The sequence below is a fragment of the Rhea pennata genome, unplaced genomic scaffold (assembly GCF_028389875.1).
Source record: "Rhea pennata isolate bPtePen1 unplaced genomic scaffold, bPtePen1.pri scaffold_46, whole genome shotgun sequence".
Classification (NCBI taxonomy): Eukaryota; Metazoa; Chordata; class Aves; order Rheiformes; family Rheidae; genus Rhea; species Rhea pennata.
The window spans coordinates 1,130,788-1,267,348 of record NW_026907685.1 but is presented as its reverse complement, the minus strand read 5'-3'; positions in this window follow the sequence as shown (position 1 = coordinate 1,267,348).

The following is a 136,561-nucleotide window of genomic DNA, read 5'->3' as shown; positions in this document are numbered from 1 at the left end:
GTGTGTGCTGCTGTCCGCAAACAGCCTCCAAACAAAGCAGGGCACTAGTTCAAGAGAAATAAGTACCCCAGGAGGGAATCTGCCTGCGAGGGAAGCTGTGCAGCACATCCCTTGTTCCGCTCGCCATTTCCCTGACTCTTAGGCAAAGCCCATGTCAGCTTGCTTGTGGGTGTGCCTCCGTGCTCAGAAGCAGCCCCGAGGCAGGCAGGACAGTGCGGTATGTCTTTTGGACACGCAGCATGCTGCTTCCCATGCCCGGGACAAACTGCGAGCAGGTGCCTCGCTTGCGCTTCCATCTGCTGAGACTTGGAGCTGGCCAGCGCGCAGCTTACCGCAGTGTGTGCTGCTGTCCGCAGCCTCCAAACTAAGCAGGGCGCTAAGGCAAGAGAACTAAGTGTCCCAGGAGGGAATCTGCCTGCGAGGGAAGCTGTGCAGCACATCCCTTGTTCTGCTCGCCACTTCCCTGACTCTTAGGCAAAACCCATCTCAGCTTGCTTGTAGGTGTGCCTCCGTGCTCAGAAGCAGCCCCGAGGCAGGCAGGACAGAGCGGGAAGTCTTCTGGGCATGCAGCATGCTGCTTCCCATGCCCGGAACAAACTGCGAGCAGGTGCCTCGCTTGCGCTTCCATCTGCCGAGACTTAGAGGCAGACAAGCAAGAAGCTTCCCGCTGTGTGTGCTGCTGTCCGCAAACAGCCTCCAAACAAAGCAGGGCGCTTAGGCAGGAGAAGTTAGCACCCCAGGAGGGAATCTGCCTGCGAGGGAAGCTGTGCAGCACATCCCTTGTTCCGCTCGCCACTTCCCTCACTCTTAGGCAAAGCCCATCTCAGCTGGCTTGTAGGCGTGCCTCCGTGCTCAGAAGCAGCCCCGAGGCAGGCAGGACAGTGCGGGATGTCTTCTGGGCACGCAGCATGCTGCTTCCCATGCCCGGGACAAACCGCGAGCAGGTGCCTCGCTTGCGCTTCTATCTGCCGAGACTTGGAGCTGGCCAGCGTGCAGCTTCCCGCAGTGTGTGCTGCTGTCCGCAGACAGCCTCCAAACAAAGCAGGGCGCTAAGGCAAGAGAAGTAAGCGCCCCAGGAGGGAATCTGCCTGCGAGGGAAGCTGTGCAGCACATCCCTTGCTGTGCTCGCCACTTCCCTCACTCTTAGGCAAAGCAAATCTCAGCTGGCTTGTAGGAGTGCCTCCGTGCTCAGAAGCAGCCCTGAGGCAGGCAGGACAGTGCGGGATGTCTTCTGGGCACGCAGCATGCTGCTTCCCATGCCCGGGACAAACTGCGAGCAGGTGCCTCGCTTGCGCTTCCATCTGCTGAGATTAAGAGGCAGACAAGCAAGAAGCTTCCCGCAGTGTGTGCTGCTGTCCGCAAACAGCCTCCAAACAAAGCAGGGCGCTTAGGCAGGAGAAGTAAGCACCCCAGGAGGGAATCTGCCTGCGAGGGAAGCTGTGCAGCACATCCCTTGCTGTGCTCGCCACTTCCCTCACTCTTAGGCAAAGCCCATCTCAGCTTGCTTGTAGGTGTGCCTCCGTGCTCAGAAGCAGCCCCGAGGCAGGCAGGACAGAGCGGGAAGTCTTCTGGGCACGCAGCATGCTGCTTCCCATGCCCGGGACAAACTGCGAGCAGGTGCCTCGCTTGCGCTTCCATCTGCCGAGATTAAGAGGCAGACAAGCAAGAAGCTTCCCGCTGTGTGTGCTGCTGTCCGCAAACAGCCTCCAAACAAAGCAGGGCGCTTAGGCAGGAGAAGTAAGCGCCCCAGGAGGGAATCTGCCTGCGAGGGAAGCTGTGCAGCACATCCCTTGCTGTGCTCGCCACTTCCCTCACTCTTAGGCAAAGCGCCTCTCAGCTTGCTGGTGGGTGTGCCTCCGTGCTCAGAAGCAGCCCCGAGGCAGGCAGGACAGTGCGGGATGTCTTCTGGGCACGCAGCATGCTGCTTCCCATGCCCGGGACAAACTGCGAGCAGGTGCCTCGCTTGCGCTTCTATCTGCCGAGACTTGGAGCTGGCCAGCGCGCAGCTTCCCGCAGTGTGTGCTGCTGTCCGCAGACAGCCTCCAAACAAAGCAGGGCGCTAAGGCAAGAGAAGTAAGCGCCCCAGGAGGGAATCTGCCTGCGAGGGAAGCTGTGCAGCACATCCCTTGTTCCGCTCGCCACTTCCCTGACTCTTAGGCAAAGCCCATCTCAGCTTGCTTGTAGGTGTGCCTCCGTGCTCAGAAGCAGCCCCGAGGCAGGCAGGACAGAGCGGGAAGTCTTCTGGGCATGCAGCATGCTGCTTCCCATGCCCGGGACAAACTGCGAGCAGGTGCCTCGCTTGCGCTTCCATCTGCCGAGTCTTAGAGGCGGACAAGCAAGAAGCTTCCCGCAGTGTGTGCTGCTGTCCGCAAACAGCCTCCAAACAAAGCAGGGCGCTTTTACAGGAGAAGTAAGCGCCCCAGGAGGGAATCTGCCTGCGAGGGAAGCTGTGCAGCACATCCCTTGCTGTGCTCGCCACTTCCCTCACTCTTAGGCAAAGCGCCTCTCAGCTTGCTGGTGGGTGTGCCTCCGTGCTCAGAAGCAGCCCCGAGGCAGGCAGGACAGTGCGGGATGTCTTCTGGGCACGCAGCATGCTGCTTCCCATGCCCGGGACAAACTGCGAGCAGGTGCCTCGCTTGCGCTTCTATCTGCCGAGACTTGGAGCTGGCCAGCGCGCAGCTTCCCGCAGTGTGTGCTGCTGTCCGCAGACAGCCTCCAAACAAAGCAGGGCGCTAAGGCAAGAGAAGTAAGCGCCCCAGGAGGGAATCTGCCTGCGAGGGAAGCTGTGCAGCACATCCCTTGCTGTGCTCGCCACTTCCCTCACTCTTAGGGAAAGCCCATCTCAGCTGGCTTGTAGGCGTGCCTCCGTGCTCAGAAGCAGCCCCGAGGCAGGCAGGACAGAGCGGGAAGTCTTCTGGGCATGCAGCATGCTGCTTCCCATGCCCGGGACAAACTGCGAGCAGGTGCCTCGCTTGCGCTTCCATCTGCCGAGACTTAGAGGCGGACAAGAAAGAAGATTCCCGCTGTGTGTGCTGCTGTCCGCAAACAGCCTCCAAACAAAGCAGGGCGCTAAGGCAGGAGAACTAAGCGCCCCAGGAGGGAATCTGCCTGCGAGGGAAGCTGTGCAGCACATCCCTTGCTGTGCTCGCCACTTCCCTCACTCTTAGGCAAAGCCCATCTCAGCTTGCTTGTAGGCGTGCCTCTGTGCTCAGAAGCAGCCCCGAGGCAGGCAGGACAGAGCGGGAAGTCTTTTGGGCATGCAGCATGCTGCTTCCCATGCCCAGAACAAACTACGAGCAGGTGCCTCGCTTGCGCTTCCATCTGCCGAGACTTAGAGGCAGACAAGCAAGAAGCTTCCCGCTGTGTGTGCTGCCGTCCGCAAACAGCCTCCAAACAAAGCAGGGCGCTAAGGCAGGAGAACTAAGCGCCCCAGGAGGGAATCTGCCTGCGAGGGAAGCTGTGCAGCACATCCCTTGCTGTGCTCGCCACTTCCCTCACTCTTAGGCAAAGCCCATCTCAGCTTGCTTGTAGGTGTGCCTCCGTGCTCAGAAGCAGCCCAGAGGCAGGCAGGACAGAGCGGGATGTCTTCTGGGCACGCAGCATGCTGCTTCCCATGCCCGGGACAAACTGCGAGCAGGTGCCTCACTTGCGCTTCCATCTGCCGAGATTAAGAGGCAGACAAGCAAGAAGCTTCCCGCTGTGTGTGCTGCTGTCCGCAAACAGCCTCCAAACAAAGCAGGGCGCTTAGGCAGGAGAAGTAAGCGCCCCAGGAGGGAATCTGCCTGCGAGGGAAGCTGTGCAGCACATCCCTTGTTCCGCTCGCCACTTCCCTCACTCTTAGGGAAAGCCCATCTCAGCTGGCTTGTAGGTGTGCCTCCGTGCTCAGAAGCAGCCCCGAGGCAGGTAGGACAGTGCGGGATGTCTTCTGGGCACGCAGCATGCTGCTTCCCATGCCCGGGACAAACTGCGAGCAGGTGCCTCGCTTGCGCTTCTATCTGCCGAGACTTGGAGCTGGCCAGCGCGCAGCTTCCCGCAATGTCTGCTGCTGTCCGCAGATAGCCTCCAAACAAAGCAGGGCGCTAAGGCAAGAGAAGTAAGCGCCCCAGGAGGGAATCTGCCTGCGAGGGAAGCTGTGCAGCACATCCCTTGTTCCGCTCGCCACTTCCCTGACTCTTAGGCAAAGCCCATCTCAGCTTGCTTGTAGGTGTGCCTCCGTGCTCAGAAGCAGCCCCGAGGCAGGCAGGACAGAGCGGGAAGTCTTCTGGGCATGCAGCATGCTGCTTCCCATGCCCGGAACAAACTGCGAGCAGGTGCCTCGCTTGCGCTTCCATCTGCCGAGACTTAGAGGCGGACAAGAAAGAAGCTTCCCGCTGTGTGTGCTGCTGTCCGCAAACAGCCTCCAAACAAAGCAGGGCGCTAAGGCAAGAGAACTAAGCGCCCCAGGAGGGAATCTGCCTGCGAGGGAAGCTGTGCAGCACATCCCTTGCTGTGCTCGCCACTTCCCTCACTCTTAGGCAAAGCCCATCTCAGCTTGCTTGTAGGCGTGCCTCTGTGCTCAGAAGCAGCCCCGAGGCAGGCAGGACAGAGCGGGAAGTCTTCTGGGCATGCAGCATGCTGCTTCCCATGCCCGGAACAAACTACGAGCAGGTGCCTCGCTTGCGCTTCCATCTGCCGAGACTTAGAGGCAGACAAGCAAGAAGCTTCCCGCTGTGTGTGCTGCCGTCCGCAAACAGCCTCCAAACAAAGCAGGGCGCTTAGGCAGGAGAAGTTAGCACCCCAGGAGGGAATCTGCCTGCGAGGGAAGCTGTGCAGCACATCCCTTGTTCCGCTCGCCACTTCCCTCACTCTTAGGCAAAGCCCATCTCAGCTGGCTTGTAGGCGTGCCTCCGTGCTCAGAAGCAGCCCCGAGGCAGGCAGGACAGTGCGGGATGTCTTCTGGGCACGCAGCATGCTGCTTCCCATGCCCGGGACAAACCGCGAGCAGGTGCCTCGCTTGCGCTTCTAGCTGCCGAGACTTGGAGCTGGCCAGCGTGCAGCTTCCCGCAGTGTGTGCTGCTGTCCGCAGACAGCCTCCAAACAAAGCAGGGCGCTAAGGCAAGAGAAGTAAGCGCCCCAGGAGGGAATCTGCCTGCGAGGGAAGCTGTGCAGCACATCCCTTGCTGTGCTCGCCTCTTCCCTCACTCTTAGGCAAAGCAAATCTCAGCTGGCTTGTAGGAGTGCCTCCGTGCTCAGAAGCAGCCCAGAGGCAGGCAGGACAGAGCGAGATGTCTTCTGGGCACGCAGCATGCTGCTTCCCATGCCCGGGACAAACTGCGAGCAGGTGCCTCGCTTGCGCTTCCATCTGCCGAGATTAAGAGGCAGACAAGCAAGAAGCTTCCCGCAGTGTGTGCTGCTGTCCGCAAACAGCCTCCAAACAAAGCAGGGCACTTAGGCAGGAGAACTAAGCGCCCCAGGAGGGAATCTGCCTGCGAGGGAAGCTGTGCAGCACATCCCTTGCTGTGCTCGCCACTTCCCTCACTCTTAGGCAAAGCGCCTCTCAGCTTGCTGGTGGGTGTGCCTCCGTGCTCAGAAGCAGCCCCGAGGCAGGCAGGACAGTGCGAGAAGTACTCTGGGCACGCAGCATGCTGCTTCCCATGCCCGGGACAAACCGTGAGCAGGTGCTTCGCTTGCGCTACTATCTGCCGAGACTTGGAGCTGGCCAGCGCGCAGATTCCCGCAGTGTGTGCTGCTGTCCGCAAACAGCCTCCAAACAAAGCAGGGCACTAGTTCAAGAGAAATAAGTACCCCAGGAGGGAATCTGCCTGTGAGGGAAGCTGTGCAGCACATCCCTTGTTCCGCTCGCCATTTCCCTGACTCTTAGGCAAAGCCCATGTCAGCTTGCTTGTGGGTGTGCCTCCGTGCTCAGAAGCAGCCCCGAGGCAGGCAGGACAGTGCGGTATGTCTTTTGGACACGCAGCATGCTGCTTCCCATGCCCGGGACAAACTGCGAGCAGGTGCCTCGCTTGCGCTTCTATCTGCTGAGACTTGGAGCTGGCCAGCGCGCAGCTTCCCGCAGTGTGTGCTGCTGTCCGCAGCCTCCAAACTAAGCAGGGCGCTAAGGCAAGAGAACTAAGTGTCCCAGGAGGGAATCTGCCTGCGAGGGAAGCTGTGCAGCACATCCCTTGCTGTGCTCGCCACTTCCCTCACTCTTAGGCAAAGCCCATCTCAGCTTGCTTGTAGGCGTGCCTCCGTGCTCAGAAGCAGCCCCGAGGCAGGCAGGACAGAGCGGGAAGTCTTCTGGGCATGCAGCATGCTGCTTCCCATGCCCGGGACAAACTGCGAGCAGGTGCCTCGCTTGCACTTCCATCTGCCGAGACTTAGAGGCGGACAAGAAAGAAGATTCCCGCAGTGTGTGCTGCTGTCCGCAAACAGCCTCCAAACAAAGCAGGGCGCTTTTACAGGAGAAGTAAGCGCCCCAGGAGGGAATCTGCCTGCGAGGGAAGATGTGCAGCACATCCCTTGCTGTGCTCGCCACTTCCCTCACTCTTAGGCAAAGCCCATCTCAGCTGGCTTGTAGGCGTGCCTCCGTGCTCAGAAGCAGCCCCGAGGCAGGCAGGACAGTGCGGGATGTCTTCTGGGCACGCAGCATGCTGCTTCCCATGCCCGGGACAAACCGCGAGCAGGTGCCTCGCTTGCGCTTCTATCTGCCGAGACTTGGAGATGGCCAGCGTGCAGCTTCCCGCAGTGTGTGCTGCTGTCCGCAGACAGCCTCCAAACAAAGCAGGGCGCTAAGGCAAGAGAAGTAAGCGCCCCAGGAGGGAATCTGCCTGCGAGGGAAGCTGTGCAGCACATCCCTTGCTGTGCTCGCCACTTCCCTCACTCTTAGGCAAAGCAAATCTCAGCTGGCTTGTAGGAGTGCCTCCGTGCTCAGAAGCAGCCCTGAGGCAGGCAGGACAGTGCGGGATGTCTTCTGGGCATGCAGCATGCTGCTTCCCATGCCCGGGACAAACTGCGAGCAGGTGCCTCGCTTGCGCTTCCATCTGCTGAGATTAAGAGGCAGACAAGCAAGAAGCTTCCCGCAGTGTGTTCTGCTGTCCGCAAACAGCCTCCAAACAAAGCAGGGCGCTTAGGCAGGAGAAGTAAGCACCCCAGGAGGGAATCTGCCTGCGAGGGAAGCTGTGCAGCACATCCCTTGCTGTGCTCGCCACTTCCCTCACTCTTAGGCAAAGCCCATCTCAGCTTGCTTGTAGGTGTGCCTCCGTGCTCAGAAGCAGCCCCGAGGCAGGCAGGACAGAGCGGGATGTCTTCTGGGCACGCAGCATGCTGCTTCCCATGCCCGGGACAAACTGCGAGCAGGTGCCTCGCTTGCGCTTCCATCTGCCGAGATTAAGAGGCAGACCAGCAAGAAGCTTCCCGCTGTGTGTGCTGCTGTCCGCAAACAGCCTCCAAACAAAGCAGGGCGCTTAGGCAGGAGAAGTAAGCGCCCCAGGAGGGAATCTGCCTGCGAGGGAAGCTGTGCAGCACATCCCTTACTGTGCTCGCCACTTCCCTCACTCTTAGGCAAAGCGCCTCTCAGCTTGCTGGTGGGTGTGCCTCCGTGCTCAGAAGCAGCCCCGAGGCAGGCAGGACAGTGCGGGATGTCTTCTGGGCACGCAGCATGCTGCTTCCCATGCCCGGGACAAACTGCGAGCAGGTGCCTCGCTTGCGCTTCCATCTGCCGAGACTTGGAGCTGGCCAGCGCGCAGCTTCCCGCAGTGTGTGCTGCTGTCCGCAGACAGCCTCCAAGCAAAGCAGGACGCTAAGGCAAGAGAACTAAGCGCCCCAGGAGGGAATCTGCCTGCGAGGGAAGCTGTGCAGCACATCCCTTGCTGTGCTCGCCACTTCCCTCACTCTTAGGCAAAGCCCATCTCAGCTTGCTTGTAGGTGTGCCTCCGTGCTCAGAAGCAGCCCCGAGGCAGGCAGGACAGAGCGGGAAGTCTTCTGGGCATGCAGCATGCTGCTTCCCATGCCCGGAACAAACTGCGAGCAGGTGCCTCGCTTGCGCTTCTATCTGCCGAGACTTGGAGCTGGCCAGGGCGCAGCTTCCCGCAGTGTGTGCTGCTGTCCGCAGACAGCCTCCAAACAAAGCAGGGCGCTAAGGCAAGAGAAGTAAGCGCCCCAGGAGGGAATCTGCCTGCGAGGGAAGCTGTGCAGCACATCCCTTGTTCCGCTCGCCACTTCCCTCACTCTTAGGCAAAGCAAATCTCAGCTGGCTTGTAGGAGTGCCTCCGTGCTCAGAAGCAGCCCAGAGGCAGGCAGGACAGAGCGAGATGTCTTCTGGGCACGCAGCATGCTGCTTCCCATGCCCGGGACAAACTGCGAGCAGGTGCCTCGCTTGCGCTTCCATCTGCCGAGATTAAGAGGCAGACAAGCAAGAAGCTTCCCGCAGTGTGTGCTGCTGTCCGCAAACAGCCTCCAAACAAAGCAGGGCGCTTAGGCAGGAGAAGTAAGCGCCCCAGGAGGGAATCTGCCTGCGAGGGAAGCTGTGCAGCACATCCCTTGCTGTGCTCGCCACTTCCCTCACTCTTAGGCAAAGCGCCTCTCAGCTTGCTGGTGGGTGTGCCTCCGTGCTCAGAAGCAGCCCCGAGGCAGGCAGGACAGTGCGAGAAGTACTCTGGGCACGCAGCATGCTGCTTCCCATGCCCGGGACAAACCGTGAGCAGGTGCTTCGCTTGCGCTACTATCTGCCGAGACTTGGAGCTGGCCAGCGCGCAGATTCCCGTAGTGTGTGCTGCTGTCCGCAAACAGCCTCCAAACAAAGCAGGGCACTAGTTCAAGAGAAATAAGTACCCCAGGAGGGAATCTGCCTGCGAGGGAAGCTGTGCAGCACATCCCTTGTTCCGCTCGCCATTTCCCTGACTCTTAGGCAAAGCCCATGTCAGCTTGCTTGTGGGTGTGCCTCCGTGCTCAGAAGCAGCCCCGAGGCAGGCAGGACAGTGCGGTATGTCTTTTGGACACGCAGCATGCTGCTTCCCATGCCCGGGACAAACTGCGAGCAGGTGCCTCGCTTGCGCTTCCATCTGCTGAGACTTGGAGCTGGCCAGCGCGCAGCTTCCCGCAGTGTGTGCTGCTGTCCGCAGCCTCCAAACTAAGCAGGGCGCTAAGGCAAGAGAACTAAGTGTCCCAGGAGGGAATCTGCCTGCGAGGGAAGCTGTGCAGCACATCCCTTGTTCTGCTCGCCACTTCCCTGACTCTTAGGCAAAACCCATCTCAGCTTGCTTGTAGGTGTGCCTCCGTGCTCAGAAGCAGCCCCGAGGCAGGCAGGACAGAGCGGGAAGTCTTCTGGGCATGCAGCATGCTGCTTCCCATGCCCGGAACAAACTGCGAGCAGGTGCCTCGCTTGCGCTTCCATCTGCCGAGACTTAGAGGCAGACAAGCAAGAAGCTTCCCGCTGTGTGTGCTGCTGTCCGCAAACAGCCTCCAAACAAAGCAGGGCGCTTAGGCAGGAGAAGTTAGCACCCCAGGAGGGAATCTGCCTGCGAGGGAAGCTGTGCAGCACATCCCTTGTTCCGCTCGCCACTTCCCTCACTCTTAGGCAAAGCCCATCTCAGCTGGCTTGTAGGCGTGCCTCCGTGCTCAGAAGCAGCCCCGAGGCAGGCAGGACAGTGCGGGATGTCTTCTGGGCACGCAGCATGCTGCTTCCCATGCCCGGGACAAACCGCGAGCAGGTGCCTCGCTTGCGCTTCTATCTGCCGAGACTTGGAGCTGGCCAGCGTGCAGCTTCCCGCAGTGTGTGCTGCTGTCCGCAGACAGCCTCCAAACAAAGCAGGGCGCTAAGGCAAGAGAAGTAAGCGCCCCAGGAGGGAATCTGCCTGCGAGGGAAGCTGTGCAGCACATCCCTTGCTGTGCTCGCCACTTCCCTCACTCTTAGGCAAAGCAAATCTCAGCTGGCTTGTAGGAGTGCCTCCGTGCTCAGAAGCAGCCCTGAGGCAGGCAGGACAGTGCGGGATGTCTTCTGGGCACGCAGCATGCTGCTTCCCATGCCCGGGACAAACTGCGAGCAGGTGCCTCGCTTGCGCTTCCATCTGCTGAGATTAAGAGGCAGACAAGCAAGAAGCTTCCCGCAGTGTGTGCTGCTGTCCGCAAACAGCCTCCAAACAAAGCAGGGCGCTTAGGCAGGAGAAGTAAGCACCCCAGGAGGGAATCTGCCTGCGAGGGAAGCTGTGCAGCACATCCCTTGCTGTGCTCGCCACTTCCCTCACTCTTAGGCAAAGCCCATCTCAGCTTGCTTGTAGGTGTGCCTCCGTGCTCAGAAGCAGCCCCGAGGCAGGCAGGACAGAGCGGGAAGTCTTCTGGGCACGCAGCATGCTGCTTCCCATGCCCGGGACAAACTGCGAGCAGGTGCCTCGCTTGCGCTTCCATCTGCCGAGATTAAGAGGCAGACAAGCAAGAAGCTTCCCGCTGTGTGTGCTGCTGTCCGCAAACAGCCTCCAAACAAAGCAGGGCGCTTAGGCAGGAGAAGTAAGCGCCCCAGGAGGGAATCTGCCTGCGAGGGAAGCTGTGCAGCACATCCCTTGCTGTGCTCGCCACTTCCCTCACTCTTAGGCAAAGCGCCTCTCAGCTTGCTGGTGGGTGTGCCTCCGTGCTCAGAAGCAGCCCCGAGGCAGGCAGGACAGTGCGGGATGTCTTCTGGGCACGCAGCATGCTGCTTCCCATGCCCGGGACAAACTGCGAGCAGGTGCCTCGCTTGCGCTTCTATCTGCCGAGACTTGGAGCTGGCCAGCGCGCAGCTTCCCGCAGTGTGTGCTGCTGTCCGCAGACAGCCTCCAAACAAAGCAGGGCGCTAAGGCAAGAGAAGTAAGCGCCCCAGGAGGGAATCTGCCTGCGAGGGAAGCTGTGCAGCACATCCCTTGTTCCGCTCGCCACTTCCCTGACTCTTAGGCAAAGCCCATCTCAGCTTGCTTGTAGGTGTGCCTCCGTGCTCAGAAGCAGCCCCGAGGCAGGCAGGACAGAGCGGGAAGTCTTCTGGGCATGCAGCATGCTGCTTCCCATGCCCGGGACAAACTGCGAGCAGGTGCCTCGCTTGCGCTTCCATCTGCCGAGTCTTAGAGGCGGACAAGCAAGAAGCTTCCCGCAGTGTGTGCTGCTGTCCGCAAACAGCCTCCAAACAAAGCAGGGCGCTTTTACAGGAGAAGTAAGCGCCCCAGGAGGGAATCTGCCTGCGAGGGAAGCTGTGCAGCACATCCCTTGCTGTGATCGCCACTTCCCTCACTCTTAGGCAAAGCGCCTCTCAGCTTGCTGGTGGGTGTGCCTCCGTGCTCAGAAGCAGCCCCGAGGCAGGCAGGACAGTGCGGGATGTCTTCTGGGCACGCAGCATGCTGCTTCCCATGCCCGGGACAAACTGCGAGCAGGTGCCTCGCTTGCGCTTCTATCTGCCGAGACTTGGAGCTGGCCAGCGCGCAGCTTCCCGCAGTGTGTGCTGCTGTCCGCAGACAGCCTCCAAACAAAGCAGGGCGCTAAGGCAAGAGAAGTAAGCGCCCCAGGAGGGAATCTGCCTGCGAGGGAAGCTGTGCAGCACATCCCTTGCTGTGCTCGCCACTTCCCTCACTCTTAGGGAAAGCCCATCTCAGCTGGCTTGTAGGCGTGCCTCCGTGCTCAGAAGCAGCCCCGAGGCAGGCAGGACAGAGCGGGAAGTCTTCTGGGCATGCAGCATGCTGCTTCCCATGCCCGGGACAAACTGCGAGCAGGTGCCTCGCTTGCGCTTCCATCTGCCGAGACTTAGAGGCGGACAAGAAAGAAGATTCCCGCTGTGTGTGCTGCTGTCCGCAAACAGCCTCCAAACAAAGCAGGGCGCTAAGGCAGGAGAACTAAGCGCCCCAGGAGGGAATCTGCCTGCGAGGGAAGCTGTGCAGCACATCCCTTGCTGTGCTCGCCACTTCCCTCACTCTTAGGCAAAGCCCATCTCAGCTTGCTTGTAGGCGTGCCTCTGTGCTCAGAAGCAGCCCCGAGGCAGGCAGGACAGAGCGGGAAGTCTTTTGGGCATGCAGCATGCTGCTTCCCATGCCCAGAACAAACTACGAGCAGGTGCCTCGCTTGCGCTTCCATCTGCCGAGACTTAGAGGCAGACAAGCAAGAAGCTTCCCGCTGTGTGTGCTGCCGTCCGCAAACAGCCTCCAAACAAAGCAGGGCGCTTAGGCAGGAGAAGTTAGCACCCCAGGAGGGAATCTGCCTGCGAGGGAAGCTGTGCAGCACATCCCTTGCTGTGCTCGCCACTTCCCTCACTCTTAGGCAAAGCCCATCTCAGCTGGCTTGTAGGCGTGCCTCCGTGCTCAGAAGCAGCCCCGAGGCAGGCAGGACAGAGCGGGAAGTCTTTTGGGCATGCAGCATGCTGCTTCCCATGCCCGGGACAAACTGCGAGCAGGTGCCTCGCTTGCGCTTCCATCTGCTGAGATTAAGAGGCAGACAAGCAAGAAGCTTCCCGCAGTGTGTGCTGCTGTCCGCAAACAGCCTCCAAACAAAGCAGGGCGCTTAGGCAGGAGAAGTAAGCACCCCAGGAGGGAATCTGCCTGCGAGGGAAGCTGTGCAGCACATCCCTTGCTGTGCTCGCCACTTCCCTCACTCTTAGGCAAAGCCCATCTCAGCTTGCTTGTAGGTGTGCCTCCGTGCTCAGAAGCAGCCCAGAGGCAGGCAGGACAGAGCGGGATGTCTTCTGGGCACGCAGCATGCTGCTTCCCATGCCCGGGACAAACTGCGAGCAGGTGCCTCACTTGCGCTTCCATCTGCCGAGATTAAGAGGCAGACAAGCAAGAAGCTTCCCGCTGTGTGTGCTGCTGTCCGCAAACAGCCTCCAAACAAAGCAGGGCGCTTAGGCAGGAGAAGTAAGCGCCCCAGGAGGGAATCTGCCTGCGAGGGAAGCTGTGCAGCACATCCCTTGTTCCGCTCGCCACTTCCCTCACTCTTAGGGAAAGCCCATCTCAGCTGGCTTGTAGGTGTGCCTCCGTGCTCAGAAGCAGCCCCGAGGCAGGCAGGACAGTGCGGGATGTCTTCTGGGCACGCAGCATGCTGCTTCCCATGCCCGGGACAAACTGCGAGCAGGTGCCTCGCTTGCGCTTCTATCTGCCGAGACTTGGAGCTGGCCAGCGCGCAGCTTCCCGCAATGTCTGCTGCTGTCCGCAGATAGCCTCCAAACAAAGCAGGGCGCTAAGGCAAGAGAAGTAAGCGCCCCAGGAGGGAATCTGCCTGCGAGGGAAGCTGTGCAGCACATCCCTTGTTCCGCTCGCCACTTCCCTGACTCTTAGGCAAAGCCCATCTCAGCTTGCTTGTAGGTGTGCCTCCGTGCTCAGAAGCAGCCCCGAGGCAGGCAGGACAGAGCGGGAAGTCTTCTGGGCATGCAGCATGCTGCTTCCCATGCCCGGAACAAACTGCGAGCAGGTGCCTCGCTTGCGCTTCCATCTGCCGAGACTTAGAGGCGGACAAGAAAGAAGCTTCCCGCTGTGTGTGCTGCTGTCCGCAAACAGCCTCCAAACAAAGCAGGGCGCTAAGGCAAGAGAACTAAGCGCCCCAGGAGGGAATCTGCCTGCGAGGGAAGCTGTGCAGCACATCCCTTGCTGTGCTCGCCACTTCCCTCACTCTTAGGCAAAGCCCATCTCAGCTTGCTTGTAGGCGTGCCTCTGTGCTCAGAAGCAGCCCCGAGGCAGGCAGGACAGAGCGGGAAGTCTTCTGGGCATGCAGCATGCTGCTTCCCATGCCCGGAACAAACTACGAGCAGGTGCCTCGCTTGCGCTTCCATCTGCCGAGACTTAGAGGCAGACAAGCAAGAAGCTTCCCGCTGTGTGTGCTGCCGTCCGCAAACAGCCTCCAAACAAAGCAGGGCGCTTAGGCAGGAGAAGTTAGCACCCCAGGAGGGAATCTGCCTGCGAGGGAAGCTGTGCAGCACATCCCTTGTTCCGCTCGCCACTTCCCTCACTCTTAGGCAAAGCCCATCTCAGCTGGCTTGTAGGCGTGCCTCCGTGCTCAGAAGCAGCCCCGAGGCAGGCAGGACAGTGCGGGATGTCTTCTGGGCACGCAGCATGCTGCTTCCCATGCCCGGGACAAACCGCGAGCAGGTGCCTCGCTTGCGCTTCTAGCTGCCGAGACTTGGAGCTGGCCAGCGTGCAGCTTCCCGCAGTGTGTGCTGCTGTCCGCAGACAGCCTCCAAACAAAGCAGGGCGCTAAGGCAAGAGAAGTAAGCGCCCCAGGAGGGAATCTGCCTGCGAGGGAAGCTGTGCAGCACATCCCTTGCTGTGCTCGCCTCTTCCCTCACTCTTAGGCAAAGCAAATCTCAGCTGGCTTGTAGGAGTGCCTCCGTGCTCAGAAGCAGCCCAGAGGCAGGCAGGACAGAGCGAGATGTCTTCTGGGCACGCAGCATGCTGCTTCCCATGCCCGGGACAAACTGCGAGCAGGTGCCTCGCTTGCGCTTCCATCTGCCGAGATTAAGAGGCAGACAAGCAAGAAGCTTCCCGCAGTGTGTGCTGCTGTCCGCAAACAGCCTCCAAACAAAGCAGGGCACTTAGGCAGGAGAACTAAGCGCCCCAGGAGGGAATCTGCCTGCGAGGGAAGCTGTGCAGCACATCCCTTGCTGTGCTCGCCACTTCCCTCACTCTTAGGCAAAGCGCCTCTCAGCTTGCTGGTGGGTGTGCCTCCGTGCTCAGAAGCAGCCCCGAGGCAGGCAGGACAGTGCGAGAAGTACTCTGGGCACGCAGCATGCTGCTTCCCATGCCCGGGACAAACCGTGAGCAGGTGCTTCGCTTGCGCTACTATCTGCCGAGACTTGGAGCTGGCCAGCGCGCAGATTCCCGCAGTGTGTGCTGCTGTCCGCAAACAGCCTCCAAACAAAGCAGGGCACTAGTTCAAGAGAAATAAGTACCCCAGGAGGGAATCTGCCTGTGAGGGAAGCTGTGCAGCACATCCCTTGTTCCGCTCGCCATTTCCCTGACTCTTAGGCAAAGCCCATGTCAGCTTGCTTGTGGGTGTGCCTCCGTGCTCAGAAGCAGCCCCGAGGCAGGCAGGACAGTGCGGTATGTCTTTTGGACACGCAGCATGCTGCTTCCCATGCCCGGGACAAACTGCGAGCAGGTGCCTCGCTTGCGCTTCTATCTGCTGAGACTTGGAGCTGGCCAGCGCGCAGCTTCCCGCAGTGTGTGCTGCTGTCCGCAGCCTCCAAACTAAGCAGGGCGCTAAGGCAAGAGAACTAAGTGTCCCAGGAGGGAATCTGCCTGCGAGGGAAGCTGTGCAGCACATCCCTTGCTGTGCTCGCCACTTCCCTCACTCTTAGGCAAAGCCCATCTCAGCTTGCTTGTAGGCGTGCCTCCGTGCTCAGAAGCAGCCCCGAGGCAGGCAGGACAGAGCGGGAAGTCTTCTGGGCATGCAGCATGCTGCTTCCCATGCCCGGGACAAACTGCGAGCAGGTGCCTCGCTTGCACTTCCATCTGCCGAGACTTAGAGGCGGACAAGAAAGAAGATTCCCGCAGTGTGTGCTGCTGTCCGCAAACAGCCTCCAAACAAAGCAGGGCGCTTTTACAGGAGAAGTAAGCGCCCCAGGAGGGAATCTGCCTGCGAGGGAAGATGTGCAGCACATCCCTTGCTGTGCTCGCCACTTCCCTCACTCTTAGGCAAAGCCCATCTCAGCTGGCTTGTAGGCGTGCCTCCGTGCTCAGAAGCAGCCCCGAGGCAGGCAGGACAGTGCGGGATGTCTTCTGGGCACGCAGCATGCTGCTTCCCATGCCCGGGACAAACCGCGAGCAGGTGCCTCGCTTGCGCTTCTATCTGCCGAGACTTGGAGATGGCCAGCGTGCAGCTTCCCGCAGTGTGTGCTGCTGTCCGCAGACAGCCTCCAAACAAAGCAGGGCGCTAAGGCAAGAGAAGTAAGCGCCCCAGGAGGGAATCTGCCTGCGAGGGAAGCTGTGCAGCACATCCCTTGCTGTGCTCGCCACTTCCCTCACTCTTAGGCAAAGCAAATCTCAGCTGGCTTGTAGGAGTGCCTCCGTGCTCAGAAGCAGCCCTGAGGCAGGCAGGACAGTGCGGGATGTCTTCTGGGCATGCAGCATGCTGCTTCCCATGCCCGGGACAAACTGCGAGCAGGTGCCTCGCTTGCGCTTCCATCTGCTGAGATTAAGAGGCAGACAAGCAAGAAGCTTCCCGCAGTGTGTTCTGCTGTCCGCAAACAGCCTCCAAACAAAGCAGGGCGCTTAGGCAGGAGAAGTAAGCACCCCAGGAGGGAATCTGCCTGCGAGGGAAGCTGTGCAGCACATCCCTTGCTGTGCTCGCCACTTCCCTCACTCTTAGGCAAAGCCCATCTCAGCTTGCTTGTAGGTGTGCCTCCGTGCTCAGAAGCAGCCCCGAGGCAGGCAGGACAGAGCGGGATGTCTTCTGGGCACGCAGCATGCTGCTTCCCATGCCCGGGACAAACTGCGAGCAGGTGCCTCGCTTGCGCTTCCATCTGCCGAGATTAAGAGGCAGACCAGCAAGAAGCTTCCCGCTGTGTGTGCTGCTGTCCGCAAACAGCCTCCAAACAAAGCAGGGCGCTTAGGCAGGAGAAGTAAGCGCCCCAGGAGGGAATCTGCCTGCGAGGGAAGCTGTGCAGCACATCCCTTACTGTGCTCGCCACTTCCCTCACTCTTAGGCAAAGCGCCTCTCAGCTTGCTGGTGGGTGTGCCTCCGTGCTCAGAAGCAGCCCCGAGGCAGGCAGGACAGTGCGGGATGTCTTCTGGGCACGCAGCATGCTGCTTCCCATGCCCGGGACTAACTGCGAGCAGGTGCCTCGCTTGCGCTTCCATCTGCCGAGACTTGGAGCTGGCCAGCGCGCAGCTTCCCGCAGTGTGTGCTGCTGTCCGCAGACAGCCTCCAAGCAAAGCAGGACGCTAAGGCAAGAGAACTAAGCGCCCCAGGAGGGAATCTGCCTGCGAGGGAAGCTGTGCAGCACATCCCTTGCTGTGCTCGCCACTTCCCTCACTCTTAGGCAAAGCCCATCTCAGCTTGCTTGTAGGTGTGCCTCCGTGCTCAGAAGCAGCCCCGAGGCAGGCAGGACAGAGCGGGAAGTCTTCTGGGCATGCAGCATGCTGCTTCCCATGCCCGGAACAAACTGCGAGCAGGTGCCTCGCTTGCGCTTCCATCTGCCGAGTCTTAGAGGCGGACAAGCAAGAAGCTTCCCGCAGTGTGTGCTGCTGTCCGCAAACAGCCTCCAAACAAAGCAGGGCGCTTTTACAGGAGAAGTAAGCGCCCCAGGAGGGAATCTGCCTGCGAGGGAAGCTGTGCAGCACATCCCTTGCTGTGCTCGCCACTTCCCTCACTCTTAGGCAAAGCGCCTCTCAGCTTGCTGGTGGGTGTGCCTCCGTGCTCAGAAGCAGCCCCGAGGCAGGCAGGACAGTGCGGGATGTCTTCTGGGCACGCAGCATGCTGCTTCCCATGCCCGGGACAAACTGCGAGCAGGTGCCTCGCTTGCGCTTCTATCTGCCGAGACTTGGAGCTGGCCAGCGCGCAGCTTCCCGCAGTGTGTGCTGCTGTCCGCAAACAGCCTCCAAACAAAGCAGGGCGCTAAGGCAAGAGAAGTAAGCGCCCCAGGAGGGAATCTGCCTGCGAGGGAAGCTGTGCAGCACATCCCTTGCTGTGCTCGCCACTTCCCTCACTCTTAGGGAAAGCCCATCTCAGCTGGCTTGTAGGCGTGCCTCCGTGCTCAGAAGCAGCCCCGAGGCAGGCAGGACAGAGCGGGAAGTCTTCTGGGCATGCAGCATGCTGCTTCCCATGCCCGGGACAAACTGCGAGCAGGTGCCTCGCTTGCGCTTCCATCTGCTGAGATTAAGAGGCAGGCAAGCAAGAAGCTTCCCGCAGTGTGTGCTGCTGTCCGCAAACAGCCTCCAAACAAAGCAGGGCGCTTAGGCAGGAGAACTAAGCGCCCCAGGAGGGAATCTGCCTGCGAGGGAAGCTGTGCAGCACATCCCTTGCTGTGCTCGCCACTTCCCTGACTCTTAGGCAAAACCCATCTCAGCTTGCTTGTAGGTGTGCCTCCGTGCTCAGAAGCAGCCCAGAGGCAGGCAGGACAGAGCGGGATGTCTTCTGGGCACGCAGCATGCTGCTTCCCATGCCCGGGACAAACTGTGAGCAGGTGCCTCGCTTGCGCTTCTATCTGCCGAGACTTGGAGCTGGCCAGCGCGCAGATTCCCGCAGTGTCTGCTGCTGTCCGCAAACAGCCTCCAAACAAAGCAGGGCGCTAAGGCAAGAGAACTAAGCGCCCCAGGAGGGAATCTGCCTGCGAGGGAAGCTGTGCAGCACATCCCTTGCTGTGCTCGCCACTTCCCTCACTCTTAGGCAAAGCCCATCTCAGCTGGCTTGTAGGCGTGCCTCTGTGCTCAGAAGCAGCCCCGAGGCAGGCAGGACAGAGCGGGAAGTCTTCTGGGCATGCAGCATGCTGCTTCCCATGCCCGGAACAAACTGCGAGCAGGTGCCTCGCTTGCGCTTCCATCTGCCGAGTCTTAGAGGCGGACAAGCAAGAAGCTTCCCGCAGTGTGTGCTGCTGTCCGCAAACAGCCTCCAAACAAAGCAGGGCGCTTAGGCAGGAGAAGTAAGCACCCCAGGAGGGAATCTGCCTGCGAGGGAAGCTGTGCAGCACATCCCTTGCTGTGCTCGCCACTTCCCTCACTCTTAGGCAAAGCCCATCTCAGCTGGCTTGTAGGCGTGCCTCCGTGCTCAGAAGCAGCCCCGAGGCAGGCAGGACAGTGCGGGATGTCTTCTGGGCACGCAGCATGCTGCTTCCCATGCCCGGGACAAACCGCGAGCAGGTGCCTCGCTTGCGCTTCTAGCTGCCGAGACTTGGAGCTGGCCAGCGTGCAGCTTCCCGCAGTGTGTGCTGCTGTCCGCAGACAGCCTCCAAACAAAGCAGGGCGCTAAGGCAAGAGAAGTAAGCGCCCCAGGAGGGAATCTGCCTGCGAGGGAAGCTGTGCAGCACATCCCTTGCTGTGCTCGCCACTTCCCTCACTCTTAGGCAAAGCAAATCTCAGCTGGCTTGTAGGAGTGCCTCCGTGCTCAGAAGCAGCCCAGAGGCAGGCAGGACAGAGCGAGATGTCTTCTGGGCACGCAGCATGCTGCTTCCCATGCCCGGGACAAACTGCGAGCAGGTGCCTCGCTTGCGCTTCCATCTGCCGAGATTAAGAGGCAGACAAGCAAGAAGCTTCCCGCAGTGTGTTCTGCTGTCCGCAAACAGCCTCCAAACAAAGCAGGGCGCTTAGGCAGGAGAAGTAAGCGCCCCAGGAGGGAATCTGCCTGCGAGGGAAGCTGTGCAGCACATCCCTTGCTGTGCTCGCCACTTCCCTCACTCTTAGGCAAAGCGCCTCTCAGCTTGCTGGTGGGTGTGCCTCCGTGCTCAGAAGCAGCCCCGAGGCAGGCAGGACAGTGCGAGAAGTACTCTGGGCACGCAGCATGCTGCTTCCCATGCCCGGGACAAACCGTGAGCAGGTGCTTCGCTTGCGCTACTATCTGCCGAGACTTGGAGCTGGCCAGCGCGCAGATTCCCGCAGTGTGTGCTGCTGTCCGCAAACAGCCTCCAAACAAAGCAGGGCACTAGTTCAAGAGAAATAAGTACCCCAGGAGGGAATCTGCCTGCGAGGGAAGCTGTGCAGCACATCCCTTGTTCCGCTCGCCACTTCCCTCACTCTTAGGCAAAGCGCCTCTCAGCTTGCTGGTGGGTGTGCCTCCGTGCTCAGAAGCAGCCCCGAGGCAGGCAGGACAGTGCGGGATGTCTTCTGGGCACGCAGCATGCTGCTTCCCATGCCCGGGACAAACTGCGAGCAGGTGCCTCGCTTGCGCTTCCATCTGCCGAGACTTAGAGGCGGACAAGAAAGAAGATTCCCGCTGTGTGTGCTGCTGTCCGCAAACAGCCTCCAAACAAAGCAGGGCGCTAAGGCAAGAGAACTAAGCGCCCCAGGAGGGAATCTGCCTGCGAGGGAAGCTGTGCAGCACATCCCTTGCTGTGCTCGCCACTTCCCTCACTCTTAGGCAAAGCCCATCTCAGCTGGCTTGTAGGCATGCCTCCGTGCTCAGAAGCAGCCCCGAGGCAGGCAGGACAGAGCGGGAAGTCTTCTGGGCATGCAGCATGCTGCTTCCCATGCCCGGAACAAACTGCGAGCAGGTGCCTCCCTTGCGCTTCCATCTGCCGAGACTTAGAGGCAGACAAGCAAGCAGCTTCCCGCAGTGTGTGGTGCTGTCCGCAAACAGCCTCCAAACAAAGCAGGGCGCTTAGGCAGGAGAAGTAAGCGCCCCAGGAGGGAATCTGCCTGCGAGGGAAGCTGTGCAGCACATCCCTTGCTGTGCTCGCCACTTCCCTGACTCTTAGGCAAAGCCCATCTCAGCTGGCTTGTAGGCGTGCCTCCGTGCTCAGAAGCAGCCCCGAGGCAGGCAGGACAGTGCGGGAAGTCTTCTGGGCATGCAGCATGCTGCTTCCCATGCCCAGAACAAACTGCGAGCAGGTGCCTCGCTTGCACTTCCATCTGCCGAGACTTAGAGGCGGACAAGCAAGAAGCTTCCCGCAGTGTGTGCTGCTGTCCGCAAACAGCCTCCAAACAAAGCAGGGCGCTAAGGCAAGAGAACTAAGCGCCCCAGGAGGGAATCTGCCTGCGAGGGAAGCTGTGCAGCACATCCCTTGCTGTGCTCGCCACTTCCCTGACTCTTAGGAAAAGCGCCTCTCAGCTGGCTTGTAGGCGTGCCTCCGTGCTCAGAAGCAGCCCCGAGGCAGGCAGGACAGAGCGGGAAGTCTTCTGGGCATGCAGCATGCTGCTTCACATGCCCGGGACAAACTGCGAGCAGGTGCCTCGCTTGCGCTTCCATCTGCCGAGTCTTAGAGGCGGACAAGCAAGAAGCTTCCCGCAGTGTGTGCTGCTGTCCGCAAACAGCCTCCAAACAAAGCAGGGCGCTTTTACAGGAGAAGTAAGCGCCCCAGGAGGGAATCTGCCTGCGAGGGAAGCTGTGCAGCACATCCCTTGCTGTGCTCGCCACTTCCCTCACTCTTAGGCAAAGCGCCTCTCAGCTTGCTGGTGGGTGTGCCTCCGTGCTCAGAAGCAGCCCCGAGGCAGGCAGGACAGTGCGGGATGTCTTCTGGGCACGCAGCATGCTGCTTCCCATGCCCGGGACAAACTGCGAGCAGGTGCCTCGCTTGCGCTTCTATCTGCCGAGACTTGGAGCTGGCCAGCGCGCAGCTTCCCGCAGTGTGTGCTGCTGTCCGCAAACAGCCTCCAAACAAAGCAGGGCGCTAAGGCAAGAGAAGTAAGCGCCCCAGGAGGGAATCTGCCTGCGAGGGAAGCTGTGCAGCACATCCCTTGTTCCGCTCGCCACTTCCCTCACTCTTAGGCAAAGCCCATCTCAGCTGGCTTGTAGGCGTGCCTCCGTGCTCAGAAGCAGCCCCGAGGCAGGCAGGACAGAGCGGGAAGTCTTCTGGGCATGCAGCATGCTGCTTCCCATGCCCGGGACAAACTGCGAGCAGGTGCCTCGCTTGCGCTTCTATCTGCCGAGACTTGGAGCTGGCCAGCGCGCAGATTCCCGCAGTGTCTGCTGCTGTCCGCAAACAGCCTCCAAACAAAGCAGGGCGCTAAGGCAAGAGAACTAAGCGCCCCAGGAGGGAATCTGCCTGCGAGGGAAGCTGTGCAGCACATCCCTTGTTCCGCTCGCCACTTCCCTCACTCTTAGGCAAAGCCCATCTCAGCTGGCTTGTAGGCGTGCCTCCGTGCTCAGAAGCAGCCCCGAGGCAGGCAGGACAGTGCGGGATGTCTTCTGGGCACGCAGCATGCTGCTTCCCATGCCCGGGACAAACCGCGAGCAGGTGCCTCGCTTGCGCTTCTAGCTGCCGAGACTTGGAGCTGGCCAGCGTGCAGTTTCCCGCAGTGTGTGCTGCTGTCCGCAGACAGCCTCCAAACAAAGCAGGGCGCTAAGGCAAGAGAAGTAAGCGTCCCAGGAGGGAATCTGCCTGCGAGGGAAGCTGTGCAGCACATCCCTTGCTGTGCTCGCCACTTCCCTCACTCTTAGGCAAAGCAAATCTCAGCTGGCTTGTAGGAGTGCCTCCGTGCTCAGAAGCAGCCCCGAGGCAGGCAGGACAGAGCGGGAAGTCTTCTGGGCACGCAGCATGCTACTTCCCATGCCCGGGACAAACTGCGAGCAGGTGCCTCGCTTGCGCTTCTATCTGCCGAGACTTGGAGCTGGCCAGCGCGCAGCTTCCCGCAGTGTGTGCTGCTGTCCGCAAACAGCCTCCAAACAAAGCAGGGCACTAGTTCAAGAGAAATAAGCACACCAGGGGGGAATCTGCCTGCGAGGGAAGCTGTGCAGCACATCCCTTGTTCCGCTCGCCACTTCCCTCACTCTTAGGCAAAGCCCATCTCAGCTTGCTTGTAGGTGTGCCTCCGTGCTCAGAGGCAGCCCCGAGGCAGGCAGGACAGAGCGGGAAGTCTTCTGGGCATGCAGCATGCTGCTTCCCATGCCCGGGACAAACTGCGAGCAGGTGCCTCGCTTGCGCTTCCATCTGCCGAGACTTAGAGGCGGACAAGCAAGAAGGTTCCCGCAGTGTGTGCTGCTGTCCGCAAACAGCCTCCAAACAAAGCAGGGCGCTTAGGCAGGAGAAGTAAGCGCCCCAGGAGGGAATCTGCCTGCGAGGGAAGCTGTGCAGCACATCCCTTGCTGTGCTCGCCACTTCCCTCACTCTTAGGCAAAGCCCATCTCAGCTGGCTTGTAGGCATGCCTCCGTGCTCAGAAGCAGCTCCGAGGCAGGCAGGACAGTGCGGGATGTCTTCTGGGCACGCAGCATGCTGCTTCCCATGCCCGGGACAAACTGCGAGCAGGTGCCTCGCTTGCGCTTCCATCTGCCGAGACTTGGAGCTGGCCAGCGCGCAGCTTCCCGCAGTGTGTGCTGCTGTCCGCAAACAGCCTCCAAGCAAAGCAGGGCACTAGGGCACGAGAAATAAGCACACCAGGAGGGAATCTGCCTGCGAGGGAAGCTGTGCAGCACATCCCTTGTTCCGCTCGCCATTTCCCTGACTCTTAGGCAAAGCCCATCTCAGCTGGCTTGTAGGTGTGCCTCCGTGCTCAGAAGCAGCCCCGAGGCAGGCAGGACAGAGTTGGAAGTCTTCTGGGCATGCAGCATGCTGCTTCCCATGCCCGGGACAAACTGCGAGCAGGTGCCTCGCTTGCGCTTCCATCTGCCGAGACTTAGAAGCAGACAAGCAAGAAGCTTCCCGCAGTGTGTGCTGCTGTCCGCAAACAGCCTCCAAACAAAGCAGGGCACTTAGGCAGGAGAAGTAAGCACCCCAGGAGGGAATCTGCCTGCGAGGGAAGCTGTGCAGCACATCCCTTGTTCCGCTCGCCATTTCCCTGACTCTTTGGCAAAGCCCATCTCAGCTTGCTTGTGGGTGTGCCTCCGTGCTCAGAAGCAGCCCCGAGGCAGACAGGACAGTGCGGGATGTCTTCTGGGCACGCAGCATGCTGCTTCCCATGCCCGGGACAAACTGCGAGCAGGTGCCTCACTTGCGCTTCCATCTGCCGAGACTTAGAGGCGGACAAGAAAGAAGCTTCCCGCTGTGTGTGCTGCTGTCCGCAAACAGCCTCCAAACAAAGCAGGGCGCTAAGGCAAGAGAACTAAGCGCCCCAGGAGGGAATCTGCCTGCGAGGGAAGCTGTGCAGCACATCCCTTGTTCCGCTCGCCACTTCCCTCACTCTTAGGCAAAGCCCATCTCAGGTTGCTTGTAGGCGTGCCTCCGTGCTCAGAAGCAGCCCCGAGGCAGGCAGGACAGTGCGGGATGTCTTCTGGGCACGCAGCATGCTGCTTCCCATGCCCGGGACAAACCGCGAGCAGGTGCCTCGCTTGCGCTTCTATCTGCCGAGACTTGGAGCTGGCCAGCGTGCAGCTTCCCGCAGTGTGTGCTGCTGTCCGCAGACAGCCTCCAAACAAAGCAGGGCGCTAAGGCAAGAGAAGTAAGCGCCCCAGGAGGGAATCTGCCTGCGAGGGAAGATGTGCAGCACATCCCTTGCTGTGCTCGCCACTTCCCTCACTCTTAGGCAAAGCAAATCTCAGCTGGCTTGTAGGAGTGCCTCCGTGCTCAGAAGCAGCCCTGAGGCAGGCAGGACAGTGCGGGATGTCTTCTGGGCATGCAGCATGCTGCTTCCCATGCCCGGGACAAACTGCGAGCAGGTGCCTCGCTTGCGCTTCCATCTGCTGAGATTAAGAGGCAGACAAGCAAGAAGCTTCCCGCAGTGTGTGCTGCTGTCCGCAAACAGCCTCCAAACAAAGCAGGGCGCTTAGGCAGGAGAAGTAAGCACCCCAGGAGGGAATCTGCCTGCGAGGGAAGCTGTGCAGCACATCCCTTGCTGTGCTCGCCACTTCCCTCACTCTTAGGCAAAGCCCATCTCAGCTTGCTGGTGGGTGTGCCTCCGTGCTCAGAAGCAGCCCCGAGGCAGGCAGGACACTGCGGGATGTCTTCTGGGCACGCAGCATGCTGCTTCCCATGCCCGGGACAAACTGCGAGCAGGTGCCTCGCTTGCGCTTCTATCTGCCGAGACTTAGAGCTGGCCAGCGCGCAGCTTCCCGCAATGTCTGCTGCTGTCCGCAGACAGCCTCCAAACAAAACAGGGCGCTAAGGCAAGAGAAGTAAGCGCCCCAGGAGGGAATCTGCCTGCGAGGGAAGCTGTGCAGCACATCCCTTGTTCCGCTCGGCACTTCCCTGACTCTTAGGCAAAGCCCATCTCAGCTGGCTTGTGGGTGTGCCTCCGTGCTCAGAAGCAGCCCCGAGGCAGGCAGGACAGAGCGGGAAGTCTTCTGGGCATGCAGCATGCTGCTTCCCATGCCCGGAACAAACTGCGAGCAGGTGCCTCGCTTGCGCTTCCATCTGCCGAGTCTTAGAGGCGGACAAGCAAGAAGCTTCCCGCAGTGTGTGCTGCTGTCCGCAAACAGCCTCCAAACAAAGCAGGGCGCTAAGGCAAGAGAACTAAGCGCCCCAGGAGGGAATCTGCCTGCGAGGGAAGATGTGCAGCACATCCCTTGCTGTGCTCGCCACTTCCCTCACTCTTAGGCAAAGCAAATCTCAGCTTGCTTGTAGGAGTGCCTCCGTCCTCAGAAGCAGCCCTGAGGCAGGCAGGACAGTGCGGGATGTCTTCTGGGCATGCAGCATGCTGCTTCCCATGCCCGGGACAAACTGCGAGCAGGTGCCTCGCTTGCGCTTCCATCTGCTGAGATTAAGAGGCAGACAAGCAAGAAGCTTCCCGCAGTGTGTGCTGCTGTCCGCAAACAGCCTCCAAACAAAGCAGGGCGCTTAGGCAGGAGAAGTAAGCGCCCCAGGAGGGAATCTGCCTGCGAGGGAAGCTGTGCAGCACATCCCTTGCTGTGCTCGCCACTTCCCTCACTCTTAGGCAAAGCGCCTCTCAGCTTGCTGGTGGGTGTGCCTCCGTGCTCAGAAGCAGCCCCAAGGCAGGCAGGACAGTGCGGGATGTCTTCTGGGCACGCAGCATGCTGCTTCCCATGCCCGGGACAAACTGCGAGCAGGTGCCTCGCTTGCGCTTCTATCTGCCGAGACTTGGAGCTGGCCAGCGCGCAGCTTCCCGCAGTGTGTGCTGCTGTCCGCAGACAGCTTCCAAACAAAGCAGGGCGCTAAGGCAAGAGAAGTAAGCGCCCCAGGAGGGAATCTGCCTGCAAGGGAAGCTGTGCAGCACATCCCTTGCTGTGCTCGCCACTTCCCTCACTCTTAGGCAAAGCCCATCTCAGCTGGCTTGTAGGCGTGCCTCCGTGCTCAGAAGCAGCCCCGAGGCAGGCAGGACAGAGCGGGAAGTCTTCTGGGCATGCAGCATGCTGCTTCCCATGCCCGGGACAAACTGCGAGCAGGTGCCTCGCTTGCGCTTCCATCTGCCGAGACTTAGAGGCGGACAAGAAAGAAGCTTCCCGCAGTGTGTGCTGCTGTCCGCAAACAGCCTCCAAACAAAGCAGGGCGCTAAGGCAAGAGAACTAAGCGCCCCAGGAGGGAATCTGCCTGCGAGGGAAGCTGTGCAGCACATCCCTTGCTGTGCTCGCCACTTCCCTCACTCTTAGGCAAAGCCCATCTCAGCTTGCTTGTAGGTGTGCCTCCGTGCTCAGAAGCAGCCCCGAGGCAGGCAGGACAGAGCGGGAAGTCTTCTGGGCACGCAGCATGCTGCTTCCCATGCCCGGGACAAACTGCGAGCAGGTGCCTCGCTTGCGCTTCCATCTGCCGAGATTAAGAGGCAGACAAGCAAGAAGCTTCCCGCTGTGTGTGCTGCTGTCCGCAAACAGCCTCCAAACAAAGCAGGGCGCTTAGGCAGGAGAAGTAAGCGCCCCAGGAGGGAATCTGCCTGCGAGGGAAGCTGTGCAGCACATCCCTTGCTGTGCTCGCCACTTCCCTCACTCTTAGGCAAAGCGCCTCTCAGCTTGCTGGTGGGTGTGCCTCCGTGCTCAGAAGCAGCCCCGAGGCAGGCAGGACAGTGCGGGATGTCTTCTGGGCACGCAGCATGCTGCTTCCCATGCCCGGGACAAACTGCGAGCAGGTGCCTCGCTTGCGCTTCTATCTGCCGAGACTTGGAGCTGGCCAGCGCGCAGCTTCCCGCAGTATGTGCTGCTGTCCGCAGACAGCCTCCAAGCAAAGCAGGACGCTAAGGCAAGAGAAGTAAGCACACCAGGACGGAATCTGCCTGCGAGGGAAGCTGTGCAGCACATCCCTTGCTGTGCTCGCCACTTCCCTCACTCTTAGGCAAAGCCCATCTCAGCTTGCTGGTGGGTGTGCCTCCGTGCTCAGAAGCAGCCCCGAGGCAGGCAGGACAGAGCGGGAAGTCTTCTGGGCATGCAGCATGCTGCTTCCCATGCCCGGGACAAACTGCGAGCAGGTGCCTCGCTTGCGCTTCCATCTGCCGAGACTTAGAGGCGGACAAGAAAGAAGATTCCCGCAGTGTGTGCTGCTGTCCGCAAACAGCCTCCAAACAAAGCAGGGCGCTTTTACAGGAGAAGTAAGCGCCCCAGGAGGGAATCTGCCTGCGAGGGAAGATGTGCAGCACATCCCTTGCTGTGCTCGCCACTTCCCTCACTCTTAGGCAAAGCGCCTCTCAGCTTGCTGGTGGGTGTGCCTCCGTGCTCAGAAGCAGCCCCGAGGCAGGCAGGACAGTGCGGGATGTCTTCTGGGCATGCAGCATGCTGCTTCCCATGCCCAGAACAAACTGCGAGCAGGTGCCTCGCTTGCGCTTCCATCTGCCGAGACTTAGAGGCGGACAAGAAAGAAGCTTCCCGCTGTGTGTGCTGCTGTCCGCAAACAGCCTCCAAACAAAGCAGGGCGCTAAGGCAAGAGAACTAAGCGCCCCAGGAGGGAATCTGCCTGCGAGGGAAGCTGTGCAGCACATCCCTTGCTGTGCTCGCCACTTCCCTCACTCTTAGGCAAAGCCCATCTCAGCTGGCTTGTAGGCATGCCTCCGTGCTCAGAAGCAGCCCCGAGGCAGGCAGGACAGAGCGGGAAGTCTTCTGGGCATGCAGCATGCTGCTTCCCATGCCCGGAACAAACTGCGAGCAGGTGCCTCCCTTGCGCTTCCATCTGCCGAGACTTAGAGGCAGACAAGCAAGCAGCTTCCCGCAGTGTCTGCTGCTGTCCGCAAACAGCCTCCAAACAAAGCAGGGCGCTTAGGCAGGAGAAGTAAGCGCCCCAGGAGGGAATCTGCCTGCGAGGGAAGCTGTGCAGCACATGCCTTGCTGTGCTCGCCACTTCCCTCACTCTTAGGCAAAGCCCATCTCAGCTGGCTTGTAGGCGTGCCTCCGTGCTCAGAAGCAGCCCCGAGGCAGGCAGGACAGTGCGGGAAGTCTTCTGGGCATGCAGCATGCTGCTTCCCATGCCCGGGACAAACTGCGAGCAGGTGCCTCGCTTGCGCTTCCATCTGCCGAGACTTAGAGGCGGACAAGCAAGAAGCTTCCCGCAGTGTGTGCTGCTGTCCGCAAACAGCCTCCAAACAAAGCAGGGCGCTAAGGCAAGAGAACTAAGCGCCCCAGGAGGGAATCTGCCTGCGAGGGAAGCTGTGCAGCACATCCCTTGCTGTGCTCGCCACTTCCCTGACTCTTAGGCAAAGCGCCTCTCAGCTGGCTTGTAGGCGTGCCTCCGTGCTCAGAAGCAGCCCCGAGGCAGGCAGGACAGAGCGGGAAGTCTTCTGGGCATGCAGCATGCTGCTTCCCATGCCCGGGACAAACTACGAGCAGGTGCCTCGCTTGCGCTTCTATCTGCCGAGACTTGGAGTTGGCCAGCGCGCAGCTTCCCGCAGTGTCTGCTGCTGTCCGCAGACAGCCTCCAAACAAAGCAGGGCGCTAAGGCAAGAGAAGTAAGCGCCCCAGGAGGGAATCTGCCTGCGAGGGAAGCTGTGCAGCACATCCCTTGCTGTGCTCGCCACTTCCCTCACTCTTAGGCAAAGCCCATCTCAGCTGGCTTGTAGGCGTGCCTCCGTGCTCAGAAGCAGCCCCGAGGCAGGCAGGACAGAGCGGGAAGTCTTCTGGGCATGCAGCATGCTGCTTCCCATGCCCAGAACAAACTGCGAGCAGGTGCCTCGCTTGCGCTTCCATCTGCCGAGACTTAGAGGCGGACAAGAAAGAAGATTCCCGCTGTGTGTGCTGCTGTCCGCAAACAGCCTCCAAACAAAGCAGGGCGCTAAGGCAAGAGAAGTAAGCGCCCCAGGAGGGAATCTGCCTGCGAGGGAAGCTGTGCAGCACATCCCTTGCTGTGCTCGCCACTTCCCTCACTCTTAGGCAAAGCCCATCTCAGCTTGCTTGTAGGCGTGCCTCTGTGCTCAGAAGCAGCCCCGAGGCAGGCAGGACAGAGCGGGAAGTCTTCTGGGCATGCAGCATGCTGCTTCCCATGCCCGGAACAAACTACGAGCAGGTGCCTCGCTTGCGCTTCCATCTGCCGAGACTTAGAGGCAGACAAGCAAGAAGCTTCCCGCTGTGTGTGCTGCCGTCCGCAAACAGCCTCCAAACAAAGCAGGGCGCTTAGGCAGGAGAAGTTAGCACCCCAGGAGGGAATCTGCCTGCGAGGGAAGCTGTGCAGCACATCCCTTGCTGTGCTCGCCACTTCCCTCACTCTTAGGCAAAGCCCATCTCAGCTGGCTTGTAGGCGTGCCTCCGTGCTCAGAAGCAGCCCCGAGGCAGGCAGGACAGTGCGGGATGTCTTCTGGGCACGCAGCATGCTGCTTCCCATGCCCGGGACAAACTGCGAGCAGGTACCTCGCTTGCGCTTCTATCTGCCGAGACTTGGAGCTGGCCAGCGTGCAGCTTCCCGCAGTGTGTGCTGCTGTCCGCAGACAGCCTCCAAACAAAGCAGGGCGCTAAGGCAAGAGAAGTAAGCGCCCCAGGAGGGAATCTGCCTGCGAGGGAAGCTGTGCAGCACATCCCTTGCTGTGCTTGCCACTTCCCTCACTCTTAGGCAAAGCCCATCTCAGCTGGCTTGTAGGCGTGCCTCCGTGCTCAGAAGCAGCCCCGAGGCAGGCAGGACAGAGCGGGAAGTCTTCTGGGCATGCAGCATGCTGCTTCCCATGCCCGGGACAAACTGCGAGCAGGTGCCTCGCTTGCGCTTCCATCTGCCGAGACTTAGAGGCGGACAAGAAAGAAGCTTCCCCCTGTGTGTGCTGCTGTCCGCAAACAGCCTCCAAACAAAGCAGGGCGCTAAGGCAAGAGAACTAAGCGCCCCAGGAGGGAATCTGCCTGCGAGGGAAGCTGTGCAGCACATCCCTTGCTGTGCTCGCCACTTCCCTCACTCTTAGGCAAAGCCCATCTCAGCTGGCTTGTAGGCGTGCCTCTGTGCTCAGAAGCAGCCCCGAGGCAGGCAGGACAGAGCGGGAAGTCTTCTGGGCATGCAGCATGCTGCTTCCCATGCCCGGAACAAACTACGAGCAGGTGCCTCGCTTGCGCTTCCATCTGCCGAGACTTAGAGGCAGACAAGCAAGAAGCTTCCCGCTGTGTGTGCTGCCGTCCGCAAACAGCCTCCAAACAAAGCAGGGCGCTTAGGCAGGAGAAGTTAGCACCCCAGGAGGGAATCTGCCTGCGAGGGAAGCTGTGCAGCACATCCCTTGCTGTGCTCGCCACTTCCCTCACTCTTAGGCAAAGCCCATCTCAGCTTGCTTGTAGGTGTGCCTCCGTGCTCAGAAGCAGCCCAGAGGCAGGCAGGACAGAGCGGGATGTCTTCTGGGCACGCAGCATGCTGCTTCCCATGCCCGGGACAAACTGCGAGCAGGTGCCTCGCTTGCGCTTCCATCTGCCGAGATTAAGAGGCAGACAAGCAAGAAGCTTCCCGCAGTGTGTGCTGCTGTCCGCAAACAGCCTCCAAACAAAGCAGGGCGCTTAGGCAGGAGAAGTAAGCGCCCCAGGAGGGAATCTGCCTGCGAGGGAAGCTGTGCAGCACATCCCTTGCTGTGCTCGCCACTTCCCTCACTCTTAGGCAAAGCGCCTCTCAGCTTGCTGGTGGGTGTGCCTCCGTGCTCAGAAGCAGCCCCGTGGCAGGCACGACAGTGCGAGAAGTACTCTGGGCACGCAGCATGCTGCTTCCCATGCCCGGGACAAACCGTGAGCAGGTGCTTCGCTTGCGCTACTATCTGCCGAGACTTGGAGCTGGCCAGCGCGCAGATTCCCGCAGTGTGTGCTGCTGTCCGCAAACAGCCTCCAAACAAAGCAGGGCACTAGTTCAAGAGAAATAAGTACCCCAGGAGGGAATCTGCCTGCGAGGGAAGCTGTGCAGCACATCCCTTGTTCCGCTCGCCATTTCCCTGACTCTTAGGCAAAGCCCATCTCAGCTTGCTTGTGGGTGTGCCTCCGTGCTCAGAAGCAGCCCCGAGGCAGGCAGGACAGTGCGGTATGTCTTTTGGACACGCAGCATGCTGCTTCCCATGCCCGGGACAAACTGCGAGCAGGTGCCTCGCTTGCGCTTCTATCTGCTGAGACTTGGAGCTGGCCAGCGCGCAGCTTCCCGCAGTGTGTGCTGCTGTCCGCAGCCTCCAAACTAAGCAGGGCGCTAAGGCAAGAGAACTAAGTGTCCCAGGAGGGAATCTGCCTGCGAGGGAAGCTGTGCAGCACATCCCTTACTGTGCTCGCCACTTCCCTCACTCTTAGGCAAAGCCCATCTCAGCTTGCTGGTGGGTGTGCCTCCGTGCTCAGAAGCAGCCCCGAGGCAGGCAGGACAGTGCGAGAAGTACTCTGGGCACGCAGCATGCTGCTTCCCATGCCCGGGACAAACCGCGAGCAGGTGCTTCGCTTGCGCTTCTATCTGCCGAGACTTGGAGCTGGCCAGCGCGCAGCTTCCCGCAGTGTGTGCTTCTGTCCGCAAACAGCCTCCAAACAAAGCAGGGCACTAGGGCAAGAGAAATAAGCACACCAGGACGGAATCTGCCTGCGAGGGAAGCTGTGCAGCACATCCCTTGCTGTGCTCGCCACTTCCCTCACTCTTAGGCAAAGCCCATCTCAGCTTGCTGGTGGGTGTGCCTCCGTGCTCAGAAGCAGCCCCGAGGCAGGCAGGACAGAGCGGGAAGTCTTCTGGGCATGCAGCATGCTGCTTCCCATGCCCGGGACAAACTGCGAGCAGGTGCCTCGCTTGCGCTTCCATCTGCCGAGACTTAGAGGCGGACAAGAAAGAAGATTCCCGCTGTGTGTGCTGCTGTCCGCAAACAGCCTCCAAACAAAGCAGGGCGCTTTTACAGGAGAAGTAAGCGCCCCAGGAGGGAATCTGCCTGCGAGGGAAGATGTGCAGCACATCCCTTGCTGTGCTCGCCACTTCCCTCACTCTTAGGCAAAGCGCCTCTCAGCTTGCTGGTGGGTGTGCCTCCGTGCTCAGAAGCAGCCCCGAGGCAGGCAGGACAGTGCGGGATGTCTTCTGGGCATGCAGCATGCTGCTTCCCATGCCCAGAACAAACTGCGAGCAGGTGCCTCGCTTGCGCTTCCATCTGCCGAGACTTAGAGGCGGACAAGAAAGAAGATTCCCGCTGTGTGTGCTGCTGTCCGCAAACAGCCTCCAAACAAAGCAGGGCGCTAAGGCAAGAGAACTAAGCGCCCCAGGAGGGAATCTGCCTGCGAGGGAAGCTGTGCAGCACATCCCTTGCTGTGCTCGCCACTTCCCTCACTCTTAGGCAAAGCCCATCTCAGCTGGCTTGTAGGCATGCCTCCGTGCTCAGAAGCAGCCCCGAGGCAGGCAGGACAGAGCGGGAAGTCTTCTGGGCATGCAGCATGCTGCTTCCCATGCCCGGAACAAACTGCGAGCAGGTGCCTCCCTTGCGCTTCCATCTGCCGAGACTTAGAGGCAGACAAGCAAGCAGCTTCCCGCAGTGTCTGCTGCTGTCCGCAAACAGCCTCCAAACAAAGCAGGGCGCTTAGGCAGGAGAAGTAAGCGCCCCAGGAGGGAATCTGCCTGCGAGGGAAGCTGTGCAGCACATCCCTTGCTGTGCTCGCCACTTCCCTCACTCTTAGGCAAAGCCCATCTCAGCTGGCTTGTAGGCGTGCCTCCGTGCTCAGAAGCAGCCCCGAGGCAGGCAGGACAGTGCGGGAAGTCTTCTGGGCATGCAGCATGCTGCTTCCCATGCCCAGAACAAACTGCGAGCAGGTGCCTCGCTTGTGCTTCCATCTGCCGAGACTTAGAGGCGGACAAGCAAGAAGCTTCCCGCAGTGTGTGCTGCTGTCCGCAAACAGCCTCCAAACAAAGCAGGGCGCTAAGGCAAGAGAACTAAGCGCCCCAGGAGGGAATCTGCCTGCGAGGGAAGCTGTGCAGCACATCCCTTGCTGTGCTCGCCACTTCCCTGACTCTTAGGCAAAGCGCCTCTCAGCTGGCTTGTAGGCGTGCCTCCGTGCTCAGAAGCAGCCCCGAGGCAGGCAGGACAGAGCGGGAAGTCTTCTGGGCATGCAGCATGCTGCTTCCCATGCCCGGGACAAACTGCGAGCAGGTGCCTCGCTTGCGCTTCTATCTGCCGAGACTTGGAGCTGGCCAGCGCGCAGCTTCCCGCAGTGTCTGCTGCTGTCCGCAGACAGCCTCCAAACAAAGCAGGGCGCTAAGGCAAGAGAAGTAAGCGCCCCAGGAGGGAATCTGCCTGCGAGGGAAGCTGTGCAGCACATCCCTTGCTGTGCTCGCCACTTCCCTCACTCTTAGGCAAAGCCCATCTCAGCTGGCTTGTAGGCGTGCCTCCGTGCTCAGAAGCAGCCCCGAGGCAGGCAGGACAGAGCGGGAAGTCTTCTGGGCATGCAGCATGCTGCTTCCCATGCCCGGGACAAACTGCGAGCAGGTGCCTCGCTTGCGCTTCCATCTGCCGAGACTTAGAGGCGGACAAGAAAGAAGATTCCCGCTGTGTGTGCTGCTGTCCGCAAACAGCCTCCAAACAAAGCAGGGCGCTAAGGCAAGAGAAGTAAGCGCCCCAGGAGGGAATCTGCCTGCGAGGGAAGCTGTGCAGCACATCCCTTGCTGTGCTCGCCACTTCCCTCACTCTTAGGCAAAGCCCATCTCAGCTGGCTTGTAGGCGTGCCTCTGTGCTCAGAAGCAGCCCCGAGGCAGGCAGGACAGAGCGGGAAGTCTTCTGGGCATGCAGCATGCTGCTTCCCATGCCCGGAACAAACTACGAGCAGGTGCCTCGCTTGCGCTTCCATCTGCCGAGACTTAGAGGCAGACAAGCAAGAAGCTTCCCGCTGTGTGTGCTGCCGTCCGCAAACAGCCTCCAAACAAAGCAGGGCGCTTAGGCAGGAGAAGTTAGCACCCCAGGAGGGAATCTGCCTGCGAGGGAAGCTGTGCAGCACATCCCTTGCTGTGCTCGCCACTTCCCTCACTCTTAGGCAAAGCCCATCTCAGCTGGCTTGTAGGCGTGCCTCCGTGCTCAGAAGCAGCCCCGAGGCAGGCAGGACAGTGCGGGATGTCTTCTGGGCACGCAGCATGCTGCTTCCCATGCCCGGGACAAACCGTGAGCAGGTGCTTCGCTTGCGCTACTATCTGCCGAGACTTGGAGCTGGCCAGCGCGCAGATTCCCGCAGTGTGTGCTGCTGTCCGCAAACAGCCTCCAAACAAAGCAGGGCACTAGTTCAAGAGAAATAAGTACCCCAGGAGGGAATCTGCCTGCGAGGGAAGCTGTGCAGCACATCCCTTGTTCCGCTCGCCATTTCCCTGACTCTTAGGCAAAGCCCATCTCAGCTTGCTGGTGGGTGTGCCTCCGTGCTCAGAAGCAGCCCCGAGGCAGGCAGGACAGTGCGGGATAGCTTTTGGACACGCAGCATGCTGCTTCCCATGCCCGGGACAAACTGCGAGCAGGTGCCTCGCTTGCGCTTCTATCTGCTGAGACTTGGAGCTGGCCAGCGCGCAGCTTCCCGCAGTGTGTGCTGCTGTCCGCAGCCTCCAAACTAAGCAGGGCGCTAAGGCAAGAGAACTAAGTGTCCCAGGAGGGAATCTGCCTGCGAGGGAAGCTGTGCAGCACATCCCTTACTGTGCTCGCCACTTCCCTCACTCTTAGGCAAAGCCCATCTCAGCTTGCTGGTGGGTGTGCCTCCGTGCTCAGAAGCAGCCCCGAGGCAGGCAGGACAGTGCGAGAAGTACTCTGGGCACGCAGCATGCTGCTTCCCATGCCCGGGACAAACCGCGAGCAGGTGCTTCGCTTGCGCTTCTATCTGCCGAGACTTGGAGCTGGCCAGCGCGCAGCTTCCCGCAGTGTGTGCTTCTGTCCGCAAACAGCCTCCAAACAAAGCAGGGCACTAGGGCAAGAGAAATAAGCACACCAGGACGGAATCTGCCTGCGAGGGAAGCTGTGCAGCACATCCCTTGCTGTGCTCGCCACTTCCCTCACTCTTAGGCAAAGCCCATCTCAGCTTGCTGGTGGGTGTGCCTCCGTGCTCAGAAGCAGCCCCGAGGCAGGCAGGACAGAGCGGGAAGTCTTCTGGGCATGCAGCATGCTGCTTCCCATGCCCGGGACAAACTGCGAGCAGGTGCCTCGCTTGCGCTTCCATCTGCCGAGACTTAGAGGCGGACAAGAAAGAAGATTCCCGCAGTGTGTGCTGCTGTCCGCAAACAGCCTCCAAACAAAGCAGGGCGCTTTTACAGGAGAAGTAAGCGCCCCAGGAGGGAATCTGCCTGCGAGGGAAGATGTGCAGCACATCCCTTGCTGTGCTCGCCACTTCCCTCACTCTTAGGCAAAGCGCCTCTCAGCTTGCTGGTGGGTGTGCCTCCGTGCTCAGAAGCAGCCCCGAGGCAGGCAGGACAGTGCGGGATGTCTTCTGGGCACGCAGCATGCTGCTTCCCATGCGCAGAACAAACTGCGAGCAGGTGCCTCGCTTGCGCTTCCATCTGCCGAGACTTAGAGGCGGACAAGAAAGAAGATTCCCGCTGTGTGTGCTGCTGTCCGCAAACAGCCTCCAAACAAAGCAGGGCGCTAAGGCAAGAGAAGTAAGCGCCCCAGGAGGGAATCTGCCTGCGAGGGAAGCTGTGCAGCACATCCCTTGCTGTGCTCGCCACTTCCCTCACTCTTAGGCAAAGCCCATCTCAGCTGGCTTGTAGGCATGCCTCCGTGCTCAGAAGCAGCCGCGAGGCAGGCAGGACAGTGCGGGAAGTCTTCTGGGCATGCAGCATGCTGCTTCCCATGCCCAGAACAAACTGCGAGCAGGTGCCTCGCTTGCGCTTCCATCTGCCGAGACTTAGAGGCGGACAAGCAAGAAGCTTCCCGCAGTGTGTGCTGCTGTCCGCAAACAGCCTCCAAACAAAGCAGGGCGCTAAGGCAAGAGAAGTAAGCGCCCCAGGAGGGAATCTGCCTGCGAGGGAAGCTGTGCAGCACATCCCTTGCTGTGCTCGCCACTTCCCTCACTCTTAGGCAAAGCGCCTCTCAGCTGGCTTGTAGGCGTGCCTCCGTGCTCAGAAGCAGCCCCGAGGCAGGCAGGACAGAGCGGGAAGTCTTCTGGGCATGCAGCATGCTGCTTCCCATGCCCGGGACAAACTGCGAGCAGGTGCCTCGCTTGCGCTTCTATCTGCCGAGACTTGGAGCTGGCCAGCGCGCAGCTTCCCGCAGTGTCTGCTGCTGTCCGCAGACAGCCTCCAAACAAAGCAGGGCGCTAAGGCAAGAGAAGTAAGCGCCCCAGGAGGGAATCTGCCTGCGAGGGAAGCTGTGCAGCACATCCCTTGCTGTGCTCGCCACTTCCCTCACTCTTAGGCAAAGCCCATCTCAGCTGGCTTGTAGGCGTGCCTCCGTGCTCAGAAGCAGCCCCGAGGCAGGCAGGACAGAGCGGGAAGTCTTCTGGGCATGCAGCATGCTGCTTCCCATGCCCGGGACAAACTGCGAGCAGGTGCCTCGCTTGCGCTTCCATCTGCCGAGACTTAGAGGCGGACAAGAAAGAAGATTCCCGCTGTGTGTGCTGCTGTCCGCAAACAGCCTCCAAACAAAGCAGGGCGCTAAGGCAAGAGAAGTAAGCGCCCCAGGAGGGAATCTGCCTGCGAGGGAAGCTGTGCAGCACATCCCTTGCTGTGCTCGCCACTTCCCTCACTCTTAGGCAAAGCCCATCTCAGCTTGCTTGTAGGCGTGCCTCTGTGCTCAGAAGCAGCCCCGAGGCAGGCAGGACAGAGCGGGAAGTCTTCTGGGCATGCAGCATGCTGCTTCCCATGCCCGGAACAAACTACGAGCAGGTGCCTCGCTTGCGCTTCCATCTGCCGAGACTTAGAGGCAGACAAGCAAGAAGCTTCCCGCTGTGTGTGCTGCCGTCCGCAAACAGCCTCCAAACAAAGCAGGGCGCTTAGGCAGGAGAAGTTAGCACCCCAGGAGGGAATCTGCCTGCGAGGGAAGCTGTGCAGCACATCCCTTACTGTGCTCGCCACTTCCCTCACTCTTAGGCAAAGCCCATCTCAGCTGGCTTGTAGGCGTGCCTCCGTGCTCAGAAGCAGCCCCGAGGCAGGCAGGACAGTGCGGGATGTCTTCTGGGCACGCAGCATGCTGCTTCCCATGCCCGGGACAAACTGCGAGCAGGTGCCTCGCTTGCGCTTCTATCTGCCGAGACTTGGAGCTGGCCAGCGTGCAGCTTCCCGCAGTGTGTGCTGCTGTCCGCAGACAGCCTCCAAACAAAGCAGGGCGCTAAGGCAAGAGAAGTAAGCGCCCCAGGAGGGAATCTGCCTGCGAGGGAAGCTGTGCAGCACATCCCTTGCTGTGCTCGCCACTTCCCTCACTCTTAGGCAAAGCAAATCTCAGCTGGCTTGTAGGAGTGCCTCCGTGCTCAGAAGCAGCCCAGAGGCAGGCAGGACAGTGCGGGATGTCTTCTGGGCATGCAGCATGCTGCTTCCCATGCCCGGGACAAACTGCGAGCAGGTGCCTCGCTTGCGCTTCCATCTGCTGAGATTAAGAGGCAGACAAGCAAGAAGCTTCCCGCAGTGTGTGCTGCTGTCCGCAAACAGCCTCCAAACAAAGCAGGGCGCTTAGGCAGGAGAAGTAAGCACCCCAGGAGGGAATCTGCCTGCGAGGGAAGCTGTGCAGCACATCCCTTGCTGTGCTCGCCACTTCCCTCACTCTTAGGCAAAGCCCATCTCAGCTTGCTTGTAGGTGTGCCTCCGTGCTCAGAAGCAGCCCAGAGGCAGGCAGGACAGAGCGGGATGTCTTCTGGGCACGCAGCATGCTGCTTCCCATGCCCGGGACAAACTGCGAGCAGGTGCCTCGCTTGCGCTTCCATCTGCCGAGATTAAGAGGCAGACAAGCAAGAAGCTTCCCGCAGTGTGTGCTGCTGTCCGCAAACAGCCTCCAAACAAAGCAGGGCGCTTAGGCAGGAGAAGTAAGCGCCCCAGGAGGGAATCTGCCTGCGAGGGAAGCTGTGCAGCACATCCCTTGCTGTGCTCGCCACTTCCCTGACTCTTAGGCAAAGCGCCTCTCAGCTGGCTTGTAGGCGTGCCTCCGTGCTCAGAAGCAGCCCCGAGGCAGGCAGGACAGAGCGGGAAGTCTTCTGGGCATGCAGCATGCTGCTTCCCATGCCCGGGACAAACTGCGAGCAGGTGCCTCGCTTGCGCTTCTATCTGCCGAGACTTGGAGCTGGCCAGCGCGCAGCTTCCCGCAGTGTCTGCTGCTGTCCGCAGACAGCCTCCAAACAAAGCAGGGCGCTACGGCAAGAGAAGTAAGCGCCCCAGGAGGGAATCTGCCTGCGAGGGAAGCTGTGCAGCACATCCCTTGCTGTGCTCGCCACTTCCCTCACTCTTAGGCAAAGCCCATCTCAGCTGGCTTGTAGGTGTGCCTCCGTGCTCAGAAGCAGCCCCGAGGCAGGCAGGACAGAGTTGGAAGTCTTCTGGGCATGCAGCATGCTGCTTCCCATGCCCGGGACAAACTGCGAGCAGGTGCCTCGCTTGCGCTTCCATCTGCCGAGACTTAGAAGCAGACAAGCAAGAAGCTTCCCGCAGTGTGTGCTGCTGTCCGCAAACAGCCTCCAAACAAAGCAGGGCACTTAGGCAGGAGAAGTAAGCACCCCAGGAGGGAATCTGCCTGCGAGGGAAGCTGTGCAGCACATCCCTTGTTCCGCTCGCCATTTCCCTGACTCTTTGGCAAAGCCCATCTCAGCTTGCTTGTGGGTGTGCCTCCGTGCTCAGAAGCAGCCCCGAGGCAGGCAGGACAGTGCGGGATGTCTTCTGGGCATGCAGCATGCTGCTTCCCATGCCTGGAACAAACTGCGAGCAGGTGCCTCGCTTGCGCTTCCATCTGCCGAGTCTTAGAGGCGGACAAGAAAGAAGATTCCCGCTGTGTGTGCTGCTGTCCGCAAACAGCCTCCAAACAAAGCAGGGCGCTAAGGCAAGAGAACTAAGCGCCCCAGGAGGGAATCTGCCTGCGAGGGAAGCTGTGCAGCACATCCCTTGTTCCGCTCGCCACTTCCCTCACTCTTAGGCAAAGCCCATCTCAGGTTGCTTGTAGGCGTGCCTCCGTGCTCAGAAGCAGCCCCGAGGCAGGCAGGACAGTGCGGGATGTCTTCTGGGCATGCAGCATGCTGCTTCCCATGCCCGGGACAAACTGCGAGCAGGTGCCTCCCTTGCGCTTCCATCTGCCGAGATTAAGAGGCAGACAAGCAAGAAGCTTCCCGCTGTGTGTGCTGCTGTCCGCAAACAGCCTCCAAACAAAGCAGGGCGCTTAGGCAGGAGAAGTAAGCGCCCCAGGAGGGAATCTGCCTGCGAGGGAAGCTGTGCAGCACATCCCTTGCTGTGCTCGCCACTTCCCTCACTCTTAGGCAAAGCGCCTCTCAGCTTGCTGGTGGGTGTGCCTCCGTGCTCAGAAGCAGCCCCGAGGCAGGCAGGACAGTGCGGGATGTCTTCTGGGCACGCAGCATGCTGCTTCCCATGCCCGGGACAAACTGCGAGCAGGTGCCTCGCTTGCGCTTCTATCTGCCGAGACTTGGAGCTGGCCAGCGCGCAGCTTCCCGCAGTGTGTGCTGCTGTCCGCAGACAGCCTCCAAACAAAGCAGGGCGCTAAGGCAAGAGAAGTAAGCGCCCCAGGAGGGAATCTGCCTGCGAGGGAAGCTGTGCAGCACATCCCTTGCTGTGCTCGCCACTTCCCTCACTCTTAGGCAAAGCAAATCTCAGCTGGCTTGTAGGAGTGCCTCCGTGCTCAGAAGCAGCCCAGAGGCAGGCAGGACAGTGCGGGATGTCTTCTGGGCATGCAGCATGCTGCTTCCCATGCCCGGGACAAACTGCGAGCAGGTGCCTCGCTTGCGCTTCCATCTGCTGAGATTAAGAGGCAGACAAGCAAGAAGCTTCCCGCAGTGTGTGCTGCTGTCCGCAAACAGCCTCCAAACAAAGCAGGGCGCTTAGGCAGGAGAAGTAAGCACCCCAGGAGGGAATCTGCCTGCGAGGGAAGCTGTGCAGCACATCCCTTGCTGTGCTCGCCACTTCCCTCACTCTTAGGCAAAGCCCATCTCAGCTTGCTTGTAGGTGTGCCTCCGTGCTCAGAAGCAGCCCAGAGGCAGGCAGGACAGAGCGGGATGTCTTCTGGGCACGCAGCATGCTGCTTCCCATGCCCGGGACAAACTGCGAGCAGGTGCCTCGCTTGCGCTTCCATCTGCCGAGATTAAGAGGCAGACAAGCAAGAAGCTTCCCGCAGTGTGTGCTGCTGTCCGCAAACAGCCTCCAAACAAAGCAGGGCGCTTAGGCAGGAGAAGTAAGCGCCCCAGGAGGGAATCTGCCTGCGAGGGAAGCTGTGCAGCACATCCCTTACTGTGCTCGCCACTTCCCTCACTCTTAGGCAAAGCGCCTCTCAGCTTGCTGGTGGGTGTGCCTCCGTGCTCAGAAGCAGCCCCGAGGCAGGCAGGACAGTGCGAGAAGTACTCTGGGCACGCAGCATGCTGCTTCCCATGCCCGGGACAAACCGCGAGCAGGTGCTTCGCTTGCGCTTCTATCTGCCGAGACTTGGAGCTGGCCAGCGCGCAGCTTCCCGCAGTGTGTGCTGCTGTCCGCAAACAGCCTCCAAACAAAGCAGGGCACTAGGGCAAGAGAAATAAGCACACCAGGACGGAATCTGCCTGCGAGGGAAGCTGTGCAGCACATCCCTTACTGTGCTCGCCACTTCCCTCACTCTTAGGCAAAGCCCATCTCAGCTTGCTGGTGGGTGTGCCTCCGTGCTCAGAAGCAGCCCCGAGGCAGGCAGGACAGAGCGGGAAGTCTTCTGGGCATGCAGCATGCTGCTTCCCATGCCCGGGACAAACTGCGAGCAGGTGCCTCGCTTGCGCTTCCATCTGCCGAGACTTAGAGGCGGACAAGAAAGAAGATTCCCGCTGTGTGTGCTGCTGTCCGCAAACAGCCTCCAAACAAAGCAGGGCGCTTTTACAGGAGAAGTAAGCGCCCCAGGAGGGAATCTGCCTGCGAGGGAAGATGTGCAGCACATCCCTTGCTGTGCTCGCCACTTCCCTCACTCTTAGGCAAAGCGCCTCTCAGCTTGCTGGTGGGTGTGCCTCCGTGCTCAGAAGCAGCCCCGAGGCAGGCAGGACAGTGCGGGATGTCTTCTGGGCATGCAGCATGCTGCTTCCCATGCCCAGAACAAACTGCGAGCAGGTGCCTCGCTTGCGCTTCCATCTGCCGAGACTTAGACGCGGACAAGAAAGAAGATTCCCGCTGTGTGTGCTGCTGTCCGCAAACAGCCTCCAAACAAAGCAGGGCGCTAAGGCAAGAGAACTAAGCGCCCCAGGAGGGAATCTGCCTGCGAGGGAAGCTGTGCAGCACATCCCTTGCTGTGCTCGCCACTTCCCTGACTCTTAGGCAAAGCGCCTCTCAGCTGGCTTGTAGGCGTGCCTCCGTGCTCAGAAGCAGCCCCGAGGCAGGCAGGACAGAGCGGGAAGTCTTCTGGGCATGCAGCATGCTGCTTCCCATGCCCGGGACAAACTGCGAGCAGGTGCCTCGCTTGCGCTTCTATCTGCCGAGACTTGGAGCTGGCCAGCGCGCAGCTTCCCGCAGTGTCTGCTGCTGTCCGCAGACAGCCTCCAAACAAAGCAGGGCGCTTAGGCAGGAGAAGTAAGCGCCCCAGGAGGGAATCTGCCTGCGAGGGAAGCTGTGCAGCACATCCCTTGTTCCGCTCGCCACTTCCCTCACTCTTAGGCAAAGCCCATCTCAGCTGGCTTGTAGGTGTGCCTCCGTGCTCAGAAGCAGCCCCGAGGCAGGCAGGACAGAGTTGGAAGTCTTCTGGGCATGCAGCATGCTGCTTCCCATGCCCGGGACAAACTGCGAGCAGGTGCCTCGCTTGCGCTTCCATCTGCCGAGACTTAGAAGCAGACAAGCAAGAAGCTTCCCGCAGTGTGTGCTGCTGTCCGCAAACAGCCTCCAAACAAAGCAGGGCACTTAGGCAGGAGAAGTAAGCACCCCAGGAGGGAATCTGCCTGCGAGGGAAGCTGTGCAGCACATCCCTTGTTCCGCTCGCCATTTCCCTGACTCTTTGGCAAAGCCCATCTCAGCTTGCTTGTGGGTGTGCCTCCGTGCTCAGAAGCAGCCCCGAGGCAGGCAGGACAGTGCGGGATGTCTTCTGGGCATGCAGCATGCTGCTTCCCATGCCTGGAACAAACTGCGAGCAGGTGCCTCGCTTGCGCTTCCATCTGCCGAGTCTTAGAGGCGGACAAGCAAGAAGCTTCCCGCAGTGTGTGCTGCTGTTCGCAAACAGCCTCCAAACAAAGCAGGGCGCTTTTACAGGAGAAGTAAGCACCCCAGGAGGGAATCTGCCTGCGAGGGAAGCTGTGCAGCACATCCCTTGCTGTGCTCGCCACTTCCCTCACTCTTAGGCAAAGCGCCTCTCAGCTTGCTGGTGGGTGTGCCTCCGTGCTCAGAAGCAGCCCCGAGGCAGGCAGGACAGTGCGGGATGTCTTCTGGGCACGCAGCATGCTGCTTCCCATGCCCGGGACAAACTGCGAGCAGGTGCCTCGCTTGCGCTTCCATCTGCCGAGACTTAGAGGCGGACAAGAAAGAAGATTCCCGCTGTGTGTGCTGCTGTCCGCAAACAGCCTCCAAACAAAGCAGGGCGCTAAGGCAAGAGAACTAAGCGCCCCAGGAGGGAATCTGCCTGCAAGGGAAGCTGTGCAGCACATCCCTTGTTCCGCTCGCCACTTCCCTCACTCTTAGGCAAAGCCCATCTCAGGTTGCTTGTAGGCGTGCCTCCGTGCTCAGAAGCAGCCCCGAGGCAGGCAGGACAGTGCGGGATGTCTTCTGGGCACGCAGCATGCTGCTTCCCATGCCCGGGACAAACCGCGAGCAGGTGCCTCGCTTGCGCTTCTATCTGCCGAGACTTGGAGCTGGCCAGCGTGCAGCTTCCCGCAGTGTGTGCTGCTGTCCGCAGACAGCCTCCAAGCAAAGCAGGACGCTAAGGCAAGAGAAGTAAGCGCCCCAGGAGGGAATCTGCCTGCGAGGGAAGCTGTGCAGCACATCCCTTGCTGTGCTCGCCACTTCCCTCACTCTTAGGCAAAGCCCATCTCAGCTTGCTGGTGGGTGTGCCTCCGTGCTCAGAAGCAGCCCCGAGGCAGGCAGGACAGTGCGGGATGTCTTCTGGGCACGCAGCATGCTGCTTCCCATGCCCGGGACAAACTGCGAGCAGGTGCCTCGCTTGCGCTTCTATCTGCCGAGACTTGGAGCTGGCCAGCGCGCAGCTTCCCGCAATGTCTGCTGCTGTCCGCAGACAGCCTCCAAACAAAGCAGGGCGCTAAGGCAAGAGAAGTAAGCGCCCCAGGAGGGAATCTGCCTGCGAGGGAAGCTGTGCAGCACATCCCTTGCTGTGCTCGCCACTTCCCTCACTCTTAGGCAAAGCCCATCTCAGCTGGCTTGTAGGCGTGCCTCCGTGCTCAGAAGCAGCCCCGAGGCAGGCAGGACAGAGCGGGAAGTCTTCTGGGCATGCAGCATGCTGCTTCCCATGCCCGGGACAAACTGCGAGCAGGTGCCTCGCTTGCGCTTCCATCTGCCGAGACTTAGAGGCGGACAAGAAAGAAGATTCCCGCTGTGTGTGCTGCTGTCCGCAAACAGCCTCCAAACAAAGCAGGGCGCTAAGGCAAGAGAAGTAAGCGCCCCAGGAGGGAATCTGCCTGCGAGGGAAGCTGTGCAGCACATCCCTTGCTGTGCTCGCCACTTCCCTCACTCTTAGGCAAAGCCCATCTCAGCTTGCTTGTAGGCGTGCCTCTGTGCTCAGAAGCAGCCCCGAGGCAGGCAGGACAGAGCGGGAAGTCTTCTGGGCATGCAGCATGCTGCTTCCCATGCCCGGAACAAACTGCGAGCAGGTGCCTCGCTTGCGCTTCCATCTGCCGAGACTTAGAGGCAGACAAGCAAGAAGCTTCCCGCTGTGTGTGCTGCCGTCCGCAAACAGCCTCCAAACAAAGCAGGGCGCTTAGGCAGGAGAAGTTAGCACCCCAGGAGGGAATCTGCCTGCGAGGGAAGCTGTGCAGCACATCCCTTGCTGTGCTCGCCACTTCCCTCACTCTTAGGCAAAGCCCATCTCAGCTTGCTTGTAGGTGTGCCTCCGTGCTCAGAAGAAGCCCAGAGGCAGGCAGGACAGAGCGGGAAGTCTTCTGGGCACGCAGCATGCTGCTTCCCATGCCCGGGACAAACTGCGAGCAGGTGCCTCGCTTGCGCTTCCATCTGCCGAGATTAAGAGGCAGACAAGCAAGAAGCTTCCCGCAGTGTGTGCTGCTGTCCGCAAACAGCCTCCAAACAAAGCAGGGCGCTTAGGCAGGAGAAGTAAGCGCCCCAGGAGGGAATCTGCCTGCGAGGGAAGCTGTGCAGCACATCCCTTGCTGTGCTCGCCACTTCCCTCACTCTTAGGCAAAGCGCCTCTCAGCTTGCTGGTGGGTGTGCCTCCGTGCTCAGAAGCAGCCCCGTGGCAGGCACGACAGTGCGAGAAGTACTCTGGGCACGCAGCATGCTGCTTCCCATGCCCGGGACAAACCGTGAGCAGCTGCTTCGCTTGCGCTACTATCTGCCGAGACTTGGAGCTGGCCAGCGCGCAGATTCCCGCAGTGTGTGCTGCTGTCCGCAAACAGCCTCCAAACAAAGCAGGGCACTAGTTCAAGAGAAATAAGTACCCCAGGAGGGAATCTGCCTGCGAGGGAAGCTGTGCAGCACATCCCTTGTTCCGCTGGCCATTTCCCTGACTCTTAGGCAAAGCCCATCTCAGCTTGCTTGTGGGTGTGCCTCCGTGCTCAGAAGCAGCCCCGAGGCAGGCAGGACAGTGCGGTATGTCTTTTGGACACGCAGCATGCTGCTTCCCATGCCCGGAACAAACTGCGAGCAGTTGCCTCGCTTGCGCTTCTATCTGCTGAGACTTGGAGCTGGCCAGCGCGCAGCTTCCCGCAGTGTGTGCTGCTGTCCGCAGCCTCCAAACTAAGCAGGGCGCTAAGGCAAGAGAACTAAGTGTCCCAGGAGGGAATCTGCCTGCGAGGGAAGATGTGCAGCACATCCCTTACTGTGCTCGCCACTTCCCTCACTCTTAGGCAAAGCGCCTCTCAGCTTGCTGGTGGGTGTGCCTCCGTGCTCAGAAGCAGCCCCGAGGCAGGCAGGACAGTGCGAGAAGTACTCTGGGCACGCAGCATGCTGCTTCCCATGCCCGGGACAAACCGCGAGCAGGTGCTTCGCTTGCGCTTCTATCTGCCGAGACTTGGAGCTGGCCAGCGCGCAGCTTCCCGCAGTGTGTGCTGCTGTCCGCAAACAGCCTCCAAACAAAGCAGGGCACTAGGGCAAGAGAAATAAGCACACCAGGACGGAATCTGCCTGCGAGGGAAGCTGTGCAGCACATCCCTTGCTGTGCTCGCCACTTCCCTCACTCTTAGGCAAAGCCCATCTCAGCTTGCTGGTGGGTGTGCCTCCGTGCTCAGAAGCAGCCCCGAGGCAGGCAGGACAGAGCGGGAAGTCTTCTGGGCATGCAGCATGCTGCTTCCCATGCCCGGGACAAACTGCGAGCAGGTGCCTCGCTTGCGCTTCCATCTGCCGAGACTTAGAGGCGGACAAGAAAGAAGATTCCCGCAGTGTGTGCTGCTGTCCGCAAACAGCCTCCAAACAAAGCAGGGCGCTTTTACAGGAGAAGTAAGCGCCCCAGGAGGGAATCTGCCTGCGAGGGAAGCTGTGCAGCACATCCCTTGCTGTGCTCGCCACTTCCCTCACTCTTAGGCAAAGCGCCTCTCAGCTTGCTGGTGGGTGTGCCTCCGTGCTCAGAAGCAGCCCCGAGGCAGGCAGGACAGTGCGGGATGTCTTCTGGGCATGCAGCATGCTGCTTCCCATGCCCAGAACAAACTGCGAGCAGGTGCCTCGCTTGCGCTTCCATCTGCCGAGACTTAGAGGCGGACAAGAAAGAAGATTCCCGCAGTGTGTGCTGCTGTCCGCAAACAGCCTCCAAACAAAGCAGGGCGCTAAGGCAAGAGAACTAAGCGCCCCAGGAGGGAATCTGCCTGCGAGGGAAGCTGTGCAGCACATCCCTTGCTGTGCTCGCCACTTCCCTGACTCTTAGGCAAAGCGCCTCTCAGCTGGCTTGTAGGCGTGCCTCCGTGCTCAGAAGCAGCCCCGAGGCAGGCAGGACAGAGCGGGAAGTCTTCTGGGCATGCAGCATGCTGCTTCCCATGCCCGGGACAAACTGCGAGCAGGTGCCTCGCTTGCGCTTCTATCTGCCGAGACTTGGAGCTGGCCAGCGCGCAGCTTCCCGCAGTGTGTGCTGCTGTCCGCAGACAGCCTCCAAACAAAGCAGGGCGCTAAGGCAAGAGAAGTAAGCGCCCCAGGAGGGAATCTGCCTGCGAGGGAAGCTGTGCAGCACATCCCTTGCTGTGCTCGCCACTTCCCTCACTCTTAGGCAAAGCCCATCTCAGCTGGCTTGTAGGCGTGCCTCCGTGCTCAGAAGCAGCCCCGAGGCAGGCAGGACAGAGCGGGAAGTCTTCTGGGCATGCAGCATGCTGCTTCCCATGCCCGGGACAAACTGCGAGCAGGTGCCTCGCTTGCGCTTCCATCTGCCGAGACTTAGAGGCGGACAAGAAAGAAGATTCCCGCTGTGTGTGCTGCCGTCCGCAAACAGCCTCCAAACAAAGCAGGGCGCTTAGGCAGGAGAAGTTAGCACCCCAGGAGGGAATCTGCCTGCGAGGGAAGCTGTGCAGCACATCCCTTGCTGTGCTCGCCACTTCCCTCACTCTTAGGCAAAGCCCATCTCAGCTGGCTTGTAGGCGTGCCTCCGTGCTCAGAAGCAGCCCCGAGGCAGGCAGGACAGTGCGGGATGTCTTCTGGGCACGCAGCATGCTGCTTCCCATGCCCGGGACAAACTGCGAGCAGGTGCCTCGCTTGCGCTTCTATCTGCCGAGACTTGGAGCTGGCCAGCGTGCAGCTTCCCGCAGTGTGTGCTGCTGACCGCAGACAGCCTCCAAACAAAGCAGGGCGCTAAGGCAAGAGAAGTAAGCGCCCCAGGAGGGAATCTGCCTGCGAGGGAAGCTGTGCAGCACATCCCTTGCTGTGCTCGCCACTTCCCTCACTCTTAGGCAAAGCAAATCTCAGCTGGCTTGTAGGAGTGCCTCCGTGCTCAGAAGCAGCCCAGAGGCAGGCAGGACAGTGCGGGATGTCTTCTGGGCATGCAGCATGCTGCTTCCCATGCCCGGGACAAACTGCGAGCAGGTGCCTCGCTTGCGCTTCCATCTGCTGAGATTAAGAGGCAGACAAGCAAGAAGCTTCCCACAGTGTGTGCTGCTGTCCGCAAACAGCCTCCAAACAAAGCAGGGCGCTTAGGCAGGAGAAGTAAGCACCCCAGGAGGGAATCTGCCTGCGAGGGAAGCTGTGCAGCACATCCCTTGCTGTGCTCGCCACTTCCCTCACTCTTAGGCAAAGCCCATCTCAGCTTGCTTGTAGGTGTGCCTCCGTGCTCAGAAGCAGCCCCGAGGCAGGCAGGACAGAGCGGGATGTCTTCTGGGCACGCAGCATGCTGCTTCCCATGCCCGGGACAAACTGCGAGCAGGTGCCTCGCTTGCGCTTACATCTGCCGAGATTAAGAGGCAGACAAGCAAGAAGCTTCCCGCAGTGTGTGCTGCTGTCCGCAAACAGCCTCCAAACAAAGCAGGGCGCTTAGGCAGGAGAAGTAAGCGCCCCAGGAGGGAATCTGCCTGCGAGGGAAGCTGTGCAGCACATCCCTTGCTGTGCTCGCCACTTCCCTCACTCTTAGGCAAAGCGCCTCTCAGCTTGCTGGTGGGTGTGCCTCCGTGCTCAGAAGCAGCCCCGTGGCAGGCAGGACAGTGCGAGAAGTACTCTGGGCACGCAGCATGCTGCTTCCCATGCCCGGGACAAACCGTGAGCAGGTGCTTCGCTTGCGCTACTATCTGCCGAGACTTGGAGCTGGCCAGCGCGCAGATTCCCGCAGTGTGTGCTGCTGTCCGCAAACAGCCTCCAAACAAAGCAGGGCACTAGTTCAAGAGAAATAAGTACCCCAGGAGGGAATCTGCCTGCGAGGGAAGCTGTGCAGCACATCCCTTGTTCCGCTCGCCATTTCCCTGACTCTTAGGCAAAGCCCATCTCAGCTTGCTTGTGGGTGTGCCTCCGTGCTCAGAAGCAGCCCCGAGGCAGGCAGGACAGTGCGGTATGTCTTTTGGACACGCAGCATGCTGCTTCCCATGCCCGGGACAAACTGCGAGCAGGTGCCTCGCTTGCGCTTCTATCTGCTGAGACTTGGAGCTGGCCAGCGCGCAGCTTCCCGCAGTGTGTGCTGCTGTCCGCAGCCTCCAAACTAAGCAGGGCGCTAAGGCAAGAGAACTAAGTGTCCCAGGAGGGAATCTGCCTGCGAGGGAAGCTGTGCAGCACATCCCTTACTGTGCTCGCCACTTCCCTGACTCTTAGGCAAAGCGCCTCTCAGCTTGCTGGTGGGTGTGCCTCCGTGCTCAGAAGCAGCCCCGAGGCAGGCAGGACAGTGCGAGAAGTACTCTGGGCACGCAGCATGCTGCTTCCCATGCCCGGGACAAACCGCGAGCAGGTGCTTCGCTTGCGCTTCTATCTGCCGAGACTTGGAGCTGGCCAGCGCGCAGCTTCCCGCAGTGTGTGCTGCTGTCCGCAAACAGCCTCCAAACAAAGCAGGGCACTAGGGCAAGAGAAATAAGCACACCAGGACGGAATCTGCCTGCGAGGGAAGCTGTGCAGCACATCCCTTACTGTGCTCGCCACTTCCCTCACTCTTAGGCAAAGCCCATCTCAGCTTGCTGGTGGGTGTGCCTCCGTGCTCAGAAGCAGCCCCGAGGCAGGCAGGACAGAGCGGGAAGTCTTCTGGGCATGCAGCATGCTGCTTCCCATGCCTGGAACAAACTGCGAGCAGGTGCCTCGCTTGCGCTTCCATCTGCCGAGTCTTAGAGGCGGACAAGCAAGAAGCTTCCCGCTGTGTGTGCTGCTGTCCGCAAACAGCCTCCAAACAAAGCAGGGCGCTTTTACAGGAGAAGTAAGCGCCCCAGGAGGGAATCTGCCTGCGAGGGAAGATGTGCAGCACATCCCTTGCTGTGCTCGCCACTTCCCTCACTCTTAGGCAAAGCGCCTCTCAGCTTGCTGGTGGGTGTGCCTCCGTGCTCAGAAGCAGCCCCGAGGCAGGCAGGACAGTGCGGGATGTCTTCTGGGCATGCAGCATGCTGCTTCCCATGCCCAGAACAAACTGCGAGCAGGTGCCTCGCTTGCGCTTCCATCTGCCGAGACTTAGAGGCGGACAAGAAAGAAGATTCCCGCTGTGTGTGCTGCTGTCCGCAAACAGCCTCCAAACAAAGCAGGGCGCTAAGGCAAGAGAACTAAGCGCCCCAGGAGGGAATCTGCCTGCGAGGGAAGCTGTGCAGCACATCCCTTGCTGTGCTCGCCACTTCCCTCACTCTTAGGCAAAGCCCATCTCAGCTGGCTTGTAGGCATGCCTCCGTGCTCAGAAGCAGCCCCGAGGCAGGCAGGACAGAGCGGGAAGTCTTCTGGGCATGCAGCATGCTGCTTCCCATGCCCGGAACAAACTGCGAGCAGGTGCCTCCCTTGCGCTTCCATCTGCCGAGACTTAGAGGCAGACAAGCAAGCAGCTTCCCGCAGTGTCTGCTGCTGTCCGCAAACAGCCTCCAAACAAAGCAGGGCGCTTAGGCAGGAGAAGTAAGCGCCCCAGGAGGGAATCTGCCTGCGAGGGAAGCTGTGCAGCACATCCCTTGCTGTGCTCGCCACTTCCCTCACTCTTAGGCAAAGCCCATCTCAGCTGGCTTGTAGGCGTGCCTCCGTGCTCAGAAGCAGCCCCGAGGCAGGCAGGACAGTGCGGGAAGTCTTCTGGGCACGCAGCATGCTGCTTCCCATGCCCAGAACAAACTGCGAGCAGGTGCCTCGCTTGCGCTTCCATCTGCCGAGACTTAGAGGCGGACAAGCAAGAAGCTTCCCGCAGTGTGTGCTGCTGTCCGCAAACAGCCTCCAAACAAAGCAGGGCGCTAAGGCAAGAGAACTAAGCGCCCCAGGAGGGAATCTGCCTGCGAGGGAAGCTGTGCAGCACATCCCTTGCTGTGCTCGCCACTTCCCTGACTCTTAGGCAAAGCGCCTCTCAGCTGGCTTGTAGGCGTGCCTCCGTGCTCAGAAGCAGCCCCGAGGCAGGCAGGACAGAGCGGGATGTCTTCTGGGCATGCAGCATGCTGCTTCCCATGCCCGGGACAAACTGCGAGCAGGTGCCTCGCTTGCGCTTCTATCTGCCGAGACTTGGAGCTGGCCAGCGCGCAGCTTCCCGCAGTGTCTGCTGCTGTCCGCAGACAGCCTCCAAACAAAGCAGGGCGCTAAGGCAAGAGAAGTAAGCGCCCCAGGAGGGAATCTGCCTGCGAGGGAAGCTGTGCAGCACATCCCTTGTTCCGCTCGCCACTTCCCTCACTCTTAGGCAAAGCCCATCTCAGCTGGCTTGTAGGTGTGCCTCCGTGCTCAGAAGCAGCCCCGAGGCAGGCAGGACAGAGTTGGAAGTCTTCTGGGCATGCAGCATGCTGCTTCCCATGCCCGGGACAAACTGCGAGCAGGTGCCTCGCTTGCGCTTCCATCTGCCGAGACTTAGAAGCAGACAAGCAAGAAGCTTCCCGCAGTGTGTGCTGCTGTCCGCAAACAGCCTCCAAACAAAGCAGGGCACTTAGGCAGGAGAAGTAAGCACCCCAGGAGGGAATCTGCCTGCGAGGGAAGCTGTGCAGCACATCCCTTGTTCCGCTCGCCATTTCCCTGACTCTTTGGCAAAGCCCATCTCAGCTTGCTTGTGGGTGTGCCTCCGTGCTCAGAAGCAGCCCCGAGGCAGGCAGGACAGTGCGGGATGTCTTCTGGGCATGCAGCATGCTGCTTCCCATGCCTGGAACAAACTGCGAGCAGGTGCCTCGCTTGCGCTTCCATCTGCCGAGTCTTAGAGGCGGACAAGCAAGAAGCTTCCCGCAGTGTGTGCTGCTGTTCGCAAACAGCCTCCAAACAAAGCAGGGCGCTTTTACAGGAGAAGTAAGCACCCCAGGAGGGAATCTGCCTGCGAGGGAAGCTGTGCAGCACATCCCTTGCTGTGCTCGCCACTTCCCTCACTCTTAGGCAAAGCGCCTCTCAGCTTGCTGGTGGGTGTGCCTCCGTGCTCAGAAGCAGCCCCGAGGCAGGCAGGACAGTGCGGGATGTCTTCTGGGCACGCAGCATGCTGCTTCCCATGCCCGGGACAAACTGCGAGCAGGTGCCTCGCTTGCGCTTCCATCTGCCGAGACTTAGAGGCGGACAAGAAAGAAGATTCCCACAGTGTGTGCTGCTGTCCGCAAACAGCCTCCAAACAAAGCAGGGCGCTAAGGCAAGAGAACTAAGCGCCCCAGGAGGGAATCTGCCTGCGAGGGAAGCTGTGCAGCACATCCCTTGTTCCGCTCGCCACTTCCCTCACTCTTAGGCAAAGCCCATCTCAGGTTGCTTGTAGGCGTGCCTCCGTGCTCAGAAGCAGCCCCGAGGCAGGCAGGACAGTGCGGGAAGTCTTCTGGGCACGCAGCATGCTGCTTCCCATGCCCGGGACAAACCGCGAGCAGGTGCCTCGCTTGCGCTTCTATCTGCCGAGACTTGGAGCTGGCCAGCGTGCAGCTTCCCGCAGTGTGTGCTGCTGTCCGCAGACAGCCTCCAAACAAAGCAGGGCGCTACGGCAAGAGAAGTAAGCGCCCCAGGAGGGAATCTGCCTGCGAGGGAAGCTGTGCAGCACATCCCTTGCTGTGCTCGCCACTTCCCTCACTCTTAGGCAAAGCAAATCTCAGCTGGCTTGTAGGAGTGCCTCCGTGCTCAGAAGCAGCCCTGAGGCAGGCAGGACAGTGCGGGATGTCTTCTGGGCATGCAGCATGCTGCTTCCCATGCCCGGGACAAACTGCGAGCAGGTGCCTCGCTTGCGCTTCCATCTGCTGAGATTAAGAGGCAGACAAGCAAGAAGCTTCCCGCAGTGTGTGCTGCTGTCCGCAAACAGCCTCCAAACAAAGCAGGGCGCTTAGGCAGGAGAAGTAAGCACCCCAGGAGGGAATCTGCCTGCGAGGGAAGCTGTGCAGCACATCCCTTGCTGTGCTCGCCACTTCCCTCACTCTTAGGCAAAGCCCATCTCAGCTTGCTTGTAGGTGTGCCTCCGTGCTCAGAAGCAGCCCCGAGGCAGGCAGGACAGAGCGGGAAGTCTTCTGGGCACGCAGCATGCTGCTTCCCATGCCCGGGACAAACTGCGAGCAGGTGCCTCGCTTGCGCTTCCATCTGCCGAGATTAAGAGGCAGACAAGCAAGAAGCTTCCCGCTGTGTGTGCTGCTGTCCGCAAACAGCCTCCAAACAAAGCAGGGCGCTTAGGCAGGAGAAGTAAGCGCCCCAGGAGGGAATCTGCCTGCGAGGGAAGCTGTGCAGCACATCCCTTGCTGTGCTCGCCACTTCCCTCACTCTTAGGCAAAGCGCCTCTCAGCTTGCTGGTGGGTGTGCCTCCGTGCTCAGAAGCAGCCCCGAGGCAGGCAGGACAGTGCGGGATGTCTTCTGGGCATGCAGCATGCTGCTTCCCATGCCCGGGACAAACTGCGAGCAGGTGCCTCGCTTGCGCTTCCATCTGCCGAGACTTGGAGCTGGCCAGCGCGCAGCTTCCCGCAGTGTGTGCTGCTGTCCGCAGACAGCCTCCAAACAAAGCAGGGCGCTAAGGCAAGAGAAGTAAGCGCCCCAGGAGGGAATCTGCCTGCGAGGGAAGCTGTGCAGCACATCCCTTGTTCCGCTCGCCATTTCCCTGACTCTTTGGCAAAGCCCATCTCAGCTTGCTTGTGGGTGTGCCTCCGTGCTCAGAAGCAGCCCCGAGGCAGGCAGGACAGTGCGGGATGTCTTCTGGGCATGCAGCATGCTGCTTCCCATGCCTGGAACAAACTGCGAGCAGGTGCCTCGCTTGCGCTTCCATCTGCCGAGTCTTAGAGGCGGACAAGCAAGAAGCTTCCCGCAGTGTGTGCTGCTGTCCGCAAACAGCCTCCAAACAAAGCAGGGCGCTTTTACAGGAGAAGTAAGCGCCCCAGGAGGGAATCTGCCTGCGAGGGAAGATGTGCAGCACATCCCTTGCTGTGCTCGCCACTTCCCTCACTCTTAGGCAAAGCGCCTCTCAGCTTGCTGGTGGGTGTGCCTCCGTGCTCAGAAGCAGCCCCGAGGCAGGCAGGACAGTGCGGGATGTCTTCTGGGCATGCAGCATGCTGCTTCCCATGCCCAGAACAAACTGCGAGCAGGTGCCTCGCTTGCGCTTCCATCTGCCGAGACTTAGAGGCGGACAAGAAAGAAGATTCCCGCTGTGTGTGCTGCTGTCCGCAAACAGCCTCCAAACAAAGCAGGGCGCTAAGGCAAGAGAACTAAGCGCCCCAGGAGGGAATCTGCCTGCGAGGGAAGCTGTGCAGCACATCCCTTGCTGTGCTCGCCACTTCCCTCACTCTTAGGCAAAGCCCATCTCAGCTGGCTTGTAGGCATGCCTCCGTGCTCAGAAGCAGCCCCGAGGCAGGCAGGACAGAGCGGGAAGTCTTCTGGGCATGCAGCATGCTGCTTCCCATGCCCGGAACAAACTGCGAGCAGGTGCCTCCCTTGCGCTTCCATCTGCCGAGACTTAGAGGCAGACAAGCAAGCAGCTTCCCGCAGTGTCTGCTGCTGTCCGCAAACAGCCTCCAAACAAAGCAGGGCGCTTAGGCAGGAGAAGTAAGCGCCCCAGGAGGGAATCTGCCTGCGAGGGAAGCTGTGCAGCACATCCCTTGCTGTGCTCGCCACTTCCCTCACTCTTAGGCAAAGCCCATCTCAGCTGGCTTGTAGGCGTGCCTCCGTGCTCAGAAGCAGCCCCGAGGCAGGCAGGACAGTGCGGGAAGTCTTCTGGGCATGCAGCATGCTGCTTCCCATGCCCAGAACAAACTGCGAGCAGGTGCCTCGCTTGCGCTTCCATCTGCCGAGACTTAGAGGCGGACAAGCAAGAAGCTTCCCGCAGTGTGTGCTGCTGTCCGCAAACAGCCTCCAAACAAAGCAGGGCGCTAAGGCAAGAGAACTAAGCGCCCCAGGAGGGAATCTGCCTGCGAGGGAAGCTGTGCAGCACATCCCTTGCTGTGCTCGCCACTTCCCTGACTCTTAGGCAAAGCGCCTCTCAGCTGGCTTGTAGGCGTGCCTCCGTGCTCAGAAGCAGCCCCGAGGCAGGCAGGACAGAGCGGGAAGTCTTCTGGGCATGCAGCATGCTGCTTCCCATGCCCGGGACAAACTGCGAGCAGGTGCCTCGCTTGCGCTTCTATCTGCCGAGACTTGGAGCTGGCCAGCGCGCAGCTTCCCGCAGTGTCTGCTGCTGTCCGCAGACAGCCTCCAAACAAAGCAGGGCGCTAAGGCAAGAGAAGTAAGCGCCCCAGGAGGGAATCTGCCTGCGAGGGAAGCTGTGCAGCACATCCCTTGTTCCGCTCGCCACTTCCCTCACTCTTAGGCAAAGCCCATCTCAGCTGGCTTGTAGGTGTGCCTCCGTGCTCAGAAGCAGCCCCGAGGCAGGCAGGACAGAGTTGGAAGTCTTCTGGGCATGCAGCATGCTGCTTCCCATGCCCGGGACAAACTGCAAGCAGGTGCCTCGCTTGCGCTTCCATCTGCCGAGTCTTAGAGGCGGACAAGCAAGAAGCTTCCCGCAGTGTGTGCTGCTGTTCGCAAACAGCCTCCAAACAAAGCAGGGCGCTTTTACAGGAGAAGTAAGCACCCCAGGAGGGAATCTGCCTGCGAGGGAAGCTGTGCAGCACATCCCTTGCTGTGCTCGCCACTTCCCTCACTCTTAGGCAAAGCGCCTCTCAGCTTGCTGGTGTGTGTGCCTCCGTGCTCAGAAGCAGCCCCGAGGCAGGCAGGACAGTGCGGGATGTCTTCTGGGCATGCAGCATGCTGCTTCCCATGCCCGGGACAAACTGCGAGCAGGTGCCTCGCTTGCGCTTCTATCTGCCGAGACTTGGAGCTGGCCAGCGCGCAGCTTCCCGCAGTGTGTGCTGCTGTCCGCAGACAGCCTCCAAACAAAGCAGGGCGCTAAGGCAAGAGAAGTAAGCGCCCCAGGAGGGAATCTGCCTGCGAGGGAAGCTGTGCAGCACATCCCTTGCTGTGCTCGCCACTTCCCTCACTCTTAGGCAAAGCAAATCTCAGCTGGCTTGTAGGAGTGCCTCCGTGCTCAGAAGCAGCCCAGAGGCAGGCAGGACAGTGCGGGATGTCTTCTGGGCATGCAGCATGCTGCTTCCCATGCCCGGGACAAACTGCGAGCAGGTGCCTCGCTTGCGCTTCCATCTGCTGAGATTAAGAGGCAGACAAGCAAGAAGCTTCCCGCAGTGTGTGCTGCTGTCCGCAAACAGCCTCCAAACAAAGCAGGGCGCTTAGGCAGGAGAAGTAAGCACCCCAGGAGGGAATCTGCCTGCGAGGGAAGCTGTGCAGCACATCCCTTGCTGTGCTCGCCACTTCCCTCACTCTTAGGCAAAGCCCATCTCAGCTTGCTTGTAGGTGTGCCTCCGTGCTCAGAAGCAGCCCAGAGGCAGGCAGGACAGAGCGGGATGTCTTCTGGGCACGCAGCATGCTGCTTCCCATGCCCGGGACAAACTGCGAGCAGGTGCCTCGCTTGCGCTTCCATCTGCCGAGATTAAGAGGCAGACAAGCAAGAAGCTTCCCGCAGTGTGTGCTGCTGTCCGCAAACAGCCTCCAAACAAAGCAGGGCGCTTAGGCAGGAGAAGTAAGCGCCCCAGGAGGGAATCTGCCTGCGAGGGAAGCTGTGCAGCACATCCCTTGCTGTGCTCGCCACTTCCCTCACTCTTAGGCAAAGCGCCTCTCAGCTTGCTGGTGGGTGTGCCTCCGTGCTCAGAAGCAGCCCCGTGGCAGGCAGGACAGTGCGAGAAGTACTCTGGGCACGCAGCATGCTGCTTCCCATGCCCGGGACAAACCGTGAGCAGGTGCTTCGCTTGCGCTACTATCTGCCGAGACTTGGAGCTGGCCAGCGCGCAGATTCCCGCAGTGTGTGCTGCTGTCCGCAAACAGCCTCCAAACAAAGCAGGGCACTAGTTCAAGAGAAATAAGTACCCCAGGAGGGAATCTGCCTGCGAGGGAAGCTGTGCAGCACATCCCTTGTTCCGCTCGCCATTTCCCTGACTCTTAGGCAAAGCCCATCTCAGCTTGCTTGTGGGTGTGCCTCCGTGCTCAGAAGCAGCCCCGAGGCAGGCAGGACAGTGCGGTATGTCTTTTGGACACGCAGCATGCTGCTTCCCATGCCCGGGACAAACTGCGAGCAGGTGCCTCGCTTGCGCTTCTATCTGCTGAGACTTGGAGCTGGCCAGCGCGCAGCTTCCCGCAGTGTGTGCTGCTGTCCGCAGCCTCCAAACTAAGCAGGGCGCTAAGGCAAGAGAACTAATTGTCCCAGGAGGGAATCTGCCTGCGAGGGAAGCTGTGCAGCACATCCCTTACTGTGCTCGCCACTTCCCTGACTCTTAGGCAAAGCGCCTCTCAGCTTGCTGGTGGGTGTGCCTCCGTGCTCAGAAGCAGCCCCGAGGCAGGCAGGACAGTGCGAGAAGTACTCTGGGCACGCAGCATGCTGCTTCCCATGCCCGGGACAAACCGCGAGCAGGTGCTTCGCTTGCGCTTCTATCTGCCGAGACTTGGAGCTGGCCAGCGCGCAGCTTCCCGCAGTGTGTGCTGCTGTCCGCAAACAGCCTCCAAACAAAGCAGGGCACTAGGGCAAGAGAAATAAGCACACCAGGACGGAATCTGCCTGCGAGGGAAGCTGTGCAGCACATCCCTTACTGTGCTCGCCACTTCCCTCACTCTTAGGCAAAGCCCATCTCAGCTTGCTGGTGGGTGTGCCTCCGTGCTCAGAAGCAGCCCCGAGGCAGGCAGGACAGAGCGGGAAGTCTTCTGGGCATGCAGCATGCTGCTTCCCATGCCCGGGACAAACTGCGAGCAGGTGCCTCGCTTGCGCTTCCATCTGCCGAGACTTAGAGGCGGACAAGAAAGAAGATTCCCGCAGTGTGTGCTGCTGTCCGCAAACAGCCTCCAAACAAAGCAGGGCGCTTTTACAGGAGAAGTAAGCGCCCCAGGAGGGAATCTGCCTGCGAGGGAAGATGTGCAGCACATCCCTTGCTGTGCTCGCCACTTCCCTCACTCTTAGGCAAAGCGCCTCTCAGCTTGCTGGTGGGTGTGCCTCCGTGCTCAGAAGCAGCCCCGAGGCAGGCAGGACAGTGCGGGATGTCTTCTGGGCATGCAGCATGCTGCTTCCCATGCCCAGAACAAACTGCGAGCAGGTGCCTCGCTTGCGCTTCCATCTGCCGAGACTTAGAGGCGGACAAGAAAGAAGATTCCCGCTGTGTGTGCTGCTGTCCGCAAACAGCCTCCAAACAAAGCAGGGCGCTAAGGCAAGAGAACTAAGCGCCCCAGGAGGGAATCTGCCTGCGAGGGAAGCTGTGCAGCACATCCCTTGCTGTGCTCGCCACTTCCCTCACTCTTAGGCAAAGCCCATCTCAGCTGGCTTGTAGGCATGCCTCCGTGCTCAGAAGCAGCCCCGAGGCAGGCAGGACAGAGCGGGAAGTCTTCTGGGCATGCAGCATGCTGCTTCCCATGCCCGGAACAAACTGCGAGCAGGTGCCTCCCTTGCGCTTCCATCTGCCGAGACTTAGAGGCAGACAAGCAAGCAGCTTCCCGCAGTGTCTGCTGCTGTCCGCAAACAGCCTCCAAACAAAGCAGGGCGCTTAGGCAGGAGAAGTAAGCGCCCCAGGAGGGAATCTGCCTGCGAGGGAAGCTGTGCAGCACATCCCTTGCTGTGCTCGCCACTTCTCTGACTCTTAGGCAAAGCCCATCTCAGCTGGCTTGTAGGCGTGCCTCCGTGCTCAGAAGCAGCCCCGAGGCAGGCAGGACAGTGCGGGAAGTCTTCTGGGCATGCAGCATGCTGCTTCCCATGCCCAGAACAAACTGCGAGCAGGTGCCTCGCTTGCGCTTCCATCTGCCGAGACTTAGAGGCGGACAAGCAAGAAGCTTCCCGCAGTGTGTGCTGCTGTCCGCAAACAGCCTCCAAACAAAGCAGGGCGCTTAGGCAGGAGAAGTAAGCGCCCCAGGAGGGAATCTGCCTGCGAGGGAAGCTGTGCAGCACATCCCTTGCTGTGCTCGCCACTTCCCTCACTCTTAGGCAAAGCGCCTCTCAGCTGGCTTGTAGGCGTGCCTCCGTGCTCAGAAGCAGCCCCGAGGCAGGCAGGACAGAGCGGGAAGTCTTCTGGGCATGCAGCATGCTGCTTCCCATGCCCGGGACAAACTGCGAGCAGGTGCCTCGCTTGCGCTTCTATCTGCCGAGACTTGGAGCTGGCCAGCGCGCAGCTTCCCGCAGTGTCTGCTGCTGTCCGCAGACAGCCTCCAAACAAAGCAGGGCGCTAAGGCAAGAGAAGTAAGCGCCCCAGGAGGGAATCTGCCTGCGAGGGAAGCTGTGCAGCACATCCCTTGCTGTGCTCGCCACTTCCCTCACTCTTAGGCAAAGCCCATCTCAGCTGGCTTGTAGGTGTGCCTCCGTGCTCAGAAGCAGCCCCGAGGCAGGCAGGACAGAGTTGGAAGTCTTCTGGGCATGCAGCATGCTGCTTCCCATGCCCGGGACAAACTGCGAGCAGGTGCCTCGCTTGCGCTTCCATCTGCCGAGACTTAGAAGCAGACAAGCAAGAAGCTTCCCGCAGTGTGTGCTGCTGTCCGCAAACAGCCTCCAAACAAAGCAGGGCACTTAGGCAGGAGAAGTAAGCACCCCAGGAGGGAATCTGCCTGCGAGGGAAGCTGTGCAGCACATCCCTTGTTCCGCTCGCCATTTCCCTGACTCTTTGGCAAAGCCCATCTCAGCTTGCTTGTGGGTGTGCCTCCGTGCTCAGAAGCAGCCCCGAGGCAGGCAGGACAGTGCGGGATGTCTTCTGGGCATGCAGCATGCTGCTTCCCATGCCTGGAACAAACTGCGAGCAGGTGCCTCGCTTGCGCTTCCATCTGCCGAGACTTAGAGGCGGACAAGCAAGAAGCTTCCCGCAGTGTGTGCTGCTGTTCGCAAACAGCCTCCAAACAAAGCAGGGCGCTTTTACAGGAGAAGTAAGCACCCCAGAAGGGAATCTGCCTGCGAGGGAAGCTGTGCAGCACATCCCTTGCTGTGCTCGCCACTTCCCTCACTCTTAGGCAAAGCGCCTCTCAGCTTGCTGGTGGGTGTGCCTCCGTGCTCAGAAGCAGCCCCGAGGCAGGCAGGACAGTGCGGGATGTCTTCTGGGCACGCAGCATGCTGCTTCCCATGCCCGGGACAAACTGCGAGCAGGTGCCTCGCTTGCGCTTCCATCTGCCGAGACTTAGAGGCGGACAAGAAAGAAGATTCCCGCTGTGTGTGCTGCTGTCCGCAAACAGCCTCCAAACAAAGCAGGGCGCTAAGGCAAGAGAACTAAGCGCCCCAGGAGGGAATCTGCCTGCGAGGGAAGCTGTGCAGCACATCCCTTGCTGTGCTCGCCACTTCCCTCACTCTTAGGCAAAGCCCATCTCAGGTTGCTTGTAGGCGTTCCTCCGTGCTCAGAAGCAGCCCCGAGGCAGGCAGGACAGTGCGGGATGTCTTCTGGGCACGCAGCATGCTGCTTCCCATGCCCGGGACAAACCGCGAGCAGGTGCCTCGCTTGCGCTTCTATCTGCCGAGACTTGGAGCTGGCCAGCGTGCAGCTTCCCGCAGTGTGTGCTGCTGTCCGCAGACAGCCTCCAAACAAAGCAGGGCGCTACGGCAAGAGAAGTAAGCGCCCCAGGAGGGAATCTGCCTGCGAGGGAAGCTGTGCAGCACATCCCTTGCTGTGCTCGCCACTTCCCTCACTCTTAGGCAAAGCAAATCTCAGCTGGCTTGTAGGAGTGCCTCCGTGCTCAGAAGCAGCCCTGAGGCAGGCATGACAGTGCGGGATGTCTTCTGGGCATGCAGCATGCTGCTTCCCATGCCCGGGACAAACTGCGAGCAGGTGCCTCGCTTGCGCTTCCATCTGCTGAGATTAAGAGGCAGACAAGCAAGAAGCTTACCGCAGTGTGAGCTGCTGTCCGCAAACAGCCTCCAAACAAAGCAGGGCGCTTAGGCAAGAGAAGTTAGCACCCCAGGAGGGAATCTGCCTGCGAGGGAAGCTGTGCAGCACATCCCTTGCTGTGCTCGCCACTTCCCTCACTCTTAGGCAAAGCCCATCTCAGCTTGCTTATAGGTGTGCCTCCGTGCTCAGAAGCAGCCCCGAGGCAGGCAGGACAGAGCGGGAAGTCTTCTGGGCACGCAGCATGCTGCTTCCCATGCCCGGGACAAACTGCGAGCAGGTGCCTCGCTTGCGCTTCCATCTGCCGAGATTAAGAGGCAGACAAGCAAGAAGCTTCCCGCTGTGTGTGCTGCTGTCCGCAAACAGCCTCCAAACAAAGCAGGGTGCTTAGGCAGGAGAAGTAAGCGCCCCAGGAGGGAATCTGCCTGCGAGGGAAGCTGTGCAGCACATCCCTTGCTGTGCTCGCCACTTCCCTCACTCTTAGGCAAAGCGCCTCTCAGCTTGCTGGTGGGTGTGCCTCCGTGCTCAGAAGCAGCCCCGAGGCAGGCAGGACAGTGCGGGATGTCTTCTGGGCACGCAGCATGCTGCTTCCCATGCCCGGGACAAACTGCGAGCAGGTGCCTCGCTTGCGCTTCTATCTGCCGAGACTTGGAGCTGGCCAGCGCGCAGCTTCCCGCTGTGTGTGCTGCTGTCCGCAGACAGCCTCCAAGCAAAGCAGGACGCTAAGGCAAGAGAAGTAAGCGCCCCAGGAGGGAATCTGCCTGCGAGGGAAGCTGTGCAGCACATCCCTTGCTGTGCTCGCCACTTCCCTCACTCTTAGGCAAAGCCCATCTCAGCTTGCTGGTGGGTGTGCCTCCGTGCTCAGAAGCAGCCCCGAGGCAGGCAGGACAGTGCGGGATGTCTTCTGGGCACGCAGCATGCTGCTTCCCATGCCCGGGACAAACTGCGAGCAGGTGCCTCGCTTGCGCTTCTATCTGCCGAGACTTGGAGCTGGCCAGCGCGCAGCTTCCCGCAATGTCTGCTGCTGTCCGCAGACAGCCTCCAAACAAAGCAGGGCGCTAAGGCAAGAGAAGTAAGCGCCCCAGGAGGGAATCTGCCTGCGAGGGAAGCTGTGCAGCACATCCCTTGTTCCGCTCGGCACTTCCCTGATTCTTAGGCAAAGCCCATCTCAGCTTGCTTGTGGGTGTGCCTCCGTGCTCAGAAGCAGCCCCGAGGCAGGCAGGACAGAGCGGGAAGTCTTCTGGGCATGCAGCATGCTGCTTCCCATGCCCGGAACAAACTGCGAGCAGGTGCCTCGCTTGCGCTTCCATCTGCCGAGTCTTAGAGGCGGACAAGCAAGAAGCTTCCCGCAGTGTGTGCTGCTGTCCGCAAACAGCCTCCAAACAAAGCAGGGCGCTTAGGCAGGAGAAGTAAGCGCCCCAGGAGGGAATCTGCCTGCGAGGGAAGCTGTGCAGCACATCCCTTGCTGTGCTCGCCACTTCCCTCACTCTTAGGCAAAGCGCCTCTCAACTTGCTGGTGGGTGTGCCTCCGTGCTCAGAAGCAGCCCCGAGGCAGGCAGGACAGTGCGGGATGTCTTCTGGGCACGCAGCATGCTGCTTCCCATGCCCGGAACAAACTGCGAGCAGGTGCCTCGCTTGCGCTTCTATCTGCCGAGACTTGGAGCTGGCCAGCGCGCAGCTTCCCGCAGTGTGTGCTGCTGTCCGCAGACAGCCTCCAAACAAAGCAGGGCGCTAAGGCAAGAGAAGTAAGCGCCCCAGGAGGGAATCTGCCTGCGAGGGAAGCTGTGCAGCACATCCCTTGCTGTGCTCGCCACTTCCCTCACTCTTAGGCAAAGCCCATCTCAGCTGGCTTGTAGGCGTGCCTCCGTGCTCAGAAGCAGCCCCGAGGCAGGCAGGACAGAGCGGGAAGTCTTCTGGGCATGCAGCATGCTGCTTCCCATGCCCGGGACAAACTGCGAGCAGGTGCCTCGCTTGCGCTTCCATCTGCCGAGACTTAGAGGCGGACAAGAAAGAAGATTCCCGCTGTGTGTGCTGCTGTCCGCAAACAGCCTCCAAACAAAGCAGGGCGCTAAGGCAAGAGAAGTAAGCACCCCAGGAGGGAATCTGCCTGCGAGGGAAGCTGTGCAGCACATCCCTTGCTGTGCTCGCCACTTCCCTCACTCTTAGGCAAAGCCCATCTCAGCTTGCTTGTAGGCGTGCCTCTGTGCTCAGAAGCAGCCCCGAGGCAGGCAGGACAGAGCGGGAAGTCTTCTGGGCATGCAGCATGCTGCTTCCCATGCCCGGGACAAACTACGAGCAGGTGCCTCGCTTGCGCTTCCATCTGCCGAGACTTAGAGGCAGACAAGCAAGAAGCTTCCCGCTGTGTGTCCTACCGTCCGCAAACAGCCTCCAAACAAAGCAGGGCGCTTAGGCAGGAGAAGTTAGCACCCCAGGAGGGAATCTGCCTGCGAGGGAAGCTGTGCAGCACATCCCTTGCTGTGCTCGCCACTTCCCTCACTCTTAGGCAAAGCGCCTCTCAGCTTGCTGGTGGGTGTGCCTCCGTGCTCAGAAGCAGCCCCGTGGCAGGCACGACAGTGCGAGAAGTACTCTGGGCATGCAGCATGCTGCTTCCCATGCCCGGGACAAACTGCGAGCAGGTGCCTCGCTTGCGCTTCTATCTGCCGAGACTTGGAGCTGGCCAGCGCGCAGCTTCCCGCAGTGTGTGCTGCTGTCCGCAGACAGCCTCCAAGCAAAGCAGGACGCTAAGGCAAGAGAAGTAAGCGCCCCAGGAGGGAATCTGCCTGCGAGGGAAGCTGTGCAGCACATCCCTTGCTGTGCTCGCCACTTCCCTCACTCTTAGGCAAAGCCCATCTCAGCTTGCTGGTGGGTGTGCCTCCGTGCTCAGAAGCAGCCCCGAGGCAGGCAGGACAGTGCGGGATGTCTTCTGGGCACGCAGCATGCTGCTTCCCATGCCCGGGACAAACTGCGAGCAGGTGCCTCGCTTGCGCTTCTATCTGCCGAGACTTGGAGCTGGCCAGCGCGCAGCTTCCCGCAGTGTCTGCTGCTGTCCGCAGACAGCCTCCAAACAAAGCAGGGCGCTAAGGCAAGAGAAGTAAGCGCCCCAGGAGGGAATCTGCCTGCGAGGGAAGCTGTGCAGCACATCCCTTGCTGTGCTCGCCACTTCCCTCACTCTTAGGCAAAGCCCATCTCAGCTGGCTTGTAGGTGTGCCTCCGTGCTCAGAAGCAGCCCCGAGGCAGGCAGGACAGAGTTGGAAGTCTTCTGGGCATGCAGCATGCTGCTTCCCATGCCCGGGACAAACTGCGAGCAGGTGCCTCGCTTGCGCTTCCATCTGCCGAGACTTAGAAGCAGACAAGCAAGAAGCTTCCCGCAGTGTGTGCTGCTGTCCGCAAACAGCCTCCAAACAAAGCAGGGCACTTAGGCAGGAGAAGTAAGCACCCCAGGAGGGAATCTGCCTGCGAGGGAAGCTGTGCAGCACATCCCTTGTTCCGCTCGCCATTTCCCTGACTCTTTGGCAAAGCCCATCTCAGCTTGCTTGTGGGTGTGCCTCCGTGCTCAGAAGCAGCCCCGAGGCAGGCAGGACAGTGCGGGATGTCTTCTGGGCATGCAGCATGCTGCTTCCCATGCCCAGAACAAACTGCGAGCAGGTGCCTCGCTTGCGCTTCCATCTGCCGAGTCTTAGAGGCGGACAAGCAAGAAGCTTCCCGCAGTGTGTGCTGCTGTTCGCAAACAGCCTCCAAACAAAGCAGGGCGCTTTTACAGGAGAAGTAAGCACCCCAGAAGGGAATCTGCCTGCGAGGGAAGCTGTGCAGCACATCCCTTGCTGTGCTCGCCACTTCCCTCACTCTTAGGCAAAGCGCCTCTCAGCTTGCTGGTGGGTGTGCCTCCGTGCTCAGAAGCAGCCCCGAGGCAGGCAGGACAGTGCGGGATGTCTTCTGGGCACGCAGCATGCTGCTTCCCATGCCCGGGACAAACTGCGAGCAGGTGCCTCGCTTGCGCTTCTATCTGCTGAGACTTGGAGCTGGCCAGCGCGCAGCTTCCCGCAGTGTGTGCTGCTGTCCGCAGCCTCCAAACTAAGCAGGGCGCTAAGGCAAGAGAACTAAGTGTCCCAGGAGGGAATCTGCCTGCGAGGGAAGCTGTGCAGCACATCCCTTACTGTGCTCGCCACTTCCCTCACTCTTAGGCAAAGCGCCTCTCAGCTTGCTGGTGGGTGTGCCTCCGTGCTCAGAAGCAGCCCCGAGGCAGGCAGGACAGAGCGGGAAGTCTTCTGGGCATGCAGCATGCTGCTTCCCATGCCCGGAACAAACTGCGAGCAGGTGCCTCCCTTGCGCTTCCATCTGCCGAGACTTAGAGGCGGACAAGAAAGAAGATTCCCGCAGTGTGTGCTGCTGTCCGCAAACAGCCTCCAAACAAAGCAGGGCGCTTTTACAGGAGAAGTAAGCGCCCCAGGAGGGAATCTGCCTGCGAGGGAAGATGTGCAGCACATCCCTTGCTGTGCTCGCCACTTCCCTCACTCTTAGGCAAAGCGCCTCTCAGCTGGCTGGTGGGTGTGCCTCCGTGCTCAGAAGCAGCCCCGAGGCAGGCAGGACAGTGCGGGATGTCTTCTGGGCATGCAGCATGCTGCTTCCCATGCCCAGAACAAACTGCGAGCAGGTGCCTCGCTTGCGCTTCCATCTGCCGAGACTTAGAGGCGGACAAGAAAGAAGATTCCCGCTGTGTGTGCTGCTGTCCGCAAACAGCCTCCAAACAAAGCAGGGCGCTAAGGCAAGAGAACTAAGCGCCCCAGGAGGGAATCTGCCTGCGAGGGAAGCTGTGCAGCACATCCCTTGCTGTGCTCGCCACTTCCCTCACTCTTAGGCAAAGCCCATCTCAGCTGGCTTGTAGGCATGCCTCCGTGCTCAGAAGCAGCCCCGAGGCAGGCAGGACAGAGCGGGAAGTCTTCTGGGCATGCAGCATGCTGCTTCCCATGCCCGGAACAAACTGCGAGCAGGTGCCTCCCTTGCGCTTCCATCTGCCGAGACTTAGAGGCAGACAAGCAAGCAGCTTCCCGCAGTGTCTGCTGCTGTCCGCAAACAGCCTCCAAACAAAGCAGGGCGCTTAGGCAGGAGAAGTAAGCGCCCCAGGAGGGAATCTGCCTGCGAGGGAAGCTGTGCAGCACATCCCTTGCTGTGCTCGCCACTTCCCTCACTCTTAGGCAAAGCCCATCTCAGCTGGCTTGTAGGCGTGCCTCCGTGCTCAGAAGCAGCCCCGAGGCAGGCAGGACAGTGCGGGAAGTCTTCTGGGCATGCAGCATGCTGCTTCCCATGCCCAGAACAAACTGCGAGCAGGTGCCTCGCTTGCGCTTCCATCTGCCGAGACTTAGAGGCGGACAAGCAAGAAGCTTCCCGCAGTGTGTGCTGCTGTCCGCAAACAGCCTCCAAACAAAGCAGGGCGCTAAGGCAAGAGAACTAAGCGCCCCAGGAGGGAATCTGCCTGCGAGGGAAGCTGTGCAGCACATCCCTTGCTGTGCTCGCCACTTCCCTGACTCTTAGGCAAAGCGCCTCTCAGCTGGCTTGTAGGCGTGCCTCCGTGCTCAGAAGCAGCCCCGAGGCAGGCAGGACAGAGCGGGAAGTCTTCTGGGCATGCAGCATGCTGCTTCCCATGCCCGGGACAAACTGCGAGCAGGTGCCTCGCTTGCGCTTCTATCTGCCGAGACTTGGAGCTGGCCAGCGCGCAGCTTCCCGCAGTGTCTGCTGCTGTCCGCAGACAGCCTCCAAACAAAGCAGGGCGCTAAGGCAAGAGAAGTAAGCGCCCCAGGAGGGAATCTGCCTGCGAGGGAAGCTGTGCAGCACATCCCTTGTTCCGCTCGCCACTTCCCTCACTCTTAGGCAAAGCCCATCTCAGCTGGCTTGTAGGTGTGCCTCCGTGCTCAGAAGCAGCCCCGAGGCAGGCAGGACAGAGTTGGAAGTCTTCTGGGCATGCAGCATGCTGCTTCCCATGCCCGGGACAAACTGCGAGCAGGTGCCTCGCTTGCGCTTCCATCTGCCGAGACTTAGAAGCAGACAAGCAAGAAGCTTCCCGCAGTGTGTGCTGCTGTCCGCAAACAGCCTCCAAACAAAGCAGGGCACTTAGGCAGGAGAAGTAAGCACCCCAGGAGGGAATCTGCCTGCGAGGGAAGCTGTGCAGCACATCCCTTGTTCCGCTCGCCATTTCCCTGACTCTTTGGCAAAGCCCATCTCAGCTTGCTTGTGGGTGTGCCTCCGTGCTCAGAAGCAGCCCCGAGGCAGGCAGGACAGTGCGGGATGTCTTCTGGGCATGCAGCATGCTGCTTCCCATGCCTGGAACAAACTGCGAGCAGGTGCCTCGCTTGCGCTTCCATCTGCCGAGTCTTAGAGGCGGACAAGCAAGAAGCTTCCCGCAGTGTGTGCTGCTGTCCGCAAACAGCCTCCAAACAAAGCAGGGCGCTTTTACAGGAGAAGTAAGCACCCCAGGAGGGAATCTGCCTGCGAGGGAAGCTGTGCAGCACATCCCTTGCTGTGCTCGCCACTTCCCTCACTCTTAGGCAAAGCCCATCTCAGCTGGCTTGTAGGTGTGCCTCCGTGCTCAGAAGCAGCCCCGAGGCAGGCAGGACAGAGCGGGAAGTCTTCTGGGCACGCAGCATGCTGCTTCCCATGCCCGGGACAAACTGCGAGCAGGTGCCTCGCTTGCGCTTCCATCTGCCGAGATTAAGAGGCAGAAAAGCAAGAAGCTTCCCGCTGTGTGTGCTGCTGTCCGCAAACAGCCTCCAAACAAAGCAGGGCGCTTAGGCAGGAGAAGTAAGCGCCCCAGGAGGGAATCTGCCTGCGAGGGAAGCTGTGCAGCACATCCCTTGCTGTGCTCACCACTTCCCTCACTCTTAGGCAAAGCGCCTCTCAGCTTGCTGGTGGGTGTGCCTCCGTGCTCAGAAGCAGCCCCGAGGCAGGCAGGACAGTGCGGGATGTCTCCTGGGCACGCAGCATGCTGCTTCCCATGCCCGGGACAAACTGCGAGCAGGTGCCTCGCTTGCGCTTCTATCTGCCGAGACTTGGAGCTGGCCAGCGCGCAGCTTCCCGCAGTGTGTGCTGCTGTCCGCAGACAGCCTCCAAGCAAAGCAGGACGCTAAGGCAAGAGAAGTAAGCGCCCCAGGAGGGAATCTGCCTGCGAGGGAAGCTGTGCAGCACATCCCTTGCTGTGCTCGCCACTTCCCTCACTCTTAGGCAAAGCCCATCTCAGCTTGCTGGTGGGTGTGCCTCCGTGCTCAGAAGCAGCCCCGAGGCAGGCAGGACAGTGCGGGATGTCTTCTGGGCACGCAGCATGCTGCTTCCCATGCCCGGGACAAACTGCGAGCAGGTGCCTCGCTTGCGCTTCTATCTGCCGAGACTTGGAGCTGGCCAGCGCGCAGCTTCCCGCAGTGTCTGCTGCTGTCCGCAGACAGCCTCCAAACAAAGCAGGGCGCTAAGGCAAGAGAAGTAAGCGCCCCAGGAGGGAATCTGCCTGCGAGGGAAGCTGTGCAGCACATCCCTTGCTGTGCTCGCCACTTCCCTCACTCTTAGGCAAAGCCCATCTCAGCTGGCTTGTAGGTGTGCCTCCGTGCTCAGAAGCAGCCCCGAGGCAGGCAGGACAGAGTTGGAAGTCTTCTGGGCATGCAGCATGCTGCTTCCCATGCCCGGGACAAACTGCGAGCAGGTGCCTCGCTTGCGCTTCCATCTGCCGAGACTTAGAAGCAGACAAGCAAGAAGCTTCCCGCAGTGTGTGCTGCTGTCCGCAAACAGCCTCCAAACAAAGCAGGGCACTTAGGCAGGAGAAGTAAGCACCCCAGGAGGGAATCTGCCTGCGAGGGAAGCTGTGCAGCACATCCCTTGTTCCGCTCGCCATTTCCCTGACTCTTAGGCAAAGCCCATCTCAGCTTGCTTGTGGGTGTGCCTCCGTGCTCAGAAGCAGCCCCGAGGCAGGCAGGACAGTGCGGGATATCTTTTGTACACGCAGCATGCTGCTTCCCATGCCTGGAACAAACTGCGAGCAGGTGCCTCGCTTGCGCTTCCATCTGCCGAGTCTTAGAGGCGGACAAGCAAGAAGCTTCCCGCAGTGTGTGCTGCTGTTCGCAAACAGCCTCCAAACAAAGCAGGGCGCTTTTACAGGAGAAGTAAGCACCCCAGAAGGGAATCTGCCTGCGAGGGAAGCTGTGCAGCACATCCCTTGCTGTGCTCGCCACTTCCCTCACTCTTAGGCAAAGCGCCTCTCAGCTTGCTGGTGGGTGTGCCTCCGTGCTCAGAAGCAGCCCCGAGGCAGGCAGGACAGTGCGGGATGTCTTCTGGGCACGCAGCATGCTGCTTCCCATGCCCGGGACAAACTGCGAGCAGGTGCCTCGCTTGCGCTTCCATCTGCCGAGACTTAGAAGCGGACAAGAAAGAAGATTCCCGCTGTGTGTGCTGCTGTCCGCAGACAGCCTCCAAACAAAGCAGGGCGCTACGGCAAGAGAAGTAAGCGCCCCAGGAGGGAATCTGCCTGCGAGGGAAGCTGTGCAGCACATCCCTTGCTGTGCTCGCCACTTCCCTCACTCTTAGGCAAAGCAAATCTCAGCTGGCTTGTAGGAGTGCCTCCGTGCTCAGAAGCAGCCCTGAGGCAGGCAGGACAGTGCGGGATGTCTTCTGGGCATGCAGCATGCTGCTTCCCATGCCCGGGACAAACTGCGAGCAGGTGCCTCGCTTGCGCTTCCATCTGCTGAGATTAAGAGGCAGACAAGCAAGAAGCTTCCCGCAGTGTGTGCTGCTGTCCGCAAACAGCCTCCAAACAAAGCAGGGCGCTTAGGCAGGAGAAGTAAGCACCCCAGGAGGGAATCTGCCTGCGAGGGAAGCTGTGCAGCACATCCCTTGCTGTGCTCGCCACTTCCCTCACTCTTAGGCAAAGCCCATCTCAGCTTGCTTATAGGTGTGCCTCCGTGCTCAGAAGCAGCCCCGAGGCAGGCAGGACAGAGCGGGAAGTCTTCTGGGCACGCAGCATGCTGCTTCCCATGCCCGGGACAAACTGCGAGCAGGTGCCTCGCTTGCGCTTCCATCTGCTGAGATTAAGAGGCAGACAAGCAAGAAGCTTCCCGCTGTGTGTGCTGCTGTCCGCAAACAGCCTCCAAACAAAGCAGGGCGCTTAGGCAGGAGAAGTAAGCGCCCCAGGAGGGAATCTGCCTGCGAGGGAAGCTGTGCAGCACATCCCTTGCTGTGCTCGCCACTTCCCTCACTCTTAGGCAAAGCGCCTCTCAGCTTGCTGGTGGGTGTGCCTCCGTGCTCAGAAGCAGCCCCGAGGCAGGCAGGACAGTGCGGGATGTCTTCTGGGCACGCAGCATGCTGCTTCCCATGCCCGGGACAAACCGCGAGCAGGTGCTTCGCTTGCGCTTCTATCTGCCGAGACTTGGAGCTGGCCAGCGCGCAGCTTCCCGCAGTGTGTGCTGCTGTCCGCAAACAGCCTCCAAACAAAGCAGGGCACTAGGGCAAGAGAAATAAGCACACCAGGACGGAATCTGCCTGCGAGGGAAGCTGTGCAGCACATCCCTTACTGTGCTCGCCACTTCCCTCACTCTTAGGCAAAGCCCATCTCAGCTTGCTGGTGGGTGTGCCTCCGTGCTCAGAAGCAGCCCCGAGGCAGGCAGGACAGAGCGGGAAGTCTTCTGGGCATGCAGCATGCTGCTTCCCATGCCCGGGACAAACTGCGAGCAGGTGCCTCGCTTGCGCTTCCATCTGCCGAGACTTAGAGGCGGACAAGAAAGAAGATTCCCGCAGTGTGTGCTGCTGTCCGCAAACAGCCTCCAAACAAAGCAGGGCGCTTTTACAGGAGAAGTAAGCGCCCCAGGAGGGAATCTGCCTGCGAGGGAAGATGTGCAGCACATCCCTTGCTGTGCTCGCCACTTCCCTCACTCTTAGGCAAAGCGCCTCTCAGCTTGCTGGTGGGTGTGCCTCCGTGCTCAGAAGCAGCCCCGAGGCAGGCAGGACAGTGCGGGATGTCTTCTGGGCATGCAGCATGCTGCTTCCCATGCCCAGAACAAACTGCGAGCAGGTGCCTCGCTTGCGCTTCCATCTGCCGAGACTTAGAGGCGGACAAGAAAGAAGATTCCCGCTGTGTGTGCTGCTGTCCGCAAACAGCCTCCAAACAAAGCAGGGCGCTAAGGCAAGAGAACTAAGCGCCCCAGGAGGGAATCTGCCTGCGAGGGAAGCTGTGCAGCACATCCCTTGCTGTGCTCGCCACTTCCCTCACTCTTAGGCAAAGCCCATCTCAGCTGGCTTGTAGGCATGCCTCCGTGCTCAGAAGCAGCCCCGAGGCAGGCAGGACAGAGCGGGAAGTCTTCTGGGCATGCAGCATGCTGCTTCCCATGCCCGGAACAAACTGCGAGCAGGTGCCTCCCTTGCGCTTCCATCTGCCGAGACTTAGAGGCAGACAAGCAAGCAGCTTCCCGCAGTGTCTGCTGCTGTCCGCAAACAGCCTCCAAACAAAGCAGGGCGCTTAGGCAGGAGAAGTAAGCGCCCCAGGAGGGAATCTGCCTGCGAGGGAAGCTGTGCAGCACATCCCTTGCTGTGCTCGCCACTTCCCTCACTCTTAGGCAAAGCCCATCTCAGCTGGCTTGTAGGCGTGCCTCCGTGCTCAGAAGCAGCCCCGAGGCAGGCAGGACAGTGCGGGAAGTCTTCTGGGCATGCAGCATGCTGCTTCCCATGCCCAGAACAAACTGCGAGCAGGTGCCTCGCTTGCGCTTCCATCTGCCGAGACTTAGAGGCGGACAAGCAAGAAGCTTCCCGCAGTGTGTGCTGCTGTCCGCAAACAGCCTCCAAACAAAGCAGGGCGCTAAGGCAAGAGAACTAAGCGCCCCAGGAGGGAATCTGCCTGCGAGGGAAGCTGTGCAGCACATCCCTTGCTGTGCTCGCCACTTCCCTGACTCTTAGGCAAAGCGCCTCTCAGCTGGCTTGTAGGCGTGCCTCCGTGCTCAGAAGCAGCCCCGAGGCAGGCAGGACAGAGCGGGAAGTCTTCTGGGCATGCAGCATGCTGCTTCCCATGCCCGGGACAAACTGCGAGCAGGTGCCTCGCTTGCGCTTCTATCTGCCGAGACTTGGAGCTGGCCAGCGCGCAGCTTCCCGCAGTGTCTGCTGCTGTCCGCAGACAGCCTCCAAACAAAGCAGGGCGCTAAGGCAAGAGAAGTAAGCGCCCCAGGAGGGAATCTGCCTGCGAGGGAAGCTGTGCAGCACATCCCTTGTTCCGCTCGCCACTTCCCTCACTCTTAGGCAAAGCCCATCTCAGCTGGCTTGTAGGTGTGCCTCCGTGCTCAGAAGCAGCCCCGAGGCAGGCAGGACAGAGTTGGAAGTCTTCTGGGCATGCAGCATGCTGCTTCCCATGCCCGGGACAAACTGCGAGCAGGTGCCTCGCTTGCGCTTCCATCTGCCGAGACTTAGAAGCAGACAAGCAAGAAGCTTCCCGCAGTGTGTGCTGCTGTCCGCAAACAGCCTCCAAACAAAGCAGGGCACTTAGGCAGGAGAAGTAAGCACCCCAGGAGGGAATCTGCCTGCGAGGGAAGCTGTGCAGCACATCCCTTGTTCCGCTCGCCATTTCCCTGACTCTTTGGCAAAGCCCATCTCAGCTTGCTTGTGGGTGTGCCTCCGTGCTCAGAAGCAGCCCCGAGGCAGGCAGGACAGTGCGGGATGTCTTCTGGGCATGCAGCATGCTGCTTCCCATGCCTGGAACAAACTGCGAGCAGGTGCCTCGCTTGCGCTTCCATCTGCCGAGTCTTAGAGGCGGACAAGCAAGAAGCTTCCCGCAGTGTGTGCTGCTGTCCGCAAACAGCCTCCAAACAAAGCAGGGCGCTTCTACAGGAGAAGTAAGCACCCCAGGAGGGAATCTGCCTGCGAGGGAAGCTGTGCAGCACATCCCTTGCTGTGCTCGCCACTTCCCTCACTCTTAGGCAAAGCCCATCTCAGCTGGCTTGTAGGTGTGCCTCCGTGCTCAGAAGCAGCCCCGAGGCAGGCAGGACAGAGCGGGAAGTCTTCTGGGCACGCAGCATGCTGCTTCCCATGCCCGGGACAAACTGCGAGCAGGTGCCTCGCTTGCGCTTCCATCTGCCGAGATTAAGAGGCAGAAAAGCAAGAAGCTTCCCGCTGTGTGTGCTGCTGTCCGCAAACAGCCTCCAAACAAAGCAGGGCGCTTAGGCAGGAGAAGTAAGCGCCCCAGGAGGGAATCTGCCTGCGAGGGAAGCTGTGCAGCACATCCCTTGCTGTGCTCACCACTTCCCTCACTCTTAGGCAAAGCGCCTCTCAGCTTGCTGGTGGGTGTGCCTCCGTGCTCAGAAGCAGCCCCGAGGCAGGCAGGACAGTGCGGGATGTCTTCTGGGCACGCAGCATGCTGCTTCCCATGCCCGGGACAAACTGCGAGCAGGTGCCTCGCTTGCGCTTCTATCTGCCGAGACTTGGAGCTGGCCAGCGCGCAGCTTCCCGCAGTGTGTGCTGCTGTCCGCAGACAGCCTCCAAGCAAAGCAGGACGCTAAGGCAAGAGAAGTAAGCGCCCCAGGAGGGAATCTGCCTGCGAGGGAAGCTGTGCAGCACATCCCTTGCTGTGCTCGCCACTTCCCTCACTCTTAGGCAAAGCCCATCTCAGCTTGCTTGTGGGTGTGCCTCCGTGCTCAGAAGCAGCCCCGAGGCAGGCAGGACAGAGCGGGAAGTCTTCTGGGCATGCAGCATGCTGCTTCCCATGCCCGGAACAAACTGCGAGCAGGTGCCTCGCTTGCGCTTCCATCTGCCGAGTCTTAGAGGCGGACAAGCAAGAAGCTTCCCGCAGTGTGTGCTGCTGTCCGCAAACAGCCTCCAAACAAAGCAGGGCGCTTTTACAGGAGAAGTAAGCGCCCCAGGAGGGAATCTGCCTGCGAGGGAAGCTGTGCAGCACATCCCTTGCTGTGCTCGCCACTTCCCTCACTCTTAGGTAAAGCGCCTCTCAGCTTGCTGGTGGGTGTGCCTCCGTGCTCAGAAGCAGCCCCGAGGCAGGCAGGACAGTGCGGGATGTCTTCTGGGCACGCAGCATGCTGCTTCCCATGCCCGGAACAAACTGCGAGCAGGTGCCTCGCTTGCGCTTCTATCTGCCGAGACTTGGAGCTGCCCAGCGCGCAGCTTCCCGCAGTGTGTGCTGCTGTCCGCAGACAGCCTCCAAACAAAGCAGGGCGCTAAGGCAAGAGAAGTAAGCGCCCCAGGAGGGAATCTGCCTGCGAGGGAAGCTGTGCAGCACATCCCTTGCTGTGCTCGCCACTTCCCTCACTCTTAGGCAAAGCCCATCTCAGCTGGCTTGTAGGCGTGCCTCCGTGCTCAGAAGCAGCCCCGAGGCAGGCAGGACAGAGCGGGAAGTCTTCTGGGCATGCAGCATGCTGCTTCCCATTCCCGGGACAAACTGCGAGCAGGTGCCTCGCTTGCGCTTCCATCTGCCGAGACTTAGAGGCGGACAAGAAAGAAGATTCCCGCAGTGTGTGCTGCTGTCCGCAGACAGCCTCCAAACAAAGCAGGGCGCTAAGGCAAGAGAAGTAAGCGCCCCAGGAGGGAATCTGCCTGCGAGGGAAGCTGTGCAGCACATCCCTTGCTGTGCTCGCCACTTCCCTCACTCTTAGGCAAAGCCCATCTCAGCTGGCTTGTAGGAGTGCCTCCGTGCTCAGAAGCAGCCCAGAGGCAGGCAGGACAGAGCGAGATGTCTTCTGGGCATGCAGCATGCTGCTTCCCATGCCCGGGACAAACTGCGAGCAGGTGCCTCGCTTGCGCTTCCATCTGCCGAGATTAAGAGGCAGACAAGCAAGAAGCTTCCCGCAGTGTGTGCTGCTGTCCGCAAACAGCCTCCAAACAAAGCAGGGCGCTTAGGCAGGAGAAGTAAGCGCCCCAGGAGGGAATCTGCCTGCGAGGGAAGCTGTGCAGCACATCCCTTGCTGTGCTCGCCACTTCCCTCACTCTTAGGCAAAGCGCCTCTCAGCTTGCTGGTGGGTGTGCCTCCGTGCTCAGAAGCAGCCCCGTGGCAGGCAGGACAGTGCGAGAAGTACTCTGGGCACGCAGCATGCTGCTTCCCATGCCCGGGACAAACCGTGAGCAGGTGCTTCGCTTGCGCTTCTATCTGCCGAGACTTGGAGCTGGCCAGCGCGCAGATTCCCACAGTGTGTGCTGCTGTCCGCAAACAGCCTCCAAACAAAGCAGGGCACTAGTTCAAGAGAAATAAGTACCCCAGGAGGGAATCTGCCTGCGAGGGAAGCTGTGCAGCACATCCCTTGTTCCGCTCGCCATTTCCCTGACTCTTAGGCAAAGCCCATCTCAGCTTGCTTGTGGGTGTGCCTCCGTGCTCAGAAGCAGCCCCGAGGCAGGCAGGACAGTGCGGTATGTCTTTTGGACACGCAGCATGCTGCTTCCCATGCCCGGGACAAACTGCGAGCAGGTGCCTCGCTTGCGCTTCTATCTACTGAGACTTGGAGCTGGCCAGCGCGCAGCTTCCCGCAGTGTGTGCTGCTGTCCGCAGCCTCCAAACTAAGCAGGGCGCTAAGGCAAGAGAACTAAGTGTCCCAGGAGGGAATCTGCCTGCGAGGGAAGCTGTGCAGCACATCCCTTACTGTGCTCGCCACTTCCCTCACTCTTAGGCAAAGCCCATCTCAGCTTGCTGGTGGGTGTGCCTCCGTGCTCAGAAGCAGCCCCGAGGCAGGCAGGACAGTGCGAGAAGTACTCTGGGCACGCAGCATGCTGCTTCCCATGCCCGGGACAAACCGCGAGCAGGTGCTTCGCTTGCGCTTCTATCTGCCGAGACTTGGAGCTGGCCAGCGCGCAGCTTCCCGCAGTGTGTGCTGCTGTCCGCAAACAGCCTCCAAACAAAGCAGGGCACTAGGGCAAGAGAAATAAGCACACCAGGACGGAATCTGCCTGCGAGGGAAGCTGTGCAGCACATCCCTTACTGTGCTCGCCACTTCCCTCACTCTTAGGCAAAGCCCATCTCAGCTTGCTTGTGGGTGTGCCTCCGTGCTCAGAAGCAGCCCCGAGGCAGGCAGGACAGAGCGGGAAGTCTTCTGGGCATGCAGCATGCTGCTTCCCATGCCCGGGACAAACTGCGAGCAGGTGCCTCGCTTGCGCTTCCATCTGCCGAGACTTAGAGGCGGACAAGAAAGAAGATTCCCGCAGTGTGTGCTGCTGTCCGCAAACAGCCTCCAAACAAAGCAGGGCGCTTTTACAGGAGAAGTAAGCGCCCCAGGAGGGAATCTGCCTGCGAGGGAAGATGTGCAGCACATCCCTTGCTGTGCTCGCCACTTCCCTCACTCTTAGGCAAAGCGCCTCTCAGCTTGCTGGTGGGTGTGCCTCCGTGCTCAGAAGCAGCCCCGAGGCAGGCAGGACAGTGCGTGATGTCTTCTGAGCACGCAGCATGCTGCTTCCCATGCCCAGAACAAACTGCGAGCAGGTGCCTCGCTTGCGCTTCTATCTGCCGAGACTTGGAGCTGGCCAGCGCGCAGCTTCCCGCAGTGTGTGCTGCTGTCCGCAGACAGCCTCCAAACAAAGCAGGGCGCTAAGGCAAGAGAACTAAGCGCCCCAGGAGGGAATCTGCCTGCGAGGGAAGCTGTGCAGCACATCCCTTGTTCCGCTCGCCACTTCCCTGACTCTTAGCCAAAGCCCATCTCAGCTTGCTTGTAGGTGTGCCTCCGTGCTCAGAAGCAGCCGCGAGGCAGGCAGGACAGAGCGGGATGTCTTCTGGGCACGCAGCATGCTGCTTCCCATGCCCGGGACAAACTGCGAGCAGGTGCCTCGCTTGCGCTTCCATCTGCCGAGACTTAGAGGCGGACAAGAAAGAAGATTCCCGCTGTGTGTGCTGCTGTCCGCAAACAGCCTCCAAACAAAGCAGGGCGCTAAGTCAAGAGAACTAAGCGCCCCAGGAGGGAATCTGCCTGCGAGGGAAGCTGTGCAGCACATCCCTTGTTCCGCTCGCCACTTCCCTCACTCTTAGGCAAAGGCCATCTCAGCTTGCTTGTGGGTGTGCCTCCGTGCTCAGAAGCAGCCCCGAGGCAGACAGGACAGTGCGGGATGTCTTCTGGGCACGCAGCATGCTGCTTCCCATGCCCGGGACAAACCGCGAGCAGGTGCCTCGCTTGCGCTTCTATCTGCCGAGACTTGGAGCTGGCCAGCGCGCAGCTTCCCGCAGTGTGTGCTGCTGTCCACAGACAGCCTCCAAACAAAGCAGGGCGCTAAGGCAAGAGAAGTAAGCGCCCCAGGAGGGAATCTGCCTGCGAGGGAAGCTGTGCAGCACATCCCTTGCTGTGCTCGCCACTTCCCTCACTCTTAGGCAAAGCAAATCTCAGCTGGCTTGTAGGAGTGCCTCCGTGCTCAGAAGCAGCCCCGAGGCAGGCAGGACAGAGCGGGAAGTCTTCTGGGCACGCAGCATGCTACTTCCCATGCCCGGGACAAACTGCGAGCAGGTGCCTCGCTTGCGCTTCCATCTGCCGAGACTTAGAGGCGGACAAGCAAGCAGCTTCCCGCTGTGTGTGCTGCTGTCCGCAAACAGCCTCCAAACAAAGCAGGGCGCTTAGGCAGGAGAAGTAAGCACCCCAGGAGGGAATCTGCCTGCGAGGGAAGCTGTGCAGCACATGCCTTGCTGTGCTCGCCACTTCCCTCACTCTTTGGCAAAGCGCCTCTCAGCTTCCTGGTGGGTGTGCCTCCATGCTCAGAAGCAGCCCCGAGGCAGGCAGGACAGTGCGGGATGTCTTTTGGACACGCAGCATGCTGCTTCCCATGCCTGGAACAAACTGCGAGCAGGTGCCTCGCTTGTGCTTCCATCTGCCGAGTCTTAGAGGCGGACAAGCAAGAAGCTTCCCGCAGTGTGTGCTGCTGTCCGCAAACAGCCTCCAAACAAAGCAGGGCGCTTAGGCAGGAGAAGTAAGCGCCCCAGGAGGGAATCTGCCTGCGAGGGAAGCTGTGCAGCACATCCCTTGCTGTGCTCGCCACTTCCCTCACTCTTAGGCAAAGCCCATCTCAGCTGGCTTGTAGGCGTGCCTCCGTGCTCAGAAGCAGCCCCGAGGCAGGCAGGACAGTGCGTGATGTCTTCTGAGCATGCAGCATGCTGCTTCCCATGCCCGGGACAAACTGCGAGCAGGTGCCTCGCTTGCGCTTCTATCTGCCGAGACTTGGAGCTGGCCAGCGCGCAGCTTCCCGCAGTGTGTGCTGCTCTCCGCAGACAGCCTCCAAACAAAGCAGGGCGCTAAGGCAAGAGAACTAAGCGCCCCAGGAGGGAATCTGCCTGCGAGGGAAGCTGTGCAGCACATCCCTTGTTCCGCTCGCCATTTCCCTGACTCTTAGGCAAAGGCCATCTCAGCTTGCTTGTGGGTGTGCCTCCGTGCTCAGAAGCAGCCCCGAGGCAGGCAGGACAGTGCGGGATAGCTTTTGGACACGCAGCATGCTGCTTCCCATGCCTGGAACAAACTGCGAGCAGGTGCCTTGCTTGCGCTTCCATCTGCCGAGTCTTAGAGGCGGACAAGCAAGAAGCTTCCCGCAGTGTGTGCTGCTGTCCGCAAACAGCCTCCAAACAAAGCAGGGCGCTTAGGCAGGAGAAGTAAGCGCCCCAGGAGGGAATCTGCCTGCGAGGGAAGCTGTGCAGCACATCCCTTGCTGTGCTCGCCACTTCCCTCACTCTTAGGCAAAGCCCATCTCAGCTTGCTTGTAGGCGTGCCTCCGTGCTCAGAAGCAGCCCCGAGGCAGGCAGGACAGTGCGGGATGTCTTCTGGGCACGCAGCATGCTGCTTCCCATGCCCGGAACAAACTGCGAGCAGGTGCCTCCCTTGCGCTTCCATCTGCCGAGACTTAGAGGCAGACAAGCAAGAAGCTTCCCGCTGTGTGTGCTGCTGTCCGCAAACAGCCTCCAAACAAAGCAGGGCGCTTAGGCAGGAGAAGTAAGCGCCCCAGGAGGGAATCTGCCTGCGAGGGAAGCTGTGCAGCACATCCCTTGTTCCGCGCGCCACTTCCCTCACTCTTAGGCAAAGCCCATCTCAGCTTGCTTGTGGGTGTGCCTCCGTGCTCAGAAGCAGCCCCGAGGCAGGCAGGACAGTGCGGGATAGCTTTTGCACACGCAGCATGCTGCTTCCCATGCCTGGAACAAACTGCGAGCAGGTGCCTCCCTTGCGCTTCCATCTGCCGAGTCTTAGAGGCGGACAAGCAAGAAGCTTCCCGCAGTGTGTGCTGCTGTCCGCAAACAGCCTCCAAACAAAGCAGGGCGCTAAGGCAGGAGAAGTAAGCGCACCAGGAGGGAATCTGTCTGCGAGGGAAGCTGTGCAGCACATCCCTTGCTGTGCTCGCCACTTCCCTCACTCTTAGGCAAAGCCCATCTCAGCTTGCTTGTAGGTGTGCCTCCGTGCTCAGAAGCAGCCCAGAGGCAGGCAGGACAGAGCGGGATGTCTTCTGGGCACGCAGCATGCTGCTTCCCATGCCCGGGACAAACTGCGAGCAGGTGCCTCGCTTGCGCTTCCATCTGCCGAGATTAAGAGGCAGACAAGCAAGAAGCTTCCCGCAGTGTGTGCTGCTGTCCGCAAACAGCCTCCAAACAAAGCAGGGCGCTTAGGCAGGAGAAGTAAGCGCCCCAGGAGGGAATCTGCCTGCGAGGGAAGCTGTGCAGCACATCCCTTGCTGTGCTCGCCACTTCCCTCACTCTTAGGCAAAGCGCCTCTCAGCTTGCTGGTGGGTGTGCCTCCGTGCTCAGAAGCAGCCGCGAGGCAGGCAGGACAGTGCGGTATGTCTTCTGGGCACGCAGCATGCTGCTTCCCATGCCCGGGACAAACTGCGAGCAGGTGCCTCGCTTGCGCTTCCATCTGCCGAGATTAAGAGGCAGACAAGCAAGAAGCTTCCCGCTGTGTGTGCTGCTCTCCGCAAACAGCCTCCAAACAAAGCAGGGCGCTTAGGCAGGAGAAGTAAGCGCCCCAGGAGGGAATCTGCCTGCGAGGGAAGCTGTGCAGCACATCCCTTGCTGTGCTCGCCACTTCCCTCACTCTTAGGCAAAGCCCATCTCAGCTTGCTTGTAGGTGTGCCTCCGTGCTCAGAAGCAGCCCAGAGGCAGGCAGGACAGAGCGGGATGTCTTCTGGGCACGCAGCATGCTGCTTCCCATGCCCGGGACAAACTGCGAGCAGGTGCCTCGCTTGCGCTTCCATCTGCCGAGATTAAGAGGCAGACAAGCAAGAAGCTTCCCGCTGTGTGTGCTGCTCTCCGCAAACAGCCTCCAAACAAAGCAGGGCGCTTAGGCAGGAGAAGTAAGCGCCCCAGGAGGGAATCTGCCTGCGAGGGAAGCTGTGCAGCACATCCCTTGTTCCGCTCGCCATTTCCCTGACTCTTAGGCAAAGGCCATCTCAGCTTGCTGGTGGGTGTGCCTCCGTGCTCAGAAGCAGCCCCGAGGCAGGCAGGACAGTGCGGGATAGCTTTTGCACACGCAGCATGCTGCTTCCCATGCCTGGAACAAACTGCGAGCAGGTGCCTCCCTTGCGCTTCCATCTGCCGAGTCTTAGAGGCGGACAAGCAAGAAGCTTCCCGCAGTGTGTGCTGCTGTCCGCAAACAGCCTCCAAACAAAGCAGGGCGCTTAGGCAGGAGAAGTAAGCGCCCCAGGAGGGAATCTGCCTGCGAGGGAAGCTGTGCAGCACATCCCTTGCTGCGCTCGCCACTTCCCTCACTCTTAGGGAAAGCCCATCTCAGCTTGCTTGTGGCTGTGCCTCAGTGCTCAGAAGCAGCCCCGAGGCAGGCAGGACAGTTCGAGAAGTACTCTGGGCACGCAGCATGCTGCTTCCCATGCCCAGAACAAACTGCGAGCAGGTGCCTCGCTTGCGCTTCCATCTGCCGAGTCTTAGAGGCGGACAAGCAAGAAGCTTCCCGTAGTGTGTGCTGCTGTCCGCAAACAGCCTCCAAACAAAGCAGGGCGCTTTTACAGGAGAAGTAAGCGCCCCAGGAGGGAATCTGCCTGCGAGGGAAGCTGTGCAGCACATCCCTTGCTGTGCTCGCCACTTCCCTCACTCTTAGGCAAAGCGCCTCTCAGCTTGCTGGTGGGTGTGCCTCCGTGCTCAGAAGCAGCCCCGAGGCAGGCAGGACAGTGCGGGATGTCTTCTGGGCACGCAGCATGCTGCTTCCCATGCCCGGGACAAACTGCGAGCAGGTGCCTCGCTTGCGCTTCTATCTGCCGAGACTTGGAGCTGGCCAGCGCGCAGCTTCCCGCAGTGTGTGCTGCTGTCCGCAGACAGCCTCCAAACAAAGCAGGGCGCTAAGGCAAGAGAACTAAGCGCCCCAGGAGGGAATCTGCCTGCGAGGGAAGCTGTGCAGCACATCCCTTGTTCCGCTCGCCACTTCCCTGACTCTTAGGCAAAGCCCATCTCAGCTTGCTTGTAGGTGTGCCTCCGTGCTCAGAAGCAGCCGCGAGGCAGGCAGGACAGAGCGGGATGTCTTCTGGGCACGCAGCATGCTGCTTCCCATGCCCGGGACAAACTGCGAGCAGGTGCCTCGCTTGCGCTTCCATCTGCCGAGACTTAGAGGCGGACAAGAAAGAAGATTCCCGCTGTGTGTGCTGCTGTCCGCAAACAGCCTCCAAACAAAGCAGGGCGCTAAGTCAAGAGAACTAAGCGCCCCAGGAGGGAATCTGCCTGCGAGGGAAGCTGTGCAGCACATCCCTTGCTGTGCTCGCCACTTCCCTCACTCTTAGGCAAAGCCCATCTCAGCTGGCTTGTGGGTGTGCCTCCGTGCTCAGAAGCAGCCCCGAGGCAGACAGGACAGTGCGGGATGTCTTCTGGGCACGCAGCATGCTGCTTCCCATGCCCGGGACAAACCGCGAGCAGGTGCCTCGCTTGCGCTTCTATCTGCCGAGACTTGGAGCTGGCCAGCGTGCAGCTTCCCGCAGTGTGTGCTGCTGTCCACAGACAGCCTCCAAACAAAGCAGGGCGCTAAGGCAAGAGAAGTAAGCGCCCCAGGAGGGAATCTGCCTGCGAGGGAAGCTGTGCAGCACATCCCTTGCTGTGCTCGCCACTTCCCTCACTCTTAGGCAAAGCAAATCTCAGCTGGCTTGTAGGAGTGCCTCCGTGCTCAGAAGCAGCCCCGAGGCAGGCAGGACAGAGCGGGAAGTCTTCTGGGCACGCAGCATGCTACTTCCCATGCCCGGGACAAACTGCGAGCAGGTGCCTCGCTTGCGCTTCCATCTGCCGAGACTTAGAGGCGGACAAGCAAGCAGCTTCCCGCTGTGTGTGCTGCTGTCCGCAAACAGCCTCCAAACAAAGCAGGGCGCTTAGGCAGGAGAAGTAAGCACCCCAGGAGGGAATCTGCCTGCGAGGGAAGCTGTGCAGCACATCCCTTGCTGTGCTCGCCACTTCCCTCACTCTTAGGCAAAGCGCCTCTCAGCTGGCTTGTAGGCGTGCCTCCGTGCTCAGAAGCAGCCGCGAGGCAGGCAGGACAGTGCGGGATGTCTTCTGGGCACGCAGCATGCTGCTTCCCATGCCCGGGACAAACTGCGAGCAGGTGCCTCGCTTGCGCTTCCATCTGCCGAGACTTGGAGCTGGCCAGCGCGCAGATTCCCGCAGTGTCTGCTGCTGTCCGCAGACAGCCTCCAAACAAAGCAGGGCGCTAAGGCAAGAGAAGTAAGCGCCCCAGGAGGGAATCTGCCTGCGAGGGAAGCTGTGCAGCACATCCCTTGCTGTGCTCGCCACTTCCCTTACTCTTAGGCAAAGCCCATCTCAGGTTGCTTGTAGGCGTGCCTCCGTGCTCAAAGCAGCCCCGAGGCAGGCAGGACAGAGCGGGAAGTCTTCTGGGCATGCAGCATGCTACTTCCCATGCCCGGGACAAACTGCGAGCAGGTGCCTCGCTTGCGCTTCCATCTGCCGAGACTTAGAGGCGGACAAGCAAGAAGCTTCCCGCAGTGTGTGCTGCTGTCCGCAAACAGCCTCCAAACAAAGCAGGGCGCTTAGGCAGGAGAAGTAAGCACCCCAGGAGGGAATCTGCCTGCGAGGGAAGCTGTGCAGCACATGCCTTGCTGTGCTCGCCACTTCCCTCACTCTTTGGCAAAGCGCCTCTCAGCTTCCTGGTGGGTGTGCCTCCATGCTCAGAAGCAGCCCCGAGGCAGGCAGGACAGTGCGGGATGTCTTTTGGACACGCAGCATGCTGCTTCCCATGCCTGGAACAAACTGCGAGCAGGTGCCTCGCTTGTGCTTCCATCTGCCGAGTCTTAGAGGCGGACAAGCAAGAAGCTTCCCGCAGTGTGTGCTGCTGTCCGCAAACAGCCTCCAAACAAAGCAGGGCGCTTAGGCAGGAGAAGTAAGCGCCCCAGGAGGGAATCTGCCTGCGAGGGAAGCTGTGCAGCACATCCCTTGCTGTGCTCGCCACTTCCCTCACTCTTAGGCAAAGCCCATCTCAGCTGGCTTGTAGGCGTGCCTCCGTGCTCAGAAGCAGCCCCGAGGCAGGCAGGACAGTGCGGGATGTCTTCTGAGCACGCAGCATGCTGCTTCCCATGCCCGGGACAAACTGCGAGCAGGTGCCTCGCTTGCGCTTCTATCTGCCGAGACTTGGAGCTGGCCAGCGCGCAGCTTCCCGCAGTGTGTGCTGCTGTCCGCAGACAGCCTCCAAACAAAGCAGGGCGCTAAGGCAAGAGAACTAAGCGCCCCAGGAGGGAATCTGCCTGCGAGGGAAGCTGTGCAGCACATCCCTTGTTCCGCTCGCCATTTCCCTGACTCTTAGGCAAAGGCCATCTCAGCTTGCTTGTGGGTGTGCCTCCGTGCTCAGAAGCAGCCCCGAGGCAGGCAGGACAGTGCGGGATAGCTTTTGGACACGCAGCATGCTGCTTCCCATGCCTGGAACAAACTGCGAGCAGGTGCCTTGCTTGCGCTTCCATCTGCCGAGTCTTAGAGGCGGACAAGCAAGAAGCTTCCCGCAGTGTGTGCTGCTGTCCGCAAACAGCCTCCAAACAAAGCAGGGCGCTTAGGCAGGAGAAGTAAGCGCCCCAGGAGGGAATCTGCCTGCGAGGGAAGCTGTGCAGCACATCCCTTGCTGTGCTCGCCACTTCCCTCACTCTTAGGCAAAGCGCCTCTCAGCTTGCTGGTGGGTGTGCCTCCGTGCTCAGAAGCAGCCCCGAGGCAGGCAGGACAGTGCGGGATGTCTTCTGGGCACGCAGCATGCTGCTTCCCATGCCCGGAACAAACTGCGAGCAGGTGCCTCCCTTGCGCTTCCATCTGCCGAGACTTAGAGGCAGACAAGCAAGAAGCTTCCCGCTGTGTGTGCTGCTGTCCGCAAACAGCCTCCAAACAAAGCAGGGCACTTAGGCAGGAGAAGTAAGCGCCCCAGGAGGGAATCTGCCTGCGAGGGAAGCTGTGCAGCACATCCCTTGTTCCGCGCGCCACTTCCCTCACTCTTAGGCAAAGCCCATCTCAGCTTGCTTGTGGGTGTGCCTCTGTGCTCAGAAGCAGCCCCGAGGCAGGCAGGACAGTGCGGGATAGCTTTTGCACACGCAGCATGCTGCTTCCCATGCCTGGAACAAACTGCGAGCAGGTGCCTCCCTTGCGCTTCCATCTGCCGAGTCTTAGAGGCGGACAAGCAAGAAGCTTCCCGCAGTGTGTGCTGCTGTCCGCAAACAGCCTCCAAACAAAGCAGGGCGCTAAGGCAGGAGAAGTAAGCGCCCCAGGAGGGAATCTGCCTGCGAGGGAAGCTGTGCAGCACATCCCTTGCTGTGCTCGCCACTTCCCTCACTCTTAGGCAAAGCGCCTCTCAGCTTGCTGGTGGGTGTGCCTCCGTGCTCAGAAGCAGCCGCGAGGCAGGCAGGACAGTGCGGTATGTCTTCTGGGCACGCAGCATGCTGCTTCCCATGCCCGGGACAAACTGCGAGCAGGTGCCTCGCTTGCGCTTCCATCTGCTGAGACTTGGAGCTGGCCAGCGCGCAGCTTCCCGCAGTGTCTGCTGCTGTCCGCAAACAGCCTGCAAACAAAGCAGGGCGCTAAGGCAAGAGAAGTAAGCGCCCCAGGAGGGAATCTGCCTGCGAGGGAAGCTGTGCAGCACATCCCTTGCTGTGCTCGCCACTTCCCTCACTCTTAGGCAAAGCCCATCTCAGCTTGCTTGTAGGTGTGCCTCCGTGCTCAGAAGCAGCCCAGAGGCAGGCAGGACAGAGCGGGATGTCTTCTGGGCACGCAGCATGCTGCTTCCCATGCCCGGGACAAACTGCGAGCAGGTGCCTCCCTTGCGCTTCCATCTGCCGAGATTAAGAGGCAGACAAGCAAGAAGCTTCCCGCTGTGTGTGCTGCTGTCCGCAAACAGCCTCCAAACAAAGCAGGGCGCTTAGGCAGGAGAAGTAAGCGCCCCAGGAGGGAATCTGCCTGCGAGGGAAGCTGTGCAGCACATCCCTTTTTCCGCTCGCCATTTCCCTGACTCTTAGGCAAAGGCCATCTCAGCTTGCTGGTGGGTGTGCCTCCGTGCTCAGAAGCAGCCCCGAGGCAGGCAGGACAGTGCGGGATAGCTTTTGCACACGCAGCATGCTGCTTCCCATGCCTGGAACAAACTGCGAGCAGGTGCCTCCCTTGCACTTCCATCTGCCGAGTCTTAGAGGCGGACAAGCAAGAAGCTTCCCGCAGTGTGTGCTGCTGTCCGCAAACAGCCTCCAAACAAAGCAGGGCGCTTAGGCAGGAGAAGTAAGCGCCCCAGGAGGGAATCTGCCTGCGAGGGAAGCTGTGCAGCACATCCCTTGCTGCGCTCGCCACTTCCCTCACTCTTAGGGAAAGCCCATCTCAGCTTGCTTGTGGGTGTGCCTCAGTGCTCAGAAGCAGCCCCGAGGCAGGCAGGACAGTTCGAGAAGTACTCTGGGCACGCAGCATGCTGCTTCCCATGCCCGGGACAAACTGCGAGCAGGTGCCTCGCTTGCGCTTCTATCTGCCGAGACTTGGAGCTGGCCAGCGCGCAGCTTCCCGCAGTGTGTGCTACTGTCCGCAGACAGCCTCCAAACAAAGCAGGGCGCTAAGGCAAGAGAACTAAGCGCCCCAGGAGGGAATCTGCCTGCGAGGGAAGATGTGCAGCACATCCCTTGCTGTGCTCGCCACTTCCCTCACTCTTAGGCAAAGCCCATCTCAGCTTGCTGGTGGGTGTGCCTCCGTGCTCAGAAGCAGCCCCGAGGCAGGCAGGACAGTGCGGGATGTCTTTTGGACACGCAGCATGCTGCTTCCCATGCCCGGGACAAACTGCGAGCAGGTGCCTCGCTTGCGCTTCTATCTGCCGAGACTTGGAGCTGGCCAGGTCGCAGCTTCCCGCAGTGTGTGCTGCTGCCGCAAACAGCCTCCAAACAAAGCAGGGCACCAGGGCAAGAGAAATAAGCACACCAGGAGGGAATCTGCCTGCGAGGGAAGCTGTGCAGCACATCCCTTACTGTGCTCGCCACTTCCCTCACTCTTAGGCAAAGCCCATCTCAGCTTGCTTGTGGGTGTGCCTCCGTGCTCAGAAGCAGCCCCGAGGCAGGCAGGACAGTGCGGGATAGCTTTTGGTCACGCAGCATGCTGCTTCCCATGCCTGGAACAAACTACGAGCAGGTGCCTCGCTTGTGCTTCCATCTGCCGAGTCTTAGAGGCGGACAAGCAAGCAGCTTCCCGCAGTGTGTGCTGCTGTCCGCAAACAGCCTCCAAACAAAGCAGGGCGCTTAGGCAGGAGAAGTAAGCGCCCCAGGAGGGAATCTGCCTGCGAGGGAAGCTGTGCAGCACATCCCTTGCTGTGCTCGCCACTTCCCTCACTCTTAGGCAAAGCGCCTCTCAGCTTGCTGGTGGGTGTGCCTCCGTGCTCAGAAGCAGCCCCGAGGCAGGCAGGACAGTGCGGGATGTCTTCTGGGCACGCAGCATGCTGCTTCCCATGCCCGGAACAAACTGCGAGCAGGTGCCTCCCTTGCGCTTCCATCTGCCGAGACTTAGAGGCAGACAAGCAAGAAGCTTCCCGCTGTGTGTGCTGCTGTCCGCAAACAGCCTCCAAACAAAGCAGGGCGCTTAGGCAGGAGAAGTAAGCGCCCCAGGAGGGAATCTGCCTGCGAGGGAAGCTGTGCAGCACATCCCTTGTTCCGCGCGCCACTTCCCTCACTCTTAGGCAAAGCCCATCTCAGCTTGCTTGTGGGTGTGCCTCCGTGCTCAGAAGCAGCCCCGAGGCAGGCAGGACAGTGCGGGATAGCTTTTGGACACGCAGCATGCTGCTTCCCATGCCTGGAACAAACTGCGAGCAGGTGCCTCCCTTGCGCTTCCATCTGCCGTCTTAGAGGCGGACAAGCAAGAAGCTTCCCGCAGTGTGTGCTGCTGTCCGCAAACAGCCTCCAAACAAAGCAGGGCGCTAAGGCAGGAGAAGTAAGCGCACCAGGAGGGAATCTGCCTGCGAGGGAAGCTGTGCAGCACATCCCTTGCTGTGCTCGCCACTTCCCTCACTCTTAGGCAAAGCCCATCTCAGCTTGCTTGTAGGTGTGCCTCCGTGCTCAGAAGCAGCCCAGAGGCAGGCAGGACAGAGCGGGATGTCTTCTGGGCACGCAGCATGCTGCTTCCCATGCCCGGGACAAACTGCGAGCAGGTGCCTCGCTTGCGCTTCCATCTGCCGAGATTAAGAGGCAGACAAGCAAGAAGCTTCCCGCAGTGTGTGCTGCTGTCCGCAAACAGCCTCCAAACAAAGCAGGGCGCTTAGGCAGGAGAAGTAAGCGCCCCAGGAGGGAATCTGCCTGCGAGGGAAGCTGTGCAGCACATCCCTTGCTGTGCTCGCCACTTCCCTCACTCTTTGGCAAAGCGCCTCTCAGCTTCCTGGTGGGTGTGCCTCCGTGCTCAGAAGCAGCCCCGAGGCAGGCAGGACAGTGCGGGATGTCTTTTGGACACGCAGCATGCTGCTTCCCATGCCTGGAACAAACTGCGAGCAGGTGCCTCGCTTGTGCTTCCATCTGCCGAGTCTTGGAGGCGGACAAGCAAGAAGCTTCCCGCAGTGTGTGCTGCTGTCCGCAAACAGCCTCCAAACAAAGCAGGGCGCTTAGGCAGGAGAAGTAAGCGCCCCAGGAGGGAATCTGCCTGCGAGGGAAGCTGTGCAGCACATCCCTTGTTCCGCTCGCCATTTCCCTGACTCTTAGGCAAAGCCCATCTCAGCTTGCTTGTGGGTGTGCCTCCGTGCTCAGAAGCAGCCCCGAGGCAGGCAGGACAGTGCGGGATAGCTTTTGGTCACGCAGCATGCTGCTTCCCATGCCTGGAACAAACTGCGAGCAGGTGCCTCGCTTGTCCTTCCATCTGCCGAGTCTTAGAGGCGGACAAGCAAGAAGCTTCCCGCAGTGTGTGCTGCTGTCCGCAAACAGCCTCCAAACAAAGCAGGGCGCTTAGGCAGGAGAAGTAAGCGCCCCAGGAGGGAATCTGCCTGCGAGGGAAGCTGTGCAGCACATCCCTTGCTGTGCTCGCCACTTCCCTCACTCTTAGGCAAAGCGCCTCTCAGCTTGCTGGTGGGTGTGCCTCCGTGCTCAGAAGCAGCCCCGAGGCAGGCAGGACAGTGCGGGATGTCTTCTGGGCACGCAGCATGCTGCTTCCCATGCCCGGAACAAACTGCGAGCAGGTGCCTCCCTTGCGCTTCCATCTGCCGAGACTTAGAGGCAGACAAGCAAGAAGCTTCCCGCTGTGTGTGCTGCTGTCCGCAAACAGCCTCCAAACAAAGCAGGGCGCTTAGGCAGGAGAAGTAAGCGCCCCAGGAGGGAATCTGCCTGCGAGGGAAGCTGTGCAGCACATCCCTTGTTCCGCGCGCCACTTCCCTCACTCTTAGGCAAAGCCCATCTCAGCTTGCTTGTGGGTGTGCCTCCGTGCTCAGAAGCAGCCCCGAGGCAGGCAGGACAGTGCGGGATAGCTTTTGCACACGCAGCATGCTGCTTCCCATGCCTGGAACAAACTGCGAGCAGGTGCCTCCCTTGCGCTTCCATCTGCCGAGTCTTAGAGGCGGACAAGCAAGAAGCTTCCCGCAGTGTGTGCTGCTGTCCGCAAACAGCCTCCAAACAAAGCAGGGCGCTTAGGCAGGAGAAGTAAGCGCCCCAGGAGGGAATCTGCCTGCGAGGGAAGCTGTGCAGCACATCCCTTGCTGCGCTCGCCACTTCCCTCACTCTTAGGGAAAGCCCATCTCAGCTTGCTTGTGGGTGTGCCTCCGTGCTCAGAAGCAGCCCCGAGGCAGGCAGGACAGTGCGAGAAGTACTCTGGGCACGCAGCATGCTGCTTCCCATGCCCGGGACAAACCGCGAGCAGGTGCCTTGCTTGCGCTTCTATCTGCCGAGACTTGGAGCTGGCCAGCGCGCAGCTTCCCGCAGTGTGTGCTTCTGTCCGCAAACAGCCTCCAAACAAAGCAGGGCACTAGGGCAAGAGAAATAAGCACACCAGGAGGGAATCTGCCTGCGAGGGAAGCTGTGCAGCACATCCCTTGCTGCGCTCGCCACTTCCCTCACTCTTAGGCAAAGCCCACCTCAGCTGGCTTGTAGGCGTGCCTCCGTGCTCAGAAGCAGCCCCGTGGCAGGCAGGACAGTTCGAGAAGTACTCTGGGCACGCAGCATGCTGCTTCCCATGCCCGGGACAAACTACGAGCAGGTGCCTTGCTTGCCCTTCTATCTGCCGAGACTTGGAGCTGGCCAGCGCGCAGCTTCCCGCAGTGTGTGCTGCTGTCCGCAAACAGCCTCCAAACAAAGCAGGGCACTAGGGCAAGAGAAATAAGCACACCAGGAGGGAATCTGCCTGCGAGGGAAGCTGTGCAGCACATCCCTTACTGTGCTCGCCACTTCCCTCACTCTTAGGCAAAGCCCATCTCTGCTTGCTTGTAGGCGTGCCTCCGTGCTCAGAAGCAGCCCCGAGGCAGGCAGGACAAAGCGGGAAGTCTTCTGGGCATGCAGCATGCTGCTTCCCATGCCCGGAACAAACTGCGAGCAGGTGCCTCGCTTGTGCTTCCATCTGCCGAGACTTAGAGGCAGACAAGCAAGCAGCTTCCCGCAATGTCTGCTGCTGTCCGCAAACAGCCTCCAAACAAAGCAGGGCGCTTAGGCAGGAGAAGTAAGCGCCCCAGGAGGGAATCTGCCTGCGAGGGAAGCTGTGCAGCACATCCCTTGCTGCGCTCGCCACTTCCCTCACTCTTAGGGAAAGCCCATCTCAGCTTGCTTGTGGGTGTGCCTCCGTGCTCAGAAGCAGCCCCGAGGCAGGCAGGACAGTGCGAGAAGTACTCTGGGCACGCAGCATGCTGCTTCCCATGCCCGGGACAAACCGCGAGCAGGTGCTTCGCTTGCGCTTCTATCTGCCGAGACTTGGAGCTGGCCAGCGCGCAGCTTCCCGCAGTGTGTGCTTCTGTCCGCAAACAGCCTCCAAACAAAGCAGGGCACTAGGGCAAGAGAAATAAGCACACCAGGAGGGAATCTGCCTGCGAGGGAAGCTGTGCAGCACATCCCTTGCTGCGCTCGCCACTTCCCTCACTCTTAGGCAAAGCCCATCTCAGCTTGCTTGTAGGCGTGCCTCTGTGCTCAGAAGCAGCCCCGAGGCAGGCAGGACAGTGCGGGATGTCTTCTGGGCACGCAGCATGCTGCTTCCCATGCCCGGGACAAACTGCGAGCAGGTGCCTCGCTTGCGCTTCTATCTGCCGAGACTTGGAGCTGGCCAGCGCGCAGCTTCCCGCAGTGTGTGCTACTGTCCGCAGACAGCCTCCAAACAAAGCAGGGCGCTAAGGCAAGAGAACTAAGCGCCCCAGGAGGGAATCTGCCTGCGAGGGAAGATGTGCAGCACATCCCTTGCTGTGCTCGCCACTTCCCTCACTCTTAGGCAAAGCCCATCTCAGCTTGCTGGTGGGTGTGCCTCCGTGCTCAGAAGCAGCCCCGAGGCAGGCAGGACAGTGCGGGATGTCTTTTGGACACGCAGCATGCTGCTTCCCATGCCCGGGACAAACTGCGAGCAGGTGCCTCGCTTGCGCTTCTATCTGCCGAGACTTGGAGCTGGCCAGCGCGCAGCTTCCCGCAGTGTGTGCTGCTGTCCGCAAACAGCCTCCAAACAAAGCAGGGCACTAGGGCAAGAGAAATAAGCACACCAGGAGGGAATCTGCCTGCGAGGGAAGCTGTGCAGCACATCCCTTGTTCCGCTCGCCATTTCCCTGACTCTTAGGCAAAGCCCAACTCAGCTTGCTTGTAGGTGTGCCTCCGTGCTCAGAAGCAGCCCCGAGGCAGGCAGGACAGTGCGGGATGTCTTTTGGTCACGCAGCATGCTGCTTCCCATGCCTGGAACAAACTGCGAGCAGGTGCCTCGCTTGTGCTTCCATCTGCCGAGTCTTAGAGGCGGACAAGCAAGAAGCTTCCCGCAGTGTGTGCTGCTGTCCGCAAACAGCCTCCAAACAAAGCAGGGCGCTTAGGCAGGAGAAGTAAGCGCCCCAGGAGGGAATCTGCCTGCGAGGGAAGCTGTGCAGCACATCCCTTTCTGCGCTCGCCACTTCCCTCACTCTTAGGGAAAGCCCATCTCAGCTTGCTTGTGGGTGTGCCTCCGTGCTCAGAAGCAGCCCCGAGGCAGGCAGGACAGTTCGAGAAGTACTCTGGGCACGCAGCATGCTGCTTCCCATGCCCGGGACAAACTGCGAGCAGGTGCCTCGCTTGCGCTTCTATCTGCCGAGACTTGGAGCTGGCCAGCGCGCAGCTTCCCGCAGTGTGTGCTACTGTCCGCAGACAGCCTCCAAACAAAGCAGGGCGCTAAGGCAAGAGAACTAAGCGCCCCAGGAGGGAATCTGCCTGCGAGGGAAGATGTGCAGCACATCCCTTGCTGTGCTCGCCACTTCCCTCACTCTTAGGCAAAGCCCATCTCAGCTTGCTGGTGGGTGTGCCTCCGTGCTCAGAAGCAGCCCCGAGGCAGGCAGGACAGTGCGGGATGTCTTCTGGGCACGCAGCATGCTGCTTCCCATGCCCGGGACAAACTGCGAGCAGGTGCCTCGCTTGCGCTTCTATCTGCCGAGACTTGGACCTGGCCAGCGCGCAGCTTCCCGCAGTGTGTGCTGCTGTCCGCAGACAGCCTCCAAACAAAGCAGGGCCCTAAGGCAAGAGAACTAAGCGCCCCAGGAGGGAATCTGCCTGCGAGGGAAGCTGTGCAGCACATCCCTTGTTCCACTCGCCACTTCCCTCACTCTTAGGCAAAGCCCATCTCAGCTTGCTTGTAGGCGTGCCTCCGTGCTCAGAAGCAGCCCCGAGGCAGGCAGGACAGAGCGGGAAGTCTTCTGGGCATGCAGCATGCTGCTTCCCATGCCCGGAACAAACTGCGAGCAGGTGCCTCCCTTGCGCTTCCATCTGCCGAGACTTAGAGGCAGACAAGCAAGAAGCTTCCCGCAGTGTGTGCTGCTGTCCGCAAACAGCCTCCAAACAAAGCAGGGCGCTTAGGCAGGAGAAGTAAGCGCCCCAGGAGGGAATCTGCCTGCGAGGGAAGCTGTGCAGCACATCCCTTGCTGCGCTCGCCACTTCCCTCACTCTTAGGCAAAGCCCATCTCAGGTTGCTTGTAGGCATGCCTCCGTGCTCAGAAGCAGCCCCGAGGCAGGCAGGACAGAGCGGGAAGTCTTCTGGGCACGCAGCATGCTGCTTCCCATGCCCGGGACAAACTGCGAGCAGGTGCCTCGCTTGCGCTTCCATCTGCCGAGACTTGGAGCTGGCCAGCGCGCAGCTTCCCGCAGTGTGTGCTGCTGTCCGCAGACAGCCTCCAAACAAAGCAGGGCACTAGGGCAAGAGAAATAAGCACACCAGGAGGGAATCTGCCTGCGAGGGAAGCTGTGCAGCACATCCCTTACTGTGCTCGCCACTTCCCTCACTCTTAGGCAAAGCCCATCTCAGCTGGCTTGTAGGCGTGCCTCCGTGCTCAGAAGCAGCCCCGAGGCAGGCAGGACAGTGCGGGATGTCTTCTGGGCACGCAGCATGCTGCTTCCCATGCCTGGGACAAACTGCGAGCAGGTGCCTCGCTTGCGCTTCTATCTGCCGAGACTTGGAGCTGGCCAGCGCGCAGCTTCCCACAGTGTGTGCTACTGTAAGCAGACAGCCTCCAAACAAAGCAGGGCGCTAAGGCAAGAGAACTAAGCGCCCCAGGAGGGAATCTGCCTGCGAGGGAAGCTGTGCAGCACATCCCTTGCTGTGCTCGCCACTTCCCTCACTCTTAGGCAAAGCCCATCTCAGCTGGCTTGTAGGCGTGCCTCCGTGCTCAGAAGCAGCCCCGAGGCAGGCAGGACAGTGCGAGAAGTACTCTGGGCACGCAGCATGCTGCTTCCCATGCCCGGGACAAACTGCGAGCAGGTGCCTCCCTTGCGCTTCCATCTGCCGAGACTTAGAGGCAGACAAGCAAGAAGCTTCCCGCAGTGTGTGCTGCTGTCCGCAAACAGCCTCCAAACAAAGCAGGGCGCTTAGGCAGGAGAAGTAAGCGCCCCAGGAGGGAATGTGCCTGCGAGGGAAGCTGTGCAGCACATCCCTTGCTGTGCTCGCCACTTCCCTCACTCTTAGGCAAAGCCCATCTCAGCTTGCTTGTAGGCGTGCCTCCGTGCTCAGAAGCAGCCCCGAGGCAGGCAGGACAGAGCGGGAAGTCTTCTGGGCACGCAGCATGCTGCTTCCCATGCCCGGGACAAACTGCGAGCAGGTGCCTCCCTTGCGCTTCCATCTGCCGAGACTTAGAGGCAGACAAGCAAGAAGCTTCCCGCAGTGTGTGCTGCTGTCCGCAAACAGCCTCCAAACAAAGCAGGGCGCTTAGGCAGGAGAAGTAAGCGCCCCAGGAGGGAATGTGCCTGCGAGGGAAGCTGTGCAGCACATCCCTTGCTGTGCTCGCCACTTCCCTCACTCTTAGGCAAAGCCCATCTCAGCTTGCTTGTAGGCGTGCCTCCGTGCTCAGAAGCAGCCCCGAGGCAGGCAGGACAGAGCGGGAAGTCTTCTGGGCACGCAGCATGCTGCTTCCCATGCCCGGGACAAACTGCGAGCAGGTGCCTCGCTTGCGCTTCCATCTGCCGAGACTTGGAGCTGGCCAGCGCGCAGCTTCCCGCAGTGTGTGCTGCTGTCCGCAGACAGCCTCCAAACAAAGCAGGGCGCTAAGGCAAGAGAACTAAGCGCCCCAGGAGGGAATCTGCCTGCGAGGGAAGCTGTGCAGCACATCCCTTGCTGTGCTCGCCACTTCCCTCACTCTTAGGCAAAGCCCATCTCAGCTGGCTTGTAGGCATGCCTCCGTGCTCAGAAGCAGCCCCGAGGCAGGCAGGACAGAGCGGGAAGTCTTCTGGGCATGCAGCATGCTGCTTCCCATGCCCGGAACAAACTGCGAGCAGGTGCCTCCCTTGCGCTTCCATCTGCCGAGACTTAGAGGCAGACAAGCAAGAAGCTTCCCGCTGTGTGTGCTGCTGTCCGCAAACAGCCTCCAAACAAAACAGGGCGCTTAGGCAGGAGAAGTAAGCGCCCCAGGAGGGAATCTGCCTGCGAGGGAAGCTGTGCAGCACATCCCTTACTGCGCTCGCCACTTCCCTCACTCTTAGGCAAAGCCCATCTCAGCTGGCTTGTAGGCGTGCCTCCGTGCTCAGAAGCAGCCCCGAGGCAGGCAGGACAGAGCGGGAAGTCTTCTGGGCATGCAGCATGCTGCTTCCCATGCCCGGGACAAACTGCGAGCAGGTGCCTCACTTGCGCTTCTATCTGCCGAGACTTGGAGCTGGCCAGCGCGCACCTTCCCGCAGTGTGTGCTGCTGTCCGCAGACAGCCTCCAAACAAAGCAGGGCACTAGGGCAAGAGAAATAAGCACACCAGGAGGGAATCTGCCTGCGAGGGAAGCTGTGCAGCACATCCCTTGTTCCGCTCGCCATTTCCCTGACTCTTAGGGAAAGCCCATCTCAGCTTGCTTGTAGGTGTGCCTCCGTGCTCAGAAGCAGCCCCGAGGCAGGCAGGACAGTGCGGGATGTCTTCTGGGCACGCAGCATGCTGCTTCCCATGCCTGGGACAAACTGCGAGCAGGTGCCTCGCTTGCGCTTCTATCTGCCGAGACTTGGAGCTGGCCAGCGCGCAGCTTCCCACAGTGTGTGCTACTGTAAGCAGACAGCCTCCAAACAAAGCAGGGCGCTAAGGCAAGAGAACTAAGCGCCCCAGGAGGGAATCTGCCTGCGAGGGAAGCTGTGCAGCACATCCCTTGCTGTGCTCGCCACTTCCCTCACTCTTAGGCAAAGCCCATCTCAGCTGGCTTGTAGGCGTGCCTCCGTGCTCAGAAGCAGCCCCGAGGCAGGCAGGACAGTGCGAGAAGTACTCTGGGCACGCAGCATGCTGCTTCCCATGCCCGGGACAAACTGCGAGCAGGTGCCTCGCTTGCGCTTCCATCTGCCGAAAATTAGAGGCGGACAAGAAAGAAGCTCCCCGCAGTGTGTGCTGCTGTCCGCAAACAGCCTCCAAACAAAGCAGGGCGCTTAGGCAGGAGAAGTAAGCGCCCCAGGAGGGAATCTGCCTGCGAGGGAAGATGTGCAGCACATCCCTTGCTGTGCTCGCCACTTCCCTCACTCTTAGGCAAAGCCCATCTCAGCTGGCTGGTGGGTGTGCCTCCGTGCTCAGAAGCAGCCCCGAGGCAGGCAGGACAGTGTGGGATGTCTTCTGGGCATGCAGCATGCTGCTTCCCATGCCCGGGACAAACTGCGAGCAGGTGCCTCGCTTGCGCTTCCATCTGCTGAGACTTGGACCTGGCCAGCGCGCAGCTTCCCGCAGTGTGTGCTGCTGTCCGCAGACAGCCTCCAAACAAAGCAGGGCCCTAAGGCAAGAGAACTAAGCGCCCCAGGAGGGAATCTGCCTGCGAGGGAAGCTGTGCAGCACATCCCTTGCTGTGCTCGCCACTTCCCTCACTCTTAGGCAAAGCCCATCTCAGCTTGCTTGTAGGCGTGCCTCCGTGCTCAGAAGCAGCCCCGAGGCAGGCAGGACAGTGCGGGATGTCTTCTGGGCATGCAGCATGCTGCTTCCCATGCCCGGAACAAACTGCGAGCAGGTGCCTCCCTTGCGCTTCCATCTGCCGAGACTTAGAGGCAGACAAGCAAGAAGCTTCCCGCAGTGTGTGCTGCTGTCCGCAAACAGCCTCCAAACAAAGCAGGGGGCTTAGGCAGGAGAAGTAAGCGCCCCAGGAGGGAATGTGCCTGCGAGGGAAGCTGTGCAGCACATCCCTTGCTGTGCTCGCCACTTCCCTCACTCTTAGGCAAAGCCCATCTCAGCTTGCTTGTAGGCGTGCCTCCGTGCTCAGAAGCAGCCCCGAGGCAGGCAGGACAGAGCGGGAAGTCTTCTGGGCACGCAGCATGCTGCTTCCCATGCCCGGGACAAACTGCGAGCAGGTGCCTCGCTTGCGCTTCCATCTGCCGAGACTTGGAGCTGGCCAGCGCGCAGCTTCCCGCAGTGTGTGCTGCTGTCCGCAGACAGCCTCCAAACAAAGCAGGGCGCTAAGGCAAGAGAACTAAGCGCCCCAGGAGGGAATCTGCCTGCGAGGGAAGCTGTGCAGCACATCCCTTGCTGTGCTCGCCACTTCCCTCACTCTTAGGCAAAGCCCATCTCAGCTGGCTTGTAGGCATGCCTCCGTGCTCAGAAGCAGCCCCGAGGCAGGCAGGACAGAGCGGGAAGTCTTCTGGGCATGCAGCATGCTGCTTCCCATGCCCGGAACAAACTGCGAGCAGGTGCCTCCCTTGCGCTTCCATCTGCCGAGACTTAGAGGCAGACAAGCAAGAAGCTTCCCGCTGTGTGTGCTGCTGTCCGCAAACAGCCTCCAAACAAAACAGGGCGCTTAGGCAGGAGAAGTAAGCGCCCCAGGAGGGAATCTGCCTGCGAGGGAAGCTGTGCAGCACATCCCTTACTGCGCTCGCCACTTCCCTCACTCTTAGGCAAAGCCCATCTCAGCTGGCTTGTAGGCGTGCCTCCGTGCTCAGAAGCAGCCCCGAGGCAGGCAGGACAGAGCGGGAAGTCTTCTGGGCATGCAGCATGCTGCTTCCCATGCCCGGGACAAACTGCGAGCAGGTGCCTCACTTGCGCTTCTATCTGCCGAGACTTGGAGCTGGCCAGCGCGCACCTTCCCGCAGTGTGTGCTGCTGTCCGCAGACAGCCTCCAAACAAAGCAGGGCACTAGGGCAAGAGAAATAAGCACACCAGGAGGGAATCTGCCTGCGAGGGAAGCTGTGCAGCACATCCCTTGTTCCGCTCGCCATTTCCCTGACTCTTAGGGAAAGCCCATCTCAGCTTGCTTGTAGGTGTGCCTCCGTGCTCAGAAGCAGCCCCGAGGCAGGCAGGACAGTGCGGGATAGCTTTTGGACACGCAGCATGCTGCTTCCCATGCCTGGAACAAACTGCGAGCAGGTGCCTCGCTTGTGCTTCCATCTGCCGAGTCTTAGAGGCGGACAAGCAAGAAGCTTCCCGCAGTGTGTGCTGCTGTCCGCAAACAGCCTCCAAACAAAGCAGGGCGCTTAGGCAGGAGAAGTAAGCACCCCAGGAGGGAATCTGCCTGCGAGGGAAGATGTGCAGCACATCCCTTGCTGTACTCGGCACTTCCCTCACTCTTAGGCAAAGCGCCTCTCAGCCTTCTGGTGGGTGTGCCTCCGTGCTCAGAAGCAGCCCCGAGGCAGGCAGGACAGTGTGGGATGTCTTCTGGGCATGCAGCATGCTGCTTCCCATGCCCGGGACAAACTGCGAGCAGCTGCCTCGCTTGCGCTTCCATCTGCTGAGACTTGGACCTGGCCAGCGCGCAGCTTCCCGCAGTGTGTGCTGCTGTCCGCAGACAGCCTCCAAACAAAGCAGGGCACTAGGGCAAGAGAACTAAGCACCCCAGGAGGGAATCTGCCTGCGAGGGAAGATGTGCAGCACATCCCTTGCTGTGCTCGCCACTTCCCTCACTCTTAGGCAAAGCCCATCTCAGCTGGCTTGTAGGCGTGCCTCCGTGCTCAGAAGCAGCCCCGAGGCAGGCAGGACAGTGCGGGATGTCTTTTGGGCACGCAGCATGCTGCTTCCCATGCCCGGGACAAACTGCGAGCAGGTGCCTCGCTTGCGCTTCTATCTGCCGAGACTTGGAGCTGGCCAGCGCGCAGCTTCCCGCAGTGTGTGCTGCTGTCCGCAGACAGCCTCCAAACAAAGCAGGGCGCTAAGGCAAGAGAACTAAGCGCCCCAGGAGGGAATCTGCCTGCGAGGGAAGCTGTGCAGCACATCCCTTGCTGTGCTCGCCACTTCCCTCACTCTTAGGCAAAGCCCATCTCACGTTGCTTGTAGGCGTGCCTCCGTGCTCAGAAGCAGCCCCGAGGCAGGCAGGACAGTGCGGGATGTCTTCTGGGCATGCAGCATGCTGCTTCCCATGCCCGGAACAAACTGCGAGCAGGTGCCTCCCTTGCGCTTCCATATGCCGAGACTTAGAGGCAGACAAGCAAGAAGCTTCCCGCTGTGTGTGCTGCTGTCCGCAAACAGCCTCCAAACAAAGCAGGGCGCTTAGGCAGGAGAAGTAAGCGCCCCAGGAGGGAATCTGCCTGCGAGGGAAGCTGTGCAGCACATCCCTTGCTGTGCTCGCCACTTCCCTCACTCTTAGGCAAAGCCCATCTCAGCTTGCTTGTGGGTGTGCCTCCGTGCTCAGAAGCAGCCCCGAGGCAGGCAGGACAGAGCGGGAAGTCTTCTGGGCACGCAGCATGCTGCTTCCCATGCCCGGGACAAACTGCGAGCAGGTGCCTCGCTTGCGCTTCTATCTGCCGAGACTTGGAGCTGGCCAGCGCGCAGCTTCCCGCAGTGTGTGCTGCTGTCCGCAGACAGCCTCCAAACAAAGCAGGGCGCTAAGGCAAGAGAACTAAGCGCCCCAGGAGGGAATCTGCCTGCGAGGGAAGCTGTGCAGCACATCCCTTGCTGTGCTCGCCACTTCCCTCACTCTTAGGCAAAGCCCATCTCAGCTGGCTTGTAGGCATGCCTCCGTGCTCAGAAGCAGCCCCGAGGCAGGCAGGACAGAGCGGGAAGTCTTCTGGGCATGCAGCATGCTGCTTCCCATGCCCGGGACAAACTGCGAGCAGGTGCCTCCCTTGCGCTTCCATCTGCCGAGACTTAGAGGCAGACAAGCAAGAAGCTTCCCGCTGTGTGTGCTGCTGTCCGCAAACAGCCTCCAAACAAAACAGGGCGCTTAGGCAGGAGAAGTAAGCGCCCCAGGAGGGAATCTGCCTGCGAGGGAAGCTGTGCAGCACATCCCTTACTGCGCTCGCCACTTCCCTCACTCTTAGGCAAAGCCCATCTCAGCTGGCTTGTAGGCGTGCCTCCGTGCTCAGAAGCAGCCCCGAGGCAGGCAGGACAGAGCGGGAAGTCTTCTGGGCATGCAGCATGCTGCTTCCCATGCCCGGGACAAACTGCGAGCAGGTGCCTCGCTTGCGCTTCTATCTGCCGAGACTTGGAGCTGGCCAGCGCGCACCTTCCCGCAGTGTGTGCTGCTGTCCGCAGACAGCCTCCAAACAAAGCAGGGCACTAGGGCAAGAGAAATAAGCACACCAGGAGGGAATCTGCCTGCGAGGGAAGCTGTGCAGCACATCCCTTGTTCCGCTCGCCATTTCCCTGACTCTTAGGGAAAGCCCATCTCAGCTTGCTTGTAGGTGTGCCTCCGTGCTCAGAAGCAGCCCCGAGGCAGGCAGGACAGTGCGGGATAGCTTTTGGACACGCAGCATGCTGCTTCCCATGCCTGGAACAAACTGCGAGCAGGTGCCTCGCTTGTGCTTCCATCTGCCGAGTCTTAGAGGCGGACAAGCAAGAAGCTTCCCGCAGTGTGTGCTGCTGTCCGCAAACAGCCTCCAAACAAAGCAGGGCGCTTAGGCAGGAGAAGTAAGCACCCCAGGAGGGAATCTGCCTGCGAGGGAAGATGTGCAGCACATCCCTTGCTGTACTCGGCACTTCCCTCACTCTTAGGCAAAGCGCCTCTCAGCCTTCTGGTGGGTGTGCCTCCGTGCTCAGAAGCAGCCCCGAGGCAGGCAGGACAGTGTGGGATGTCTTCTGGGCATGCAGCATGCTGCTTCCCATGCCCGGGACAAACTGCGAGCAGCTGCCTCGCTTGCGCTTCCATCTGCTGAGACTTGGACCTGGCCAGCGCGCAGCTTCCCGCAGTGTGTGCTGCTGTCCGCAGACAGCCTCCAAACAAAGCAGGGCACTAGGGCAAGAGAACTAAGCACCCCAGGAGGGAATCTGCCTGCGAGGGAAGATGTGCAGCACATCCCTTGCTGTGCTCGCCACTTCCCTCACTCTTAGGCAAAGCCCATCTCAGCTGGCTTGTAGGCGTGCCTCCGTGCTCAGAAGCAGCCCCGAGGCAGGCAGGACAGTGCGGGATGTCTTTTGGGCACGCAGCATGCTGCTTCCCATGCCCGGGACAAACTGCGAGCAGGTGCCTCGCTTGCGCTTCTATCTGCCGAGACTTGGAGCTGGCCAGCGCGCAGCTTCCCGCAGTGTGTGCTGCTGTCCGCAGACAGCCTCCAAACAAAGCAGGGCGCTAAGGCAAGAGAACTAAGCGCCCCAGGAGGGAATCTGCCTGCGAGGGAAGCTGTGCAGCACATCCCTTGCTGTGCTCGCCACTTCCCTCACTCTTAGGCAAAGCCCATCTCACGTTGCTTGTAGGCGTGCCTCCGTGCTCAGAAGCAGCCCCGAGGCAGGCAGGACAGTGCGGGATGTCTTCTGGGCATGCAGCATGCTGCTTCCCATGCCCGGAACAAACTGCGAGCAGGTGCCTCCCTTGCGCTTCCATATGCCGAGACTTAGAGGCAGACAAGCAAGAAGCTTCCCGCTGTGTGTGCTGCTGTCCGCAAACAGCCTCCAAACAAAGCAGGGCGCTTAGGCAGGAGAAGTAAGCGCCCCAGGAGGGAATCTGCCTGCGAGGGAAGCTGTGCAGCACATCCCTTGCTGTGCTCGCCACTTCCCTCACTCTTAGGCAAAGCCCATCTCAGCTTGCTTGTAGGCGTGCCTCCGTGCTCAGAAGCAGCCCCGAGGCAGGCAGGACAGTTCGAGAAGTACTCTGGGCACGCAGCATGCTGCTTCCCATGCCCGGGACAAACTGCGAGCAGGTGCCTGGCTTGCGCTTCTATCTGCCGAGACTTGGAGCTGGCCAGCGCGCAGCTTCCCGCAGTGTGTGCTGCTGTCCGCAGACAGCCTCCAAACAAAGCAGGGCGCTAAGGCAAGAGAAGTAAGCGCCCCAGGAGGGAATCTGCCTGCGAGGGAAGCTGTGCAGCACATCCCTTGCTGTGCTCGCCACTTCCCTCACTCTTAGGCAAAGCCCATCTCAGCTGGCTTGTAGGCATGCCTCCGTGCTCAGAAGCAGCCCCGAGGCAGGCAGGACAGAGCGGGAAGTCTTCTGGGCATGCAGCATGCTGCTTCCCATGCCCGGAACAAACTGCGAGCAGGTGCCTCCCTTGCGCTTCCATCTGCCGAGACTTGGAGCTGGCCAGCGCGCAGCTTCCCGCAGTGTGTGCTGCTGTCCGCAGACAGCCTCCAAACAAAGCAGGGCGCTAAGGCAAGAGAAGTAAGCGCCCCAGGAGGGAATCTGCCTGCGAGGGAAGCTGTGCAGCACATCCCTTGCTGTGCTCGCCACTTCCCTCACTCTTAGGCAAAGCCCATCTCAGCTGGCTTGTAGGCGTGCCTTCGTGCTCAGAAGCAGCCCCGAGGCAGGCAGGACAGTGCGGGATGTCTTCTGGGCACGCAGCATGCTGCTTCCCATGCCCGGGACAAACTGCGAGCAGGTGCCTCGCTTGCGCTTCCATCTGCCGAGTCTTAGAGGCGGACAAGAAAGAAGCTCCCCGCAGTGTGTGCTGCTGTCCGCAAACAGCCTCCAAACAAAGCAGGGCGCTTAGGCAGGAGAAGTAAGCGCCCCAGGAGGGAATCTGCCTGCGAAGGAAGATGTGCAGCACATCCCTTGCTGTGCTCGCCACTTCCCTCACTCTTAGGCAAAACGCCTCTCAGCTTGCTGGTGGGTGTGCCTCCGTGCTCAGAAGCAGCCCCGAGGCAGGCAGGACAGTGTGGGATGTCTTCTGGGCATGCAGCATGCTGCTTCCCATGCCCGGGACAAACTGCGAGCAGGTGCCTCGCTTGCGCTTCCATCTGCTGAGACTTGGACCTGGCCAGCGCGCAGCTTCCCGCAGTGTGTGCTGCTGTCCGCAGACAGCCTCCAAACAAAGCAGGGCACTAGGGCAAGAGAACTAAGCACCCCAGGAGGGAATCTGCCTGCGAGGGAAGCTGTGCAGCACATCCCTTGCTGTGCTCGCCACTTCCCTCACTCTTAGGCAAAGCCCATCTCAGCTGGCTTGTAGGCGTGCCTCCGTGCTCAGAAGCAGCCCCGAGGCAGGCAGGACAGTGCGGGATGTCTTCTGGGCACACAGCATGCTGCTTCCCATGCCCGGGACAAACTGCGAGCAGGTGCCTCGCTTGCGCTTCTATCTGCCGAGACTTGGAGCTGACCAGCGCGCAGCTTCCCGCAGTGTGTGCTGCTGTCCGCAGACAGCCTCCAAACAAAGCAGGGCACTAGGGCAAGAGAAATAAGCACACCAGGAGGGAATCTGCCTGCGAGGGAAGCTGTGCAGCACATCCCTTACTGTGCTCGCCACTTCCCTCACTCTTAGGCAAAGCCCATCTCAGCTTGCTTGTAGGCGTGCCTCTGTGCTCAGAAGCAGCCCCGAGGCAGGCAGGACAGTGCGGGATGTCTTCTGGGCACGCAGCATGCTGCTTCCCATGCCCGGGACAAACTGCGAGCAGGTGCCTCGCTTGCGCTTCTATCTGCCGAGACTTGGAGCTGGCCAGCGCGCAGCTTCCCGCAGTGTGTGCTACTGTCCGCAGACAGCCTCCAAACAAAGCAGGGCGCTAAGGCAAGAGAAGTAAGCGCCCCAGGAGGGAATCTGCCTGCGAGGGAAGATGTGCAGCACATCCCTTGCTGTGCTCGCCACTTCCCTCACTCTTAGGCAAAGCCCATCTCAGCTGGCTTGTAGGCGTGCCTTCGTGCTCAGAAGCAGCCCCGAGGCAGGCAGGACAGTGCGGGATGTCTTCTGGGCACGCAGCATGCTGCTTCCCATGCCCGGGACAAACTGCGAGCAGGTGCCTCGCTTGCGCTTCCATCTGCCGAGTCTTAGAGGCGGACAAGAAAGAAGCTCCCCGCAGTGTGTGCTGCTGTCCGCAAACAGCCTCCAAACAAAGCAGGGCGCTTAGGCAGGAGAAGTAAGCGCCCCAGGAGGGAATGTGCCTGCGAGGGAAGCTGTGCAGCACATCCCTTGCTGTGCTCGCCACTTCCCTCACTCTTAGGCAAAGCCCATCTCAGCTGGCTTGTAGGCGTGCCTCCGTGCTCAGAAGCAGCCCCGAGGCAGGCAGGACAGTGCGATATGTCTTCTGGGCACGCAGCATGCTGCTTCCCATGCCCGGGACAAACTGCGAGCAGGTGCCTCGCTTGCGCTTCTATCTGCCGAGACTTGGAGCTGGCCAGCGCGCAGCTTCCCGCAGTGTGTGCTGCTGTCCGCAGACAGATTCCAAACAAAGCAGGGCGCTAAGGCATGAGAAGTAAGCGCCCCAGGAGGGAATCTGCCTGCGAGGGAAGCTGTGCAGCACATCCCTTGCTGTGCTCGCCACTTCCCTCACTCTTAGGGAAAGCCCATCTCAGCTGGCTTGTAGGCGTGCCTACGTACTCAGAAGCAGCCCCGAGGCAGGCAGGACAGAGCGGGAAGTCTTCTGGGCATGCAGCATGCTGCTTCCCATGCCCGGGAGAAACTGCGAGCAGGTGCCTCGCTTGCGCTTCCATCTGCCGAGACTTAGAGGCGGACAAGATAGAAGCTCCCCGCAGTGTGTGCTGCTGTCCGCAAACAGCCTCCAAACAAAGCAGGGCGCTTAGGCAGGAGAAGTAAGCGCCCCAGGAGGGAATCTGCCTGCGAGGGAAGCTGTGCAGCACATCCCTTGCTGTGCTCGCCACTTCCCTCACTCTTAGGCAAAGCCCATCTCAGCTTGCTGGTGGGTGTGCCTCCGTGCTCAGAAGCAGCCCCGAGGCAGGCAGGACAGTGCGGTATGTCTTTTGGACACGCAGCATGCTGCTTCCCATGCCCGGGACAAACTGCGAGCAGGTGCCTCGCTTGCGCTTCTATCTGCCGAGACTTGGACCTGGCCAGGTCGCACCTTCCCGCAGTGTGTGCTGCTGTCCGCAAACAGCCTCCAAACAAAGCAGGGCACTAGGGCAAGAGAAATAAGCACCCCAGGAGGGAATCTGCCTGCGAGGGAAGCTGTGCAGCACATCCCTTGTTCCGCTCGCCATTTCCCTGACTCTTAGGCAAAGCCCATCTCAGCTTGCTTGTAGGTGTGCCTCCGTGCTCAGAAGCAGCCCCGAGGCAGGCAGGACAGTGCGGGATAGCTTTTGGACACGCAGCATGCTGCTTCCCATGCCTGGAACAAACTGCGAGCAGGTGCCTCGCTTGTGTTTCCATCTGCCGAGTCTTAGAGGCGGACAAGCAAGAAGCTTCCCGCAGTGTGTGCTGCTGTCCGCAAACAGCCTCCAAACAAAGCAGGGCGCTTAGGCAGGAGAAGTAAGCGCCCCAGGAGGGAATCTGCCTGCGAGGGAAGATGTGCAGCACATCCCTTGCTGTGCTCGCCACTTCCCTCACTCTTAGGCAAAACGCCTCTCAGCTTGCTGGTGGGTGTGCCTCCGTGCTCAGAAGCAGCCCCGAGGCAGGCAGGACAGTGTGGGATGTCTTCTGGGCATGCAGCATGCTGCTTCCCATGCCCGGGACAAACTGCGAGCAGGTGCCTCGCTTGCGCTTCCATCTGCTGAGACTTGGACCTGGCCAGCGCGCAGCTTCCCACAGTGTGTGCTGCTGTCCGCAGACAGCCTCCAAACAAAGCAGGGCACTAGGGCAAGAGAACTAAGCGCCCCAGGAGGGAATCTGCCTGCGAGGGAAGATGTGCAGCACATCCCTTGCTGTGCTCGCCACTTCCCTCACTCTTAGGCAAAGCCCATCTCAGCTGGCTTGTAGGCGTGCCTCCGTGCTCAGAAGCAGCCCCGAGGCAGGCAGGACAGTGCGGGATGTCTTCTGGGCACGCAGCATGCTGCTTCCCATGCCCGGGAGAAACTGCGAGCAGGTGCCTCGCTTGCGCTTCCATCTGCCGAGACTTAGAGGCGGACAAGAAAGAAGCTCCCCGCAGTGTGTGCTGCTGTCCGCAAACAGCCTCCAAACAAAGCAGGGCGCTTAGGCAGGAGAAGTAAGCGCCCCAGGAGGGAATGTGCCTGCGAGGGAAGCTGTGCAGCACATCCCTTGCTGTGCTCGCCACTTCCCTCACTCTTAGGCAAAGCCCATCTCAGCTTGCTGGTGGGTGTGCCTCCGTGCTCAGAAGCAGCCCCGAGGCAGGCAGGACAGTGCGGGATGTCTTTTGGACACGCAGCATGCTGCTTCCCATGCCCGGGACAAACTGCGAGCAGGTGCCTCGCTTGCGCTTCTATCTGCCGAGACTTGGAGCTGGCCAGGTCGCAGCTTCCCGCAGTGTGTGCTGCTGTCCGCAAACAGCCTCCAAACAAAGCAGGGCACTAGGGCAAGAGAAAAAAGCACCCCAGGAGGGAATCTGCCTGCGAGGGAAGCTGTGCAGCACATCCCTTGTTCCGCTCGCCATTTCCCTGACTCTTAGGCAAAGCCCATCTCAGCTTGCTTGTAGGTGTGCCTCCGTGCTCAGAAGCAGCCCCGAGGCAGGCAGGACAGTGCGGGATAGCTTTTGGACACGCAGCATGCTGCTTCCCATGCCTGGAACAAACTGCGAGCAGGTGCCTCGCTTGTGCTTCCATCTGCCGAGTCTTAGAGGCGGACAAGCAAGAAGCTTCCCGCAGTGTGTGCTGCTGTCCGCAAACAGCCTCCAAACAAAGCAGGGCGCTAAGGCAAGAGAACTAAGCGCCCCAGGAGGGAATCTGCCTGCGAGGGAAGCTGTGCAGCACATCCTTTGCTGTGCTCGCCACTTCCCTCACTCTTAGGCAAAGCCCATCTCAGCTGGCTTGTAGGCATGCCTCCGTGCTCAGAAGCAGCCCCGAGGCAGGCAGGACAGTGTGGGATGTCTTCTGGGCACGCAGCATGCTGCTTCCCATGCCCGGGACAAACTGCGAGCAGGTGCCTCGCTTGCGCTTCTATCTGCCGAGACTTGGAGCTGGCCAGCGCGCAGCTTCCCGCAGTGTGTGCTACTGTCCGCAGACAGCCTCCAAACAAAGCAGGGCGCTAAGGCAAGAGAACTAAGCGCCCCAGGAGGGAATCTGCCTGCGAGGGAAGCTGTGCAGCACATCCCTTGCTGTGCTCGCCACTTCCCTCACTCTTAGGCAAAGCCCATCTCAGCTGGCTTGTAGGCGTGCCTACGTGCTCAGAAGCAGCCCCGAGGCAGGCAGGACAGAGCGGGAAGTCTTCTGGGCATGCAGCATGCTGCTTCCCATGCCCGGGACAAACTGCGAGCAGGTGCCTCGCTTGCGCTTCTATCTGCCGAGACTTAGAGGCGGACAAGAAAGAAGCTTCCCGCAGTGTGTGCTGCTGTCCGCAAACAGCCTCCAAACAAAGCAGGGCGCTAAGGCAAGAGAACTAAGCGCCCCAGGAGGGAATCTGCCTGCGAGGGAAGCTGTGCAGCACATCCTTTGCTGTGCTCGCCACTTCCCTCACTCTTAGGCAAAGCCCATCTCAGCTGGCTTGTAGGCGTGCCTCCGTGCTCAGAAGCAGCCCCGAGGCAGGCAGGACAGTGCGGGATGTCTTCTGGGCACGCAGCATGCTGCTTCCCATGCCCGGGACAAACTGCGAGCAGGTGCCTCGCTTGCGCTTCTATCTGCCGAGACTTGGAGCTGGCCAGCGCGCAGCTTCCCGCAGTGTGTGCTGCTGTCCGCAGACAGCCTCCAAACAAAGCAGGGCGCTAAGGCAAGAGAACTAAGCGCCCCAGGAGGGAATCTGCCTGCGAGGGAAGCTGTGCAGCACATCCCTTGCTGTGCTCGCCACTTCCCTCACTCTTAGGCAAAGCCCATCTCAGCTGGCTTGTAGGCGTGCCTACGTGCTCAGAAGCAGCCCCGAGGCAGGCAGGACAGAGCGGGAAGTCTTCTGGGCATGCAGCATGCTGCTTCCCATGCCCGGGACAAACTGCGAGCAGGTGCCTCGCTTGCGCTTCCATCTGCCGAGACTTAGAGGCGGACAAGAAAGAAGCTTCCCGCAGTGTGTGCTGCTGTCCGCAAACAGCCTCCAAACAAAGCAGGGTGCTAAGGCAAGAGAACTAAGCGCCCCAGGAGGGAATCTGCCTGCGAGGGAAGCTGTGCAGCACATCCCTTGCTGTGCTCGCCACTTCCCTCACTCTTAGGCAAAGCCCATCTCAGCTGGCTTGTAGGCATGCCTCCGTGCTCAGAAGCAGCCCCGAGGCAGGCAGGACAGAGCGGGAAGTCTTCTGGGCATGCAGCATGCTGCTTCCCATGCCCGGAACAAACTGCGAGCAGGTGCCTCCCTTGCGCTTCCATCTGCCGAGACTTAGAGGCAGACAAGCAAGAAGCTTCCCGCTGTGTGTGCTGCTGTCCGCAAACAGCCTCCAAACAAAGCAGGGCGCTTAGGCAGGAGAAGTAAGCGCCCCAGGAGGGAATCTGCCTGCGAGTTAAGCTGTGCAGCACATCCCTTGCTGCGCTCGCCACTTCCCTCACTCTTAGGCAAAGCCCATCTCAGCTGGCTTGTAGGCGTGCCTCCGTGCTCAGAAGCAGCCCCGTGGCAGGCAGGACAGTTCGAGAAGTACTCTGGGCACGCAGCATGCTGCTTCCCATGCCCGGGACAAACCGCGAGCAGGTGCTTCGCTTGCGCTTCTATCTGCCGAGACTTGGAGCTGGCCAGCGCGCAGCTTCCCGCAGTGTGTGCTGCTGTCCGCAAACAGCCTCCAAACAAAGCAGGGCACTAGGGCAAGAGAAATAAGCACACCAGGAGGGAATCTGCCTGCGAGGGAAGCTGTGCAGCACATCCCTTACTGTGCTCGCCACTTCCCTCACTCTTAGGCAAAGCCCATCTCAGCTTGCTTGTAGGCGTGCCTCTGTGCTCAGAAGCAGCCCCGAGGCAGGCAGGACAGTGCGGGATGTCTTCTGGGCACGCAGCATGCTGCTTCCCATGCCCGGGACAAACTGCGAGCAGGTGCCTGGCTTGCGCTTCCATCTGCCGAGTGTTAGAGGCGGACAAGAAAGAAGCTTCCCGCTGTGTGTGCTGCTGTCCGCAAACAGCCTCCAAACAAAGCAGGGCGCTTAGGCAGGAGAAGTAAGCGCCCCAGGAGGGAATGTGCCTGCGAGGGAAGCTGTGCAGCACATCCCTTGCTGTGCTCGCCACTTCCCTCACTCTTAGGCAAAGCGCCTCTCAGCTTGCTGGTGGGTGTGCCTCCGTGCTCAGAAGCAGCCCCGAGGCAGGCAGGACAGTGCGGGATGTCTTTTGGACACGCAGCATGCTGCTTCCCATGCCCGGGACAAACTGCGAGCAGGTGCCTCGCTTGCGCTTCTATCTGCCGAGACTTGGAGCTGGCCAGGTCGCAGCTTCCCGCAGTGTGTGCTGCTGTCCACAAACAGCCTCCAAACAAAGCAGGGCGCTAAGGCAAGAGAACTAAGCGCCCCAGGAGGGAATCTGCCTGCGAGGGAAGCTGTGCAGCACATCCTTTGCTGTGCTCGCCACTTCCCTCACTCTTAGGCAAAGCCCATCTCAGCTGGCTTGTAGGCATGCCTCCGTGCTCAGAAGCAGCCCCGAGGCAGGCAGGACAGTGCGGGATGTCTTCTGGGCACGCAGCATGCTGCTTCCCATGCCCGGGACAAACTGCGAGCAGGTGCCTCGCTTGCGCTTCTATCTGCCGAGACTTGGAGCTGGCCAGCGCGCAGCTTCACGCAGTGTGTGCTACTGTCCGCAGACAGCCTCCAAACAAAGCAGGGCGCTAAGGCAAGAGAAGTAAGCGCCCCAGGAGGGAATCTGCCTGCGAGGGAAGCTGTGCAGCACATCCCTTGCTGTGCTCGCCACTTCCCTCACTCTTAGGCAAAGCCCATCTCAGCTGGCTTGTAGGTGTGCCTCCGTGCTCAGAAGCAGCCCCGAGGCAGGCAGGACAGTGCGGGATGTCTTCTGGGCACGCAGCATGCTGCTTCCCATGCCCGGGACAAACTGCGAGCAGGTGCCTCGCTTGCGCTTCTATCTGCCGAGACTTGGAGCTGGCCAGCGCGCAGCTTCCCGCAGTGTGTGCTGCTGTCCGCAGACAGCCTCCAAACAAAGCAGGGCGCTAAGGCAAGAGAAGTAAGCGCCCCAGGAGGGAATCTGCCTGCGAGGGAAGCTGTGCAGCACATCCCTTGCTGTGCTCGCCACTTCCCTCACTCTTAGGGAAAGCCCATCTCAGCTGGCTTGTAGGCGTGCCTCCGTGCTCAGAAGCAGCCCCGAGGCAGGCAGGACAGAGCGGGAAGTCTTCTGGGCATGCAGCATGCTGCTTCCCATGCCCAGGACAAACTGCGAGCAGGTGCCTCGCTTGCGCTTCCATCTGCCGAGACTTAGAGGCGGACAAGAAAGAAGCTTCCCGCAGTGTGTGCTGCTGTCCGCAAACAGCCTCCAAACAAAGCAGGGCGCTTAGGCAGGAGAAGTAAGCGCCCCAGGAGGGAATCTGCCTGCGAGTTAAGCTGTGCAGCACATCCCTTGCTGCGCTCGCCACTTCCCTCACTCTTAGGCAAAGCCCATCTCAGCTGGCTTGTAGGCGTGCCTCCGTGCTCAGAAGCAGCCCCGAGGCAGGCAGGACAGTTCGAGAAGTACTCTGGGCACGCAGCATGCTGCTTCCCATGCCCGGGACAAACCGCGAGCAGGTGCTTCGCTTGCGCTTCTATCTGCCGAGACTTGGAGCTGGCCAGCGCGCAGCTTCCCGCAGTGTGTGCTGCTGTCCGCAAACAGCCTCCAAACAAAGCAGGGCACTAGGGCAAGAGAAATAAGCACACCAGGAGGGAATCTGCCTGCGAGGGAAGCTGTGCACCACATCCCTTACTGTGCTCGCCACTTCCCTCACTCTTAGGCAAAGCCCATCTCAGCAGGCAGGACAGTGCGGGATGTCTTCTGGGCACGCAGCATGCTGCTTCCCATGCCCGGGACAAACTGCGAGCAGGTGCCTGGCTTGCGCTTCTATCTGCCGAGACTTGGAGCTGGCCAGCGCGCAGCTTCCCGCAGTGTGTGCTACTGTCCGCAGACAGCCTCCAAACAAAGCAGGGCGCTAAGGCAAGAGAACTAAGCGCCCCAGGAGGGAATCTGCCTGCGAGGGAAGCTGTGCAGCACATCCCTTGCTGTGCTCGCCACTTCCCTCACTCTTAGGGAAAGCCCATCTCAGCTGGCTTGTAGGCGTGCCTCCGTGCTCAGAAGCAGCCCCGAGGCAGGCAGGACAGTGCGAGAAGTACTCTGGGCACGCAGCATGCTGCTTCCCATGCCCGGGACAAACTGCGAGCAGGTGCCTCGCTTGCGCTTCCATCTGCCGAGTCTTAGAGGCGGACAAGAAAGAAGCTCCCCGCAGTGTGTGCTGCTGTCCGCAAACAGCCTCCAAACAAAGCAGGGCGCTAAGGCAAGAGAACTAAGCGCCCCAGGAGGGAATCTGCCTGCGAGGGAAGCTGTGCAGCACATCCCTTGCTGTGCTCGCCACTTCCCTCACTCTTAGGGAAAGCCCATCTCAGCTGGCTTGTAGGCATGCCTCCGTGCTCAGAAGCAGCCCCGAGGCAGGCAGGACAGTGCGGGATGTCTTCTGGGCACGCAGCATGCTGCTTCCCATGCCCGGGACAAACTGCGAGCAGGTGCCTCGCTTGCGCTTCCATCTGCCGAGTCTTAGAGGCGGACAAGAAAGAAGCTCCCCGCAGTGTGTGCTGCTGTCCGCAAACAGCCTCCAAACAAAGCAGGGCGCTTAGGCAGGAGAAGTAAGCGCCCCAGGAGGGAATGTGCCTGCGAGGGAAGATGTGCAGCACATCCCTTGCTGTGCTCGCCACTTCCCTCACTCTTAGGCAAAGCCCATCTCAGCTGGCTTGTAGGCGTGCCTACGTGCTCAGAAGCAGCCCCGAGGCAGGCAGGACAGTGCGGGATGTCTTTTGGACACGCAGCATGCTGCTTCCCATGCCCGGGACAAACTGCGAGCAGGTGCCTCGCTTGCGCTTCTATCTGCCGAGACTTGGAGCAGGCCAGGTCGCAGCTTCCCGCAGTGTGTGCTGCTGTCCGCAAACAGCCTCCAAACAAAGCAGGGCACTAGGGCAAGAGAAATAAGCACCCCAGGAGGGAATCTGCCTGCGAGGGAAGCTGTGCAGCACATCCCTTGTTCCGCTCGCCATTTCCCTGACTCTTAGGCAAAGCCCATCTCAGCTTGCTTGTAGGTGTGCCTCCATGCTCAGAAGCAGCCCCGAGGCAGGCAGGACAGTGCGGGATAGCTTTTGGACACGCAGCATGCTGCTTCCCATGCCTGGAACAAACTGCGAGCAGGTGCCTCGCTTGTGCTTCCATCTGCCGAGTCTTAGAGGCGGACAAGCAAGAAGCTTCCCGCAGTGTGTGCTGCTGTCCGCAAACAGCCTCCAAACAAAGCAGGGCGCTTAGGCAGGAGAAGTAAGCGCCCCAGGAGGGAATCTGCCTGCGAGGGAAGATGTGCAGCACATCCCTTGCTGTGCTCGCCACTTCCCTCACTCTTAGGCAAAACGCCTCTCAGCTTGCTGGTGGGTGTGCCTCCGTGCTCAGAAGCAGCCCCGAGGCAGGCAGGACAGTGCGGGATGTCTTCTGGGCACGCAGCATGCTGCTTCCCATGCCCGGGACAAACTGCGAGCAGGTGCCTCGCTTGCGCTTCCATCTGCTGAGACTTGGAGCTGGCCAGCGCGCAGCTTCCCGCAGTGTGTGCTGCTGTCCGCAGACAGCCTCCAAACAAAGCAGGGCACTAGGGCAAGAGAACTAAGCACCCCAGGAGGGAATCTGCCTGCGAGGGAAGCTGTGCAGCACATCCCTTGCTGTGCTCGCCACTTCCCTCACTCTTAGGCAAAGCCCATCTCAGCTGGCTTGTAGGCGTGCCTCCGTGCTCAGAAGCAGCCCCGAGGCAGGCAGGACAGTGCGGGATGTCTTCTGGGCACGCAGCATGCTGCTTCCCATGCCCGGGACAAACTGCGAGCAGGTGCCTCGCTTGCGCTTCTATCTGCCGAGACTTGGAGCTGGCCAGCGCGCAGCTTCCCGCAGTGTGTGCTGCTGTCCGCAGACAGCCTCCAAACAAAGCAGGGCGCTAAGGCAAGAGAAGTAAGCGCCCCAGGAGGGAATCTGCCTGCGAGGGAAGCTGTGCAGCACATCCCTTGCTGTGCTCGCCACTTCCCTCACTCTTAGGCAAAGCCCATCTCAGCTGGCTTGTAGGCATGCCTCCGTGCTCAGAAGCAGCCCCAAGGCAGGCAGGACAGTGCGGGATGTCTTCTGGGCACGCAGCATGCTGCTTCCCATGCCCGGGACAAACTGCGAGCAGGTGCCTCGCTTGCGCTTCTATCTTCCGAGACTTGGAGCTGGCCAGCGCGCAGCTTACCGCAGTGTGTGCTACTGTCCGCAGACAGCCTCCAAACAAAGCAGGGCGCTAAGGCAAGAGAAGTACGCGCCCCAGGAGGGAATCTGCCTGCGAGGGAAGCTGTGCAGCACATCCCTTGCTGTGCTCGCCACTTCCCTCACTCTTAGGGAAAGCCCATCTCAGCTGGCTTGTAGGCGTGCCTCCGTGCTCAGAAGCAGCCCCGAGGCAGGCAGGACAGTGCGAGAAGTACTCTGGGCACGCAGCATGCTGCTTCCCATGCCCGGGACAAACTGCGAGCAGGTGCCTCGCTTGCGCTTCCATCTGCCGAGTCTTAGAGGCGGACAAGAAAGAAGCTCCCCGCAGTGTGTGCTGCTGTCCGCAAACAGCCTCCAAACAAAGCAGGGCGCTTAGGCAGGAGAAGTAAGCGCCCCAGGAGGGAATCTGCCTGCGAGGGAAGCTGTGCAGCACATCCCTTGCTGTGCTCGCCACTTCCCTCACTCTTAGGCAAAGCGCCTCTCAGCTTGCTGGTGGGTGTGCCTCCGTGCTCAGAAGCAGCCCCGAGGCAGGCAGGACAGTGCGGGATGTCTTTTGGACATGCAGCATGCTGCTTCCCATGCCCGGGACAAACTGCGAGCAGGTGCCTCGCTTGCGCTTCTATCTGCCGAGACTTGGAGCTGGCCAGGTCGCAGCTTCCCGCAGTGTGTGCTGCTGTCCGCAAACAGCCTCCAAACAAAGCAGGGCACTAGGGCAAGAGAAATAAGCACCCCAGGAGGGAATCTGCCTGCGAGGGAAGCTGTGCAGCACATCCCTTGTTCCGCTCGCCATTTCCCTGACTCTTAGGCAAAGCCCATCTCAGCTTGCTTGTAGGTGTGCCTCCATGCTCAGAAGCAGCCCCGAGGCAGGCAGGACAGTGCGGGATAGCTTTTGGACACGCAGCATGCTGCTTCCCATGCCTGGAACAAACTGCGAGCAGGTGCCTCGCTTGTGCTTCCATCTGCCGAGTCTTAGAGGCGGACAAGCAAGAAGCTTCCCGCAGTGTGTGCTGCTGTCCGCAAACAGCCTCCAAACAAAGCAGGGCGCTTAGGCAGGAGAAGTAAGCGCCCCAGGAGGGAATCTGCCTGCGAGGGAAGATGTGCAGCACATCCCTTGCTGTGCTCGCCACTTCCCTCACTCTTAGGCAAAACGCCTCTCAGCTTGCTGGTGGGTGTGCCTCCGTGCTCAGAAGCAGCCCCGAGGCAGGCAGGACAGTGTGGGATGTCTTCTGGGCATGCAGCATGCTGCTTCCCATGCCCGGGACAAACTGCGAGCAGGTGCCTCGCTTGCGCTTCCATCTGCTGAGACTTGGACCTGGCCAGCGCGCAGCTTCCCGCAGTGTGTGCTGCTGCCCGCAGACAGCCTCCAAACAAAGCAGGGCACTAGGGCAAGAGAACTAAGCACCCCAGGAGGGAATCTGCCTGCGAGGGAAGCTGTGCAGCACATCCCTTGCTGTGCTCGCCACTTCCCTCACTCTTAGGCAAAGCCCATCTCAGCTGGCTTGTAGGCGTGCCTCCGTGCTCAGAAGCAGCCCCGAGGCAGGCAGGACAGTGCGGGATGTCTTCTGGGCACGCAGCATGCTGCTTCCCATGCCCGGGACAAACTGCGAGCAGGTGCCTCGCTTGCGCTTCTATCTGCCGAGACTTGGAGCTGGCCAGCGCGCAGCTTCCCGCAGTGTGTGCTGCTGTCCGCAGACAGCCTCCAAACAAAGCAGGGCGCTAAGGCAAGAGAACTAAGCGCCCCAGGAGGGAATCTGCCTGCGAGGGAAGCTGTGCAGCACATCCTTTGCTGCGCTCGCCACTTCCCTCACTCTTAGGCAAAGCCCATCTCAGCTGGCTTGTAGGCGTGCCTCCGTGCTCAGAAGCAGCCCCGAGGCAGGCAGGACAGTGCGAGAAGTACTCTGGGCACGCAGCATGCTGCTTCCCATGCCCGGGACAAACCGCGAGCAGGTGCCTCGCTTGCGCTTCTATCTGCCGAGACTTAGAGGCGGACAAGCAAGAAGCTTCCCGCTGTGTGTGCTGCTGTCCGCAAACAGCCTCCAAACAAAGCAGGGCGCTTAGGCAGGAGAAGTAAGCGCCCCAGGAGGGAATCTGCCTGCGAGGGAAGCTGTGCAGCACATCCCTTACTGTGCTCGCCACTTCCCTCACTCTTAGGGAAAGCCCATCTCAGCTGGCTTGTAGGCGTGCCTCCGTGCTCAGAAGCAGCTCCGAGGCAGGCAGGACAGTGCGAGAAGTACTCTGGGCACGCAGCATGCTGCTTCCCATGCCCGGGACAAACTGCGAGCAGGTGCCTCGCTTGCGCTTCCATCTGCCGAGTCTTAGAGGCGGACAAGAAAGAAGCTCCCCGCAGTGTGTGCTGCTGTCCGCAAACAGCCTCCAAACAAAGCAGGGCGCTTAGGCAGGAGAAGTAAGCGCCCCAGGAGGGAATCTGCCTGCGAGGGAAGCTGTGCAGCACATCCCTTGCTGTGCTCGCCACTTCCCTCACTCTTAGGCAAAGCCCATCTCAGCTGGCTTGTAGGCGTGCCTACGTGCTCAGAAGCAGCCCCGAGGCAGGCAGGACATTGCGGGATGTCTTTTGGACACGCAGCATGCTACTTCCCATACCCGGGACAAACTGCGAGCAGGTGCCTCGCTTGCGCTTCTATCTGCCGAGACTTGGAGCAGGCCAGGTCGCAGCTTCCCGCAGTGTGTGCTGCTGTCCGCAAACAGCCTCCAAACAAAGCAGGGCACCAGGGCAAGAGAAATAAGCACCCCAGGAGGGAATCTGCCTGCGAGGGAAGCTGTGCAGCACATCCCTTGTTCCGCTCGCCATTTCCCTGACTCTTAGGCAAAGCCCATCTCAGCTGGCTTGTAGGTGTGCCTCCGTGCTCAGAAGCAGCCCCGAGGCAGGCAGGACAGTGCGGGATAGCTTTTGGACACGCAGCATGCTGCTTCCCATGCCTGGAACAAACTGCGAGCAGGTGCCTTGCTTGTGCTTCCATCTGCCGAGTCTTAGAGGCGGACAAGCAAGAAGCTTCCCGCAGTGTGTGCTGCTGTCCGCAAACAGCCTCCAAACAAAGCAGGGCGCTTAGGCAGGAGAGGTAAGCACCCCAGGAGGGAATCTGCCTGCGAGGGAAGATGTGCAGCACATCCCTTGCTGTGCTCGCCACTTCCCTCACTCTTAGGCAAAACGCCTCTCAGCTTGCTGGTGGGTGTGCCTCCGTGCTCAGAAGCAGCCCCGAGGCAGGCAGGACAGTGCGGGATGTCTTCTGGGCATGCAGCATGCTGCTTCCCATGCCCGGGACAAACTGCGAGCAGGTGCCTCGCTTGCGCTTCCATCTGCTGAGACTTGGAGCTGGCCAGCGCGCAGCTTCCCGCAGTGTGTGCTGCTGTCCGCAGACAGCCTCCAAACAAAGCAGGGCACTAGGGCAAGAGAACTAAGCACCCCAGGAGGGAATCTGCCTGCGAGGGAAGCTGTGCAGCACATCCCTTACTGTGCTCGCCACTTCCCTCACTCTTAGGCAAAGCCCATCTCAGCTTGCTTGTAGGCGTGCCTCTGTGCTCAGAAGCAGCCCCGAGGCAGGCAGGACAGTGCGGGATGTCTTCTGGGCACGCAGCATGCTGCTTCCCATGCCCGGGACAAACTGCGAGCAGGTGCCTCGCTTGCGCTTCTATCTGCCGAGACTTGGAGCTGGCCAGCGCGCAGCTTCCCGCAGTGTGTGCTGCTGTCCGCAGACAGCCTCCAAACAAAGCAGGGCACTAGGGCAAGAGAACTAAGCACCCCAGGAGGGAATCTGCCTGCGAGGGAAGCTGTGCAGCACATCCCTTGCTGTGCTCGCCACTTCCCTCACTCTTAGGCAAAGCCCATCTCAGCTGGCTTGTAGGCGTGCCTCCGTGCTCAGAAGCAGCCCCGAGGCAGGCAGGACAGTGCGGGATGTCTTCTGGGCACGCAGCATGCTGCTTCCCATGCCCGGGACAAACTGCGAGCAGGTGCCTCGCTTGCGCTTCTATCTGCCGAGACTTGGAGCTGGCCAGCGCGCAGCTTCCCGCAGTGTGTGCTACTGTCCGCAGACAGCCTCCAAACAAAGCAGGGCGCTAAGGCAAGAGAACTAAGCGCCCCAGGAGGGAATCTGCCTGCGAGGGAAGCTGTGCAGCACATCCCTTGCTGTGCTCGCCACTTCCCTCACTCTTAGGCAAAGCCCATCTCAGCTGGCTTGTAGGCGTGCCTCCGTGCTCAGAAGCAGCCCCGAGGCAGGCAGGACAGAGCGGGAAGTCTTCTGGGCATGCAGCATGCTGCTTCCCATGCCCGGGACAAACTGCGAGCAGGTGCCTCGCTTGCGCTTCTATTTGCCGAGACTTGGAGGCGGACAAGAAAGAAGCTTCCCGCAGTGTGTGCTGCTGTCCGCAAACAGCCTCCAAACAAAGCAGGGCGCTTAGGCAGGAGAAGTAAGCGCCCCAGGAGGGAATCTGCCTGCGAGGGAAGCTGTGCAGCACATCCCTTGCTGCGCTCGCCACTTCCCTCACTCTTAGGCAAAGCCCATCTCAGCTGGCTTGTAGGCGTGCCTCCGTGCTCAGAAGCAGCCCCGAGGCAGGCAGGACAGTTCGAGAAGTACTCTGGGCACGCAGCATGCTGCTTCCCATGCCCGGGACAAACCGCGAGCAGGTGCTTCGCTTGCGCTTCTATCTGCCGAGACTTGGAGCTGGCCAGCGCGCAGCTTCCCGCAGTGTGTGCTGCTGTCCGCAAACAGCCTCCAAACAAAGCAGGGCACTAGGGCAAGAGAAATAAGCACACCAGGAGGGAATCTGCCTGCGAGGGAAGCTGTGCAGCACATCCCTTACTGTGCTCGCCACTTCCCTCACTCTTAGGCAAAGCCCATCTCAGCTTGCTTGTAGGCGTGCCTCTGTGCTCAGAAGCAGCCCTGAGGCAGGCAGGACAGTGCGGGATGTCTTCTGGGCACGCAGCATGCTGCTTCCCATGCCCGGGACAAACTGCGAGCAGGTGCCTCGCTTGCGCTTCTATCTGCCGAGACTTGGAGCTGGCCAGCGCGCAGCTTCCCGCAGTGTGTGCTGCTGTCCGCAAACAGCCTCCAAACAAAGCAGGGCACTAGGGCAAGAGAACTAAGCGCCCCAGGAGGCAATCTGCCTGCGAGGGAAGCTGTGCAGCACATCCCTTACTGCGCTCGCCACTTCCCTCACTCTTAGGCAAAGCCCATCTCAGCTTGCTTGTAGGCGTGCCTCTGTGCTCAGAAGCAGCCCCGAGGCAGGCAGGACAGTGCGGGATGTCTTCTGGGCACGCAGCATGCTGCTTCCCATGCCCGGGACAAACTGCGAGCAGGTGCCTCGCTTGCGCTTCTATCTTCCGAGACTTGGAGCTGGCCAGCGCGCAGCTTGCCGCAGTGTGTGCTACTGTCCGCAGACAGCCTCCAAACAAAGCAGGGCGCTAAGGCAAGAGAAGTAAGCGCCCCAGGAGGGAATCTGCCTGCGAGGGAAGCTGTGCAGCACATCCCTTGTTCCGCTCGCCATTTCCCTGACTCTTAGGCAAAGCCCATCTCAGCTTGCTTGTAGGTGTGCCTCCGTGCTCAGAAGCAGCCCCGAGGCAGGCAGGACAGTGCGGGATAGCTTTTGGACACGCAGCATGCTGCTTCCCATGCCTGGAACAAACTGCGAGCAGGTGCCTCGCTTGTGCTTCCATCTGCCGAGTCTTAGAGGCGGACAAGCAAGAAGCTTCCCGCAGTGTGTGCTGCTGTCCGCAAACAGCCTCCAAACAAAGCAGGGCGCTTAGGCAGGAGAGGTAAGCACCCCAGGAGGGAATCTGCCTGCGAGGGAAGATGTGCAGCACATCCCTTGCTGTGCTCGCCACTTCCCTCACTCTTAGGCAAAACGCCTCTCAGCTTGCTGGTGGGTGTGCCTCCGTGCTCAGAAGCAGCCCCGAGGCAGGCAGGACAGTGCGGGATGTCTTCTGGGCATGCAGCATGCTGCTTCCCATGCCCGGGACAAACTGCGAGCAGGTGCCTCGCTTGCGCTTCCATCTGCTGAGACTTGGACCTGGCCAGCGCGCAGCTTCCCGCAGTGTGTGCTGCTGTCCGCAAACAGCCTCCAAACAAAGCAGGGCACTAGGGCAAGAGAACTAAGCACCCCAGGAGGGAATCTGCCTGCGAGGGAAGCTGTGCAGCACATCCCTTGCTGTGCTCGCCACTTCCCTCACTCTTAGGCAAAGCCCATCTCAGCTGGCTTGTAGGCGTGCCTCCGTGCTCAGAAGCAGCCCCGAGGCAGGCAGGACAGTGCGGGATGTCTTCTGGGCACGCAGCATGCTGCTTCCCATGCCCGGGACAAACTGCGAGCAGGTGCCTCGCTTGCGCTTCTATCTGCCGAGACTTGGAGCTGGCCAGCGCGCAGCTTCCCGCAGTGTGTGCTGCTGTCCGCAGACAGCCTCCAAACAAAGCAGGGCGCTAAGGCAAGAGAAGTAAGCGCCCCAGGAGGGAATCTGCCTGCGAGGGAAGCTGTGCAGCACATCCCTTACTGTGCTCGCCACTTCCCTCACTCTTAGGCAAAGCCCATCTCAGGTTGCTTGTAGGCATGCCTCCGTGCTCAGAAGCAGCCCCAAGGCAGGCAGGACAGTGCGGGATGTCTTCTGGGCACGCAGCATGCTGCTTCCCATGCCCGGAACAAACTGCGAGCAGGTGCCTCGCTTGCGCTTCTATCTTCCGAGACTTGGAGCTGGCCAGCGCGCAGCTTACCGCAGTGTGTGCTACTGTCCGCAGACAGCCTCCAAACAAAGCAGGGCGCTAAGGCAAGAGAAGTAAGCGCCCCAGGAGGGAATCTGCCTGCGAGGGAAGCTGTGCAGCACATCCCTTGCTGTGCTCGCCACTTCCCTCACTCTTAGGGAAAGCCCATCTCAGCTGGCTTGTAGGCGTGCCTCCGTGCTCAGAAGCAGCCCCGAGGCAGGCAGGACAGTGCGGGATGTCTTCTGGGCACGCAGCATGCTGCTTCCCATGCCCGGGACAAACTGCGAGCAGGTGCCTCGCTTGCGCTTCCATCTGCCGAGTGTTAGAGGCGGACAAGAAAGAAGCTCCCCGCAGTGTGTGCTGCTGTCCGCAAACAGCCTCCAAACAAAGCAGGGCGCTTAGGCAGGAGAAGTAAGCGCCCCAGGAGGGAATCTGCCTGCGAGGGAAGATGTGCAGCACATCCCTTGCTGCGCTCGCCACTTCCCTCACTCTTAGGCAAAGCCCATCTCAGCTGGCTTGTAGGCGTGCCTCCGTGCTCAGAAGTAGCCCCGTGGCAGGCAGGACAGTTCGAGAAGTACTCTGGGCACGCAGCATGCTGCTTCCCATGCCCGGGACAAACCGCGAGCAGGTGCTTCGCTTGCGCTTCTATCTGCCGAGACTTGGATCTGGCCAGCGCGCAGCTTCCCGCAGTGTGTGCTGCTGTCCGCAAACAGCCTCCAAACAAAGCAGGGCACTAGGGCAAGAGAAATAAGCACACCAGGAGGGAATCTGCCTGCGAGGGAAGCTGTGCAGCACATCCCTTACTGTGCTCGCCACTTCCCTCACTCTTAGGCAAAGCCCATCTCAGCTTGCTTGTAGGCGTGCCTCTGTGCTCAGAAGCATCCCCGAGGCAGGCAGGACAGTGCGGGATGTCTTCTGGGCACGCAGCATGCTGCTTCCCATGCCCGGGACAAACTGCGAGCAGGTGCCTCGCTTGCGCTTCTATCTGCCGAGACTTGGAGCTGGCCAGCGCGCAGCTTCCCGCAGTGTGTGCTACTGTCCGCAGATAGCCTCCAAACAAAGCAGGGCGCTAAGGCAAGAGAACTAAGCGCCCCAGGAGGGAATCTGCCTGCGAGGGAAGCTGTGCAGCACATCCCTTGCTGTGCTCGCCACTTCCCTCACTCTTAGGCAAAGCCCATCTCAGCTGGCTTGTAGGCGTGCCTCCGTGCTCAGAAGCAGCCCCGAGGCAGGCAGGACAGAGCGGGAAGTCTTCTGGGCATGCAGCATGCTGCTTCCCATGCCCGGGACAAACTGCGAGCAGGTGCCTCGCTTGCGCTTCTATCTGCCGAGACTTGGAGGCGGACAAGAAAGAAGCTTCCCGCAGTGTGTGCTGCTGTCCGCAAACAGCCTCCAAACAAAGCAGGGCGCTTAGGCAGGAGAAGTAAGCGCCCCAGGAGGGAATCTGCCTGCGAGGGAAGCTGTGCAGCACATCCCTTGCTGCGCTCGCCACTTCCCTCACTCTTAGGCAAAGCCCATCTCAGCTGGCTTGTAGGCGTGCCTCCGTGCTCAGAAGCAGCCCCGAGGCAGGCAGGACAGTTCGAGAAGTACTCTGGGCACGCAGCATGCTGCTTCCCATGCCCGGGACAAACCGCGAGCAGGTGCTTCGCTTGCGCTTCTATCTGCCGAGACTTGGAGCTGGCCAGCGAGCAGCTTCCCGCAGTGTGTGCTGCTGTCCGCAAACAGCCTCCAAACAAAGCAGGGCACTAGGGCAAGAGAAATAAGCACACCAGGAGGGAATCTGCCTGCGAGGGAAGCTGTGCAGCACATCCCTTACTGTGCTCGCCACTTCCCTGACTCTTAGGCAAAGCCCATCTCAGCTTGCTTGTAGGCGTGCCTCTGTGCTCAGAAGCAGCCCTGAGGCAGGCAGGACAGTGCGGGATGTCTTCTGGGCACGCAGCATGCTGCTTCCCATGCCCGGGACAAACTGCGAGCAGGTGCCTCGCTTGCGCTTCTATCTGCCGAGACTTGGAGCAGGCCAGGTCGCAGCTTCCCGCAGTGTGTGCTGCTGTCCGCAAACAGCCTCCAAACAAAGCAGGGCACCAGGGCAAGAGAAATAAGCACCTCAGGAGGGAATCTGCCTGCGAGGGAAGCTGTGCAGCACATCCCTTGTTCCGCTCGCCATTTCCCTGACTCTTAGGCAAAGCCCATCTCAGCTGGCTTGTAGGTGTGCCTCCGTGCTCAGAAGCAGCCCCGAGGCAGGCAGGACAGTGCGGGATAGCTTTTGGACACGCAGCATGCTGCTTCCCATGCCTGGAACAAACTGCGAGCAGGTGCCTCGCTTGTGCTTCCATCTGCCGAGTCTTAGAGGCGGACAAGCAAGAAGCTTCCCGCAGTGTGTGCTGCTGTCCGCAAACAGCCTCCAAACAAAGCAGGGCGCTTAGGCAGGAGAGGTAAGCACCCCAGGAGGGAATCTGCCTGCGAGGGAAGATGTGCAGCACATCCCTTGCTGTGCTCGCCACTTCCCTCACTCTTAGGCAAAACGCCTCTCAGCTTGCTGGTGGGTGTGCCTCCGTGCTCAGAAGCAGCCCCGAGGCAGGCAGGACAGTGCGGGATGTCTTCTGGGCATGCAGCATGCTGCTTCCCATGCCCGGGACAAACTGCGAGCAGGTGCCTCGCTTGCGCTTCCATCTGCTGAGACTTGGAGCTGGCCAGCGCGCAGCTTCCCGCAGTGTGTGCTGCTGTCCGCAGACAGCCTCCAAACAAAGCAGGGCACTAGGGCAAGAGAACTAAGCACCCCAGGAGGGAATCTGCCTGCGAGGGAAGCTGTGCAGCACATCCCTTACTGTGCTCGCCACTTCCCTCACTCTTAGGCAAAGCCCATCTCAGCTTGCTTGTAGGCGTGCCTCTGTGCTCAGAAGCAGCCCCGAGGCAGGCAGGACAGTGCGGGATGTCTTCTGGGCACGCAGCATGCTGCTTCCCATGCCCGGGACAAACTGCGAGCAGGTGCCTCGCTTGCGCTTCTATCTGCCGAGACTTGGAGCTGGCCAGCGCGCAGCTTCCCGCAGTGTGTGCTACTGTCCGCAGACAGCCTCCAAACAAAGCAGGGCACTAGGGCAAGAGAACTAAGCACCCCAGGAGGGAATCTGCCTGCGAGGGAAGCTGTGCAGCACATCCCTTGCTGTGCTCGCCACTTCCCTCACTCTTAGGCAAAGCCCATCTCAGCTGGCTTGTAGGCGTGCCTCCGTGCTCAGAAGCAGCCCCGAGGCAGGCAGGACAGTGCGGGATGTCTTCTGGGCACGCAGCATGCTGCTTCCCATGCCCGGGACAAACTGCGAGCCGGTGCCTCGCTTGCGCTTCTATCTGCCGAGACTTGGAGCTGGCCAGCGCGCAGCTTCCCGCAGTGTGTGCTACTGTCCGCAGACAGCCTCCAAACAAAGCAGGGCGCTAAGGCAAGAGAACTAAGCGCCCCAGGAGGGAATCTGCCTGCGAGGGAAGCTGTGCAGCACATCCCTTGCTGTGCTCGCCACTTCCCTCACTCTTAGGCAAAGCCCATCTCAGCTGGCTTGTAGGCGTGCCTCCGTGCTCAGAAGCAGCCCCGAGGCAGGCAGGACAGAGCGGGAAGTCTTCTGGGCATGCAGCATGCTGCTTCCCATGCCCGGGACAAACTGCGAGCAGGTGCCTCGCTTGCGCTTCTATTTGCCGAGACTTGGAGGCGGACAAGAAAGAAGCTTCCCGCAGTGTGTGCTGCTGTCCGCAAACAGCCTCCAAACAAAGCAGGGCGCTTAGGCAGGAGAAGTAAGCGCCCCAGGAGGGAATCTGCCTGCGAGGGAAGCTGTGCAGCACATCCCTTGCTGCGCTCGCCACTTCCCTCACTCTTAGGCAAAGCCCATCTCAGCTGGCTTGTAGGCGTGCCTCCGTGCTCAGAAGCAGCCCCGAGGCAGGCAGGACAGTTCGAGAAGTACTCTGGGCACGCAGCATGCTGCTTCCCATGCCCGGGACAAACCGCGAGCAGGTGCTTCGCTTGCGCTTCTATCTGCCGAGACTTGGAGCTGGCCAGCGCGCAGCTTCCCGCAGTGTGTGCTGCTGTCCGCAAACAGCCTCCAAACAAAGCAGGGCACTAGGGCAAGAGAAATAAGCACACCAGGAGGGAATCTGCCTGCGAGGGAAGCTGTGCAGCACATCCCTTACTGTGCTCGCCACTTCCCTCACTCTTAGGCAAAGCCCATCTCAGCTTGCTTGTAGGCGTGCCTCTGTGCTCAGAAGCAGCCCTGAGGCAGGCAGGACAGTGCGGGATGTCTTCTGGGCACGCAGCATGCTGCTTCCCATGCCCGGGACAAACTGCGAGCAGGTGCCTCGCTTGCGCTTCTATCTGCCGAGACTTGGAGCTGGCCAGCGCGCAGCTTCCCGCAGTGTGTGCTGCTGTCCGCAAACAGCCTCCAAACAAAGCAGGGCGCTAAGGCAAGAGAAGTAAGCGCCCCAGGAGGGAATCTGCCTGCGAGGGAAGCTGTGCAGCACATCCCTTGTTCCGCTCGCCATTTCCCTGACTCTTAGGCAAAGCCCATCTCAGCTTGCTTGTAGGTGTGCCTCCGTGCTCAGAAGCAGCCCCGAGGCAGGCAGGACAGTGCGGGATAGCTTTTGGACACGCAGCATGCTGCTTCCCATGCCTGGAACAAACTGCGAGCAGGTGCCTCGCTTGTGCTTCCATCTGCCGAGTCTTAGAGGCGGACAAGCAAGAAGCTTCCCGCAGTGTGTGCTGCTGTCCGCAAACAGCCTCCAAACAAAGCAGGGCGCTTAGGCAGGAGAGGTAAGCACCCCAGGAGGGAATCTGCCTGCGAGGGAAGATGTGCAGCACATCCCTTGCTGTGCTCGCCACTTCCCTCACTCTTAGGCAAAACGCCTCTCAGCTTGCTGGTGGGTGTGCCTCCGTGCTCAGAAGCAGCCCCGAGGCAGGCAGGACAGTGCGGGATGTCTTCTGGGCATGCAGCATGCTGCTTCCCATGCCCGGGACAAACTGCGAGCAGGTGCCTCGCTTGCGCTTCCATCTGCTGAGACTTGGACCTGGCCAGCGCGCAGCTTCCCGCAGTGTGTGCTGCTGTCCGCAAACAGCCTCCAAACAAAGCAGGGCACTAGGGCAAGAGAACTAAGCACCCCAGGAGGGAATCTGCCTGCGAGGGAAGCTGTGCAGCACATCCCTTGCTGTGCTCGCCACTTCCCTCACTCTTAGGCAAAGCCCATCTCAGCTGGCTTGTAGGCGTGCCTCCGTGCTCAGAAGCAGCCCCGAGGCAGGCAGGACAGTGCGGGATGTCTTCTGGGCACGCAGCATGCTGCTTCCCATGCCCGGGACAAACTGCGAGCAGGTGCCTCGCTTGCGCTTCTATCTGCCGAGACTTGGAGCTGGCCAGCGCGCAGCTTCCCGCAGTGTGTGCTGCTGTCCGCAGACAGCCTCCAAACAAAGCAGGGCGCTAAGGCAAGAGAAGTAAGCGCCCCAGGAGGGAATCTGCCTGCGAGGGAAGCTGTGCAGCACATCCCTTACTGTGCTCGCCACTTCCCTCACTCTTAGGCAAAGCCCATCTCAGGTTGCTTGTAGGCATGCCTCCGTGCTCAGAAGCAGCCCCAAGGCAGGCAGGACAGTGCGGGATGTCTTCTGGGCACGCAGCATGCTGCTTCCCATGCCCGGAACAAACTGCGAGCAGGTGCCTCGCTTGCGCTTCTATCTTCCGAGACTTGGAGCTGGCCAGCGTGCAGCTTACCGCAGTGTGTGCTACTGTCCGCAGACAGCCTCCAAACAAAGCAGGGCGCTAAGGCAAGAGAAGTAAGCGCCCCAGGAGGGAATCTGCCTGCGAGGGAAGCTGTGCAGCACATCCCTTGCTGTGCTCGCCACTTCCCTCACTCTTAGGGAAAGCCCATCTCAGCTGGCTTGTAGGCGTGCCTCCGTGCTCAGAAGCAGCCCCGAGGCAGGCAGGACAGTGCGGGATGTCTTCTGGGCACGCAGCATGCTGCTTCCCATGCCCGGGACAAACTGCGAGCAGGTGCCTCGCTTGCGCTTCCATCTGCCGAGTGTTAGAGGCGGACAAGAAAGAAGCTCCCCGCAGTGTGTGCTGCTGTCCGCAAACAGCCTCCAAACAAAGCAGGGCGCTTAGGCAGGAGAAGTAAGCGCCCCAGGAGGGAATCTGCCTGCGAGGGAAGATGTGCAGCACATCCCTTGCTGCGCTCGCCACTTCCCTCACTCTTAGGCAAAGCCCATCTCAGCTGGCTTGTAGGCGTGCCTCCGTGCTCAGAAGTAGCCCCGTGGCAGGCAGGACAGTTCGAGAAGTACTCTGGGCACGCAGCATGCTGCTTCCCATGCCCGGGACAAACCGCGAGCAGGTGCTTCGCTTGCGCTTCTATCTGCCGAGACTTGGATCTGGCCAGCGCGCAGCTTCCCGCAGTGTGTGCTGCTGTCCGCAAACAGCCTCCAAACAAAGCAGGGCACTAGGGCAAGAGAAATAAGCACACCAGGAGGGAATCTGCCTGCGAGGGAAGCTGTGCAGCACATCCCTTACTGTGCTCGCCACTTCCCTCACTCTTAGGCAAAGCCCATCTCAGCTTGCTTGTAGGCGTGCCTCTGTGCTCAGAAGCATCCCCGAGGCAGGCAGGACAGTGCGGGATGTCTTCTGGGCACGCAGCATGCTGCTTCCCATGCCCGGGACAAACTGCGAGCAGGTGCCTCGCTTGCGCTTCTATCTGCCGAGACTTGGAGCTGGCCAGCGCGCAGCTTCCCGCAGTGTGTGCTACTGTCCGCAGACAGCCTCCAAACAAAGCAGGGCACTAGGGCAAGAGAACTAAGCGCCCCAGGAGGGAATCTGCCTGCGAGGGAAGATGTGCAGCACATCCCTTGCTGTGCTCGCCACTTCCCTCACTCTTAGGCAAAGCCCATCTCAGCTTGCTTGTAGGCGTGCCTCCGTGCTCAGAAGCAGCCCCGAGGCAGGCAGGACAGTGCGGGATGTCTTCTGGGCACGCAGCATGCTGCTTCCCATGCCCGGGACAAACTGCGAGCAGGTGCCTCGCTTGCGCTTCTATCTTCCGAGACTTGGAGCTGGCCAGCGCGCAGCTTCCCGCAGTGTGTGCTACTGTCCGCAGACAGCCTCCAAACAAAGCAGGGCGCTAAGGCAAGAGAACTAAGCGCCCCAGGAGGGAATCTGCCTGCGAGGGAAGCTGTGCAGCACATCCCTTGCTGTGCTCGCCACTTCCCTCACTCTTAGGCAAAGCCCATCTCAGCTGGCTTGTAGGCGTGCCTCCGTGCTCAGAAGCAGCCCCGAGGCAGGCAGGACAGAGCGGGAAGTCTTCTGGGCATGCAGCATGCTGCTTCCCATGCCCGGGACAAACTGCGAGCAGGTGCCTCGCTTGCGCTTCTATCTGCCGAGACTTGGAGGCGGACAAGAAAGAAGCTTCCCGCAGTGTGTGCTGCTGTCCGCAAACAGCCTCCAAACAAAGCAGGGCGCTTAGGCAGGAGAAGTAAGCGCCCCAGGAGGGAATCTGCCTGCGAGGGAAGCTGTGCAGCACATCCCTTGCTGCGCTCGCCACTTCCCTCACTCTTAGGCAAAGCCCATCTCAGCTGGCTTGTAGGCGTGCCTCCGTGCTCAGAAGCAGCCCCGAGGCAGGCAGGACAGTTCGAGAAGTACTCTGGGCACGCAGCATGCTGCTTCCCATGCCCGGGACAAACCGCGAGCAGGTGCTTCGCTTGCGCTTCTATCTGCCGAGACTTGGAGCTGGCCAGCGAGCAGCTTCCCGCAGTGTGTGCTGCTGTCCGCAAACAGCCTCCAAACAAAGCAGGGCACTAGGGCAAGAGAAATAAGCACACCAGGAGGGAATCTGCCTGCGAGGGAAGCTGTGCAGCACATCCCTTACTGTGCTCGCCACTTCCCTGACTCTTAGGCAAAGCCCATCTCAGCTTGCTTGTAGGCGTGCCTCTGTGCTCAGAAGCAGCCCTGAGGCAGGCAGGACAGTGCGGGATGTCTTCTGGGCACGCAGCATGCTGCTTCCCATGCCCGGGACAAACTGCGAGCAGGTGCCTCGCTTGCGCTTCTATCTGCCGAGACTTGGAGCAGGCCAGGTCGCAGCTTCCCGCAGTGTGTGCTGCTGTCCGCAAACAGCCTCCAAACAAAGCAGGGCACCAGGGCAAGAGAAATAAGCACCTCAGGAGGGAATCTGCCTGCGAGGGAAGCTGTGCAGCACATCCCTTGTTCCGCTCGCCATTTCCCTGACTCTTAGGCAAAGCCCATCTCAGCTGGCTTGTAGGTGTGCCTCCGTGCTCAGAAGCAGCCCCGAGGCAGGCAGGACAGTGCGGGATAGCTTTTGGACACGCAGCATGCTGCTTCCCATGCCTGGAACAAACTGCGAGCAGGTGCCTCGCTTGTGCTTCCATCTGCCGAGTCTTAGAGGCGGACAAGCAAGAAGCTTCCCGCAGTGTGTGCTGCTGTCCGCAAACAGCCTCCAAACAAAGCAGGGCGCTTAGGCAGGAGAGGTAAGCACCCCAGGAGGGAATCTGCCTGCGAGGGAAGATGTGCAGCACATCCCTTGCTGTGCTCGCCACTTCCCTCACTCTTAGGCAAAACGCCTCTCAGCTTGCTGGTGGGTGTGCCTCCGTGCTCAGAAGCAGCCCCGAGGCAGGCAGGACAGTGCGGGATGTCTTCTGGGCATGCAGCATGCTGCTTCCCATGCCCGGGACAAACTGCGAGCAGGTGCCTCGCTTGCGCTTCCATCTGCTGAGACTTGGAGCTGGCCAGCGCGCAGCTTCCCGCAGTGTGTGCTGCTGTCCGCAGACAGCCTCCAAACAAAGCAGGGCACTAGGGCAAGAGAACTAAGCACCCCAGGAGGGAATCTGCCTGCGAGGGAAGCTGTGCAGCACATCCCTTACTGTGCTCGCCACTTCCCTCACTCTTAGGCAAAGCCCATCTCAGCTTGCTTGTAGGCGTGCCTCTGTGCTCAGAAGCAGCCCCGAGGCAGGCAGGACAGTGCGGGATGTCTTCTGGGCACGCAGCATGCTGCTTCCCATGCCCGGGACAAACTGCGAGCAGGTGCCTCGCTTGCGCTTCTATCTGCCGAGACTTGGAGCTGGCCAGCGCGCAGCTTCCCGCAGTGTGTGCTACTGTCCGCAGACAGCCTCCAAACAAAGCAGGGCACTAGGGCAAGAGAACTAAGCACCCCAGGAGGGAATCTGCCTGCGAGGGAAGCTGTGCAGCACATCCCTTGCTGTGCTCGCCACTTCCCTCACTCTTAGGCAAAGCCCATCTCAGCTGGCTTGTAGGCGTGCCTCCGTGCTCAGAAGCAGCCCCGAGGCAGGCAGGACAGTGCGGGATGTCTTCTGGGCACGCAGCATGCTGCTTCCCATGCCCGGGACAAACTGCGAGCCGGTGCCTCGCTTGCGCTTCTATCTGCCGAGACTTGGAGCTGGCCAGCGCGCAGCTTCCCGCAGTGTGTGCTACTGTCCGCAGACAGCCTCCAAACAAAGCAGGGCGCTAAGGCAAGAGAACTAAGCGCCCCAGGAGGGAATCTGCCTGCGAGGGAAGCTGTGCAGCACATCCCTTGCTGTGCTCGCCACTTCCCTCACTCTTAGGCAAAGCCCATCTCAGCTGGCTTGTAGGCGTGCCTCCGTGCTCAGAAGCAGCCCCGAGGCAGGCAGGACAGAGCGGGAAGTCTTCTGGGCATGCAGCATGCTGCTTCCCATGCCCGGGACAAACTGCGAGCAGGTGCCTCGCTTGCGCTTCTATTTGCCGAGACTTGGAGGCGGACAAGAAAGAAGCTTCCCGCAGTGTGTGCTGCTGTCCGCAAACAGCCTCCAAACAAAGCAGGGCGCTTAGGCAGGAGAAGTAAGCGCCCCAGGAGGGAATCTGCCTGCGAGGGAAGCTGTGCAGCACATCCCTTGCTGCGCTCGCCACTTCCCTCACTCTTAGGCAAAGCCCATCTCAGCTGGCTTGTAGGCGTGCCTCCGTGCTCAGAAGCAGCCCCGAGGCAGGCAGGACAGTTCGAGAAGTACTCTGGGCACGCAGCATGCTGCTTCCCATGCCCGGGACAAACCGCGAGCAGGTGCTTCGCTTGCGCTTCTATCTGCCGAGACTTGGAGCTGGCCAGCGCGCAGCTTCCCGCAGTGTGTGCTGCTGTCCGCAAACAGCCTCCAAACAAAGCAGGGCACTAGGGCAAGAGAAATAAGCACACCAGGAGGGAATCTGCCTGCGAGGGAAGCTGTGCAGCACATCCCTTACTGTGCTCGCCACTTCCCTCACTCTTAGGCAAAGCCCATCTCAGCTTGCTTGTAGGCGTGCCTCTGTGCTCAGAAGCAGCCCTGAGGCAGGCAGGACAGTGCGGGATGTCTTCTGGGCACGCAGCATGCTGCTTCCCATGCCCGGGACAAACTGCGAGCAGGTGCCTCGCTTGCGCTTCTATCTGCCGAGACTTGGAGCTGGCCAGCGCGCAGCTTCCCGCAGTGTGTGCTGCTGTCCGCAAACAGCCTCCAAACAAAGCAGGGCACTAGGGCAAGAGAACTAAGCGCCCCAGGAGGCAATCTGCCTGCGAGGGAAGCTGTGCAGCACATCCCTTACTGCGCTCGCCACTTCCCTCACTCTTAGGCAAAGCCCATCTCAGCTTGCTTGTAGGCGTGCCTCTGTGCTCAGAAGCAGCCCCGAGGCAGGCAGGACAGTGCGGGATGTCTTCTGGGCACGCAGCATGCTGCTTCCCATGCCCGGGACAAACTGCGAGCAGGTGCCTCGCTTGCGCTTCTATCTTCCGAGACTTGGAGCTGGCCAGCGCGCAGCTTGCCGCAGTGTGTGCTACTGTCCGCAGACAGCCTCCAAACAAAGCAGGGCGCTAAGGCAAGAGAAGTAAGCGCCCCAGGAGGGAATCTGCCTGCGAGGGAAGCTGTGCAGCACATCCCTTGTTCCGCTCGCCATTTCCCTGACTCTTAGGCAAAGCCCATCTCAGCTTGCTTGTAGGTGTGCCTCCGTGCTCAGAAGCAGCCCCGAGGCAGGCAGGACAGTGCGGGATAGCTTTTGGACACGCAGCATGCTGCTTCCCATGCCTGGAACAAACTGCGAGCAGGTGCCTCGCTTGTGCTTCCATCTGCCGAGTCTTAGAGGCGGACAAGCAAGAAGCTTCCCGCAGTGTGTGCTGCTGTCCGCAAACAGCCTCCAAACAAAGCAGGGCGCTTAGGCAGGAGAGGTAAGCACCCCAGGAGGGAATCTGCCTGCGAGGGAAGATGTGCAGCACATCCCTTGCTGTGCTCGCCACTTCCCTCACTCTTAGGCAAAACGCCTCTCAGCTTGCTGGTGGGTGTGCCTCCGTGCTCAGAAGCAGCCCCGAGGCAGGCAGGACAGTGCGGGATGTCTTCTGGGCATGCAGCATGCTGCTTCCCATGCCCGGGACAAACTGCGAGCAGGTGCCTCGCTTGCGCTTCCATCTGCTGAGACTTGGACCTGGCCAGCGCGCAGCTTCCCGCAGTGTGTGCTGCTGTCCGCAAACAGCCTCCAAACAAAGCAGGGCACTAGGGCAAGAGAACTAAGCACCCCAGGAGGGAATCTGCCTGCGAGGGAAGCTGTGCAGCACATCCCTTGCTGTGCTCGCCACTTCCCTCACTCTTAGGCAAAGCCCATCTCAGCTGGCTTGTAGGCGTGCCTCCGTGCTCAGAAGCAGCCCCGAGGCAGGCAGGACAGTGCGGGATGTCTTCTGGGCACGCAGCATGCTGCTTCCCATGCCCGGGACAAACTGCGAGCAGGTGCCTCGCTTGCGCTTCTATCTGCCGAGACTTGGAGCTGGCCAGCACGCACCTTCCCGCAGTGTGTGCTGCTGTCCGCAGACAGCCTCCAAACAAAGCAGGGCGCTAAGGCAAGAGAAGTAAGCGCCCCAGGAGGGAATCTGCCTGCGAGGGAAGCTGTGCAGCACATCCCTTACTGTGCTCGCCACTTCCCTCACTCTTAGGCAAAGCCCATCTCAGGTTGCTTGTAGGCATGCCTCCGTGCTCAGAAGCAGCCCCAAGGCAGGCAGGACAGTGCGGGATGTCTTCTGGGCATGCAGCATGCTGCTTCCCATGCCCGGAACAAACTGCGAGCAGGTGCCTCGCTTGCGCTTCTATCTTCCGAGACTTGGAGCTGGCCAGCGCGCAGCTTACCGCAGTGTGTGCTACTGTCCGCAGACAGCCTCCAAACAAAGCAGGGCGCTAAGGCAAGAGAAGTAAGCGCCCCAGGAGGGAATCTGCCTGCGAGGGAAGCTGTGCAGCACATCCCTTGCTGTGCTCGCCACTTCCCTCACTCTTAGGGAAAGCCCATCTCAGCTGGCTTGTAGGCGTGCCTCCGTGCTCAGAAGCAGCCCCGAGGCAGGCAGGACAGTGCGGGATGTCTTCTGGGCACGCAGCATGCTGCTTCCCATGCCCGGGACAAACTGCGAGCAGGTGCCTCGCTTGCGCTTCCATCTGCCGAGTGTTAGAGGCGGACAAGAAAGAAGCTCCCCGCAGTGTGTGCTGCTGTCCGCAAACAGCCTCCAAACAAAGCAGGGCGCTTAGGCAGGAGAAGTAAGCGCCCCAGGAGGGAATCTGCCTGCGAGGGAAGATGTGCAGCACATCCCTTGCTGCGCTCGCCACTTCCCTCACTCTTAGGCAAAGCCCATCTCAGCTGGCTTGTAGGCGTGCCTCCGTGCTCAGAAGTAGCCCCGTGGCAGGCAGGACAGTTCGAGAAGTACTCTGGGCACGCAGCATGCTGCTTCCCATGCCCGGGACAAACCGCGAGCAGGTGCTTCGCTTGCGCTTCTATCTGCCGAGACTTGGATCTGGCCAGCGCGCAGCTTCCCGCAGTGTGTGCTGCTGTCCGCAAACAGCCTCCAAACAAAGCAGGGCACTAGGGCAAGAGAAATAAGCACACCAGGAGGGAATCTGCCTGCGAGGGAAGCTGTGCAGCACATCCCTTACTGTGCTCGCCACTTCCCTGACTCTTAGGCAAAGCCCATCTCAGCTTGCTTGTAGGCGTGCCTCTGTGCTCAGAAGCATCCCCGAGGCAGGCAGGACAGTGCGGGATGTCTTCTGGGCACGCAGCATGCTGCTTCCCATGCCCGGGACAAACTGCGAGCAGGTGCCTCGCTTGCGCTTCTATCTGCCGAGACTTGGAGCTGGCCAGCGCGCAGCTTCCCGCAGTGTGTGCTACTGTCCGCAGACAGCCTCCAAACAAAGCAGGGCACTAGGGCAAGAGAACTAAGCGCCCCAGGAGGGAATCTGCCTGCGAGGGAAGCTGTGCAGCACATCCCTTGCTGTGCTCGCCACTTCCCTCACTCTTAGGCAAAGCCCATCTCAGCTTGCTTGTAGGCGTGCCTCCGTGCTCAGAAGCAGCCCCGAGGCAGGCAGGACAGTGCGGGATGTCTTCTGGGCACGCAGCATGCTGCTTCCCATGCCCGGGACAAACTGCGAGCAGGTGCCTCGCTTGCGCTTCTATCTGCCGAGACTTGGAGCTGGCCAGCGCGCAGCTTCCCGCAGTGTGTGCTACTGTCCGCAGACAGCCTCCAAACAAAGCAGGGCGCTAAGGCAAGAGAACTAAGCGCCCCAGGAGGGAATCTGCCTGCGAGGGAAGCTGTGCAGCACATCCCTTGCTGTGCTCGCCACTTCCCTCACTCTTAGGCAAAGCCCATCTCAGCTGGCTTGTAGGCGTGCCTCCGTGCTCAGAAGCAGCCCCGAGGCAGGCAGGACAGAGCGGGAAGTCTTCTGGGCATGCAGCATGCTGCTTCCCATGCCCGGGACAAACTGCGAGCAGGTGCCTCGCTTGCGCTTCTATCTGCCGAGACTTGGAGGCGGACAAGAAAGAAGCTTCCCGCAGTGTGTGCTGCTGTCCGCAAACAGCCTCCAAACAAAGCAGGGCGCTTAGGCAGGAGAAGTAAGCGCCCCAGGAGGGAATCTGCCTGCGAGGGAAGCTGTGCAGCACATCCCTTGCTGCGCTCGCCACTTCCCTCACTCTTAGGCAAAGCCCATCTCAGCTGGCTTGTAGGCGTGCCTCCGTGCTCAGAAGCAGCCCCGAGGCAGGCAGGACAGTTCGAGAAGTACTCTAGGCACGCAGCATGCTGCTTCCCATGCCCGGGACAAACCGCGAGCAGGTGCTTCGCTTGCGCTTCTATCTGCCGAGACTTGGAGCTGGCCAGCGAGCAGCTTCCCGCAGTGTGTGCTGCTGTCCGCAAACAGCCTCCAAACAAAGCAGGGCACTAGGGCAAGAGAAATAAGCACACCAGGAGGGAATCTGCCTGCGAGGGAAGCTGTGCAGCACATCCCTTACTGTGCTCGCCACTTCCCTGACTCTTAGGCAAAGCCCATCTCAGCTTGCTTGTAGGCGTGCCTCTGTGCTCAGAAGCAGCCCTGAGGCAGGCAGGACAGTGCGGGATGTCTTCTGGGCACGCAGCATGCTGCTTCCCATGCCCGGGACAAACTGCGAGCAGGTGCCTCGCTTGCGCTTCTATCTGCCGAGACTTGGAGCTGGCCAGCGCGCAGCTTCCCGCAGTGTGTGCTGCTGTCCGCAAACAGCCTCCAAACAAAGCAGGGCACTAGGGCAAGAGAACTAAGCGCCCCAGGAGGGAATCTGCCTGCGAGGGAAGCTGTGCAGCACATCCCTTACTGTGCTCGCCACTTCCCTCACTCTTAGGCAAAGCCCATCTCAGCTTGCTTGTAGGCGTGCCTCTGTGCTCAGAAGCAGCCCCGAGGCAGGCAGGACAGTGCGGGATGTCTTCTGGGCACGCAGCATGCTGCTTCCCATGCCCGGGACAAACTGCGAGCAGGTGCCTCGCTTGCGCTTCTATCTGCCGAGACCTGGAGCTGGCCAGCGCGCAGCTTCCCGCAGTGTGTGCTACTGTCCGCAGACAGCCTCCAAACAAAGCAGGGCACTAGGGCAAGAGAAATAAGCACACCAGGAGGGAATCTGCCTGCGAGGGAAGCTGTGCAGCACATCCCTTGCTGTGCTCGCCACTTCCCTCACTCTTAGGCAAAGCCCATCTCAGCTGGCTTGTAGGCGTGCCTCCGTGCTCAGAAGCAGCCCCGAGGCAGGCAGGACAGTGCGAGAAGTACTCTGGGCACGCAGCATGCTGCTTCCCATGCCCGGGACAAACTGCGAGCAGGTGCCTCGCTTGCGCTTCCATCTGCCGAGTCTTAGAGGCGGACAAGAAAGAAGCTCCCCGCAGTGTGTGCTGCTGTCCGCAAACAGCCTCCAAACAAAGCAGGGCGCTTAGGCAGAAGTAAGCGCCCCAGGAGGGAATCTGCCTGCGAGGGAAGCTGTGCAGCACATCCCTTGCTGTGCTCGCCACTTCCCTGACTCTTAGCCAAAGCCCATCTCAGCTTGCTGGTGGGTGTGCCTCCGTGCTCAGAAGCAGCCCCGAGGCAGGCAGGACAGTGCGGGATGTCTTTTGGACACGCAGCATGCTGCTTCCCATGCCCGGGACAAACTGCGAGCAGGTGCCTCGCTTGCGCTTCTATCTGCCGAGACTTGGAGCTGGCCAGCGCGCAGCTTCCCGCAGTGTGTGCTGCTGTCCGCAAACAGCCTCCAAACAAAGCAGGGCGCTAAGGCAAGAGAACTAAGCGCCCCAGGAGGGAATCTGCCTGCGAGGGAAGCTGTGCAGCACATCCCTTGCTGCGCTCGCCACTTCCCTCACTCTTAGGCAAAGCCCATCTCAGGTTGCTTGTAGGCGTGCCTACGTGCTCAGAAGCAGCCCCGAGGCAGGCAGGACGGAGCGGGAAGTCTTCTGGGCATGCAGCATGCTGCTTCCCATGCCCGGGACAAACTGCGAGCAGGTGCCTCGCTTGCGCTTCCATCTGCCGAGACTTAGAGGCAGACAAGAAAGAAGCTTCCCGCAGTGTGTGCTGCTGTCCGCAAACAGCCTCCAAACAAAGCAGGGCGCTAAGGCAAGAGAAGTAAGCGCCCCAGGAGGGAATCTGCCTGCGAGGGAAGCTGTGCAGCACATCCTTTGCTGCGCTCGCCACTTCCCTCACTCTTAGGCAAAGCCCATCTCAGCTGGCTTGTAGGCGTGCCTCCGTGCTCAGAAGCAGCCCCGAGGCAGGCAGGACAGTGCGAGAAGTACTCTGGGCACGCAGCATGCTGCTTCCCATGCCCGGGACAAACCGCGAGCAGGTGCCTCGCTTGCGCTTCTATCTGCCGAGACTTAGAGGTGGACAAGCAAGAAGATTCCCGCTGTGTGTGCTGCTGTCCGCAAACAGCCTCCAAACAAAGCAGGGCACCTAGGCAGGAGAAGTAAGCGCCCCAGGAGGGAATCTGCCTGCGAGGGAAGCTGTGCAGCACATCCCTTACTGTGCTCGCCACTTCCCTCACTCTTAGGGAAAGCCCATCTCAGCTGGCTTGTAGGCGTGCCTCCGTGCTCAGAAGCAGCCTCGTGGCAGGCAGGACAGTGCGAGAAGTACTCTGGTCACGCAGCATGCTGCTTCCCATGCCCGGGACAAACCGCGAGCAGGTGCTTCGCTTGCGCTTCTATCTGCCGAGACTTGGAGCTGGCCAGCGCGCAGCTTCCCGCAGTGTGTGCTGCTGTCCGCAGACAGCCTCCAAACAAAGCAGGGCGCTAAGACAAGAGAAGTAAGCACCCCAGGAGGGAATCTGCCTGCGAGGGAAGCTGTGCAGCACATCCCTTACTGTGCTCACCACTTCCCTCACTCTTAGGCAAAGCCCATCTCAGCTTGCTTGTAGGCATGCCTCCGTGCTCAGAAGCAGCCCCGAGGCAGGCAGGACAGAGCGGGAAGTCTTCTGGGCATGCAGCATGCTGCTTCCCATGCCCGGAACAAACTGCGAGCAGGTGCCTCGCTTGCGCTTCCATCTGCCGAGACTTAGAGGCAGACAAGCAAGCAGCTTCCCGCAGTGTGTGCTGCTGTCCGCAAACAGCCTCCAAACAAAGCAGGGCGCTTAGGCAGGAGAAGTAAGCGCCCCAGGAGGGAATCTGCCTGCGAGGGAAGCTGTGCAGCACATCCCTTGCTGTGCTCGCCACTTCCCTCACTCTTAGGCAAAGCCCATCTCAGCTTGCTGGTGGGTGTGCCTCCGTGCTCAGAAGCAGCCCCGAGGCAGGCAGGACAGTGCGGGATGTCTTCTGGGCACGCAGCATGCTGCTTCCCATGCCCGGGACAAACTGCGAGCAGGTGCCTCGCTTGCGCTTCTATCTGCCGAGACTTGGAGCTGGCCAGCGCGCAGCTTCCCGCAGTGTGTGCTGCTGTCCGCAGACAGCCTCCAAACAAAGCAGGGCGCTAAGGCAAGAGAACTAAGCGCCCCAGGAGGGAATCTGCCTGCGAGGGAAGATGTGCAGCACATCCCTTGCTGTGCTCGCCACTTCCCTCACTCTTAGGCAAAGCCCATCTCAGCTGGCTTGTAGGCGTGCCTCCGTGCTCAGAAGCAGCCCCGAGGCAGGCAGGACAGAGCGGGAAGTCTTCTGGGCACGCAGCATGCTGCTTCCCATGCCCGGGACAAACTGCGAGCAGGGGCCTCGCTTGCGCTTCCATCTGCCGAGACTTGGAGCTGGCCAGCGCGCAGCTTCCCGCAGTGTGTGCTGCTGTCCGCAAACAGCCTCCAAACAAAGCAGGGCACTAGGGCAAGAGAACTAAGCGCCCCAGGAGGCAATCTGCCTGCGAGGGAAGCTGTGCAGCACATCCCTTACTGTGCTCGCCACTTCCCTCACTCTTAGGCAAAGCCCATCTCAGCTTGCTTGTAGGCGTGCCTCCATGCTCAGAAGCAGCCCCGAGGCAGGCAGGACAGTGCGGGATAGCTTTTGGACACGCAGCATGCTGCTTCCCATGCCTGGAACAAACTGCGAGCAGGTGCCTCACTTGTGCTTCCATCTGCCGAGTCTTAGAGGCGGACAAGCAAGAAGCTTCCCGCAGTGTGTGCTGCTGTCCGCAAACAGCCTCCAAACAAAGCAGGGCGCTTAGGCAGGAGAAGTAAGCGCCCCAGGAGGGAATCTGCCTGCGAGGGAAGATGTGCAGCACATCCCTTGCTGTGCTCGCCACTTCCCTCACTCTTAGGCAAAACGCCTCTCAGCTTGCTGGTGGGTGTGCCTCCGTGCTCAGAAGCAGCCCCGAGGCAGGCAGGACAGTGTGGGATGTCTTCTGGGCATGCAGCATGCTGCTTCCCATGCCCGGGACAAACTGCGAGCAGGTGCCTCGCTTGCGCTTCCATCTGCTGAGACTTGGAGCTGGCCAGCGCGCAGCTTCCCGCAGTGTGTGCTGCTGCCCGCAGACAGCCTCCAAACAAAGCAGGGCACTAGCGCAAGAGAAATAAGCACACCAGGAGGGAATCTGCCTGCGAGGGAAGCTGTGCAGCACATCCCTTGCTGTGCTCGCCACTTCCCTCACTCTTAGGCAAAGCCCATCTCACGTTGCTTGTAGGCGTGCCTACGTGCTCAGAAGCAGCCCCGAGGCAGGCAGGACAGAGCGGGAAGTCTTCTGGGCATGCAGCATGCTGCTTCCCATGCCCGGGACAAACTGCGAGCAGGTGCCTCGCTTGCGCTTCCATCTGCCGAGACTTAGAGGAAGACAAGAAAGAAGCTTCCCGCAGTGTGTGCTGCTGTCCGCAAA